Below are 138,832 nucleotides of genomic sequence, written 5' to 3'. Positions count from 1 at the left end.
TGCAGGAGTACTGATTAATTAAGAGCTTACCCTCATGGAGGTGTTGCGGAACTTCATGGGGCGGTAAGTGTTTCCGGCGTGCGCGTCGGCAGCGGCGAGGCGGTACTCGTGCATGATCCAGTTGGTCTTGACGCCCTTGGGCGGGCGGCCTTTGTAGAAGACGAGGGCCTTCTTGACACCGACGCTCTCGCTGGTGGCGCTGCTGCGGATGGGCTTGTCGGTGCCGGTGGCCTTCCAGTAGCCGGACCCCGCCGCGCGGTTCGGGCGGACGCCGTTCGGGTACTTGCGGTCTCTCGGCGTGAAGAAGTACCACTCCCTGTCCCCGTAGTTAGCCTTGGCTGCAAACCCCCAATTGAAAAACAAGAGAAAGACAGACTATCAATTCAAGCTAGTGCAAGTGGGGATGATCAGGATTCAGGAATCGATCATCTGCATGCATGAATCATGATGCTGCGACTGTATATACTAACATGGAAGGGCCCATGGGTCGAATTTGTAGATATCGACGTCGGCGATGATGGAGACGGGGCACGGCGACTCGGCGGCGCGGTTGCGGAGGTAGTGGAGGATGAGCTCCTCGTCGGTGGGGTGGAACCGGAAGCCGGGCGGCAGCATCGCCGGGTCCGACATGATCATCGCCAGCTACCACGCACGCGCTTATTTGATCGGTAGTCGATCCAAAGCACCTCTAAAACCCCGGCCCCCTATCTAATTAACCCAGGAACAGATGGATGAATTGGCTAGCTCCAGCTTGTAAGCTAGGAGAAAGAAATGGAGGACTTGGAACTTTTGGAGACGAGAGGGGAGGGGCCGCTTATATGGTTGCGTTTTCTTGTCCTCTTGCGCGCCGCGTGACGCTTTGTCAGGCCCCGCCCGAGGGCCCGAGGGGGTTTCGATTCGATGGGCATCATGGAGGGTCATGTGGTCATCGCTGATTCGTTATTCCTCACGTCCGGCGTGATGTATGTATGGCGCCAGGCCGCCGAGGATTGGGCATGGGGCCTCCTCGCCCTGATCATGACGTCGCCCGCTGAAACTCGCTGCCGCGGGCACGTGTTGGCTTGGCCGCAAGATGCTTTGCATTGCAGCAGCTAGCGACCGATTCGGGCCGAATCTCTCGATCGGCCGATCCCTCGCAACAGCCTGAATCCCCTCGCCCTTTGCGTTGCCTTGCTTGCGACTGTAAGCATGCTGCGCCGGTGGTACGTACTAGTGTTAAAAAATAAGAAACCGATTCTCTTTTGATAATGCTTATCGGAAACGGGATATCGTTACATTTCCTTTTGTTAACGACACATCCTGCTAATTACAGCCCTTTGGGTGCGTGTGGCTAGGATTCAACAGTCATGCCATACCATATATATCTGTTGCCAACTTGATGGTTGGGGAAGTTTATTAATTGGAGCATGTTGACAACTTTGTGGGTCTAGTGCCCAAGGCCAAAGATGGTTCGACACTATGAGATGGCGCGCAAACAGCTTGCGAGAGTAAGATTTGTTTGTTGGGGCTTTTTCGGGCTAAGACGGGCATACGCTACGGACAAGATAATTGGACCCAGCAGTAGGCTAGTCTGGCAAAACAAGGAAACAGTAGTACGTAGAACCATATGTAGCACTGATCTATCTTAGGTTTGCCCTGTATATGAATTGTTATGCCTGGTACTTATCTTTCGTACGTGCATATATTATTCTAAACGAGTAGTATGACGTGGATATATATTGCTGCAGTCACCGAATAATTTAAACTTTCAGGAGTGAAATGCTACGAAATTAAACAAAAGAATTTGGAATAAAGCTAGGTGTGAACGTGATTGCTAGCTTGTGATTTTCCAAAACCGAATAATCGCTTGACAGATGTAACCTATCATGTGTATTGACTGTCGAATCTTGACTGAATTGATAAATCCTGTGACCTGACACGCATGTCAAGTCTTTGTCCATCCAAAGTCCAGAACGCAGGTGCGCCAGCTTATCCCCGTGAACAACTCAGCCTGCCATGGCTCATGCTTTTGCGCGCTCCACGTAATTAGAGAGAACCGGCCGGCCCAACGATATTTCAAGCAACTAATTGCGTACGTAAATATTCCATGTGTCAACTTCCTCTAGCTGTATATGGAATTAGGAGTTTTAGGTCTAAATTAAAGAGAGAAAAAACTCATTCCACGTTATCTTCGTCAGATAACATCACAATTCATAACGGTTAGTCCCTAGAAATTTTGAAGTCATTCATGCACGTGTACCGCAACTAGGATCACAGCCAAGGTCATGTCAACGAATAATCTCAAGGATCAGTGGCAACAACAAAGTAACTCAACCCATTCACAGGAATATATTCTATATGTGTTTAAGCAGTTAAGCAAAGTAATTAAGCAAAATCTCACTTTAAAAAAAAAGGAAAAGCTGATCTTTATCCCACAACGGATTGAGACCCTGCACACATGCATGCGGATTCCTCGTAGGGTAAAGCACGGGGTGGCCCACTAAATGCACGTTTATGGCAAGCCGTAGCCTAATGGCGTAATTATCTCGTACACAACGGTAGATTTTAGTAGCTTTCGTGGCCAGGATTAGCAGTTGAATTCGTGTGTGGCTGGCTTTGATTAAGTGCGTGATTATCCTAACTCGATCATTGTCAGCAAGACAGCCGTGTTAGGTACGCTAGCTGCTTGCCTGCCCGTCTGTTATAATCCCATACGTGCTCCTCTACTCATCGACGGTTCAGATTTTACTGGTTTGCTGCACAGCTTCTTCTCTTTTCTTTGCTGAAAGGCCTTTGGCTTTACTGGACCTTACATCACACATCAAATCCATCTCTGAAAACGATCGACAACACATAAGCTCCGTCAGCTGGGTGTAATTTAATACCGATCACTCAGTTTGTCTGCAGCTCGCCGGAGCAGCTTCTGCACGTCGTGGACCCAGGTCTGCTTGGTCGCGCCGTCCAGACATTCCAACTCCACTAGGCCTTCGCCCGTGTTCAGCTCAGTTCTTTCACGCCTCATACTGGCTAGGATCCCTAAAAAAAAAAACTTCCTCTGATTCATAGTAAGTGTCTCAGACAAAGTATAACTTTGTACTAAGTTAGTACAACATTCGAAACATTTATTATGAATCGGAGGTATTAGAGGCCAGGATCGGCTTGTTCAATTTTTGAACGAAAACATCATACAAAATGTACGTGTGCATTGCGATCAACGGCAATGTCCCCGTTGCTGTTAAACACGGACGATGAACCGGACGGCGGAGTTCAGCCAACTTGAGGATCGCCCCAACGCGCCGCACCACTTCGGCACGCAGTGTAGGAGGCCGGCAGCTCGCGCACTGGCGCCATGGCCGCGACCCCACCGCGGCTGCGACGACGACCCTGACCGCGCTTTGCTTTGCTCTCGGCGGTTCGTGTCCTGTTGGTAAAACCGCCTGCCGATTCATGCATGTCCCCTTGATAAAACGAAGTTGTATATGGGTGTGCCGCCAAGGCGTCAACTGACCGAGTAGGAGAGCGCGGATGGGAGAAGCCAACGAAAATCTGAACTCGGATCATGGAAGGATAATTTTTTGAGGGATAATCGAAGAGCGGGCAAGCCGAGCGTCGGATCGCATCTATCCATGCGTCTTTGTTGTCTTCGCATCTAAATAACATGGGTATATCGATCGATGTGTAATGGTGTGCTGTCTTTGTTGCACACAGCGGCCGATGAGGAGCGGATAGACAGGGCGAACGCCGGGGGTCTAAAAATGGAAGGGGGCAACAGCGACGCCAACTTTGCGGTAGTCGTCGCGCAGTTCGCCTTGTCGCCGTCTCGTCACGTGTCGAGCGCCGGCCGGGGCCGTCGGGCGGGTGGGTCGACGGAGGCGAGAGCTGACGAACTGTGATCGGATCGACGACATGGACGTGCCAGCCTTCGTAGCGGGCATGCAGCTTCGCGAGAACGAGAAGTCTGGCTAGCTACGTGCCGCGCTGCACCATCGTAAAAGGATCAGCGGCGCCAGTAGTCGACTAAAAAGAAGGTTGAGAAAAAGATAAGCTTGATCCGGGGCACCTATTACTTTGCGCAAGTAAATAAATACGAGTAGAATTATACGCGAACGGGAGCAGCTACACGTTGAAAGTTACCTGAACCACCAAGAAGGTGCGTCTCTCTACTTTGCGCGGGTTGCAGTCAAGCGGAGCTAGGGAGCTACCAAAACAGCATCTTTCGATTGAAACGCGTGCGATAATATCAACGGAAAGATAATTCTACCCTGTGGTGACCAGCCGAGGCCCTTCCCTAGATTGCTGAATCTAGCAAAGCTGGAGTGGAATTTTAGTGAACCAAAAGTTTCATTCCGGTTTTCACTGGGTCTTTTTTGAATTTTATTAAGCGGTTTTGCTATATTTAAGTCGTCTGATTTTTAATTAGATAAATACATTACTCAGCAGCCATTGGATTTGCATGATTTGTGCTTTAACATCTAGAACGACCGATGAAAAAGAGGAGAATAGAATGAGATACCATATACTAATCTAATGGTTTTGATACGTTGAATGAGATTTAAGTTTTTTTCTTAAAAATCAGGCGCCAAACACACAACCACACATTTGATTAAATGTGTCAATTTTTTTTATCAAAACGGTGCGAACGTTTCGTAAAATGGAGATTGCTAGCAATTTATTACATGGAACCATAACGGGGAGTATTTTGCATTGACTCGCAAAAGAGGAAGTATTTTTGCATTGCTTTGAGATTCGTTTCTAGAGATGTATTGCTAATTTAAGAAGAAGCCACATAGTTGGGACACGAAGCCCATTCCATTGAATTCCTTTTTCATAATCAATCAGCACGCTGGTTTGATGATTGCAATCTCACCAGGACTTGGTTAAACGTGATATCTATTTTATTTTTTATGTTAGATAGAAAGATATGGTAATTTTGGAGAAACCTATTGTTAGAAATTTATGATTTTACGTACATTTTTTAGTGTGTCCGGAGGAGGGTCCGACAGGGTTCCATCACCTCCTTGTAAAAATAAAACATGCCATTTCCTTGTAATGCAAATAATTAAATCAATAGAATGAACTAAGATAGTGTCGATTTTTGCCACAAAAGTAGGGACAAAATTAATACAATGGCACTAATATATAATTTAGCATTCCTCGCAATTTTTTTTTGTTTTTAATCTAATTTATCTATAGTGAGCGGTGTAATTCATTTTATCTATAACAACGCACCTGTAGTTAGCTACTGGAGTATTACTCAAAATGGAAAAAATAGTTTACAACATAGTAGCGGACTATTGAGGTGGGCAGTTCCACCGAGACATAGCGGCTATCTTGAACCGATACGACAAAGTCAGACAGAAAATAAGCATTGCCATATTGGTTGGTTTATCGAAATTGTGGAGGAGGTTGCCCATTTCACATGAACAAGATGATCATGGCAGGTAAAAAAAGGTTCAGCGAGAAAGAGAACAGCTTGCGTACGTTGCTAAAGACTAAAAAGAATACACGTTTAAAAATAATATTATACTATTATTTATCATCTTAGATCACATAATCCATATTCGTTCGCATCTTAATAATTTGTGACAAATGAATAATGAAAAAGAAAACAAGTGACTAAAAACTGCCTTTGGCTCTCGGGCGCAACCGCGCAAGGGAGCCCTTTTGACTTTTTCTCCCAAAAATCACATTTTCAAGTTTTAGAAAATCATAAAATAAAACATACTTGTTCATATGAGCATATATATGTTACGTGCCTGTAAATCATAAAAAAATCGACTAAATTTCATAGTACCACACATTTTGTGGCAAGGACGCTTATTTTCTCATGGACCACCACTTTTAGGGCAAATCTTCTCAAAGAAAATATGACGTATTAACATGTTTGACAATGAATCTGACGCATGTGACCCACATATTAGATGTCATGTGGAAAAAATGTCCAGCTCACTTGCCATGTCATTCGGACCCGATCTGACACATTAGCCCCCCTACCACCAAAATTTCCGTTCATTTGCCACATCACCGAGTCCAAATTTGACATGGAAAAGAAAACGGGCCAGCCCGGCCACCTGCCATATAACATTCGGGCTCCATATGTCACGAACGTTGTTAATTGCCTTAATTTAGCAGATTTGGGTTATCTGATAAGGCCCGTCTCAAGAGTGTGGTGATTCTCTGAGAAGATTAGCGACAATTGTGGTTCTATGAAACCATCAAAAAAAAGTGTGATTTTGTGAAATTTACTCAAAAAACAAGAAGATTATTTTGATATCTTTAAACATGATTTTTAAAAATAAATAAATAAATAAATAAATAATGCCTTTTAGAGTCAAAAGACCATCCATATATGTCCACAAATGACGCAGCTGAAGGACCACCGCTGCCAGCTTAGTCTTGATAGTTAAGGTACACACACCTGCAGCACTTCATTTGCACTTAGTTGAGCCGTGTCAAACGATTTCTAGCTATCTTCAACAGTCAACACAATCCACATTTTCTTGTGCCTAGCCCTTGGACATTGCATCTGGTGACTATCCCAAATCCAAAGCAATTTTTAGAAAAGTCAAACCGTATATTATTAGTATCTCCCGGGGCCTACAATGCGTGTTCGGTGTTCACACGAGTCGGAATCAAAGATCAAGATTGGACCGGGCTTAGAAGGTGGAGGTCTGGTATACAAGACAAAAAGCTTGAGAAACCGTAGAGAAGCCTGCCAATGATTATCCAAGAAAGTTGCTGCCGGCTGGGATTCTCCCACGTGCGTGCAAACCAGTGAAGACTGAAGAGGCCCGGCATATACCACGTCCGAGTCAATTAGTCTCTGCAACGTTACCGTACCGCTCCACGTCTCCTCGAGAGCAACATAGAAAAAGGAGGTACGTGAGGTGGGCACATGTGGATGACATAGGAGAACGACGTCCAAAGATGGAATAAAAATCAATGGAGGCAACTCAGTTGACTAAGGTTATGGTTTCAGCTGGAATGGGATGAGGAAGGTGGTTGGTTTATGACTTAGAGATTTGATTAGAAGATTTAGGTGTTCAGGGCTTTAGTTAAAAATATTCTTTTGGGTTTATAGAGTATACATAAGGGTTAGAACTAAATATACTCCAGATGTTTTGATCATCACGAATTATAACGTGCTTATAGTAGTTTTATAGTAGTACTATTGTATAACCACATAAAACTTTTCAAGATATTTAAACAACTGACGTTCAAGCTTTCAGAGCTCTGGGTGGGTGTGCAGTAGTTCCTTATGTGTTTCAGACGTAATTGCTGATTAGACACTGATCCGATTGTGATAGAAGTAATGACGAGGGACTAGTGAATTTCTTGTGTGCTTAGGGCACCTCGTTCCTCCTATATCCGGCTCTCTGCACCAAATTGATCTTAAAATGCTAAGAACCTCCGCGTGGAAAATGGAAAGAAAATAATGGGGTATGGGCCGTCTGTTGCTTTTGACTAAGTTTCATTCGCTCGAAGTGTTGTTGCACTCAACAAAAAGCTGTTATAGCATGATCTGGCCCACGTACACTTTCTTTCTTCCCTTTAGACAAAAATTGATGGCTTTGGACTTTGCTAGAATTTCTTTTCTTTGATTTTTATTTTTTGTTACATTTGATAACTAGAACTTTCTAACGTTGAGAAACACCTCTTGGTGTGGCGGTGGAGTTGTGGGTGCATGATTCCATCCACCAGATTCAAATCCTGCTGCTTACAATTATACTATAGTGGTTTCCCCTACAAACTTTTCATAAAAAAAGAACTTTCTAACGTTTGGCCAACCTTATAACAAAAAATATATTAACATCTACGATTTCAAATCAAAATTATTAGATCCGTTATGAAATATATTTGACCTCAAAATTTGACGGCCAACAAAAATTATATGACTTCCATACGGTCAACAAAAATTGTATTTGAATTATATTATTAATTGAGTTCTCTCTTTCTTAGATCTTAGCGCAACAGGAGTATTTAATTGGATCCCCATGACTAGCAACAATTTTCAAAACTGCAATGATAGTGGATCCCAGTCGTCCAACCGTATGAAAAAAAAATTACTCCCTCCGTTCCATAAAGATTGGCGCGGCTTTCAACTAGCTCTAGTTTAAAACGGTGACAATCTTCATGGAACGGAGGAAGTATGTATTTGCCTTCAGCTTTTTTTTTTAACTGTGTTTGTGTTCACTTATCTGCTTGTGTGACTTCTGTCCTCATTGCTCACTTTAGAAATGTATTTCACGCACTCATTGCGTTCACTACAGATTAAGGTCTTTTCTTTAAAAAAAAAAGCTTAAGCATACGAATTATTTCCTCCGTCCCATATTAAGCAACTCAAATTTGTTTAAATATGAACATATCTATATACTAAAATATGTCTAGATACATATAATATTTCGGCACTTAATATGAGACAGAGGGAGCATATTTGAAAACATACGCGGTACACTGCATCACCATAGCTACACGAAAATGGTAGCTTTTGGTAAAGAGAAAAAAACTAATTCAATATTGTCATCGTTGTCAATTTGTCATGCAGATAGGTTCTATCTACCGTCAGAGACATGCCATACAACAATTGATTGTAAATATCGTCACTCGTCAGGGATAAAAAGAACACCGGAAAAAAGCCAACGCACCAGAAGATACTCAATCCGTTCCTAAGTGTAAGATGTTTTCAAATATTCTAAATTTTAATTAAGTTTTAAGTTTATTGACAAATCTATGAACCGTTTATAACTTGAAATTAGTTTATTAAATCATACATCTTCACAACATATTTATTTGATATCGACAAAAGCTAAAACAAAAAGAGTAGTGACAAGTAATCGATGGCAGGACCTGAGCACAAGACAGCAACGTGATGCCTATCCGAAACTGAACTCCGCCATCGATTTATACCGCGATCGACAACGCCAGCGCGTACGTACGTTGACTGGCCATGCACGCGCGCACGCACGGACCATGCTTCCGCCACGTCCCGCGTGTGCGCCAGGCAGTCAGCAAAAGAAAAGGAAGGAAAAAAAAAGGCCCTGCACTCACTCACAGACCAATTCGTTGCGTTGAAGCATCGGCTGCGTACGTGCGAGGCTGCGAGCTGGCGAGGCGGCGCGCAGTCTTCCGCGGGGTGAAGAAGAAGACGGCGGCCGGTGACCCTGCGCGCGCCACAGCTGATTGTCGCGTCGGGATCGCGCCGTGTGCAGTGCTCGATCGTGTCATGTGCCCGAAAGCGACCGCGGGTTTTGGTTAGGCGCTTTGGCTTGGCCAGTTGGCCTGCCTTCGCCAGTCCGATTGGCGCCTCAGGCCTCAGGGGTGGAAATATATGGCGTGCGCGTCCTAGCCTCCTAGGCGGCAACTATCCGTGTTTGCGTGGAGCAGCGGTAGACGATTGGAAGTCGTATCGTGTCATGCTGTACTGCACGTTCTGCTACGTACGCTTTTCCGTGGAAGTTTTGATAGTGGACGACGCGCCTGGACTTGTTCGACGACCCATGGGCCAAATTAACTGTTTTCAACTCTCCGGGCCGAAAAGCTTGCAGTCCAACTTTGCACTGTCTGGTGGGCCCATTCTTATATTAGATGAAAGAGTTCGTAGGACCATGCAGGGTTTTCATACGAATTTTGTTACGGAGTACTTCACCATGGTTTGAAATTGTTTGATTCAGACAAGTTCTACAAGTTCAGGGTTTAAAATGGACTTTTCTCAAATTTAAATCAAAAGAGAGATTCATGTAGCTTTAAGGATATGGAAGGGATTGTTTAAATAAAAAAGTGTCATTCACATAAAATAGAAAATATCCAAATGCAACCAAAGAGAGAAACTATTTTTTTCACCAAATTATTAGCAATATTTTTGCAGTAAATTTCAAATGGCACTAATAACATTCAATAATTCAAGGTCAAAATTGGTATTATGTCTTCCCCCCCCCCCCCCCCCCCCCAAAAAAAAAAAGAGTACCAGATTAATGCCCATTACACCAGCAGGGCCAATAATGCTCTTCGTTACTGCATCCAGAACGCACTTTCCATCCCAGGAGTTTGACAGAGGGCAAATGCAACAGCCAAATTTTACAACATAGAATCTGCCAGCTACTCTAGAGAAAATTCAGGACTACATCTACCGTTCATATGTAGCACTACTACATTAAGGCCATATCATCAACGAACCTGAAGAAGAGAGGATATGAAAACAGAATCAACATATTCTTCCCTCAAAAAAAAAAGAATCAACATATTCTGAATCTAGCCATCATCTAGTCTATGGGTGGCATAAGCTCCTCCACGGCTCCACCTCCCAGGTGGATCTTCCAATCCAGAAGAATAATGCTTCAGATCATCTGTGTTAAGCTTGCACATGCATAGTGTTACAACTTATTCACAACAGTTCCCTTTATGAAAACAGAATCAACATAAAGGGGGCGAGGCTCGGCAAAAATATCACACATGCCAGCTGCAAAGGAAGCTCCAGGTACTTTTGCCAAAACATTTCACTTTTGACACTCTGTACACCAACCGGCCAAAAAAATTTAGAGGTCATATCTCAGTATGTTTGACCTTTTCCATTCTCTTTCTTGCAGGCCCAAGGCATTCATGAGGATTTGCATAGAAGTAGTCTTCTTCCTTTGGCTGCCCAGCAATAACTTTCCTTCCGGTGGGCTGGCTCATCCGACCCTCGTGTAGCTCCTTGACAGCAGAACAGAATTCATCCCGGGAGAGCTCCTGATATTCAAAAAGGTCTATAAGCTCAACAAGCTTCTTCCTATCGAGCTGTATAGTTCTGCGGAAGCCCATAAACCTGCATTCCCAACACATGCACTTTTGGGTTAACCGAGAGGCATTTATTTATTTTTTGATTCCTTCTTGCTTGCAGTAGTCACGATTCTTCAAAACAAACATACCCACATCTACATGGGAGCACACACTACGAACTGTGTGGTGTGTGCACAGAAACATTTCTTTTGTTTTGCTTCCCACTCAGCCAGCCATGTTGCAATAATAAGAGTAAATTTCATAGAACCACGGATTTTGAGGCAGCCTTCTCACGGAGCACCGGTAGAGCTAATGTGTCCACAGAACCACAACTTTTGTGTCCAATTGTCTCAGTCCACCCAAAACACGGGTTTAAACTCGTTTGACACTATTTCTTACAGGTGGGGCCCGCACGTCAGGCCAGCACACCATGGGCACGCCGGCGGCCAAGCTCTCGCTGGTGGAGTTCCAGTCGTTGTGCGTCGCGAAGCACCCCATGGCGCCGTGCCGCAGCACCCGCTCCAGGTAGCCGTTCGTCAGGTAGCTCGCATCTGACGGTGACAGAGAAATTTGCAGAATTCGTTAACTAATTTGAAGATTGATTTTTCGTGGTTAATTTGAAGCGAAAATTTCCTGACCTTTGAGTGGGATGTAGCCTCTGTCTCGGAGGTCCCGGAGCCTCATGTGGCCCATGAGCGAGGCCGCGCTGCCGCCCCAGAACATGACGGAGGGGATCCCGAGCTCCCGTGCCACGCGCAGCGCGAAGCTCATCAGCGTCGTGGCCACCGCACAGGTGACCGGCGGCACGCCAGTAATGGCGCCGCCGCTGAGCCGCGCGATGAGGTCCCTGAGCGGCGCGGCGCAGGGGCGGCTGCCGTGGTCCGGCGCGGCGCGGTCGGCGTCCGTCAGGCCGTCCGGGATCTCCTCGAACCGGAACCCGTCGTCCTCGCGGCCGAGCACGGAGGCAGCGGTGGTTGTGCTCGGTGTTGACGAAGGTGATGTAGACGCCGCGGCGGTGGAGGAGCTTGGCGAGCTGCAGCGCCGGGTTGATGTTGCCGGAGCCCGGGTACGGGTCGGGTCGGGTCTGACGTGGCACCTGACGTGCGGGCTCCACCTATAAGAAATAGTGTCGACCGAGCTTAAACCCGTGTTTTGGGTGGACTGAGACAATTGGACACAAAAGTTATGATTATGTGGACATATTAGCATCTATGCTCCGTGAGAAGGCTGCCTCAAAAATTCTGTGAAATTTACTCCAGTAATAAATACACATGCAGCCAACAAGACTAGATATTCATGTTAGGAAGGTCAGAAATAGGCATACCTGCGATGTCCTTCTACAACTTTAGCCATGTTTCCATCATTACTGGGAATTAAAAATCACTTGCAAAAGAAACAAGATAGTCCAGGGCTGCCATTTGAGTTGATTGTTTCTAGAAGAGGCGTAACTCATCTTCGGATAAAAGCATCTCCTTCCGCACCTACAGTTTACATAGTTAGCAGGAAATTATGGATGTTGAAATATGATCTGCTTACAATATTAGGGAACTCTTTCTTCAGTGCAGCTAATCTTTTTTCACCACCATAGATTTCACCTGAGGCAATATATATTCGAGTGTCCCTGGGAAAACCAAGAGCTTTCAGCACTGAAGTTGTTTCTCGAGGTGTAAGCGGGCACAATCCCTGGAGTCTTTTCTTTTCAGAGTTTATTTCCTTTTGTTTGCACCAGGGATATGCATACCTGAGATCCAAAGAACAGACAACAACGAAGACCCAAGACAAAGGTTGGGAGGAGAAAGTACGGTTAGTTACAAAGCTGTAACGCTGAACGAACCTCATTTTCATGAGCTCTGCTGTTTCTTGGTCAGAACATCCATATGTACAACCAGAGAAGGCAAACATATCCATCTCATATCTCACATGAAGCACAACAAATGGTCCATTTTTCTTAGAGTTGATATCATCTTGTTGCCTAGGGCCTCAATAGATGGTGTGAATCTTAACGCATTGTAATTATAAACTTTTGGAGCTTCAGAGGGAGGCCATTGTTCGCAAGGCGAGAAATCTGTCTTGCTAAAACGTACCACCTTGTGCTTTCGCAACAGAGGCAAGATCTCAAAGGAAGAACACACTTAGAGCAAGAACCAAGCAGAAGACAGAAGAAAAATGTAAATCTATTTCTTGGAGGAAAATTACTTTCTAACCTGTCTCAAATAGTATTTCTCACTAGACCAGCTTATTGGTTGCATTGATAATGGAACTTTCCCTCTGCACTTACGTGGGAGTTCTCTGACAATCTTCACTTCATCTCTCAAATAATCAACGAAATGATTTACATCAAATATATCCACAAAGTCATTGAAAAGTAACTACCATGGGCCAGTGATTGCACCTTCTAACTGTACAAACCACCAAAAGGAAGCGTGAGAACCCCACCTAGGATCAGCCCAGAAGGATTGCTTACCGAGTTCAGGTACCACCATGGTCAGATTCAAATATCACATATCTACACAAGAGAAGCTTTTATGAAGCATCAATATAGCATATTTGGAAGCATCACTGTAGATTAGCGCTAAAAATTTAGTAAAAAGGCCAGAAGAGTTAGTATTCAGTAGTAACAGCAGCTCGCATTTGGTTCAGACCACCATTACATGATATAAGAAGATAGTCGTTACTTCTGTAAAATCCTTCAAAGAGAAATGGAGTTTTAGTCAGACTGAACTCATCATTCTGCAAATGCAAACTTCTACCAGAGCAATGCCGCATATATGTAAGGATAAATCTACATAGTAGAATAGACTCAGGTAAAGATGATTCGAGGAAACTGTATTCTCAAGCACTGAAATTTACCGCAAAGGAAACTAAAAGTTGTTCCTTTTCGATGTATCGCCTACCTGGTAATTAGAACCTTGCTATGCAATTGGAAAAACCCTCTACATGAGGTAGCCATAATTCTTGTGAAAACAACCGAAACAGAAAATCATCCTTGCAAAATACTACTCATCAATTGTCTCCATGCTCAACGGACATCAGATTTAGCATTGGCAAAGGACAAAAGCTCATGTGGCATAAAACTTTGCTAGATAATCAACGCCACAAATGCTCCTTGGTAACAAGCTAAAACACAAATTAAGACATCACATTTTGGCATGAAGACTCGCTTCACAGAATCAACACGAGCTAACTGAACATAGCATAAGACAACACCAAAACAATCAGTTATTCTGTAGTCAGTCTCCATCACAGCAGCCCATCGAAGTACTAAATCGGCATTACAGATCAAGGGCAAATCGGGGCCCTATGCACCAAGAGAAGCACAAATCAAGATAAATCAGGCAACAAATAACGGCCCAAATTCGGTAAACCCAAATCTCTGAACAGTTTGCACCAAGAATGACCCAAATTTAACCCGGTAAACAATTCGATCCAACTTATGGATGTTGTAGAGCTACTACATTTCGATTGCCACTACTGAGTAAGAGAGAAGCGCCTCACACAACGAAGACTAAAGCGAGTGAGACTAGATTCCAAGAACCCAACCCAAGAACCAAGAATCGCCGACGGAACGGTGAGATCAAGAAGATAAGAGCCACTCACTTCTGGTAAGCAGAACTGGTGGCGCAAGGCCCCCGACCTTGTCGGGAGCAAGTAACGGAAGAGGCGGTGATGAAGCTATTGCGGTTCCCTATGCAAGAGGGCCGGGCAGCGCGGAGCGGCGAGCGGGGGAGAGGGAGACCGAAGAAGGCGGAAAGGTGGAGGAGCGCTGTCCAGAGCAGGATGCTCGAGGCGACCCGCACCGCCCACCGCAGCAGCCGAACACCGCCCATCCATCGGCGGGTTGGCGGAGGTGAGGCCTTCTGCTTGGCCATGGGAGCTTCCTCCTCGCTTGGCGCAGGGAGCGTTCGTTAGCATTTCGATCGGTTTTGGGGTGCCTATTTGCAAGGTTGTTGATTCCTTCTTCTTTTTTCGGTTTTGTTACCTTCTGTTTTTTAGTTAGATAGAAAATCAGTCAATGTATTTTGGCCGTCAGATTTTAGTCCGACAGTAACACGTTGGAGGAAAAAGAGCGTGAATGACATCAGATATTAATCTAACTATGCATCCGGATTTAAACATTTTCTTAAAATCCAGACGCACGAGACATAGCCGCTCTTTTTTATATTTAAATACAAATGTTTGGAACTTAAATATTAGGAAAAGAACCTTTGAAATTTTCTCACATAAACTCAAATCCAACGTACTAATTTTTTTTCATGAACTCCATCGTACTGATTGGTTACGAGAAACCCAAATTTTATGACCGAAGCAGGTTGGCAGCAATGCCGACAATTGGAGCCCACAAATCAGCCTCTCGTAGTCATAATAGGTTGGTTTTTGGCGGCCAGTTTAGATCTGGCTTGAACTAGCCTGTATGGACATGCCGTGCTGCCTTACTCGGAAGTTTCGTCGGGTCTCGCAAAAACTCCTGTGGAAGAAATCACTTCCAACAATTTCCAACTGTCGCCGCCACGCTAGTGTTCCCTGACTCCGACTGATTGTCGCCGTGAGCCGATCTCCCTCTTTGGCGAGTTTTGCCCATGTGAGTCGACCTTTGGAGCTCCATGCGACCTTCTAAGCATGTCGATGCCACTTTGGAGTCCCCACATGCTCCATATGCCCGCATCGAACCCCTCCTCTAGTGCCACCGTTGAGGACCCCGTTCCGGTGCTCCTATGCCTCTCTGAACACGCCTTCATGTTTAGGGGTGCTCTTGGTGCTCCCCTCTCCCCCTTTCCATCTCCTCCCCTCCTCCCTCTCTCGTGCTCTTGGTCACCTCCGCGCCTAGCGCTGCCTTCCGCGGACGCTTGAGCCTGCCACTGACGCACTTCTAGCAACGAGACAGCCTGCTCCGCCTTCCCTTGTTGCAGCTGCATGCTCTGCTAGCTTCTCCTCTACTCAGCAGCACTCATAGTTCTCTAGCGAGGTACGCCGGAGCTTAGTTTCCAGCATTGTTTTTGACACGAGGTTGTTGATCTTTTTTTACAAGGAATGTTAGCCGATATTTATCGCCCACACAATTGTACGATAGTTACACTTATCATGTCGAGTATTTTTTTTAATGAATAGAAAAGTGAGAAAATGTGCCCTAATGTTTCGTCTTCACTCCTTGCACAAAGACAACAAGACAAAAACATTATTTTGAAAATGAAAATGCCCACTTCTAAAGACTTGTTTGGAGTGCTTCACTCCACCTAAATTTCACTTCACTTCTAAACTCCACTCCACCTTAGTTCCACTCCAGCTGATAAATGTGTTTGGGACACAAATCAGCTCCGGACTACCCTTTTTCTTTTGCTGATTTATTTTTTGTTTCTTTCCAATGGATCGATCTGGTACCTTGTATATCACGCAAGTGTTGATCGTTGGACTTGGCCGATTAATACAACTCGTGATATATCGATTGTTTGCATGTATCTCTTTTTTTTTGGTTCACGTGTTGTTGTTTCGTACATGCATCAAACATGTACATCAGCTTATCAGCTTGATGAATCAGATTTTTGTGCTCCTATCGATTCTAGCAAATGAATCCGCATCAAATATATCTGACGACGGCGTCATGGAGAAGCGGCGTCCAGCAACTTGATGAATCAAACATGTAGAAGCGGATCAAGATTTTTGTGCTCCCGATCGATCCCATGGCGGCGTCCTGGAGATGCGGCCGGCCGGCGACGTCTAGGCTTGGTGAATCAAACAAGAACAACAGCTTCATGAATCGGATTTATGGTCTCCCGATCGATCCCATGGCGGCGTCCTGTAGAAGCGGCCGCGGCTGCGAATCCTGGTGTCGGCGACGGCGGCGAATCGCGGGGAAGCGGCGGCAGCTTGCCGGGGACGCGCGGGTTCGTCGGAGGAGGAGTGCGGACTCTACCTAGGGCAGAAGATGTACTGCCATGGAAGGGATTCGGGGGAGATGCGCCCATGGGGAGAAAGAACAGCGCAAACGTGATAGGAGGAAGAAGAGGAGTCGGGCGTTCTATTCGGGCGAAATATAACGGTTCGGTATCACTTTTGGTGGGTAAATACATCTAACTTTGTTGACTCCAGGTGATCTCTTTCTTCACTTTTGTTAGGTGAAGTGGAGCAGGTGAAGCATCTCTTTCTTGATTCCAGTAAAATGAACTAGAGAGGTGTGTTACTTCACTTCACCTAACAAATGGAGTTAAAAATGTTTGGAACAACTTCACTTGCTTTAAGTGTGAAGCTGTGAAGTGGAGTTGTCCCAAACATGCTCTAAGTATATTATGTGTGTGTTAGCTGAACACATACAAGAGGGCACGGCAAGACATTTGATTTTATCTTAAGCTTGATTTCCAAATCAACTTGAAAAGGCGAGACACGTCTATTTATCTGATTTTTTTTTAATAATGTTGACTGGGAGAGTAGTAATTTTTGCCAAATAGGTGTCCACACATCCACATGAGCGCAACAGAGGAGCGATGAACAATTAGTTATTGTAATTAGGGAGATAAGTGGGATCCCGCATATGTCTCGATTCTAGTTCGATTTTCAAAACTTACAGGACTTTCTCAGATTCATATTACTTGTCAAAACATTATGTGTATGTAGATACTTTTTAAACATAGATACATGCATATTTGTACAAATTTGAGACAAATAATATGGATCGGAGGAAGTAAATTTTTTTTTTGAAATTTGAAGTAGAAATTGGACTTAAACAGGATCCCGCTTGGATCACTAATTGTAACTGCAAGATGTCTTTTTGAGACAATGGTAAGTGGAAACCAGCCACAACAGAATCTAGGCTCTAAAATCATGAACCGCAAGATCTTTATTCCTAACAAAGAGAGCAGTCCAGGAAATCATTGTTCCAAATCTGATCATGCCATAAATCTTCTGAGATGGTGTCTCCCATCCCTGGTTGACCTATATAGATTGAACACAATTTCTGAGCCTATGGACTCGTTTTCTGAGCCTTAAATAATTATTTTGAAATACCTATATATCATGTAAAGGGAGCAAAATTATTTTGAAACAGCTACAAGCTGACTTGCGGCGGCCGAGCCCGGTACCCGGTCACCCGGCCGCCCGGCCCGGGGGGCAGCTCAGCGGAGCGGGTGCTCCACGCTCGTTGGTCCTAGGGCCCCCGGTATTTCCCGTCACGTTTCACCTCGTCTCTCTCCCCTCGCTCCGCACCCCCCTCTTGGCCAGAGCCCGGCGCACGAGAGTCCTTCCCTCCAATCCAACCAAGCAAATTCGTCACTCAATTCACCACTTCGCCGCTCCGATCGCAATGCCGCCCCGGAGTCAAACCCAACGGTCGCCGTGAGCCACGACAGAGAGATACCCCGCACGCTGATTTGCGCGACCCACCCCCCAACGCTCCGCAAGGCCGCACGCGGCGGCCGCCCCGACCGGACGCCCTGGAGCCGGCGCAGCAGGAGGCGGTGAAGCCGTCCCCGACCAACGGCCGCATCCGCTACCGGTCGCCCTCGGCGGCCGATCTGCTCCCCGTCGACGACCTCACCGCTGGCCCCTCTGCTGCTGACGCCGCGGCGGCTACTGCGGTGGCCGCCAGGATGCGGCGCTTCTCGACCCCTGGCGCGCGGCAGCAGCAGGGGGAGGCCGTGTCCGACCGCGTCCACCGCTACCGCGGGGTGCTGATGGTGGTGCTCGCGCCGGTGCTCCTCATCTCGTTCGTGCTCCTCCTCATGCCGCGGCCCCCGCCCTCCGTCACCGCGAGGGCCTCCACTGGGCTCGTCGCCGTTGGTGGCAGGAGGTGGGGGCCCCAGGCCGTGGGCGGAGTTGGTGATGGATCGAACAGGTATGCGGTGATATTTGACGCCGGGAGCTCCGGGAGCCGCGTGCACGTCTACTGCTTCGACGCCAACTTGGATCTTGTTCCTATAGGGAATGAGATCGAGCTGTTCAAGCAGGTGACTTGTTTGGGTCTACTTACCTTTAATAACAATGTGCTGACATTGTCGTGTGGGATCTGGCCATCTTATGATCTTATGCTAGAGCGTTACTTGAGATGATTGACCCACTGGTAATGAGATGAGATAGTTTCAGTTCTTCAAAATGTGTACATTTGAGAGGAAACAACACAACTTATTGTAGTACTGACTACTGAGCAAACCTAACCTTTATGGTTTGCTTTAAGGATATTAGGGATATATAACACCTGCAGTGCTAGTTGGATAATGCATTTGACATGCTAGGGTAGCACACAATTCAGTGCATCAGAAGTTGACAATCAATCCACTTTCTGTCTCCGGCTATAAACAAAACTTGAGAGCCCTATGGCTTACGATTGGCTCAAGTTTGTGGGGAGCAGAGCTGTAAAACCGACAAATATTGGCTCAATTAACTCAAGGACCTAGTACTTTTAAATTTGGGCTGTTTATCTATAGAAGCAGTTGTTTACCCAGCTATGAAACCTTATGGATGATCAAGTCTGTTTAAGTTGAGCACATTATTCTTCTGCAGTCAGCTGGGATGTTTGCATATATGTAGAGCAGAACTAGCTGACATTTCCTAAGATAGTAAAGATACTTTTTTTAATGCTATCATTTTGCCCAGATGATATTCTAGAATTAATCTCACCGCAAAACTAGACAAGGACTGGTATGAACAACCAGCCATCTTGCCCTTTTGGCAGTTATAGAACCCAGGTACAGGTAGGATTGTCAATCGTTCAATCAAATTAGTTTGATGCCCCAAAAGTTGGTCGAAGAAATGTTAGGTTTTGTTTGCTGGGGAAAAACTTTAATCATACAACATCAGTGACTGATTATCATCGTGGAAGCTACATCCTGTCATTGGCTGGAGAAGTATGCAGCGCTAGCTTTCTACCTTGGTGTGGTTTGTATTCATTTATTGAAAGGATTTATGATGAAGTTGTTTGGTGTTTCAAGGACCTTGCAGACAAAAGATGTCTGTTTCTTCCTAGACACAAAATGATCTGATACTACTGTCACCCTGCAATGTATGTGAATAGAAAAGAACAATTTTACATGCAGGAAAGAGAGAAGAAAATATAACATTACCTGATTTCCCATCTTTTTTTCCTTTTCAGCAAAAACTGGGCCTGAGTGCTTATGCCAAGGATCCACAGGAGGCTGCTGAGTCACTCGTTTCTCTTCTAGAGGAAGCTGAAAAAGTAGTTCCTGTAGAATTGCGTGAGCAGACACCTGTTAGGGTTGGGGTGAGCTATTCTTTCCTGTATATAGTCTCACAATATGGTTTTCTGCTGAACTTTTATTGTTGAACTCTTATGCAGGCCACTGCAGGTCTCAGAGCATTAGGAACTGAAAGGTCTGATGAAATTTTGCAAGCGGTAAATGTTGTCCTTTTTATTTGACCTGGCTCTTAATATGTTCTGAAATGTTTTAGCTGATCATGCACTCTTTTGGTTATTGAATATGAGTTCTGCAGGTTAGGGATCTTCTTCGTGACAAGAGTTCTTTCAAATCCCAACCAGATTGGGTCACTGTTCTAGATGGATCTCAGGAAGGTGCATTCCAGTGGGTACGAACCGTGCAGAATGATCCTTTTGTAACCTTTATACCACTATGAAGCAACATGAATGATTCTTCTTTGTTTTTGTAGGTTACCATCAACTATCTGTTGGAGAAATTGGGAAAGCCTTACTCGCACACAGTTGGAGTGGTTGATCTAGGAGGTGGTTCTGTCCAAATGGCTTATGCTATCTCGGAAAAGGATGCAGCAAAGGCTCCTGAAGTTTCAGATGGTGAAGATTCATATGTGAAGAAACTGGTACTCAAGGGAACAACATATTATCTTTATGTTCACAGGTATGCATCAAATAAGTCATTGCGATTCAAACTCCAAATGTCGAAAGATTATTGAACTTGTGCTGCTATTTTTCTGTCAAGATATTTAAATATTTAATTAAACTAATTATGTCTGGACCTGTTATTAGTGTGGCAAATTGTGTAGAACCAATCCTTGGGTAGTCTCCACAGCTTAGTTATGGTCCTTATAGTAGGAATTTATAGTTGGAATGGCCTACAAATATCTTGGAGTTCCTAGGTCATACAAAACTGTAAGAAGAAGAAGCCCTGCCATCATTTTGGAAGTTGATACCAATACCATACAGTGACAGAGATGTGCATTTGGGCTGACCTGATGATACATCTAGTAATCTAGTTACTTTGCTTCATCACTTGCATTGAGTGAACTACCAATACGGTGGAAGTAAACTACCCATTGGGTTGTGGCCTCGTGGGTTGGCCCAGCCTGTTATGTTCTAAATGAATTGTTGTGGGTGTCAGTATATAAATATTATTTACTACATTGTGATGATCTACTGTTTCAACTGACATCACAAGATCTTTTATCCATCTAAATAAGATAGGTAAAGATCGCAATGTAACTGCAAACATTTTTGTACAGTTATTTGCATTATGGTTTGCTGGCGGCTAGAGCAGAGATCTTAAAAGCTGGTGAAAGCAACGATTACAGCAACTGTATGTTGGACGGATATCATGGTATGGCTGCTTGCTTTTGTTTTAGTCTTCCAAGCCCAACGTTGAAAACTGATTAAGAAAAAAAAAATCCCCTTTTGGCTGTCTAGAACTTTAATTTAAATGAACTACATGTGAATTTAGTAAATTGATGTCAACATCAGAAGGGCAGGTGCTCATTTTAAAACAAAGACGAGCTTACACGATGATGCTTTTCCTGAACAAAGTTCTATTCTATGTGGGTGTTCTTACCCTGTTTCAAATAATTAATGCCCTATTGGCATCCTGTAAAGTTCTGCATGCCATCAAGTGTTAATGTAGTGTTTGCAGTGTTCTGTATAGTGGAGGCACAGATAAAAACATAGCTGCTCCACCGTCACATTATGCTCACTAGGAAGCATTTTTATGTGTATATGCATGTTCCAGCTTCCCAATAGATGAAAATTTTCCTTGAATTTACTGTCTCAATTGCTGTTTTCTTATGATTGTGTACGGCAGTGTTGGATTTAATTGTCCTTTTCATTTGTATTGAAGGGAAATACAAATATGGTGATGATACATTTGAGGCATCAGGTTCATCTAGTGCCAGTTATTCCAAGTGCAGGGCTATTGCAGTGAGTGCTCTTAAAGTTGATGAACCGGCATGTACTCACATGAAATGCACCTTTGGTGGTGTGTGGAATGGTGGTGGTGGAGATGGACAGAAGAATCTTTTTGTAGCATCGTTTTTCTTTGATAGGGCTGCTGAGGTAAGTCATTTTTAAAGATGAAACCTTTTACCACAATTAGAAGGCATTTTCCCTGGCTCATTTGCATTGATGAGACGAAGCAGTCAAACAACATTACAACCCATGGGGAAAACAGTTGAGTACCTTCTCAGTAAGAAAAGGTAGCAAAGCACAAAAAGCCACAAGAGTCAGATAATGTGTGCTGATAAAGCAGATACAACACACTCAGCAACTATTTTCCATCTTAGATAAAGAAATTTCAGCATGCTCGCCTCCAGGCTATCCTCAGTGATTCCTTTCGACTTGCTCTTCAGTTTTCTAATACAGCGATTGTTCTGGGCCTCAACAGATCCTCGCACAAACAATATTTATCACTCGTGAGCTGTGGTTAATATCATTTAACCACCACCTAGCCATGGGCTTGTGATCTTGATTAATACAGATGCCAAGAAGTTAAGTGGTGAAATCATTCGAAAAAAAAGATGGCGTGCAGTCAGGTTCATTACAAAAGAGGCTCATCTGTGATTCAAAGTTGTTAACTTGTTATTGTTATTTGCCTACAACCAAAAAAGACCAAAATATGTGGTGGAATGAACAATTCGCAAATGGCAGGAGTGTGCACAGGGTTTCATAGTCAATACCACCAAGTTGAGGTTTGTTGGCCCCAAAGTTGATGACAACATACAAAGAACTTGGAGAATTCACCCTCTTCTCATCAAATTTCCAAATCATGCAGTCAGGTTCCTCACTAGAAGGAAGAGACTCAATTATTTGCAACAGTTAAAACCTGATATTATCAGTCTGTGGTCAAAACATCTTTTGAAAGTCAAATTGGATCCATCCCCCACACCAGCTAGAAAACCATACTGCTCTTGAGCAATAATGAACAGATACAAATGTTAAATTGCTAAACTCAAGGTCCAAAACCAGTTACCACCCAGAAATGAATATTACCATTGCCAACCTGCCATCTAAAACCCATTTTTGCTGCACGGCAGACCCATATGACCCCCTACCAACAGGGGTGGACCTAGACATAAATTGACCCGGTGTCCTTGTGTTAATCACAAATAAGTTTTACTTAGAGTTGGGGGTGTCACACACTATAGATACATGAGATTATCAATGAAAATTTGTGTAGACCCTTGTCTTCAGTGCACCTGGGTAGTTGCACGTAGGTACGACCCTACCAAAAGGGTGATACTCCCTCCTTTTCACAAAGGTTGGCATATTTTGTATCGTTAAGACAAGACTTTAACCAAAAATTACTTTATTCTCATGTGTTTTTTAAGACATGAAATTTATATTGATAGTTTCGTCTTCAAAAGTTCTTGCTGATAATTGTGGTTTCATATCATACATATTACGTATTAATAAAGTTATGATTGGTCAAAGTCTTGTCTTAACGAAATCAAATACGCCAACCTTTGTGAAAGGGAAGGAGTATGTTAGAAGAATTTTTTGGTTATTAGTATCATTTTTGAAAATCAACAAGTTCCTGCAAATTTTACTATCACCCAGGTAGCCAACAAGCAGAGATTGAAATCCTGCATGTTAAGAATCCTTAAACCACCATGATCTTTGCTCTGGCATAAATTGATTGCTAGCCCCTCTCACCGTATTCATTTAATTGTCTCTCATTGCCTGCTCAGGCTGGATTTGTAAACCCGAAGGCAGCAGTTCCTAAGGTTAAACCATCAGACTTTGAAGAAGCTGCACGGCGTGTTTGTAAATTGAATGTGAAGGAGGCACGTGCCACATACCCTGATGTTTCAGAGGATAACATTCCATACCTTTGCATGGATCTTGTGTACCAGCACACATTACTTGTGGATGGATTCGGTATGGTTTGATGCAACACAATTTTCGATGCCTTTTGACATTTTCAACATATTTCTTATTATTCTTGCGCACATTTCTTTCAGGTGTGGATCCCTATCAAGATATTACGTTGGTAAAGAAGGTGCCTTATGGAAATTCATTTGTGGAAGCAGCATGGCCCCTTGGCAGTGCCATTGAGGTTGCATCTTCATCATAGGCAGAAATCAGCTCGGCAGTAACTTACTGAACAGACCCCAGCATATAGTTTTGGCTTAGCTTACCTTACCAATCGGGAATAGTGAGTTTAGATCCTAAGTTTGATGTTAGGATTTTTGTTTACCCCTTGATTCACCATTTCTTCTCCATCTTCCATTCTATTTATTTAGCATTTAAATACATTAACGTATACAAGAGTATAGCTTGGAGTTGCCCCGTGCGACCATTTGAAGATCTATTTTTTGTACTAATGAAAGCCAGATCAGAAACTTCGCAATCCTTTTGGACTTCGATGCAGATGCATAATTTTTTTGTTATCATTTGCCCCCTTGTGTCAACTTGGTTAATTTACTGCAGTTTTTTTTTTTGTTTCTCTGTGCACGAATATGATCGTTGTGAGATGGATATACCAGATGCAATCCTAAGCATTTTTTTTGTAGGGTGGTACCGTGAACTGAGTGAGAGCCCTACTTCCTGAATCCCTGAAACCAGCTAATTTGCAGTTTCTCTGTCACAGCCGGAATGCATAGCAACAAGTAACACAGAACTGGTGAAGCCGCCATAGAAACACAAAATATACGACACTTCATCTCCGACATGCGTACCATGCTCCAATCAAACGGACGCATAACGCATAGTGCCAGCCAGCTGAATCGGATAGTGCACCAGTTCTTCGGCCATCGTACCAAATTCCATCGTACGTTAGCACAACCCTATTCTCTTACAGTGAGTTACGTAGGTTCCACATTTTTTTTCGAAACGGAGCGTACGTTTCAGAATGGAATGGTAGCTTTCCTGAATATTGTGCTTAAACAAGGACATCGACGTTCAGGGGGCACACATACATGACGGGATCTACAACAATGTTCTAACCTTGATTACATGGTCAGTTAAGGGAGTATCCTTTTGCTGTGAAAAAAGGGAGCATCCTTTTCACTTTGCTCGAAGTTCTAGAGTATACGTAGTTTCTGAAAGAAAGCCTTTAGATGCCACAGCTGCAATGCGGCAACCCCGGCGCAGACCGCCAGAGACATCAGTGTGAACGAGCAAATTCTTACTGCGGTGCTCTCGTTGAGCCTCTGCATCTCACCTTCTCTGTCATTTTTGGTGAGCAACACAGTTATTAGGATTAATGGGCAACACAAATTCAAGTAAAAGATCTCAGGCAGCAAGACAAAAAAGTTCTCGATAATCCTACCTCCCGCCGAGAGAAATCATCTCTTCATGTATGAGTCGAGCAGAATCCTCCAAGTTCTTCAGTTCTGCGATATACTAGGAATACATTCGAAAATGTTGAATGTTATACAAGACTGCCAGATTTAACTATAAATTCAAATGAAATGCTAAGTAAAGAAGTTTATTTCCCTGCAATTTAAACATTTTTGCCTTGCCTTCAGCGCAAAGAAACTGCGTGTCTCGACATCTCAATAAAGTTAGTTGTTAAGTAAAATTATACAGTGTTTTAGTGACCTCTCAACCCTGAATTTTTCTGAGGAAATTCTCAACCCTGAGTTTCGATATGTTCCTGTCGGTCTGTCATGGAATTTACTAATTAAGTACTCCCTCCGTCACATATTAAGTGACTCCAATTTATCCAAATATGAATGAGTGCATACCCAAAAAGCGTCTTGATAAATTTAATATGAAACCGAGGGAGTATAACATTTTTCGCCATGCCTATTGCCTACTGCACCATCATGTGATACTCGTCAATTCTCCATAGTAGTAATAATGTTTTTAGTATCTACTCCGTGTGTCTGAACTCTGAAGATGTCCTTCTGGCTTACGAATTGAATGAAGTTAATGAGGATACTTCGAACAAATTACTGGGTTAAACTTTAAGTAGTCGACCCCCATCCAATCAAGCAATGTTATGTTACACCCTAAAAAAAAAGCAATGTTATGTTACAGTGTAATACATCAATACTAACATAAATGATTGATGAAAAAAGAAGAATAAAATGAAATCTACATAATAACCACAGGCAAATCAGCATTCTTCCACGTAACTTTCGTGTTATGTTAGTCACCGGCATGCAGCATAGTAATTTATCATAATTTCAGCTAATTCGAACTAGTACTGTTTACAAGAACGGTTTTGATATATATAAGTTGCTTGATCTTAAGTTACAGATAAGTTGATTTCTTGGCCGTTGAATATGATTTGCGTTTCAAGATTCGAAATGGTTGATGAAAAAATATAATAAAATGAGATCTACATAATAAATCCAACGGTCTTGAGTCGGCAATTTAAATTTAAACTTTTTTGTTTAGATAAAATAAGAACTCAAGGGGCGAGAAGCATACGTACATCAGTGCTTCCTTTCTTGGCAGTGGCAAGGTTGACGGCGGGAAGGGGTCCCTCGGCGCGGGCGCGGAGGAAGGTGATGAGGGGTCCCTCGGTGTGTGGGGCACGGATGTTGGCGTTCCACTGCACATCTACGGAGACCATGGCGCGGCGCTCGTAGTGGGGAGTCCAGAAGCAGGCGATGTAGCTCCCGCCCTCCGCCGCTTCGAACATGAACTCTCCAGCTCCATCGACGCCCTCCGTCAGGTGCAGCTCCTCGCCGTCCGGCCCCGTCACGCGCATCGAGACCGCGGAGCGGCTGGAGGCCTCCGCCACGCGGTACGACACGTGGGAGTGCCCGCCGCGGCCTAGGAACTCGGTGAGGCACTTTGAGCTGCCTGACGGCACGTCGAAGACTAGTGGCTCGACGACGACGGCGGCCGAGAGGAGGATGGCGGCGATGAGGCGTGTCAACGTTGACATTTGGCTTGCGTGCGATCGAGATCTAGCTGCTGTACTTGCGCCTGTGCGTGAGAGTCGCGATTCGTTGCTGCACATGTAGATCGCGGGCGGGCCAATGCAGCTTGCTTGCTTGGTGTCGGCGATGAGTGGGAGTAACCACCGGCGGTTGAGAGAGTAAAAATACTCTGCATTGCATTACATAGGGGACGAAGCTAAATCGCTCGCCAACAAACTGTTTATATAGAGACGATCGATTACATCATCGGCATGAAATTCTTTCAGACCCAAGCAAATTTTAAGTGCACTAGGAGCTAATTGGAGACAAATGCAACGAGGCATGGTCACATCTGCCTGAAAGTCTCCATGACAGGGATGGAAGGACTTGTCTAACAACAAATGGGCTTTGTTAAAAGGTAAATTACATGCGTTGCAGCCTTCTAAATTCCTCATGAGTGATGAAATGTGAAAGATGCAGCCCTTGTGACAATACAGACTACAGAGCCACTACGGCATCAAGCAGCCGCATGCAAACAAACAAAAAATCGAAAAGGGGAACGTCCCGGGCCTCTGCATCAAGTGATGCACACATCCAATTTTATTGCAAAGTTGTAATGGGTCATACAATTCAGCGATCGGAGATAATGGATACGAAGATAAGCCAGCGAAATAAATCAAACATAGCGAGTCTTTACATTAAGTCGTCTAGTAGACCGCAAGCCAGCCCCGTGAGACCGTCTCCAGCCAGGTGCATCCAATAGCCAAAAGTTTCCGCTGGTGCGCATGGAGCAGGAACGCCCATAGCCGAATCCAGTGCGTGGCTTTGCAGATAACCTGAAAAAAATGTGAAGCTTTTGATCGATTAGAAACAAAATCATTTCTGCAGTTCCAAATAGCCAAATAAAAAACCGAAAGTCCCATCCGAATATGAGCTTTAAATTTTTTATCCACACCATTAAACCAGTTCCCAAATAAATTGGTAATCGTTGTCGGTGGAGGTAAATTGAAGATAATGAAACTAATGCGCCAAATAATACAAGCAAAAGGGAAGGTAAGAAAAATGTGTTGTATACTCTAACAACACCTAAACTCCCCTTCCAATGCCGTTTTGCCAGATTATCTTTAGTTAATAGAACTTGGCGATCAAGAAACCACAAAAAATCTTGATTTTTTATGGAATTTTAAGCTTCTAGAGGTATTTCTGATGAAAAACCGTGTGTCCTTCCATAAGATCAGCGTACATGGACTTTACAGAGAAGACTCTCGAGGAAGTAAGACTCCAAACAAAGGCATCAAATTCATGCGAAAGGTTAGCTGAACAAAATGTAACCATCTTATCCAATTGGCCCCAACCAGGTTCCGCCTAAATCGTATATTCAACGGAACGGTGCCTAAGACTGTGGCAACATAAACATTTTTGTGCTGCACAATCTGAAACAAGGATGGATATTGATAGGCAAGCGGCCCATCAACTAGCCAAGTATCTTCCTAGAAACGAATTCCGATCACATCCCAAGGTAAACATACAAGAGTAAAAAAAAATCCTTCTTAACTCGCAAAAGAGCAATTCTAGCCGTTGCTGAACTTGGCTGCCCCAAACTACGTGAGTTCGCTTGAGCTGCATTCGTGTATTCAGTTCAGCTGGCAACGGGGCAGAACAAAAACCGAACCAAGATCCGAAATTTTTGAAAACTAAAGATGCCCGTAGATTCTCATCAAATATGCAACAAAACCAAATCCAAGTCGTGAAACAGAACACACAAACACATAGATATAACTAAGTTCATACACTAGATCTAAAAACGAAGTTCTAAATAAGTTTAGTTCATACAATACTTATAATAAATAACTAACGCGGAGGGGTTCGTCGTCAGCGCCAGCCTACTTTTCGGTCCTCGAGCGGAGGACGGCCTCGGACATGTCGATGGCGAACTCCTCCGCCCGGCGCAGATCCTCCAAGAACGCCGTCCTCTCGGACCTCGCCGTGGCCTCAATGACCGCCTCGTCGTCCTCGCGGAGGAGCGACAAGGTCACCACCATCTCCACCCTTAACCGGTCCAGAGTCTCCCGGTGGACCTCATCGAGGATGAGGGTGATCCGAGACTCCTTTATGGCCCTCTCGATGGGGTCCTCGTCATCATCGGAGAACATCTCGTAATCCGACTCCTCGATGGGCTCCTCGTCGGCGTCGGAGATCATCGAGGAATCGTCGCCGTCGGCAGCATCTCGGTCACCGACGACCTAGGGTTGAGGGAAATGGCGGAGGCGGCGGGGGCTGCGAGGGCGATGGAGGAGTCTTGAGCCTCCATATCTGAGCTCACGGTCGCCGGAGTTGGGGCGCGGCGGCGGCGGAGGCAGCTTTGGGCGGCGGCGGAGGGGGTTCTGGATTTGGAACCGAAAAGCCCCCTCGAAGCCGTAGATATACGTGCTTCGGAGGTGGCGTTTCGGTTCCCCGAAAAGATTTTCTCGGGCCGGCACGGTATTCGTTAGCTGGTCGGGCCATTTTTCTGGCCCAAAACCGAATACTGAGTTCGGGCCGCCCCAGTTCGGTATCTGCTAGAGATGCTCTAAGACCCTCCAGAATTGAAAATCCGTCGGTTTAGCGAGTGTTTGGGAATGTGTGTCATTTTGAAGATATTTATTCCGTAATAGCTCTTGCCACGTGCCATTTTCATTAAGGAGTTTAAACAACCATTTGCTGAGAAGGCATTTGTTTTTAATTTCAAGAAGCTCAATGCACAGCCTGCCCTGTTCTTTCGGACGACAGATAATGTTTCATTTGGTCAACGTATACTTGCGTTTATGCTCATTAGATTGCCAAAAGAACTAAGATCTGTAGAAATCCAATCCGTTGCGTATCCCGACAGGTATCTCAAGAAAAGATAACATAAACATGGGCGTACTAGTGAGCAACGAATTAATAAGAGTAAGTTGATGGACGTAGGAAAGAAGCTTACACTTTGAACACCTCAGTTTTTTCTAAAACGATCCTCCACCGACTTCTATTCTTTGTTAAGCAAATTGCGGCGATGAATAAACATATATTTCTTCAACTTGCTTCCACTTTTTTTAGTCAACCATCAGCCCGTTAAACAACTGCATGAAATAGTTTATATTTACAACGATTTGTAAGAACTATTGCAACTTGCTGCTAAGTTGCCAACAGTTAACCTCCGTGATGCACTGTGCAGGGAGATGCAAGGAGCTAAAAGGAGACCATTCGCGACCTCTCCGAAATTTCGGCTGTGGCGAAGAAGAATCCAAGCGTAAACCACATGGAAAGGGCAGGAATGGCTGCCGGTTTGCTCCATTTCTGAATAGTGACAACACGGGTTGCATATCAAATGAGAAGCCGCACAGCACATGACGGTATGACGCACTACACGGATGATGGGGCAATCATCTCCTGTCATGTTCTTTCCTGAGTCTCTGTTTGATTCACTCGCGAGACACAATGCTGTTGCCTGGGGAGCCTAGCTTTGACTACCAAACAGGAAGCAAACAGGAAGAGTCAAGCCGGTGGGTTGGTAGATGGGTGGTGCGTAGCTCAGGGGAGCTAATCACATGTTCCCGTTCAGGTGCCTAACTGGTGATTTGATTCTACTCCGTAGCTGCTGCTAAATCCACTGCTTTGCTCTCCACGGGCTCACTGCTGTTGACCTGTTGTGAATTCATGGGATTATTGTAGAGAATGTTGACGTATCCATATAAGTAGTCGGAGATCGACAAATACACGGTGTTAGTTATGTTTTTTTTTTTTTGAAAAGGGAGGACTCTTGGACTCTGCATGGATTGATGCACACAACCATGTCTTAATACTTTACTTTACCAATGAAAAGTATATATTTTGACACATATTGTATTAGAATCAAACGCCAACTTAAACTGTAAACAAAAGAACTGCCAATGAAGAATTCTTGACATGACTTAAGCAAACTTTAGATTGATCGTGCCAACACCATGAAGAGAAAATGTATGACCCGTTTCCCATCAAGACGCAAGTATATCGAGCGACCTCATGATGACAGGTGAACGATGAGATTTAGTGCGCACACACTCACATGAATACTAGCACCACTAACAAACTTGCCACGTAACACCGATTTAATGAGTTTTTTTACCAGGAATTTAACGAGTTTAAGTTCCTCAATATGCATTATACTGCATGATCTTGTTAGGCCACATATCACTTATCAACCATCTTATAGTCATAAAATTGCTCTATGACATACAATTTTTTTTAGGGAAAACAATAGATCAATGATCTACTGCAAATATATTAAAGGAAGAATGTACCGTACAAAACAGATAACCAATGGTTATCAGGCCAAAAAGAAAGAATCTATCTAAATCTATCAATCCAGCTTTTGAAATTTAAATACTTCTTTCTCTTGGCACGATGAAAGACGAGGTTTAGCTCTTCCTTGAAAATGCGCCCGCATCTATAGAGCGAAGGCCTGATATTGTTGAAGATGTAATCATTCCGAGTTTTCCAGATACTCCAACACCCAAGTGCAATAATCTCCATGTGAAATGGGACATCAAGATGATCTTTTAGATCCATGACGTTACGGTGCACATTGCTATGGGGATTGAATTGTGGGCGGATGTATCTCCAGCAGGCCAGTGCAAATGGGCACTAGAAAAAGAGGTGATCCCTTGTCTCAATCTGAAGTCCATTACACAGAACACATGTGTAATCTGGCAGATGGAACTTTTTCTGTTGTAACATAGCCCTGGTATTCGGCCTGTTAATTATCATCAGCCAGGTGAATATTTTGTGTTTAAGCTGGCAGCATGATTTCCATATCCACGTTGAAGTGGCAGGGATCATAATGTGATCAATAAGCAGAGTGTATGCTTTGCAGTGACAAATCCATTCAAGGCACACCTGAGATTCAAGGTATCATGTTGCTGTGAAAGTTGGAATTGTTCCAAAAGGATCTGTATCTGATTATATTGATCATATGCCTTGAAGACAGGGGAAGATCAAAAAGGGTGGCTCTGTCGTTACAGCTATGGATATCATGTATCGACAAGTCTTTGTTCTAGGCAAATGAAAACAATTGGGGCCACTGATCACAAAAGACATACAGTTTATTGTCAGCATGAGTTGAATCAAACGTATCTTCGAGCACATTTCATAATTCTTTGGAACCAACCAATTTATTCTTGGTCACGCTTATGACACATCCCACAAAGACAACGTTGGGTGCCCCAGACGCCTCCTCTGCAGGAAACAGTGTTCTGAATGTTGACTCATCTCCATGAGACAACATTCCTCTAGGCCTGCCTGCCCGCCCAGTATACATCCATAGCCATGAGCCATATCATCATATTTGTTTGCCACCTCTTAAAGTGCACATCGGTGATCGAGGATGTTTAATGCAACAACAAAAGCAGATATTGTGATTTGCTTACGCATATAAGATTTTTGGAACCATTGAGAATTTAGGTAATTTCAATATTAAATTAATCAAAAAATATTGCATAAAACTAAAACATGCAGATTAAGACATGCAACAGAATACTAAACAGTGTGATAACACATCCTGATTGGCATGTTCAATAAAGCATGACCTTAACCCTAACAAATGGAGGAGTAACACGCACACAAGTATGCGATGCATGTCATGTGAGTGAACGAACACATTATTGTCTCTTCTTCTCATGCTCTAAAGGGGTCAGGTGCACAGACTCTTTTAAGGTCGTGCAACTCTTCATCTATTGGTAAGGTGAGACTAAACCTTTCTCCATGTAATGTGTCTTGAAGATTTTTCAGAAATAATAAGGGGTTGTATCCCAACATTAAACATTTACTCCTCCTTGTGATGTCTCATAATATTTGCAGGACTTGGATCTCCTGATTTAAAGTTAGTGACTTTATGGTCACTGACAGTGGGGCTGGGTCCACAGGGGATCCCTCTCCGTATTTGCAAGCATTCTTAACCAAACGCAACAGAATCTTCACACTTTACTACAGAGCTACTAGTATATGAACAAGGAAGCAAATCTCTAGCTAGCTCACGCACATTTCAATTCAATCCTCTAGCTGCGTATTGCGAGCACGACCAGACATCCCCTGTTCCCTCTCCTTGGATCCTGAATCTTTTCGTGCATGTACATGCCATGCTTTCCCCTGCCCCAAAGCGTCCAAGAGTCGGATGGATTCATGCGTAATTTTTTTTTTTGACCCGTGAGAGCTGCACTGCGCCGGACGGTAGTACTCCGGCCTATATGTCTCACCGTTCATTTTTCTTTTCTTTTATGATTGCCATCTGGACGTGCAAGGACCGGCACTGACTGGCACGAGCACATGGCGCTGAATCGGTGATGACCGGCGTCCGGCGACGAGGGGCGGACGATTGGCAGAGAAGCCGGCGGGACCCTACGTCTCCCCGCCTGAATTCCCTTAACCAAAAGCTATTTTTTTAAAATAATACTATTTTTTAATCATTTTCAAAAATAATACGTGTTTTTTAAAAATTTCAAAAATAATACGGCCTCGGCCTAGTCCAGGCCGATTAGGCCCAGTCGACATGGCCGAACCAGGCCGACTGGAGCCGGGCACTTTCGCTGCCGGCCGACTGGGACCTCAGTCGGCCTAACCCAGGCCGATTGGCCTTTCGGCTTAGCCAGTGCCGACTAGAGCCGACCAGGGGCGGGCCCTCTTCTTTCCCTTTTTCTTTATTCCTTCTCTCCTCCTTCCCTTCTTCCTCCCCAGCCCGAGCAGCCCAGCGCCCAGCCCCCTACGCCCGTTCCCTTCTGTTCTTCTTCTTCCTCAAAAATGCTCCCAATTTCTAACCAAAATTAGTGTGTTTTGTTCCGGTTTAACCGACAAAACTGCATCCTCTTGCTATTTAGCACCCAATGACACCTTGATCTATTGTTTTTGTAGAACATGTAGAGCTACTTTCGTGTTGCTAAGTTGGGGCAATGATGGTGGTTTGGAGAAATTTGGAGGTGGTGGTGGTGCTCATCCGGTAACTGTGAGGCTGCTCGAGGTTGGCGTTCACACGCTTCAAGGTAAATCCTAATCTCTCACCTATTTATCCTATAATGTATATGTTTATGAGGGTACGTGTGTATTTATATATAGAAGTATGTTTTAGGGTTTGATACTGCTCATTATTTTGTACAACGGTTAATGTCGTACTGCTTAGTATTTGATGCGTCTAAATATTATGGCCAGTAGTAATATGTCTTCATAGACCAGATTTTGTTTTGATGCCGTACTGTTTAGTATTTGACGCGTCTTAATATTTTTAATCTACCGTACTGTTTAGTATTTGACGCGTCTAAATAGTATGGCCGGTAGTAATATGTTTATAAAAGTTGCAGGTACAAAATGGAGAGAGTATCATTGCTATCTCCGGAGATTGAGAGTACGCATCGAGCTGCTCGATTGGTGGCGCATCCTTGGAGTGAAGAGCCCCTTGTCACGCGCACTCCTAAGGAAAATTGGATGATACACCCTACCTGGATTCAGCGGTATTTATTCATCTCTTGCATGTCCATTTTATTTATTCATCCCTTGCATGTTCATTTTATTTATTCATCCCTTGCATGCATGTTCATTTTATTTTCGTTTAGTTTAATGATCCCCTGTATGTATATTTATGCAGTTTGAAGTGGGCTGGCCTTTTACCTTTCGCACGACTTGTTGAGGCAACTCGTGTGGAAATGGTAGAGGGCGAGCGACGAGGCTTCAACTCTACACGGCTACAAATTGACCACTCGCTGCTGAGCTGCTTAGTGGACAGATGGAGGCCAGAGACACACACGTTTCACTTTTGCTGGGGAGAGATGGCTCATACTCTCCAGAAGGTGTCGATGCTGCTGGGACTACCATTGGTGGGTGATCCCATAAGACCGTTGCAGGCACCAGGTGATTGGCAAGAGAGTATGGCACTACATTTTCAAGGTATTCTTGTCGGAGCTGAGCCACTCACCTCGGAGGCTCATGAAACTAAGCTAGATTGGTTGCTCAATTACCAGGTTAGATCGATGTGTTTTAAGTTTATATATGTAAGAGCATGCATACCTCATATACTTGCATGGGTTTACTAACACTTGGTTTTTGTTGCATGCAGATTCAGAAGTTTGGATATCCAGAGACCCAAATGATCGAGCCTCGGATCACTCGGAGCCTTGAGGCATATATAATGTGGCTTCTCGGGAAGGCGCTACATCCCTATTGTTGTGGAGATCGCGAATGCAACTTGCGGTGACAACATCACACAAAGGAGTTGGCGGTCCAGCGGTCTTAGCGGCTACGTATCGAGGTATGTGCAACGCTTGCCAACTTGCGTCGCCCAAGTCAGCCCTGCTTGGATGTCCTTTATTGTTGCAGCTCTGGTCGTGGGAGAGGTTTTCTATCGGCCGACCAGACGTTACGGGTGATCACCCTAATCCTGAGCAGGAGTTGTTTGACTTAGAATACATCGACCTGCCTACTTTCGGGACAATTTGGACATGTCACAAGGTATGTTGAATGTAAAATTTATACATTAGTTTACATAAACCATGAATGAAGCTAACTTTTTTTTTACAGAGACGTTTTGCACACGATCAGGTCAGGAATTGCTACCCATCATTCAATGAGCAGTTCGACGTGTTGCACTCTGCGGCGGTTGTCTGGGAGCCGTACATGCAGTACGCCATCGATCTTAGATACGTTGGCGGGATGTCCATTGTTTGCACGAGAGATTACGCTTACTGGATAACAAAATCAAAGATCATTTTCGACGTCTGCGTGGAGGAGACGGCCCAGCAGAGGGTCATGAGGCAGTTTGGGGCACGCCAGTTGGTCGTTCCTCCACCGACGGAGGATCAACTGCCACCGATCGTCCACATGTATGTGCAGTTCTACAATTTATGATTGTTGTCCAGAATTGTCCATGATATAATTGTTCAACACACAATGTGATCTCAGGTTTACCAGGAAGGGAAGTATCAGGACGCGGACTCAGTGGCTGCAGAGGGTTCAGACGTACGTCACAGAGTGGGAGACTGCGACGACACAGGTTTGGCCATTGGAGGCCTTTGATTTTGATCTATTCAACGGCTATTTGCAGAGGTACATGACAGCTACCCGATTGAGCATCATTCAACACTCTCACCCCCAGGAGATAGTCGAGCCGAGTTTGCAAGATATGTACCCTAACCAGTCTACTTCAGGCTCTAGACAGCATGCGGTAAATATTTTCTCTTAATATAATGCATGTGTTTGTTACGTACTTTGCCATATATATGTTAATACTCTTTTCAGGCTGGAGGTTCGGCGTGGCAGCACCAGCAGAGTCACACGATGAACTTTGAGTTTCGTCCACGGACCTAGCCACAGGGTATGTATATTTCTATCTATTGTGTTCATTACCATGACTGCTACACAATTATTCGCTAATTACTTTCCCACATGTAGGAGCCTACGGGCATTAGTCGTCGTTGTCCGAACCCTCGTGGGGTAGTGAGCAGGATCACGCTCAAGGAGAGGACTATTCTATCCACCACAGTTGGATGTTCAATACTCCGCCACCAGACCCCACACAGGAGGATACACAGTATCGTGAGGATGGGTCCGTGATTCCTCCGTGCAACGTTGTGCCACCTCATAGGTATGGCTGGACCACGCCACATCCACCCCCGGAACGCCGTCCCAGACGCCGTGGCTGATATTTGCATGTAGGACCTATGTATGAGACATATTTTTACCTATGTATGAGAGAGACATGTTATTATTTTTCGCATTCTTATTCGAGTTACATTTGCAAATACAAAACGGTAGGACTTAAATACATATGCAATAGAAAGACTGAAATTAAAACCGACAACTTAAAATAAAATAACCTAACTCTAGCCCTACGAAGATGAAGTGCTCTTGCCCTTAGACGATGATGTGCTCTTTCTCTTCGACGGTGCAGTACTCTTCCGTATCTCTGCAGAAGTCCTCAATGGGAATCTACACCTTCTTAATTGGTGGCCCAGCTCAGTTAGTAGGGTGTCACTACTAATGAGTTCGTCCCATGAAACTATCCTATTGTCTACCTTGAAATCACCGGCTAACCACAATAGCTTACGGGACATACCTGACCAAAATCTACGATCATCTGGGAAGCCGGACGACATCTTGCCAGACGAAATGGTGAGACTACACTTCAATACTATGGACGATCTTTTATAGTTACAAAAGATACAAATAGGCGGGAATCGGTGGCGGGAGAAATAGGCGGGAAACGGTGGTGGGAGAACCAGGCTGGAAATGGTGGCGGGAAACGCTGGCGGGAAAACCAGGTGGGAAACAGTGGCGGGAGAACTTTTCCCACCTACTACTTTCGTACGTGTATGCATTGATCATGCAACTAACCAGCCTAATTAGTTCCAATCGTCTTCCGCGAAACCAACTGAAGCCAGTCGTCTTGGCCGAAACCAACTGGTCCAGTTGGTCTGAGCGAAACCAACTGGGTTTCAGTCAGCTTGGGCTAGGCCGACTGCCTCTTGTGGGACCTAGGCTCTGAGCAGCCGGCCTCCAGTTGGCCTGGCCCAGGCCGAATGGACCTAATCAGCTTCGGCCAGGCCAACTGGGCCTAATCGGCCTAGGCTAGGCTGAGGCCGTATTATTTTTGAATTTTTTGAAAAACACGTATTATTTTAAAAAATGATTAAAAAAATGGCATTATTTTAAAAAAATTAGCTAACCAAAACCCCGCTCCTTTAAAAGGCGTAGCATGTACCCGGCGTGCTGGCGTAGACATCCCCACCAAGCTCGCGTGCCATTTATAGTTTTGACACTTAGACGTGACGTAAAGACGAAAGCAACGGCGAAATGCTGCCCTTTTTCGAACCGTCGTCGTCGAGCTCGGCCAGACGGGCTGTTGCTGTGGAGGGGAACAGGAGAGTTCGCAAGTTAAACCGTTTTATGCATTGGATCTTGGGTCGAGGGTAGGGGACAAGGGACATTGAAAATGGGTCTCCCATTCTTAAAAAGGCGTTTAGATACATGTTATATTTCGACAACAATTTACGATCGGAGGAAGTATCAAATAACCATACTAGTCTCTTTCTCACGTGGGAGGAGTGGGTTTTATTGGACAATACCTCCTTTTCTTTTCTCTTCTCAAATCTTTTTGTATTTCTATACAACTTTTTACATCGGCTCCACTTTTTCTTGTTTTGTTTTTTCTTTCCCCAATTTTTGTAGTTGAAACCTTAGTCAACTCAGGAAATAGTCGTAGCTGTTAATAGGCAGGTATCTTGACACTGTTGGAAAAATGGCTCAAAGGGAATTAGAAGCACGAGCAAACATACCATGCCTAATACTAAAAAAAAGCCAGCAAGACGGGAAACTATAACTTTGAAAAAACATGCAGCTATAACACAATGGAAGGCAACATGTGCAAACTAATAAATCAATCAAAGAGAGAAGCGACCCTCTCTCCTCTCCACCGTGAGTTCAAAGCAATCACAAGTCATGCCTGATAGACAAAAAATAAACTCCAATCATCAACTTGTTGTTATTGTCGAACAACACTTGGTACATGGGTATATGGGGTATCAGTGCTCGAGTGTACAATGCGTAAGGTAGGACGTATATACGACGGTCTTATAGCGAAAGTCGTCGTATACCTGGACAAAAGTTGACACGTCGATGTTTTTCTGAAGAGTTTCCTCGTGTCCGAATCATGAGACTCAAACTAACATACAAATGTTCCAAGTTTAACAAATATGAACGTAGTGACCAAACATAAGAACAAGTAACAAAAAAGAAGAAGATACAATAAGTACCAAAGAAAAACTTAAAATTTAACTTTTCAAAGAAGCAGAAAGAAAGAAAATAAAGCCAAAAGAAACATGACATAATTTTGGATTTTTGGAAACAAAGAAACAAAACAAAAACACAAAGAAAGCTACTAAGACCGAACAGGGTATGGGTGAAGTGGGAGAGAGGTGGAGGACGCCATATTCTTAGCCCTCAACGTAGTAGCGTGTTGTCAATCATAACTCTAAACTGAACTGAAAAAGAACCTGGGCTTGGATGTTGATCTACCAATTCCCCAAATTAGCTATTCCCTTTAGTAACGTAGGGAGTACCTCCATACCGCTGGTGCTGCTTTGAAGTGCCTTCGCTATAAGGTTTTCTTTGGCACCAGGCACCACCCATGATTTGAACATGATGAAAAGAGAGGTATCGTGTTTCGTTTTACGTCACTGTTTTAGTTCATCTTAGAAACGTGATTGGATCCCTGCCTGACACAGCTAGCTTCTCCCCGCCTTTCTGTTCCTCCGATCTGGATTTTCATATACCAGTATTCCTGTTTGAAGTAGTGAAGTCACCCGACCTATCGAAAAGGAGTTGTTTTCTTGCTATCTTTGAGAGTGCATGCCATTACCCAAACTAATGCCAGGTAGACAAAACAGAGTCAGGAAACGCGGGGCAGGGAGGAAGCATGCAAGCTAACTCAGGGTCATGTCTCCATGACCGTGATCACTTTGTTTTTCCTTTGAAGACAAAAAATCAGGGATATACAAACCGGCATGGCGTTTTCGTTGGGGGGACTCCTCAGATTTAACAATGGCAAGACAGACCGCCCCATCGAGCCACTCGCCGCGAAGTTCCGTGCCCAAGTAAGGTTATGTTTGTTTGGCCTACAGTTTCACAACTGAAGATTTTACGGCTGCAGATTTCAGAATCAGTTGTGGCTGGAAAGTTGGAGCAGTCTGATGCCTGTTTGTTTGTGCGGCTGGTCTGACTTCAGCTGCAACTGAAATGTACTGAAATGACTTCAATGACCTTGTAGTTTTGTAGATTTGTTATTAGTGCTGATTGTACAGATGTTGAATGGCGTTCTCGAAGTAGGAGGAGCAGGGAGCCGCGTCGGGGGTCGTCCATCAGAACAGCTCGGGCCGCCCGTCCAGGTCGGAGGAGGGTTGCGGCGCAGGCTGGAGGAGATCGACGCCGGCGGTTCCGGCCAGAGGAGGGCACCGCAGATTGAAGCAGGCTGAGCCGAGGACGCCCCCGGTTCCGGCCAGAGGAGGGCCCCTAGTTCTGGCCGCGCGAGAACGGCCTGACGCAGGAACTTGCCGTGCTCGGGTGGGGTTTCTGGTTTGGGGACGTCGCCGGAGATCTGGAGGTCTGCGGCAGCAGGTCCGACAGCGGGGAAGGTGGGGGGTGGTGGAGGTGGGTGGGTCGCGGCAGGAGGAGGGTGGAGGCATAAGTTCCGGCAGATGAGGAGGGTCGCCGGAGAACTGCCCTGCTGGGGCGACGGCAGGTGCGGGATGGCGACAGGGACGGGGAGAATGACTGTTGCTCGGGAGGAAGGAGACGGGGAATAGAATGAACCGGTAAAGGCATTTTGTGTGTATTATGAACTTTGGTGGGAAGGTAAACCAGTAAAAAGGTTGTTTGGAGCGGCAGCAGCTGGAAGAAACTTCAGTTTCGCAGCTTCTCGGTCGTAGTGCGTTTTCAGGGAACGCTTCAAAGGAACCGATACAAGAAATTGATGTGAAATCTGGTGTTTGTTTGGGCTTCAGCTTCTACAACCCAGAAGCTGGAGCTGCTCCTTAGGGCCAAACAAACACGCCCTAAACCACCCGGGCGGAGGGAGGAGGCTGCGCCGCTGCGGCGTCCGTCCTTATTTGGAGGGAGCGTGATGCAGCCCGAGCGGTGATAGGCCGCGACTAAGCACCAAAAGCCTTCGGGAAATGGAGCGGCTCGGTAGTGGCTCAGCGGCGCAGCAGCTCCGGGAAGCGGAGGCCACCGAGCAACCGGACCAAGCCAAGCACTAGTCACCTCTCCTTGCCCTGCACGCAGTACTCCTCTTCGCTAGTGCTTCCGTACATGTCGCATCGAGCTTAGCTTAGCTTAGCTTAAGCTTTCCATTTCCTTGTGTATACATAAGGGGAGCCTGGCCGCGAGTAACACTACGCAACAGAAAGTGTGTAACACGCAAAGGCGAAGAAGAAGCGAGAAGCCCGTGAGCTGCTGCTGCTTGTGGTCGGAGGAGTTTGGGTTTTCTTGTTGGGCGTGGGTGGCAGCCATGGACGCATACGAGGCGACCAAGGTGGTGTTCTCTAGGATCCAGGCGCTCGACCCGGACGAGGCCGCCAAGATCATGGGCCTCCTGATCATCCAGGACCACGGCGAGAAGGAGATGATACGCCTCGCCTTCGGCCCCGAGTCGCTGCTCCAGACCGTCATGGCCAAGGCGCGCAGGGAGCTCGGCCTGCTCTCGGCGTCGTCGTCTCCTACCTCTGCGCCGCGGCCGCAGTCGCCGTTCCAGCAGCTTTCGCGGCAGAACTCCGGCCGCGCACCGCCGTCCCCGTCGCCGCTGTCGGTCTCCTCGCCGTCGTCGTGGGCCCAGGCGCCCGTGTTCTCGAGGAACAACGGCGTCGCGCCAGAGGACGTGGCGGGCGCTGGGGAACAAGAGCTGATGAGCCCGGGGAATAATGGCGCCGCGGCGTCCTTCTTTCCCCGAGCCGGGGACGCGCTCGTGGATGACCTGCAGCTGCAGGAGCAGCTCGCGTTCCTCAACGATGGCGGGGGTGCTACCATGAACCACGCGCACCAGCTTGGGGGTACTTTCGACGGCGGGGATTGCCGGAGTCCGGGTCCAGGGGACGGCAGCGGGATGTTCCCTTACGGCCTGGGCTGGGCGCCCGGGCACCGCCGGAGCGCGTCGGCGAACGAGCTCTTCCTCGGCGACAATAGCTTGGGATGGAAGCCGTGCCTGTACTACGCGCGCGGGTTCTGCAAGAACGGCAGCAGCTGCAGGTTCGTCCATGGCGCCAGCCTCCAAGACGTCGATGACGCCCCCGTCGCCGAGCAGCAGCAGCAGCAGTGCCACGACTTCCTTCTCCGTTACAAGAGCCAGCGCCTCGGCCACCCGAGCCATGGCTTCCCCTACTCCCCGACTGGCTCCCTCCCCGGCTCGCCCTCCTCCGCCAGCAAGTGCCTCAGCTTCCTGATGCAGCAACAGCACAACGACAACCAAAGGTATTTGCTGTTTTGCCTCCCCCAACTCCAACAAGCTTCAACCACAAGGCTCCAGAGTTTTAAGTTTCAATCGTGCATGCGCGTAAATGAAACGCAGAGCCGCGGCCGCAATGATCCTGGGCGGCGGCGACGAGGCGCACAAGTTCATGGGCCGGCCGCGCCTGGACCGCACCGATCTTGCCAGCATGATGAATAACCCGGGGTCGCGCCAGATTTACCTCACGTTCCCGGCCGACAGCACGTTCCGCGAGGAGGACGTCTCCGGCTACTTCAGGTAAGACCGTAAGAGTCTACTCAAATGTGACTCTTTAACTCTTCTTCCATGGCGGAATCGTCGATCTCATTGTGTGTTCTTGGCTGTCCCTCAGGATGTACGGGCCGGTGCACGACGTGCGCATCCCGTACCAGCAGAAGCGCATGTTCGGGTTCGTCACCTTCGTGCTCCCGGAGACGGTGAGGCTCATCCTGGCCAAGGGCAACCCGCACTTCATCTGTGACGCACGCGTGCTCGTCAAGCCCTACAAGGAGAAGGGCAAGGTCCCCGACAAGTACAGGCACGCACGCATGCATGCGCCTTCTCGTTCATCTTGGCTTTCGTTTCTTGCATTGCAATTTGCAATGGTGACAGTTAAAAACTTGTTTGCTTAATTTTGTCGCCTCTCGATCGCTTCGCAGGAAGCAGCAGCAGCAAGGTGATTTCTCCGGCTGCACGACGCCCAACGGGCTAGACGGCCGGGCCGACCCATTCGATCTGCACCAAATCGGTAACAACATTCGATCTCTGCTTGCCTCTATACTATAACTAGATCTTCTCTTTGGATTTGATGCTTTTCTGTTCGATGATCCTTTGCTGGTGTTTGCGCCAGGTGCGAGGATGCCGCAGCACTCCAACAGCGCTAACGAGATGATGATGCGGCGCAAGCAGGAGGAGGATCAGCAGGCGGCCGAGTTCCAGCATGCCGTCGAGCTCCAGAGCCGCCGCCTCATGGGCCTCCAGCTGCTCGACCTGAAATCTCGTGCTGCAGCCGCGGCCACGGCAGGAATGGCGCTGCCAACAATGCCCATGGCCAATGCCTTCACCGCTAGCCAGCAGCCTGGCGAGACCACCGTGGTTGCGTCGCCGCTTGAGTCTAGTATGCATTATTAGTGATTCAAAGCTCCAGCTTCTACCTGTCAGTAACAAACGAGTCCTTGCAAATATTTACTCATCGGTGTAATTTCCTGGGCGTCAACAGATGAGCAAATTAAAGGTAGCAGCGTCTTCGCTGCGGAGAGCAATGCGGCCCCCAAGGAAGGAGTCGATAAGGTAGAATCTGCGGACGAGGCGAACCACAAAACTGATAGCGACGAAAGGTTGATTTAACTGCACTAAACCCAGCATCATTATCATTCTGCTTGCCTATTATTATTGGCCTTTGCTTTGATGATCTGATAAGCATGCTAGGCTAAAACGTTGCAACCTGTTCTAGTAGCTCCAAAGCTTGATCCGTGTTTCTAACACGCCATTTTATGCAGTGCGCGTGGGGAGCACAATTTACCAGAGAGACCGTTCGCATCCCCAACAAAGTCTAGTACCACAGGCTCGCACGACGGTTTCTCCGCAACCACGGCGACAATGAACACCGGCGGTGGCACTAACCATCTCCTGCCCTCAGCATTGGACATGCCTTCTCCGCGGCCCTACTTCCTTCCCATGTCCAGGTACGGTGATGTTGCTACACAACTTGCCACGGCTTAGATTATATTAGTAAGACATTTCGTGATGATATGAGTGAAATGATTCGACGAATGCAATGAGCAGGCTGTCCTCCGATCACGGAGCGATCGGGATGTAAAGTTGCCCTTCGATGGAAGTGAACAATACCCCAAATCTAATCATAGTAAGCACTTAGACCTTCCTTTATTCCACTATGCTTCTCAAAATTTAAGCATTTCACCTATCTAATTATGTTTTTGTCCTTTCTCTTTCTTTCTTTTGTTTTTCTTTCTCCTTTGGCTGTTTTTTGTGTGACAGGAGAAAAAAAAGGAGCGAAGTGTCAGCATAGTGTTAGCTTCCTTTGTTTCTTTTTATCCCCCTTTTTAGCGGATAGCCATATTAAACCACAAGTTAAGAACATGCCATTAGCCTTGACTACGAAAAGCAGCATATGCAGTGTTGCGCGACACATATAATATACATGTAAACCAGTCTTACCCACTAATTGCATTAGATAGTTGTAGAGCTTAGCAGTTACCACTACCTCCAACACAATTGATGTTACCAATGTTCTTTCATGTACTACTCTGCAACCGCCAGCTCTAGTTTGTATCTCTAGGTTTACTAAATGTGAGGTTAATCAAGAAGGCTAGTACCAGCAAGAAGGTCACATGTAACAATAGTACAATCTGCAACCAGGCAAGGAAGTTCATGTGTTGTAAAATGGACAAGGGCAGGCCAGAGACCGGAGACGAGCACATGGCCATGGCAGTGGTCTGTCCAGTATTTTACCAGGGCAAGATCGCTTGCTCATACTGGTCATTGTTGTTCTACTACCTTGCCCATTCAGCCATTCTTCCTTTGGCAGAAGCAGGTGACAAAGCTACAAAGGATTATGACAAAGCTACGAAGGATTATCCTTTTTATTTTTCATCTCGTTGAATGAATCCCCTACTGAAGTAATTAAAGTCCTACAGAAAATTATCCAAGTAATTTGCCCGTTACTGTGCCTCCATGAATGCATACTGTATATTTTCCAATGAGTTGTCCGCTCTGTTCAGCTACCGGAAGCAGATCTGAATGATGCACACCAGATGGGATATGTGGGCACTTGTTTAAGAATTACTTCCTCCTTGGATCCACAAAAATGCCGTCCAGTACAAAATTTGTACTTAAGTTAAAAATGAAACATTTTTTATAGATCGGAGTGAGTAGGTCTAAGGTACAATTTGCCCATTCTAATTCTAATTGGTGTATCTTGAGTTCTTGACGCCAAGTTGTTTGCATGGTCCATGCGCCGCAGGTGTGGAAACTGGAAAGGCAAAGCTGACCAGAAGGCACCTCAGGACAAGATTTCGGAGTGATTATTGCCACATTTCTCTTAACTTTCCCTGGCACTATCACGCGTGCACATCGATACCTGATGATCGTGATGTTTTTGAACAGTCTTCCAAGTTTTGAATTCCTACACACGTATCAGTCAGATACAGGAAGGATGCTCAAGACCTGAAGTAATTACTTAAATGTCATACATTGATCCAGCAACGGTTACCAACGGCCAAGATAGAGCATGTAGTACTCCCATGTGTTCCCTGAGTAACTGAGTTGACCGAGTGCCAGGTTTGTACAGTATATTTCACGCACGCAAGCAAGCCTTTGCATGAGGTACTACTCGCACGTACGGTCCGAAGATCGAGCGTGCAAGGTCGGTGAAAGGGAAGGTTTGCATGAGGTGCCGTGGACCCGCGATGTCAAGCCTGGTCACGCCCATGTGGGCTATGGCAGTGCCTCCCAGCTTTTATCAAATCCAACAACGACGGTACGTTCATTGGCCCGGTCCCCCCCTTCGTTCCGGCGTCCCCCGTCTCGTACCGATTTCTTTGAGACCAGCATGTGCACCTTCCAGACATGCACGGCATAAGTTGTCGCTGTTCTACCGTCACGTCAAAACCCAGGTTCATAACCGACAAGAGTATGTGATCTCGTAGACTCGTGATATATATTAATTCTCGAAATATTAATCACGTATATATACGTTTTTTAAACATAGATACATTTTACATTTGACAAATTTGAATCAATTAATATGGATCGAGGGAGTATATTCTAACCTCCTAACTTTGTGTTAAGTCAACAAAATTCAGTTTTGATCAAATTTAAAAATGTATCAACATTTAGATTCAATTTAGTTTATCAAATCCGTCATTATATTCTTCCTCCGTCCAACAAAGTATGTCTCAAATTTGATCCAATTTGAATGCATCTATACACTAAGTCATGTCTAGATACATTTAAAATTTGACAAACTTGAGACATCTTTTGTTGGATGGAGGGAGTATATTTTCATGCTATACTCATTATGTTTTCATATTATACTGATTTGATTGTAGATCTTATTAGATATTTTTAAAAATATCTAATCAAACTTGAATAAGTTTGACTAAAAAGAAAACCGGTAGGGAGTACTTCCATATTTAGGAACCGAGAGAGTAAAATTGGTACCTGACATTACTAGTCCCAATCAATTCCACACATCACAAGCTAAAATCGAATTTGGGTTTGGGACATGGTGCCGGGACCGCTGAGCTGAGCTAGCTTGAGAGGTTATCTTTTGGTCCACTAGTCATCCGCTATATTGATACCCCCAAGCACAAGAAGGTTTGTTGTATCACTTTGGGTGGGGATAAAATGGAGAGTCAAACCATTGGGAGTTATTTAGGCTGCGATTGGCATTACGGTGGATTCTCTCGTAATCTCGTTTTTCTCACCCGTTTTTCACTATTTTCGAGTTTGTCTAAACAATTTTTTTCTACTTTCGCGTGTAATTTTCCACGGCAGATTATAAAATAAGTTCAGCGCATCACAGTTCAGCGATGCCAAATTGAGCCTTAGTTCTAATTTTTAAGACAGCGTTGTGTTTGAAGATTTAATGCTTACCACCAATTGAACCATTTTAATATAAGTTACTTATCATGTATATCTTTTGGTACATATGTGATTGAACTAGTCAGAGTTAAATCTCGAAATGTTTTGCCCTTTGTTCCCTCGTCACCGTCTGAAAAAAGTCAGGTTTTCCCGACAGGGTACGATCTCCTTCTTGCCGCCATGCTGCCACTTCTCCGGCGGTTTTCGGGATGACAGCGAGATTCTCATTTGCACCCGGCTGTTTTCCTCCTATTGAACCCTAATTATGTTCCCTTTATTAGTTTCACAACATCATCGTGATCTAGTGAGCCAACATTTAAGCTAATTTGATTGTTTGACCAAGCGTGCTATGGAGCCCCGCCGGCAGGTTTAGACGTGAAGTGCTCCCTACATTTCATATTAAGTGGTACGGATTTAATACAAGTTATATTATATCCGCACCAACTTATATGAAACGGGGGGAGTAACTCATACTCCTTCTGTTCCTTAAATTAGGACGTGTATTGTTTTTTTGACCGAGCTTTTAACCAAGAATATCATCGTGTGACTTATGTGATGCAAATCATAACTAACAAGTACTTTTAAATACAAATACAATGATATCAATTTTATTTCACAAAAATTATATACTAATGGATAAATTCTTGGTCAAAAGCTCGGTCAAAGAAAACTATATAGGACTTAAGGACTTAATTTAAGGAGAGAGGGAGTATTTACGTCATACGCGGGATCGAAGGAGTAACTTATACGGAGTATTCAAACCTGAAGAATGCTCATTCAAAATAGACTTGTTTTCTTTTTTGTTACCAGAGAGATAGAGAACTTTTAAGGTTCCCAAAAACTTTCCTGACAAAGATGTAAACTTTCCTGGAGTCTCAGTATGCACAAGCAATTGTTACCCGATGAGCAAATTGTTGGACACGACAGGTAAAGTAGAGGGTCGAGACTTGAGACACCAAGGAGCAGATCAGGTAGGTCCGTAGTAGCTTTTTTGTTTTGTTTTTGACAGCTTGGTAAAGTACAAATACGACGAGTTCTGCTGCTGCGTAGCTAGCATCCGAAAGCCCCAAAACACAAGGGCCTCGATGCAATTTGCTCCATCACGACTCACTAGGCTCCACCACTGACCTGCATGCAGCATGCAAGATTTGCAGTGTCGTCAAAGCCAAAGCAGTGACGAACAGATCTACCCAGAGACCTGACGCTAATCCAGTACTGTCATTAAGTGCTGGCAGCTGTGTCTCTTGCACCGTGACACTGCCTGGTCGCAATACAGTAGACTATCCATCCATAATAAAAGTACCAAGATTAAGGTTCTCTTAAGGTTAGGAGACATCCGGGGCCGCGTCCCCGTTCCGGATGAGTGGCCGTGCCCACAGTTTTTGCCTGACATCCGTGTCAGAGGACAAGCCCGGCACTGTTGCGTTTTGTTTTGTATTCCCGGCAGGCGGGCATGCAACGACCGGAGCTTCGCCGCGGCGTTGTGGGCGTGAGATGGGTACAAAGGTGGTGGGTCTCTAGGCCGTAGCCGTGTTGCTGTGCGTGCGCAGCGGGCTGCATGTGCCGGCATGTGCGCCCCGGCCATCTCCCGTTTGTTCCCCCCAAGAATCCAGATCGCCCGGGCCCGCGCAGCAGCGGATCAGCTTGGATGTGGATTATGTCACGAGATTACCATAATCTCGACCTGAATTGCTAAAACATAAGCCGCGGCCAGTCCACGCGCATGCGTATCCAGTCGGATATGTACGTGCAGCTAGCGCCGCGCACCTTTCATGTCACGTGCCACATGGCCCAATACTGTAAATAAACGAAAAAGATAGGGAGAGGACGTTGGACATTTCCTCGAGTTCAGTCTTTTTATTAGAGTTTCGGTTGCTGAAATTCCAAAAATTTATTAAAACTGGAATGAAAGAGGTTTGACTAAGAAATTGGTTTGATAACATTTACTTACTCCGTCATATATTAAGTGATTTTCTATTACATGTATTTAAACGGTTTTTAGCCATAAATACGTCCATAGACAAATTTGAGTCACTTAATATGGAACGTAGAAAGTACAAATTTACAAGAGTTCCTTTTTTTTAGAGGATCAGAGTTCCATTTCAGTTGTGTATCATGTGTAAAAGAGTTAACATAATGTTTGTGTGAAAGAGTAGTAGAGTCGAACTGGATGACAGTGAAATAAAGATCGCTAGCAATTGTATTAGATGGAGCCGGTGGCAGACCCATGTTTTCAATATTGGACGAGCCAAATAGTGGATTTCTAATATTAGATGGGGGGCAAATACACTATGATTTTTCCCCACCCCCACCCCTCTTTTTTCGTAATTTCCACATATGAAAAAATGATTTTAAAATTGAGGGCAATCACCTTGCTAGCTCCACCTTGGATGGATAGGAATGTAAATGGGTACCCGTTTGAGCCCGTTTAGCCCTGCCCACAACAGCGTTTACTGCGCCGTTGACATCCCTATGGATGGAGCCATTCGGAGGATAAATTTTCTATTGTTGGGGATCTTTTTTAGAGGGCGCCGCTAATTTAAGTAGGAGCCTTAGTGTAAAAACCCTAAATTCATTATTGCTTATGTATGAAGTGTGAAATTGGCAAAAAAAACAAAAACAAATACCTAATAGCCCAAAACCCTGATTAATGACTAAATAAAAAGACTTCTAGTGAAATCTAAACCAACCTTGCTTTTTGCAAGCTCACAAAATTATAAGATGAGACCTTACAATTTTTCAAGATTTTTGGAGTTTATTTGAATGTACAAATAATCATTTTTATTTTGAAATTTATTTGATTTTTTAAGGGGTGAAAACTTATTTTACAAACCATAAAAATGGTATTTAAATTGAATTTGAAACTTATTTTCAAACTCCCAATAAAAGAATACGTTTGGACCATGATGGCACTTATTTTGTCTTTTGCATCACTTTTCGACACAATCATGGTGGCGATGGTCCGTCACTTATTAATTTTGTATGGTATTTTTATTTAACATCGGCAGTGGAGCTAGCCCAAATGTAAAGTCTAGGCACGAAGGGCCAAGCCCATAAAATAATGTCGATGGCGAAGGAAAAGACCATGACCTACAAGCAAGATTGCTGAAGAGGTGTCGTAGCGAAGCCTAGACCTAGGCATAGGGTGCAGGTACGGTTCGCTTGCCGTTTTTACTTTGTAGCAATGCACGAGTATTGTGCTAGTTATTAGTAATACTCAAAGAGTAGTGATGAAAGTTGAATGTCAAAATACAACTAGAAAAAAATGACCAAAAAAGCTTAGGCATATCCTAATGTATTGTCTGTTGTCTCTTCCGACATGATATAAATACTACTCTATCGCAAAACTATGGGGCGTATGATTTTTTTTTAGTGTCAACCTTTTCTAACTTTGACCAACCATATAACAAAAGGTATCAACATCTACGGTGCCAAATAAATATCATTAGATACATTGTGAAATGTATTTTTATAGTATCTTGGTTTGACAATGTATATGCTAACCGCTTTGTTACAAGTACAACCAAATTCGAAAAGGTTTAACAGTTAACAAAAGTTATACGTCCTGCATTTTGAAAAAAATGGAGTAAGAAAAAACCTTTCCACTACGTGATGTCTTAATTACGTATAATCTCGTAGACTCTCTTGTTTGACAAGTTAAGCACTATACCATTGTTTGGATGTAGCATTTTTTCAAGATTATATCTATGGTACGAGATAACAACTATCTACGAGTAATTTTTTTCCTTTTGTCATGATACGAACTAAAGTACGGCTTCAAATTAGAGCATTGGGATTTGGGAGAGGCGGTTACATCCGACACTGTTACCGACCGGAGAGCCTTTGCGCCGACCAAATTTGAAATCGTTATCCACAGAAGTGGAAGTGGACCAAGTTTGTTTTGGCCCACTGCCCACATGCTTGCTTAAACTGCCCCTACATCCGATGTCTTGCTTGTTCAGCGTGGTACGCAGGTCTCGAGGCAGCGATTCAAAATCGGGCATGGGAGACCATACATTGCATGTCCGTTTCTGCGAACTGCGTACAGGACTGGCGGAAGGATTCCCTCCGCGGCTCGGGAGCCGTTCTTCTTTCGCCGGTTCCTAGCGGCAGCGACAGCAGACCTGGGAATTGCGCAGTGTTTGTTCACGGATGGGATTTTTCGTGCTTTTCGGTGCCCTGTCCATTGTGAATTTGGTGCTTTGGACGGTCGCATCAATTACTGCCCTTCCCCAGCTCAGTTGCGTGGCCCGTCACCAAGACCACACACCGGCGCACCGCGTGCATTTTTCATCGGTTCGCGCTTCAGGTTTCGTGCCGGCGTCGTGTGGTTCGAGGCCGGCGTGCGCAGCGCACGTATGCATACTTCGTCAGCCAGACTCAGCCGCGACTGGTTCACGGCTCCGAATCAGTTTTAACCCAAGGTCTACTGCATCCCAGCACGATCTGGCATTATGAGGGTCGCTTTCTGGCGACGCTTTCTTTTTTTTTTGATTTGAGAGGAAGAAGGAGATGCTTCCTGTGCGCTTCTGGAACGTTCCATGGTGTCCAGCTGGGCTGTGCGTATAAGTCAGTGCTATTAGATGTGGGCTTTTAAGATTATTGGGCTGAAGTACGTCAACAGAAGTTCATGGGCAGAGTTAACCGGGCCGGATCTGGACGGCCATCTGGCACTTCAGATGCTAGGGTTGAATTCGTTCTGAAACTTGAACCCGCTCCATGTAAATTCATTGTTTTTTTCTTCCAAAACATAACAGGTCGAACTAGCAAAGACAATATGAATTGACTTTTGGATAAAAAGAAGTAGGTCCAACGTGATATCGACATTGTCTATCTCAATAGGCAAAAGCAACACGTTGCATCCACGGCAGATGAATTCTCTCGATGTTGCAAGATAATACAGTCAGATCGAAGTTTCCACTACCAACAAATAAACACCAAGGAAATTACTAACTCCGGTTTCATATTATAAGACGATTTCGCAGGTTGGTTTAGCATCCCAAGACGTCTCAATAATTTGGACAGAGGGTGTACGAATTTAGGCCATAATCTTCATGCATAAATGGTCCTTCTATCCCTCTAAAAAAATATGGTCCTTCTACAGCAAACATAGATCGATTTTGCTATTTCTTAGGCGAATGAGAAATAACTAATAGTCAATGATAACAACATTTGATTTAATCATTGATTCGTATAAAATTAATGTAGGTCCGATGGATAAGAAAATCTTGCTTAAATGGCTACGATTGTTGACTGAGAAATAACTATTTCTTAGGCGATTGAGAAATGGACACTCCCAACATAGATGGTCTCCTATAGCAATATAGCACGGTGATTATACTACACAAATATACTACACTAAAAAAATGAAAATAGTAAACGGCATGTGGTCTTCTTCACCGCTAGATTAACACAACAGTATCCAAGAAAGGAAGAGCTAGAATACTGGTCTAACTAGATACTCGCAGCAATCATGGTTTCCATGGTGCTGGAGGTGGCGGGGGCGAAGGGAACATCGGAGGAACAGCAGAGAACATAGTGTTCTTGTCCAACCCGTGAGCTTCACCTGACAGCGCTACCAATGCTGTAACCAGACCGGCATTGCCTGCTAGGGTTGCTTCTGTGTAGTTGTAGTTCTTGCGGACATCTTTGAAGCGGTCATGGCGATCTGGGCCGGCAACCATAGCTCCAACAACGATGTGAGGGTTGGGCTTCTTGGAGTCCCTCCACTTCCACCCTTCTTTGCAGCCATAATGAACGCCTTTCTTCTTTGGGATCGACGCACCACGGTGATGAACATGCTTGGGGTAATGGTTTCCATACCCAACCACATAGCTCATCTTCAAAGGATTTTTGCCTAAGATGTACTCGATCTGACAGAAGTAGCAGATTAGTACCAGGAGTGTAACATACAACTGCTGGAAACAAAAGGTAGTCTGATATTTAAAGGCTACAAAACCTACCTGAGTTCTTGCAAAACTTCGAAGGACCTCAACCGAGTAGAAATGGGGGCCGCAATACCACCCAGGTGTATCTGCAGCATCAAGATAGTCACTGAACACAGAAGCAAGGAATGCAGCATTTACCACATACTGGAGAGGTTTGGGATTCCCATGATTCAATTGTATCAAACCACCTGTAAAGGAATGCAGCATTTACCACATACTTGATAAATTGTTCTATGAAATCAATAGGTGACAATGTAAGTTGACAAGTTGCAAGTTCAAACCCTTTGTTCTATTGAAAGATTTAAAAACTGGAAGGTAAGAGCACATCATAATGCAAGTTTGATTGTGGAACGTCCTCAACATCTCTTCATATGGATACCCGGGACTCAAGAAGAGCCTTAACCGGCTTAGAAGAACCTGAAATGCCAAAACAATAAAAAGCTAAGATAGGTCATGGTAAACCCATTTAATTACTCAACATTGCAAGCTACAAAGAATGCATTTTGGTTCAGATTAACGAAGTACATCATTTAGCCCTTAAAGCCAGAAAAATTGTCCTTTATACAGTAATGCTACCATGTCGTATTGTCGCATGACACGTAATTTGAAAGCTACTGCAGAAGCATTTTTTTCTGGACTCCAACCGTGTAGCTAATGGACAGTGGTTTGCTTGGATTGTCACATGGGTCATAGCCTCAAGCAAGCAGTTTGGGAAAAATAAATCATGTCAGATAGCTGGACAGAAAATAATACTATCTACTAAGGAAGTAAATAACCCATAAAGAAGATAGAGCGAGTCCTAATTGAAAATGAATTGTTTACTTGAAAGCATAGACATCTGATCCCAACAATAACAAAGTAATTTTCTCAACCACTTGATCCAAAATGCATGTTCCATGCTGAAGGCTGTTCTCATTACGTATGTCCTTTTTAAGGTTAAGAATTCCGAGGTACAGAACATGACAACATTGTGGGTACCAAGTAGTGAACCTGTTGTTCCATAATTGCAAATGTCCTATAGTTAGATAATAATTAACGATAAACATATGGTAGGACAAGTTGACTCCACACTAGATAACGACTGCAGCTAAGCAAGGTGACACATTATACTGAAAAAAGTTGTTATTCAAGCTATAGTACTAAATTGTCAGCACGTTAGATACGGGATCTAGTTGATACGTATCATCCACACGAGAATGCAAATGAGTCAGCATGTGCAATGTCTCTAGAATTAAATTAAACAAAGCTAAACAAAAATGTTGACCTGTGCACCAGGGAGCTTATTTTCCCAGCTGAAGACACCAGTGTGCTGATCAAGCTTGTACGCGCCAGCATTCTTTGCAAGCGTGGGATTCGTTGCGAGCTCAAGGTATGATGTATTCCCAGTCGCAAGGTACATCCATGAACCACCCCACACGATTTCATCAAAGTAGTTGGTTGAATTGTAGAACTTTGTAGCGTCTGAAATGCCTGCATTATACATCCCGCGTTTACCTCTATCCCTTGCAAATTTCCAGAGGGTGGTAGCACCATGTACCAGTTTGTGTGAGTAAGCCTTATTATCCTTGAATACAATGGATGCAGCAGCCAATGCTGCAGCCATCTCAGCAGCAAGATCAGGGCAAGCACGGCATTCGACCACTGGGCGTGGGTAGTCAATGTCTTCTGGCCTCATCCAACAATAACGGTCATTGGGTTGAGTCGACCCGGGTGAAACTGCACCACTACCCACCTGCACCCTCCACAAAAATTCACATTAGCAATGGCCTATTAGCAAGAACAACGCCCCCCTTTAAGTCCATGTTTGTGTAGTTGCTTTACCTGTGCAACCAAGCGATCTATGGTATCAGCCGTGGAGTTGAAGGTCTTAAGTAAGTAGTCGGCCCCCCACTTAATGGTGTCACGGACATGGCCAAGTTCCCCAGCAGCCTCGTACTTAGCACTGTACTCAATGACGCTCCAGCTGAGGAGGGTCATGGAGAAGGCAGCTGGAAAGTTGTACTTTGTAGCTTCGCCGCCATCATAATACCCACCAGAGAGATCTCGCCGGAATGCTTGGTCCGAGCTCCCATCCTTCAAACACGAGTCGCCACGCCATGGTACATTGTTGTGCTTCGGCAGTTTACCGGCTGCAGAAAATTTGTACAGCAAATAGGTCAAAAAAATGGTACTTAATCCTGGGGAATCATTCTTCAGATGCAACCTAGGCATCTTCAGAATGGATCTGAAGGGTGTAAGGGTTTAAGAGCAACTGGCCTCTCCTCCTGTTTCAGACTTTCAGGTAGGGAACAGAGAAAACCTAGCTATCATAACCCGTAAAATTTCCCTTCTTTTGAACCCAAGTCCCAATCCATCAGATGAAAATCCCAATGGTGAATTTACATCCACCAAACCAACAGAACTACCACCTAAGAAAAAAAATATGATCTTTGCAGTTTGGCACAGCTCAAATGCATAACAATCCCAAATCAAAACCAATTTTTTTTTAAACAAAATCCACGGGAGCAACCAAAGGAAACAACCAAAATCGCCGGTCAAAATCTATAATCACTAACCCCGCACCAGAGCGGAAACATCAAAAATCTAATTTGCCCACATGGCTAGCTCTGAAACGACAAATAGAAGGGGGGAAAACGAAGCAGCGGGGCACTCACATTTCTGGGCATTGAAGAACATGAGCGCCTTGCGCAGCGCGACGGTGTACTCGTCTGGCGGCGGCGGCTGGGGGTGGTGCTTGGGGATGGCCTGGGCGATTCCGGCCACAATCCCCGCAAACGCCGCGGCGGCGACGAGCACCCCTACCGTCCAGACGAAGAGCTTGCGGCTGACGACGAGGCACCCGAGGTCGACGTACTTCTTCTTGCGCGCCTGGTCCCCGGGCCCCGCCAGCAGCCAGCTCTGCTGCGTCTCGTCGAGCGTCCGCGAGAGCGCGCCCCTGTCCAGGTCCAGGTTCCGGCTCCGGTCGTCGTCCGTCGCCGAGTCGTGGCATATCTCCAGCGGCCCGCCCCACGGGTCCCTCCCGTACATGCTCATCTCGCCCCGCCGCCCCTCCCCCGGCGACCCACCTGATCCCACCGCTCCCCTCCCACAAATCCCCTACTGCACTCCAATCTCAAAATCTATAGAGAATCCTGCAATGGCAAAGGCGCGGCGCCGCCTCGAGGGTTCTTGGAATGGAAGAGACGAAGGAGAATAGGAGAGGGGGCTTTTGGCGTGCGGAGCCGTGTCAGTGTGGTGGGGGGAGTCAAATTTGGGAGTGTATTTAGGGATGGAGACGCGGCTGCATGCCCGTAACGATAATCTGGCCGTTTGCTTAACCAGCCGTTGCTGGAGTGTGGGGTTGGGTCGTCGGCGACAGCGATTGATGCCTACGAGATCCTCTTTTCTTTGTTTGACCTTGGTCGTTTGGGTTTATGAAGAAGAAAACGGTTTTAATTGTTTTGTACCTAGTACTAGGTGGTTTTGAAGTTGGGCTGCTTCGTCTTTGTTTATTTATGCTCGCCGGCATCTTTGCAGAGTTTGTTCATAAATAAACTACATCTGCAGATTCTATTTATTTACATATAGAACAGAGTTCAGCAGGTCATTCTATAGCCTAAAAACGTAAAATAAAACATCCCCGCAATGTATGCGCGTCCAGGTTATACTATAATTGTAGACTGTAGCCGCGTACGTGTGCAAATGTTTTGTACGACGGGGAACGGAGGGGCAATATGGTTCAATTTTACCCGCAAAAAAAAGGAATATGTTCGATTTACTTGGTAAGTACGCGCCATCGCCGCAATCAATGGGCCTCTGGCGAGAGCACACACTATGTGGAAGCACCTGGATTTGAACTTGGTCTGGGTACTCCCTGCGCTGGAAATGAATTGCACACAGCTACGAAGGCGATGGAGACAAAGTGACAAACGTCACGCGGCTTCTCGGTGTATATCAGGAAAGAAATAGTTGGCATGATTTAAGGAGGAATTCGCACTTGCGATCCTGCGTACTGCTGCTCTGGGATGAAACTGGTATGGCGTGATGGGCCGCGGCGCAATCTTGTAGCCGAAGTTAACCAAGTCATTCTGCTTAAGCATTCTCTTCCTTTTTTATCAAAGCAAGAAGTTTCCAGCTGAAAAAACGGCAAGAAGTTTCACCTTTCCTTTCATGGCCCAGACATAGCAATGTAAACCAGTTCACCCTTCCTTTTTTAGGTGAAGTTCAGTTTTCTTGTTTTCTTTTCTTTTCTTTTTTTGCTGCGTACCAGCACGATGAATATGTACACGGGGTACACCCAGGCCAGGCATCAAATATTTGGGTATGGAACCCGGACGTAGCCAATTCGGGTCTCGGTATTTCGACTTTGAGTGCGGACTACTCAAGGTAAAAAACCAATAACAGTTTCATAAAACGGTATCCCTAATGAATAATGATCAAGCGATAGTTTCTCGCCGAGTTTTGGAGCTCAGTCGACGGTCTGATGACTCTGATCGTAACTTGTGCCAACTGGATGCAGCTGCATCGCATGATAGGAAGGAGTGCTAGAGGTCACGGATCGGAGAAACGACGCGACACAGACTTCTTCAATTCGACTCACCCTTTGGTTTTGGGGCTCACGAGGTTTGGAGCTGTACCACGCCCACGAATCTATGGATGTCTTCACGTGCTCGCCGCGAAGGTTGCCGGTCTTTGCCTGCCTCTCCGGAAGGATTAGCATTTGTCGTGGACCATGGAGCCAGACTTTTACATGCTCGTCCGTCCCTTAGAATGAACGCATATCTAGCTCGTCAATTTACCTAACTAAATGTAAATTAAATAATTTTAAAATTATATTATTAGAAAATTCTTTCGATAACGAATTTAACGGTGTATGTTTTAAAAAAATATACATATTTAATTAATCAAACTGAGAATTTAAATATGCGTGTGTGCCTCATATTATTATGGAACAGAGGGAGTAGGTTGCTACGGGACAAGCTCTCGGTGCTAAAAAGACCAATGGATATCCCTATGTTCCTTAAAAGATGTCATATTAGTTTTCATTAAAACAAGATTTTAACCATAAATTATTATGTAAAAATGTGGTTTATATGATATGATTTACAAATATCATGAAGTATTTTTGATAACGAATCTAACGATACTAGTTACATGTCATTAAACCACAACTTGACATAATAATTTGTAGTCAAAGCCTTCTCTTAGTGAAAGCTAATATGACATTTTTTAAGAAACGGAGGGAGTAAGTATTAAGAAAAGAGCCTTGGCAGCTTTTTCTTTTTTTTGGGAAAGAGCCCTTTTCAGCTGCCTCCGTTTGTTCTCCTCGCAGCCTTTTTTTCCCCAATAGTTTTTTTTAAGAGAGAGGGGAGTCTCTCGCAAAGGTAGGCCGGCAAAGCATTCCAGCGATATTGTGTTGGTTCGTTGATTGATTGTGTGAAACAAAGGCCCAATGTACAAGAGAGCGGCAAGGGTACGTCGAAATTGGTTGAGATAAGTCGAGAGGGCCCAAACTTTCAAACTGTCTACTAGGCAGGAGGACGGTTGTAGCGAGTTCTGGACATGATTACGAGACGGCGGGACCTCTATTCATCCAGCCCATGGGAAAGTAAGTTCCGGACATGAGTTTGGGTACCAGCATGTTTGATAGACTTTTTTTGGAAATATTTGAAACATTGTGTAAGATATACTCCTATAATTGGTCCAGTTTATGTGGAAATTAAACATGGATTATCTTTTTTCCAACCCTTTTGTCGAGGTTTCTTTCATGGAGCCTGATGCACAACTTGCTCATTGTGTTTCCTTCTTTTGGCGTAAAAAGATCCTAGAAAGGACACTGTCAAGAAAAGAGATCCTAGAAAGGGCATTGCAATCGTCACCTAGGTTTGGTTAATAACGTTGTTTTCAACACTGTCATCACCTTTCTCATAGGCACGAGTTGTACCGTGTAAAGACCTCGTGATGGTGTTTTGGTTCTTCCAGACACTCTCATCACCGGGTAACTAGATATTTCCCAAAGTCCCAAGCAAGTTAATTACTTGTTCTGGTTTTCGTAGTTGTAATAATAAATCTCCCAGTATTCGTGTAAAAACACCCGATCATGCGTTGCAGCTTACTTTGCTTCAGATCAATTATATCCTGCTACCATGATTCAAAGCCAGCAGCAATCATCATGATTCTTCAAAACACATGAGCAAGTTGGTATACTCAGGTTACCAAATTTTACTGCACCCAGCGTATGTTTTCAGAAGTGCTAAAGAACTTTTCCATGCAAGAAATGCTACTCACTCCATCTCGTATTAAATGACCTTTTATTATATGTATCTAGACGTATTTTAACTTTTTTAGAAAAAACGTAGTTTAATATGAGCCTTTTTACGGTACCCTGATACTCATTCTAGAGAGGTTGGAGTACCAACCAGATCTGGCCGTCTGTTAATGGGCAGTTTAGACTTCTCCTCATGCTAATATGCAGGTCGTTTTTACCATTAGTCTCTTTTAACTGCTGAGGGTATATCTCCTGCCGGACTTACAGCCGCCGCCGCCGCCTGAATCGAGCACACGAAGCGGCGTCTAGTAAAACTAGACGAATGCCAGTAAAACGATTCGGCCACAAGGGATAGGCCCCATCGCTTCCTCGCCGGCGGAACCCGTTCCCCATATCCAGCCGTAGTAGCTTGTGAAATTAGGCTTTCCAAATCAGCTATTCATGAGGATTTTTGTCAGCGATTAACCGACTTGTAGATTACAATTTTACCCTTTAACTCAGGTACTCCCTACCTTTCTACAGTGGTACTCTGTGACACTTTCGCTGGAGTACCAATCATGCTCAGCTGTTAGATTAAGAGAAAAGAACGGTCTACATTTTTTTAGGGTACTGTAAAACAGTTCTTTAATATATACATACGTTTTTATTTAGATAAATTTGAGTCAATTAATATTGGACGGAGGGGGTATGAAACTCCATGTGAGGCCTTGCACTGCCTTGCAGGCAGCAGCACAGGTTTCACTTCGCTGTGGATGCACACACACAGTCTGACTATCCCGACTATTTTTTCTTTCTAAAATACATCCAAGCAGATGTATCATCCATAACCATCTCGACTATTAAGGCCTCTTTGATTCAAAGGAGCCACAAAAATGTAGAAGGGTTTTATTCTGTAAGATTTTTTTCCAATGATGCTTGTTTGTAGGTTAAAACTCATAAGAATGTTTCTCGCACTAGTAAACATGTAAATCGAAACATGACAACTATGGCAAACTCTTATATTTGGAGAAACTATACATGTATTTTTTCCTATTATTTTGCCACATAGTCCAAAATTAACATAGTTTCTCAGAATAATTGCCTTAAATCAATTTATCTCTAAAATCACCTATGGAAAACTCGAAGAACATTAATCATTTCTTCCTTCTTATATATACTACTCTGTATTCCTTTCCGGTGCAAAAGTTGCTACAAAGAAAGCTCAATCATGGGCATCATTTGTTTAATCCCCACCAAATTTCCCTCTCTTGCGTACCTTGAATCCCACCCGGTCTCTAATTAATCATCACTGATCTCCCCCCATCATCTCCCTTTTAATTAAGCAGCAGCACCATGGCACGAACCACCAGCACTAACGCATGCATGAGCATGATACACCACCGTTTACACTGCGGACAACTGAGCAGCAGGAGAGGAGGAGGGAGTTGCCGTAGAGCAAGGGTCATGTTCGTGAGACCGTATCCACCCTTTTGAGTTTTGACTCCTTCCGTGGACAGGGAGACGGGGACGGGCTAGGCCAGGCGTGCTCAGCTACAGCCCGCTCGCTGGGTGCCGAGGGGGGAGCTTGGCTTGCTTTCAAGTCAAGTCGTTGGCACCACCCCGGCCCTGGCCCCTCTTCTAGCTCCTCCTCCCCTCTGCACGTATCTTTCTCTCCAAAACTCCCAATCCTGGCCATCATTTTAGCTTGGTGAAATGCACGTCCCATCATGAGGCGCATCATGGGCTGCGGTTGTGGTGCCGGTGGTTGCCTTGCTCTCCCGGGCTTTTTGCTCGGTGCCTCGGCGACCTAAAACCGCACCTCGGCCAGCGTCAGCTCGGCTCAATTCTTCACTGCGTGCGTGCGTGTATGGAGGCGCTTGGATCAGGCTGTGCGAGGATGAGACCAAGAGCGGTGTTTCTCCTTGCGGCCTTGGTCCTCTCGGTTTGTCTGAGAGTAAGCCATGCCGTGACGAACAGCCAGGACAGTGAGTACCATCCATCACTCAACCATTTTCACTTGCAGCTAGCTTGAGAGTTTTTTCTTGCTTAGTTCATCAAGGATTTATTTTGGAGCTACTTTGCACCGTCTCTGTATGAAGAACTAGCCAAAAGTATATTCTTTTGTGTGATAAGCTTTACCTGAAGTAACGAATGAACCGTGGAACTGATTGCAGCTTCTGTTCTCCGAGCGTTGATGGATCAGTGGCAGGACGCGCCACCAACGTGGGGACAGTCCGATGATCCCTGCGGTGATTCGCCATGGGAAGGAGTGACGTGCAGCAACGACAGAGTGATCTTCATGTAAGTGTCTAAAGAATTCAAGCAAAAAAATTGACTGCACACCGTGTGAAAGTCTATTTATGATTATACAACCATTGTCCTTCAGCAAAGTGTCAACCATGGGCATCAAAGGAGTTCTAGCTGCCGACATCGGCCAGCTGAGCGAGCTGCAATCCCTGTATGTAGCAGCACAGCACCACAGTGTCAAGCTAAATCATTTCTCAAACATTTCTCTGTTATTGCTCCTCTGCTTGGCATGATCAATTAATTGGGTGTGTATGCAGGGACCTGTCGTTCAATCATGACCTAGGTGGTGTGCTCACTCCGACCATCGGCAACTTGAAGCAGCTCACCACCTTGTAAGTTTCTGAATTTGCTCTGTGTTCTTCTCTTTCCTCTGCTTCCAATATGCTCATGTATTCTATCGCTTGTCTTGAAGGATTCTGGCAGGTTGTAGCTTTCATGGAAACATACCGGATGAGCTAGGTAGTGTTCCAAAACTGTCATACATGTAAGACATCATTACTCATTGGTATTAGGAATCATTAGCTCAGATGATACTGCACATTTGTGCCTCTCTAGTTCAGTTTTTGCAGGTAAAGAATGACATCAACCAAACTATGTTTCAGGGCTCTGAACTCAAATCGGTTCTCTGGAAATATACCGGCATCACTGGGAAATCTCTCCGACCTCTATTGGTTTGACATCGCCGATAATTTACTGACTGGTCCGTTGCCGATCTCATCAAATGGCGGAATGGGACTCGACAAGCTTACTAAAACCAAGCACTTGTAGGTCCTAAAGAAGTCTTTAATTGGCATTCCTGAAGCCGAAATAAAAAGGTGGCATACATATCTAACCATACTGTTTCTGGTTCCCTGCAGCCACTTCAATAAGAACCAACTGTCTGGTCCAATCCCTGATGCTCTCTTCAGTCCTGAGATGACACTGATCCATCTGTGAGTTCCCGAAGCCCTGTTTCTACATTTCTTTCTTCTTTTTTGCAACATTGTTCTGACGCCTTAAGGTATTTGGTGCAGGCTTTTCGATGGAAATAAATTTACCGGGAATATACCTGACTCTCTTGGTTTTGTTAGTACACTTGAAGTTGTGTAAGTGTACTTTTTCAGATGAAACTCTGCCCAATTCTGATCTCGTTAGATGAGCTGCCAAATATGTATCATTGGTTTATATCTATGTTATGTTTTGTGAAACAAATATCTTTGTTATGTTTGGACAGCCGGCTGGATAGAAATTCCCTCTCTGGCTCAGCTCCCGCAAACCTGAATAATCTGACTAAAGTAAACGAGCTGTAAGTTTTACAAGAACTGTATCATTTTCTTGTTCAGTAAGTTGTTGAAAATATCTGAGTACCATGTACTAGAGCCAGTGTGACTTACTTGTCATTTGAGAATCTATAGTAATATTGAACACATTATTTGGGAATATGTTTCAGCAACTTGGCCAACAATCAACTTACCGGACCATTGCCTGATCTATCCGGGATGGCTGTTCTCAATTACGTGTAAGAATTTCGTACCGCGAAAGATTTCTTCTGCTAATTAGCTCGAACCACCACAAGTACAAGCTTGATCTGAGAAATTCTTCTGGTTTCATCATACCACAGCGATCTGAGCAACAACACGTTTGATCCTTCCCCGAGTCCACAGTGGTTTTGGAAGTTGCCACAGCTCTCAGCTCTGTAAGTTCCCCTGAAAATCTATTCAACTTCACGCAAACATACATGCCTGGAAATCCGAAATCGGATAGCTAGATCTGACATCGTCTTGTGATGGCAAATCAAGGATCATACAATCGGGAAGGCTCTACGGCACGGTGCCGATGAGGCTGTTCAGCAGCCCGCAGCTGCAGCAAGTGTAAGATCAGACGACAAACTTTATTACCCCAGAAAATGCTGATCTTGGGAGTACAGTGGCAAATCCGACGATGCCTCTTAATTTGCAGGATCTTAGACGGCAACGCGTTCAATGGCACCCTGGACCTGGGGAGGAGCATCAGCAGCGAGCTGAGCATCGTGAGCTTCAAGGACAACGACTTCTCCTCCGTCACTCTGACCTCCAGCTACAACGGCACCCTCGCGTGAGTACTGGACACAGGACACAGCCAGTTCCAAACGATGGCAATGCTTCTACGTTTGTTCTGATGTGGTGTTTGTTGTTCAGGCTGGCCGGGAACCCGGTGTGCGACCACCTGCCCAACACGCAGTACTGCAACGTGACGCAGCGGGAGGCGGCGCCGGCCTACTCGACGAGCCTGGTCAAGTGCTTCTCGGGGTCGTGCCCGGCGGAGCAGAGCATGAGCCCGCAGAGCTGCGGGTGCGCGTACCCGTACCAGGGGGTGATGTACTTCCGGGCGCCCTTCTTCGGGGACGTGGGCAACGGCACGGCGTTCCAGGAGCTGGAGAGCAAGCTGTGGACCAAGCTGGAGCTCACCCCGGGCTCCGTCTCCCTGCAGGACCCTTTCTTCAACAGCGACTCCTACATGCAGGTCCAGGTGAAGCTCTTCCCTTCCGGCGGCGCCTACTTCAACCGCTCCGAGGTCATGCGCATTGGCTTCGACCTCAGCAACCAGACCTTCAAGCCGCCCAGGGAGTTCGGCCCTTACTACTTCATCGCTTCCCCTTACCCCTTCCCAGGTCAACAACGCTGCTCCTTGATTAATTTACTGATGAAGTGTGCATTGATTGACTGAAGAATGGGACTGGATGGTGTTTCAGACCGAAACGGGCCGTCGTCCAAGAGCAAAGGCGCCATCATCGGCATAGCGGTTGGCTGCGGCGTCCTGGTCATCGCGCTCGTCGGAGCAGCCGTCTACGCGCTCGTGCAGAGGCGGCGCGCGCAGAAGGCCACGGAAGAGCTCGGCGGGCCTTTCGGTATGACGCTTACCTTTCTTGGAACATTTTACATGTTCGATCACCGGATGATGAGTGAAGAGGAGAGCTTAATTGGGTACGCGTGCCTGTGGCGGCTGCAGCGTCGTGGGCTCGGAGCGAGGAGAAGGGCGGCGCGCCGCGGCTGAAAGGCGCGAGGTGGTTCTCCTGCGAGGAGCTGAAGCGGAGCACCAACAACTTCGCGGAGGCGAACGAGCTCGGGTACGGAGGGTACGGCAAGGTGTACAGGGGCATGCTGCCCAACGGGCAGTTCATCGCCATCAAGAGGGCGCAGCAAGGGTCGATGCAGGGCGGGCAAGAGTTCAAGACCGAGATCGAGCTGCTCTCCCGGGTGCACCACAAGAACCTCGTCGGCCTCCTCGGCTTCTGCTTCGAGCAGGGCGAGCAGATGCTCGTCTACGAGTACATGCCCGCCGGCACGCTGCGCGACAGCCTCACCGGCAAGAGCGGGCTGCATCTCGACTGGAAGAAGCGGCTCCGGGTGGCGCTGGGCGCCGCGCGAGGCCTCGCCTACCTGCACGAGCTCGCGGACCCGCCCATCATCCACCGGGACGTCAAGTCCAGCAACATCCTCATGGACGAGCACCTCACCGCTAAGGTCGCCGACTTCGGCCTCTCCAAGCTCGTGTCCGACAGCGAGAGGGGCCACGTCAGCACCCAAGTCAAAGGAACACTGGTAGGCTTATGCATTGCCAATGAATCCATCGCTGCAGATGATTCTTCGACTGGTGAAGTAACTGGGAGTTTTTTCTTGTGTCACCTGCAGGGCTATCTGGATCCCGAGTATTACATGTCCCAGCAGCTGACCGAGAAGAGCGACGTCTACAGCTTCGGCGTAGTCATGCTCGAACTGATCATCGCGAGGCAGCCGATTGAGAAGGGCAAGTACATCGTCCGGGAGGCGAAAAGGGTGTTCGACGTCTCCGACACCGAGTTCTGTGGGCTCAGGGCCATGATAGATCCCAGGATCGTCAGCACCAACCATCTCACCGCGTTCGGCAAGTTTGTGCAGCTGGCCCTCCGGTGCGTGGAGGAGGGCGCGGCGGCCCGGCCATCGATGAGCGACGTTGTCAAGGAGATCGAGATGATGCTGCAGAGCGAGGGGCTCAGCAGTGCCTCCACATCTGCAGCAACGTCGGCAACCGACTTCGACGTCACCAAAGGTGCTCCTCCACATCATCCTTACAACGATCCTCTCCCAAAGAAGGGCAAGGACGTGAGCACCGATTCATTCGACGACTATAGCGGAGGATACTCCTTCCAGTCCAAGGTTGAACCTAAGTAGTTGGTTTGTGGACTGACGTTCTTGTTTGCCCGGCCGGACCTTTTCTTCCACCTCAGCAAGTGGCTTGGCGAATATGTAGAGAAGGTGTGAAGAACATTTATTGTGCTTTACATTATTTGACACTCCTAGTTAAGAGTGATTTTGTATGGTGATTTTCTAATGTATGGTTAGAAGGAACATTGAGAAGAAGCCAATATTTGTTGCAGAAAAAGAAAAGAAAAGAAACCGATTAAGCTGACTTGTCTGTTATTTGTTACTCCCTCTGATCCATATTAATTGTCGAAATATTACATGTATCTAAACGCTTTTTAGCCATGGATACATCCATATTTGGGCAAATTTGAGACAATTAATATGGACCGGAGGAAGTATTTAGTTATGACCTCTAAAAGGTATAGTATTTGTGGACTAGCTACGACACTGGAAGAACAAGACAGTGCGAAAAGCTAAATGACATTATGCCAGGATATGAATTTCAAGGGCTCAACAAGTTCAAAAGGTAGAAGCACATTTTTGCATCTGGTTTCAGAGTGATCAAACAGCAGAACACAAGATGATTCTTAAACATAAATCCCTGATCATACAAAACTTTATTTGTATCTGCTACATGTGGAAAGATTTCATTCATTTAATTAAAAGTGAATCGATTTCGTTACAGAGGAACACACTCAAGGGTACAATGAACCTTCTCTATAATTAGCTGTCAAAATTTCCAATCACAAATCCTTCTTCCTCCTACCTACTGGTCTAGGGTGTAAGTCCAACATCCATTGCTTATAATTGGTGTACAGGGTCAAAATAACAAATTGTGAGAAGCAAATGAACATTATCAGTGCATCAAAGAGGAAGGGATACCTCTTTGGGGGCTCTATCTGCAAGTATACAATGTGAAATAAGATCGAGCATAACAATGGCAGGCTCAGAACTGCCTTTGTTCCAGATGAAACATTTATCCCCTTGACATAGCTTGCACCAGGTGAATAGTAAATCAGAAAGAATAAGCCAAGAACAGCTATATATTGTAGAAGAAGCTGATCACGGCAGATAAGCGGGTACATCGAGAAGAGGGCATAGTATGTGAACCATCCATACAAGTGAGGCTCGTGCAGTGCTAAAAGGCTTGCAGGTAAAAGAGGAAGCAAAATTGATTTCTCATGCACTGCAAATAACAAAAGGAAATCATGAAACTAAGAAACATTATGTACCTATACCAAAACTAAGAATATCAACTTGGCACCTGAACATACCTTGATAGGAGAATAGATAGAAAGAGAACGAGCTGTTTAATAGAGAATAGAGAAACCCAAGATTACTTGGTGACTTTACTTGCTGAACAAAAGAAGGCAAAAAGGCGAAGATTGTAGCACAAAGACTCATAAGTTTCAGCGGCTTTATTGCAAACAATCTCTTCCACTTGATAAGAACTGAGGTGCTACACCAGAAATTTGCAACATAATCCTCATATATACCTCTCTCGAAAGGAGCTAATCGAGAGATCACCTGGCATAACAGAGTTCACAAGTTTAGTAATGATTGATGAAGTCTGAATTAAGTCAGTTATACATAAAGTTTCATCCTTGTGTATAGACCAGCTCAACAAAAAAATAGCTAAATGTTTATTAAACAAGCTTTGTTCAGTTGTAGGTCGTATTTTGCTTATAAAAAAGTAGCCAGAGGGAACATTTACCTGCATGGTAGCCTGATAAGAACGCAAATATGGCCACCAAACAAGAGCAAAAGTTCCGAATACAACAAAACCGAGTTTAGTGACCTCAAGAATTGGATACTTCCTCTTCAGGCATTTCCCCAGAAGATGGCCAAAAAATGCCGGTGCAAAGTACATACTCATCTGCATGATATCATATATTTGCAATGTATAGAGAATAAGCATGGGCTATGAAAAGCTCTGTATAGCACTGTAGATGAATGGGAGAAAATTGTTGTATGGATTCGCTTCCCATTTCTATTTCTAGCAACACATTCTAGTGCCAGCTTGACCTAGCTGGAAATCCAGTCAGCAGGCATCAAAAGTCGAGTACTAAAATTGCAGAAACAGTACACACATGACTCATAGTAGCTTAGTGGCCTATTGCATTGTTCGGGACAAATATGATGAAACCTAGTCCACCGTTGTTTATACACCTCAACTCCCCAATTACTGCAACAGTGCGCCTCAAGCATCCCAAGGCAACAAAAAAAACACTCAAAATTGTGTTGACTGTCGATGCAATTACCACTTGGACCATGAGTACCGACTTTGCCATTTATAGACTATCTCTTGGGCCAAGTTAGTTTTCAACTATCCGCCCAAGTAACTTATCTTTTCTATTGTTGGGAATCTGTGGCTTTGCAAAGGTGAAACACTCTCCATGTTGTTTACATGTTTGGCGACAAAGCTTAAGTAAATAATTATCGACTGAAGAGAGAGAACCTGTTTATGGTTAATTGCAAGACTAAAGAGAGCAGCAGCAGCAAGTTCGTTCCTTGACAAAACACCAGCAATTGCTCCCAGTGTCAGCCCAAGGCTGATGCAGTTATACTGAAAGATAAGTACTTATCAGGCATTGAATGGAATATCACCATTGCACTGCTCCAATGCACAAACACCACAGTATAATCCTTACCTGAAAATGACCGTGATCGATTAACACTAAACATGGATTGATGAGAACCATGGCGAGGAGCCACATCCACCCCTCTCGCTTCTCCCCGCCACCGCCAACTCCATCCTTCATGTACGCCCACACGAACCATAGCGCTGCTGGGAAGAACACCATCAGATCGGAAGAGAGCACTGTCCACCGCATCAGCAATTTCCTACATAAAACAAACCACAAAGGCATAAAACAAACACACAACTCTGCACTCTAGGAAGTAGTAAATGCTAGTTAAGTGGGTGCGTACGATTCCGGGGACTCGAATCCGCGAGAGGAACGGAGGGCGACGGTGTCGGGGAGGGAGGCGTTGATGAGGCGGGCGTGGAGGAGACTCTGGTAGGCGGAGAGGGGCGGGTAGTCAAGGCCCCAGTAGGCGAGGTCGTTGTCAGAGGTGTTGCGGTACCAGTCGGAGGTGGGGAGGTGGAGGGTGAGTTCCATCCAGTGCCGCTGCGCCTCGTAGTCGCCGAACTTGGGTGCCGCGCCCTGGCCTGAGTAGGGGCCGACGGAGACAAGCACGCGGACAAGGAGCGCGGCAAGGGAGATAAGGAGGGCGGTGGCGACCGGCTGTGCCGGGGGCTGCCATGGGAGCCGGGCGGGGGCGGGCAGATCTGAGGCAGGGTTCCGGGACTTCCTCGGCTTCGCCATTGGCGGTTTTGCTTCCGGTGGATCTTTGCCTCTTCTCTGTCGGGGTTCAAGCCCCCTCTTTTTTCGTTGTTGCAGTTTCTCCGAAAGCCTGCTGAAATTATGTTGGTAGATTCATTAATTTTTGGGGAGAAATTGCCACTACAAAACCTCACCCATTTGCCTCTTTGAGAAAATTGTTACTCCACCCATAAGGTTTTTTTTATTAAATTGTTTTTACGAAGTAGTACTGTCCATGCAAGAAAAAAAACATGCATCTCGGTTCAATCGTCACTTTCAGATTTTCAAAATAAGAACCTTCAAATTGCGCCTAAAAAAAGTCGATAATTCTCCATTTGGCGTTCATCTCTATGCAATGACATCTTGCATATGGGCTGGAGCCGGACACCATTGATTATACCCGGTGCTGCGAACTTGTACAGCTGCTTGTTCCACTGTAGATATGCGGTAAGGGGCCTAATCCAATCCAACTATCATTTTGTCGGTCCTTATGAACTTCATTTTTCTCATGGCTATGACACAAAGCTTACAAAAATGTCTTCGAACGTGCAACTATTATTGCAAAAATCATGCCAGAAGGATGCCTTTTTTCTATTTCTAAAGGTAGTGATGGTCGGCCTAAAGAAATCCATGCCTTAATAGCAGGGAATTTCTTATGCCACCCAATGTTTGTTAGGTGCATTCCATAACCTATGATAATAAATTCAAAGGAAAGGTCAAGAAAATGATTCAATCTGACTTTAACAAAAATAGCAATTCTTATCACGTAGTAGTACCAATAGAAACCAGGGGCAGAGCCAGGATTTGAATATGAGGGGGGCGAAAAAGAAATCAATTATACCAGAGGTAAAACATCACAATATATAAGATCTCATAGTATTTTTTTAATAGGCTCCATGTGGTATATATCTTTTTTGCAAAAAATGTAGTATCTATGTTGCTAAAAATCATATTAAGAAATGTTTGCGGGTACAAGAGAAAACTAAATTTCTATGAGATCTAGGATTTGCATTTTCAGCACAAGAAATATTAAAGTTTGAAAGCAGTCGCCTTGCAAAAAAATGGCGGTGTCTTTCTCTTCATCTCGGATGTTTGAAGCATAGCAAAATTAAACAAAGAAAAATATATTTATTAAATTGACTTGTTAACTTATATACTCCCTCAGTTAATTAGGGACGGAGGGAGTAGAAAGGTTTAAACTGATATATTGATCGGAAATAAATAAATACAAGTGATGAGTGCTTAGAAGATTTGAAGGTCAAAAGAATAAAAGAAACGAGGTAGTACTGTAGGATTGCTTCGTCCAGCAACTCAGTGTGCCATCGAGCTATCACCAATCCAGCAAGATTGCAATAGACAAGCCGGTAAAGGGCTGCAGCCTGTAGATGGCAAATTGACGGTCTAAAAGGTAACGAGCCAAGGAAGACCAGAGGGAAGCGTGGAGACAGAAAAGAGGCGGGCGGGTAGAAACGAGAGGAAGTCTATCGAACGATTCGCCGAGGTCTCGAGGTGCAGGCATGCAGCTAGCTAATGGGCATTCTCCTCTCTGTTGGCCCTTTTCCCGTTCGGTATTTAGCATCAGACATGTACTCTGCAGCAAATTACTGCCACCATGCAACAGAAATCCATAGGGGGGAGGGGCGAACGATTAGGGGGGGTCTGACCCTGCTCGGCCCCTGATAGAAACCAACCAAGTCCATCTCAATCTCGGCCCTAAAAAAAGTCCATTTCTACATGAACCTTGTACTCGTAAAGCCGAGAATTCAAATTCTTCTTGAGTGAAACTTCCAATTTTCTATTAGTGTTATGGTTTTCACGCTCGGCATTCTAAAATGAAAGCCCCCTTATTTTCTAGAGCCGCTTGTTGACCACGGAGAAAAATTACCCAAATTGGAATAATTTTGACGTTCTTATTGATACGAAGTCCATGTTAAAACACAAAAATAATAATCGTGTGAAGCAATTTAGAAATTGAGTCCATGCACGTGACGCAATCATCGGATAAGCAATCAATCGATTCGTACGTGTGTGCAGGAGGCGCGTACAACCATGCGCCGCAATACGAACGAGACCAACGGCAAAAAAGAAAAAAACAGTAAAATTTGTTCACCTACAGGTACAGTGTTCCGACACCACCGAAGGTTGGTGTGTTCACCGTCAGATGGACCATCCCAACCGTCCGAAGTTGGCCGCACGGCGGCCGAAGGGGCCTATCCGAGAAAAGCCAGACCCCATGGTGCGGGCGGTGCGTGCGCCTTCCCCCGGCAACTGGTGGGCGTCGTCCTCCTCCTCTTGTGCGCGCACCAGGTTCCTCCTCCTCGTCTCTCTCCTCCATTCCCGCAGCCCCCTCCTCCCCCCCTCCCAGCGCGACACATTGCCCCAGCCACCAGAGTCCCCCCTTTCCATCCTCCCATCTCGAGAAGGCCGCACCGATCGAGCAGCTCCCTCACACAACCCAGGTACGGACGCTCCTCCCCCCCAATTCCTCAAGCCCCCCGTCAGTCCAATCCATGCCACCGTCTCGATCGCCCGTCTCTTCCTAGCTCGTCGTATCGGCGCCGATCGGTTCCGCCGAGGCGATTCCGGTTGGAATCGGATCGATGGGGGCAGGAGTGGAGGAGGGAGCGCGCGCGCGGTGTGGAGACGGACGGGGTTTCTCTAGGGTTTTTTTTTTTGCTTATCGCGACGTGTTTTGCGGATGCGGGATGGGTTCTAGGCGAGTTTAGTCAGGAGCGACAGAATCAGACGTACGCTTGAATTGGGATGGTACGTGATGTTTGTGGTACAGAAAATGATTTCGGGGGGATTTGGTGGGGTTGGGAACTGGGAGCTGTTACAGGAGAATTAGGTACTGTGGTAGTACTTGTGATTATCCTGCCCCCTGGCAACAGTTGCCTGTCCCCTGGGCTTTAATTGAGGTCTTGTAGGGCTTAAGCTGTGGCTGTCGTCCTTCTAGTTAATACTAGCACATGCCACATGCGTGCTAAGATGGGTTTCTCTGTTTGACCATGGTGTCACAGATTGCACAGTAAATTAAAAAGCTGCCATCATTTTCTTTTCAAAACAGCCGTTTGATGTTAAATTATGAAGCTTCCACGCGTGGATAATAATAGGAAGAAGGTCTTTACCCCTACATCAGGGCATAAGTATGGCTGCGTGTTTTCTGTGGGATTCTGCATGTTGCTGTGCTATGCAGAAAGATGGTATAATTTCTAGCTTCAAGTGAAGATTAATCTACACTTCATGCTGGCAAAAAGGTGCCGCTTTAGGATTACAATGTGGTTTAATCTGCTTCACTTACATTTTTTTCACGAACCGTCTGCTTTGCTGATTACATTTTTGTTCTTTTCTAGAAGAGTCATGATGGGCACATGTGAACACAACCTTATAACTTCCTAGCATATCAGGATGTTGCTGTTTCTTGGATATTTGCACAATCACAGATCACACTAAATTAGATTGCTACTTACTCATGCTTTATTCTGGGGTACATAAATGTGCGTTTGATAGATGGCTGCATTTGGTACGATCTAACTATTAAGTTTTCATTATTTAGTCTTAATTTCATAACCCTTTGCAGATTAATGGAGTAACACTTTTGGAGAGGGATCTGATGCAATTTATGGGAAAGGAACAAAGTTTGCAGACAATTCTCGATGAGGAAGTGTGATCTGAGGCACTCTCACAATAACAGGGTTTCTGGAGCAATGTCATCCTCTTTACCTATTCTGCCAAATTCTTTGAAGGAGAACTTCCCAAGGTCTCATAATCCCCAGCTTATTCCGATGCCAAGGCAACTGATGAATGATTCTGTGCCCTTGCATCACAGTGCACCTCAGTCTGCTACTCTTCACCCAAGAGCTGGTGTTATGCGGTCATCATATTCAGCTTCATTAGGATTTTCTGCCAGTCCAGCTGACTCTGTGCCTAATCACGAGAGCCAATCTATGTCTGCTCCTTTTATTTCTCAGCCATTGGATATTGAATTATTTCAGACTTTATCTGATAATATTCCTGGAGGACACACCGAGGCAACTTGGTTCCCGGGTTCTGTTGATGGTTTAACAGATTACGGAGACAATGTTGGTGCACCTGGTAATCAGATCCGGAACGGCTGTCCTGCTGTGACATCTGATGTGGTTGCTAAACAAAATGAGTGGTGGGAAGAGATAATGGATGATGATTGGAGAGGTATTCTGGATGCAACAACCACTGATTCCCAGTCAAAGGTATGCAAATGTTGTACCATAAAGAGGCATTTTGGTAGCTCCATTGTGTTCTGCTAGTTTAGAAATATTCCTTTTGTTTACTGTAACATCAGTCAACTTTATGAAGTCAAAATACAACGGAAATTCTTTGTCAGCCTAATCCAGTACTCCCTCCGTCCCATATTAAGTGACATTCTATTACATGTATCTAGACACTTTTTAGGCATAGATACATCTATATTTGGACAAATTTGAGTCACTTAATATGGGACGGAGGGAGTATCATTTTTGTGTGGCCAATCTAGATGCGATAATGTATGTCAATGTCTCATCGGTTAAAGTTAAGAGAAAGTTTTGACTTTACATGTACTACTCGTGACATACTTCCATAGGGGGCACACAATCTCTTTACCTTATTAGCAGTTTAAAACTGATGTGCAATATGTTTTGGTAGAATGATATGAAGACACCAATAACATTTTGTTGTTTCCTCTGTTGTAGTGAATGTTCATGTTATTGATACTGATTACTGAATGTTTCTCTCTGAAATTTTAAGTGATGTTGCATGTCTTTCACAAAATAGAAAACGAGATTCGCTTAATTTCTAGGCAGTCTTAGTCCCGTTACTCGTTGAAGTTAATAGTTTCTAGAGTGATACTTGTTTGCGTTCACATTATGATGCTTTTGCTAAACAGATTCCTTATGTTCTTTCATGATCAAGTGTTTGTTGCTGTCTTTGTGTAGGCCATGATTCAAACTTCCAACTCGGCTGTATCACAACCAGCTGTCAACCAGTCAGCTTCATCTCATAGTGGGGAGATGTGTAATGTGGCGAGTCCTCCCAATGGCAATAATGTCTCAGCAGCTAAACAACGGATGAGGTGGACCCCAGAACTTCATGAATGTTTTGTAGATGCTGTAAATAAGCTTGGCGGTAGTGAAAGTATGTGCGCAGTGTTGTCGATTTCCCTTGAATGTATTTAATACATGAATCCTGTTCTGCCGTAAACTAATGCTTGTACTTCTTTGTCTCGTGCCTTCAGAAGCTACACCTAAGGGCGTGCTGAAGCTTATGAAAGTTGACAGTTTGACAATATATCATGTGAAAAGTCACCTGCAGGTTTGCTGTTAGCTTTGTAAATACTATTTCTGCCCACAGGTGATTTGAGTTTTCACTTTCTTATCTCACCTGGTCTGTGTTGCAGAAGTACCGCACGGCTCGCTATAAGCCAGACCTATCTGAAGGTTATCTCAATTGACACTTTTCTCACTTGCATCTTATCTATAGATCTTCCTTGCTTAGTTGAATATATTTTCCGGGAATCATGATGATGAGTTATTGGGTTGAGTATATTTCTATGATAATTTTTAAAGGCTGATGCTTTATGTATGTATATATGTAAATCTTCTCGTAATGCAATTTTTTTTGGGTAATTATCCATTGTTGCAAATAGCAAGGAGTAATTGGTATGAATTGTTAACACTTATATAACAATTTCATAACTAATTATTCAGGTACAACAGAAAAAAGGACTAGCACTGAAGAATTGACTCTAGACCTGAAATCGTGAGTGAATAATAATCTTCTATTATCTCTCCTCCTGTTCCGTTGTGCATTGTACTTTGCATCATATCCATCTCTTTTGATGCTTTTTTGGTGTAAGTTATTATGCGTGCATTGACTATCTAGGCTAAAACTAGCACTTAAGTCATAATTGAGATGGTAGTTACTGAATTAGTGAATTGTGACTGATTGCTAATAATTGCCTTGAGAAAAATAATCAATGCCAATATAGGTTTGTGATTCAACTGCAGAATAACTTTAATGGGGGTTACTAAGATACTCCTTCCGTCCACAAATAAGTGTACTTCTAGGTTTTGTCCCAAGTTAAAATTATTAAAGTTTGACCGACTTGATTGGAAAATGTTGCAACATTTATGACATTACATTAGTATCGTTAGATCCGTTTTGAGATGTAGTATCATAATATACCGATTTGATGTCATATATGCTGCTGCTCTTTTCAACAAAGTTGGTCAAATCTTAAAATGTTTGACTTAGGACAAAACCCAAAAGTACACTTATTTGTAGACGGAGGGAGTAGCTGCAAAGGAGGCAAGTGCTCAACGTGGAGTTCCATCAATAGATAGTTCTGGTATTAACCTTAGGAAAATCATGAACAGAAAGAAAACCAAGATGGCATATAATGCACACCACCTTTAAGGAGTTTGCATGCTCACCACCAAATATTTTTGTGAATTCACTTAAGATTCAACAATTAAGGTGCTAATCATGTGCAGCAAAATCACTTTAGTAGCTTGGCTAACGAAGATGTTAAGTTTCACATTCAAGCATTTTATGAATTATATGAGATGTTGAAAGTGCAAGGAGTAGAATCTGATATTACTAATATTGGATTATTTCGCTTGTCATGAGTTTTTTTCTCACTTGGTGAGAACGGAAATAACTTAGCCTTAATAATACAGTATTATGCTCCTAGTTTTATTTTGCCCTTAGTTTGATAGAGCTGGAATGTTGTTGGAATTTGTTGCACCAATTGTGATGAGTGATAGACTGATAGCTGAGACATTTGTTTCCTTCACTTTGCATGCTGTTCCATGCTGCAAGTAACTGACGAGTGTTGTGAGTTGCCTAATATCTGGACCGATTTTTTTTCCTGGACCTCCACATGGAAATTACATAAGGCGTGTTGAGCCCATTTTGTGTTCACTTTCTGTTTGTCCAGATAGTATAGGTTTGAGGCTTTGCTCTATGGGAATGTGCATTATCTTGGTTTGTGAATTGTGAGCCACATCATGATTAAGACTCTTACATGATGTCTACTTTCTTATATAGGAGCATGGATCTTACTGAAGCCCTGCGCCTTCAGATGGAGGTTCAGAAACGTCTTCATGAACAACTTGAGGTAATAGTCCAAAAGCACATCATATACTGGCTCTAAATTTGATTGCTGTTTGGTTTCTTGCCAAATGATGCCCTAGTAAAAAGAGTATGGTGCCAAACATACTGCACCTTTGGACAAAAATGTGAGACTGTGATTCTCTTTCGCACTTATTTGTGATCATGAACTGAATTGTGACTGCAGTAATGTGGCACTGTACAAAAGAATTGACGCCTTAGCTGCACTGGGATTAACATGATGTAGGCAAGCTCAATAGCCATGTGATACAAAACACATTCTGAACTTCATTTCATCTTTATTTTTGCAGACTCAGAGAAAATTGCAGTTGCGAATTGAAGAACAAGGGAAGTATCTGCAGATGATGTTTGAAAAGCAGTCTAAATCCAGTACAGAGAACGTGCAGGACCTGTCAGGAAATACAGCAGCCCCATCATCTGATCTGAGCCATTCTGTAAACAGAAACAGGGATAGTGAGGCAGCCGAGGACCCAAATAGAACAGGAGACAACCCTGGGAGTGTCAAATCAGGAGAATATTCGACGCATACAAGTGGCAACCAGAGAACAGCAGAAAGGGACTCATCAGATCCTCTAGCAAATACAAATGATGGATTAAAGGCCCCCCAAGAGAAGCGTCGTAGGGTGCATGATAGTTAAACCATCAGTTTGGTAATTCAGATCATAGCAGTTCGATCCATGTATTTGGTAAAATATGTTCCCACCTTGTCTCTTAAACTCATGTGCTAATCCACAAGTCTATTGAGCCGAGCCACCTTAGTAATCTAAATGGAACTTTCTGGTGGCCGCTTGTATAAACTGTTGGGAATAAATCAAATTATCTCCTGACATATGGTAAATAAGGATGTCTTGAGATCTTTCTATCTTTCTAGATATAGTTATTTGAGGGGATCGGTGGCAGAAGACTGAACTGATAGAAAAACAGGCGTTTGTCCTTGAGTCTCAGAATACCGAAATACTTGTGCCTTGTTTGGGTTTGGGTGTTGCAATTGCCAGAGTTCTGCTTTGCCTGGACTGATGGTTACCTGAGTTCAGTTCTGCGATACCTAAACTGCTTGAATATATCTTCTGCCGTCCTGTCATGTTTTTGAAGTGTTTCCCCCTGGGGCTCCAAAATCACAATCATAACAGACTAAAATAGGTCTGAAAGACTGAACGGCTAATCTAAAGGGAACTGTTCTGCGACCATGCATTGTTCTTAAGTCCGAAATTTTAAAGTGATTTAAGCTCAGGGAGTAAGTATTGAAGTGTTTAAACAAGAGATTTCATCAGATCATAAAAGTACAATGATCTAAGTTTTCTCATATTCTGGTAGTGAAAACATGTTGATGCGCAGCAACCGGTAACCAAGTGATATTAATCTGGTAAACAAGTGAATATAATATGTTAATCAAGAGATATTAACAAAGTAACTGCTCCCTCCGTCCTAAATATTTGTACTTTTATGTGACAAACTTGCACTAAAACAGCGACAAGTATTTAGCAATGGAGGAATTATGTGGTAATAATTTAGTAAAGAAGTGATCATAACCTGGTAACTTGTGCCGGAATAAGAAAGTATCAACATGAAATCTAGTTTCACAGGCAAGACTAGCGTGGGCACATGCACTCCATAGTTCAGTCCAAGACTATCCAAAATCACATTCATAACATCAGAGTAGGTTTGAAACCAACAACTTCTAACAAAGTGCGAGATTTGTATGCTTTCACTGCCCAACAAAGACTCGAACAAGACACAATGGCACAGAAGTTGTATGTGCTCTTCGTATCGAAATTGCTTCTAATAAGGATGAAATTGTCGTTTCCAATAACTGAATGTTACAACCACCTCGTTGGTCATTAGCATCCAGATAAAAACATGTGCAATACGATTATAAGTTTCAGGAGAGAAATGTGAACTCGAAAGTTTAAAGCATACAATCTTGCAACTTGCAGGAGTTCTTTTTTTTTTAGAAATACAATACAAACGCAGACGCTCACAAACACGCGTGAACAATCACCCCTATGAATGCACACACGCACACCTTCGGGTCAACAGGTCTTGAGAGATTGACGAAGTTATCACAGTCATCTCGTTGTTGATGGGTACATCACCTACCATTGAAAGCATAGCACCGGTTAAATCCTGGATTAAATCCAAGTAATGTGAGCACCCATACCAAGTCTAGGATTTGAACCTGGGTGAGTCAGTTTCACCGCAAGGAACCAAACCACCTAAGATATGCTCAGTTCGCCCAGTTGCAGGAGTTATAATTTATGCAATTAACATACTAATATCAGACGGCCGACAGTAATGCCCATGTATCGTTGCTTGCATTAGCATAATAGATAAAGCTATGACACCGCAGTAAAAGCATTGAAATTGCACATCATACGCGAAACGTCAAACCGTTGCGCAGGAACACAACACTAGACAACACAACGTTTACCACTTCTGCCTTTGGTACTATCCATAGCACTCGGTTCGTGCATAGTGTGATGCACTGACAAAATAGTAGACCTTTCTTTACTATCCATAGCACTCAGCTCGTGCACGGTGTGATGCACTGACCAAATAGTAGACCTTACTTTGGATAACAACCGACCAAACTAAGTTAATGAGTTAGCTATAAAATCTTCCTTGTTTAACAGTACTTTGGCCATTTTACGTATCCAGTGCCTTCTGCATTAGCAAGTAGTAACACATGCAACCAGACCTGTATGCTCCCTTTTCAGTATGACTTTATCACATTTGTCAGGAGCATGTTTGTTTATTTGGATAAAATATGGTCAAAGTGCCATCATTGTTGTTCAATAATACTCTTGTACTCCTACCCCGTCGCCCACCTGCTGCACATGGCAAGGAGAATTTTCAAAAAAAAAAAAGATCTTTTATAAAAGACTCGATTGATCGCGCGGTCCATCACCTCATATCTCTTTGATATACTCTCTTTTTGGTAGGACTTTATCACATTTGTGAGGAGCATGTTCCTTGGTTTGGATAAGAAGTAAGTCCATTTTACCCTCCCCCCTCAACTCTTGGGAAAGTTAAAATTTAACCCTAAACTTTAAAACCGGGCAAACTACCCCCTAAACTCTTGAAACCGTCCATGAGGACCAACCTGATGGTTTCCCATTTGATTTTGGTGGTTTTGGCTGCCTCGCTGGAGCTTTGACTAGCCACGCTGGCAAAGGGGTGCCCTTTCCTCTCTCTCTCTCTCTCTCTCTCTCTCTCTCTCTCTCTCTCTCTCTCTCTCTCGTGCCCTTTCTTCTCTCCTGTGGCCTTTCTCTCTCTCTCTCAGCTCTTCCCCCGCTGAACCCTAGACCTCCTGTCACTGGGGGCGGCGGCTGAGCAGGGGCGGCTGCTGGGGGTCAAAGGAGAAGGACATTGCGGCTAGGTCAGTACCCTCCCCCTCCCCCCATTCTTCTATGCCTTCCCGTCTTTCCAATCTCTTTGCTGCTACCATTAGTCTGAGATTTCTTCTTTTTTTAGAATGGAAGATGATATACTTAAGGTTCGATTCCACTTTGGAGGTTTATTTGTGGTCAACATTGTTGTTGCTTTTGATATGGTCGACAATAGATATTGATACATGATGCAACAGCATAACTGTGTGAGAGAGAACAAAATAACTGAGAGAGAGAGAGCAACGCATGGGACGGGAGAGAGAAGAAGAAGAAGGGGCGGCGCCCATGGCCCACCACTTTGCCAGCGTGGCGGTCAACGTTCCTGCTAGGCAGCCAAAACCACCAAAATCAAATGTGAAACCGCCAGGGAGGTTCTCATGGACGGTTTCAAGAGTTCATGGGGGGTTATTTTTCCAGTTTTAGAGTTTTGGGTTAAATTTCAACTTTTCCAAGAGTTGAGTGGGGTAAAATGGACTTACTTCTTTGGATAAAACATGGTCGAAATGTCATCATTGTTGTTCAATAATATCATGTAATCATGTACTCTTACCCCATCGCCTACCTGCTGCACATGGCAAGGATGATTTTAATATATTTTTATCTTTTATAAAAGACTCAATTTATGGCAGCGTCCATCACCTCATATCACATTGATTTATTTTGTGTCATTTGTTCTTTGAATGGTGTTCTCATCATTTGTTAATTTGGCACAAATCATTGAGATGAAAAAGAAAACATATTATATGCTCTAACATAGTAGATAATGACACAAACATTTTTTAAACATGCATTTTTTTCAGTCCGTGGCGCAAGGTATTTAGCTAGTAAACGAAATTACCCAAAACAAAACTTATAACCCAAAAAAAAAATCACCATTTTGATATCAAACTTTTAGCTGGCTTTCACAAACGAAAAGAAAAAATGTGGAGCGCCAACTACACATAGCAATGAGATGTGCACACCAAAGACGAGGTTTTTTTTCCCTTTTGTTGACGGTAATGGACAAGATTGCGTGTTACTCACTTTATTACACAAAACGCTTCATATAGATTTGTGCATCTGAATCAAGACAACTCTCGTTTTGGGTGCTTGTTCATTCATATTCGATTAAGAATAACTTGGTGTGAGCAGTTATTGGCCGAATGGGGAAGCAAAAAAAAAAATCTATACGAAGGATTGAGCGATCAAAAATTATATGAGGTGTTTTGGGAAACATAAGGAGTAAATGACTAGGCTTAGATTTAGTACAAAGTTGAATCCAAGACATCGGAGGGAGGTTTTTTTTTTCTAATGTATCTGTGCACTTCTGTGATCCAGTGAGTGCATTCCAACGTTTCCAAACAGTTTCAGCATACGGTAAGCCAACATTGGTATTTGCAAACACAGGGTCCCAACTACACGGGAATAATACATACGGAGTACATGAAATTTTTTGCAACAGAAGAACAATTCAAACACACCAAGGCTCCCACAAAAAGGATTGTCAATTTCCTGGAACATTCGGGTATGAATTGTCCAATAAGAACTTCAAAGACAACCAAAGAGCTGTTAATCTTGCTGTGTAACTGATAAATTTCCGACAGACAAAATATACTTTCCATCCACGTAACAATGATAAACAATCCATGTGCAGCAACTAAGAACAAAGAATTTGAATTTAGCCTGTGTATGTCCTTATTGGTAGAAGGACAAAACAAGCCAGGTCAAAAATTTAATGAAGAAAAGAATCAACCTGCATCGATGACGTGTAAGGCCCCAATTTCAATTAAAGGTGCCGCAGCACGTCACCGATCATCCTGTTCCGTAACCTAGATGACGAGAGTGACACTCCCTTTTACCTGAAGCCTCACCACTACACATCATTGTCTACAGCATTATCCTTCAACTTAAGACTACTTTCTCTAACTGCAGAAAAACCATCCATTAAGCTCACTAATTCAATGAACAGATGGTGTTGGATCTACTCTGTCAAAATTGATGGCTAATGACTGCTTTCCTGGTCTTTTCACTGGAAGTGCTCATCCTCTTGGTATATAGTACAGCAGTAGACGAAACAATCTACCGTAAAATGTTCTGGTTCCCAGGTTCAAAGTGCGCTATGGATTTACATTGCACTCATCCATGAATCGCTCATCTCGTGCAAGAAACCTCTTCCAGTACTTCCTGTAGTTTGGTATACCCAACTCAAGCCAAGGTTTCATATTACCATTGTAGTGCAATGATGCAGAAGTTCGGATAGCTTCTTCTTCAGTTCCATAGTGATAGCCTAGTCCAGATAAAGTCAACCTCTCATGAAGAGGATATATAAGATTCTGGAAGGAAAGCAAGCTTATAGGTAAAGCTGTGGCTCGCACTGAGGCCTCATCATCACTGTTTCGGAACTGTAACAGAACAAAAGTAGAAGTAATATTAAGTTAATCACTTTATGTACATTCCAAATAAGACACTGAAATTAAATAATTTTAAGCTAGTATAAGTCTATCATAATACTCATTCTTTCATGTCATGGACATGATACCTACAAATCATGGAACAGAACAAAAAAAAAATAGGCATGAAAACATGCATTAGAACTTGAAATAAGAGCGGACTGAGATCAAACCAACCTTTTCCAGGAGTTGCAGGTAATTCTCTGTAACATTATATTCTCTCCATTTGTCCAGATTAATCACATTCACCCCAGACATCCATGCACATGACTGGGGATCGTATGCTGCCTCACCGAGAAGGTTTCTTAGTTGGCCCAGTCTCAGGCCACAAAACTTGACAGCAGCGTTGACCTTATCTCCCATATCAAGATTCCACAAGAAAGAGAGATCCCGTTGAATCACCACATCATCATCCAACACAATGACCTTCTTTAAATCTTTAAATATTTCCGGAATAAAGAAATGTGAGTGACTGAACACTGATAAATACTCCATTCTAGACTTCTCAGTAGGCCGCTCAAAACTACTGATGAAAACACGGAATTCCTCAGGCATATATAACTGCTGCATGCTAAACTCTGGCAAATTCTCCAAAATAATATGTTCATAGTTAATGACATTGACAGCTGATTCCCTGTAGGCATTTCTTGAAAACCAATGCTTCATGGCATAGAAATTTTGTGCATCCGTTAGTACATGAAACACTACATTCCTGGTCTCCTGCAAAACGCCAGATGAAACATCAGCAATGCTAAACACAGAAGATGTTCTATCAGCATAAGTGAAAAAGTTATCTGACTACCTCGGAACTACTGACAGATGAGTTGATGACAACGGAAGCTGCAAGTACATTTTTTGATAATATAACATAGTGCCTATGATCTGGAATGTTAAATTGATGGATAGAAGAGTCATCTGAATCCAATGCAGTTGATTTAAAATATTCTACTGTCAACCTCATATTAAGACAATGATGACTTTTGGGCATCGTGTGAACACCAAGGTTGTACAAGTATGCACTCTGCTTCATATGAAAATGAGCTTCATCGTCTGTCATATGAAGTATCTGGCGAAGCTTTTTGTCAACATTGTTACAATCCACAGAGCATGATTTGGCTCTTGCAATTGCATGGTCCATCTTCTCTATCTTCTTTTTTATACTGAAAGCACACATCAAGTATTATTCAGTGGTTAAAAAATTAAATGTACATAATGATTGGATAAAACTTTTCTGATCAAACATAGCAAGGTACAATTTCAATATAATATACACCTAGGAAACATATACATGTAACAGAACATTTTAGCCAAGGAATACTGGACGAGAATTGTAGTTTTGAGTTGAAAGGGGCGAAAAATCGATAAGCGCAATAAGTACTCACAATGATGGTAGATCAGCATCAACAATGGATTCACTTAGAACCCTCTCATGTTCTTGGATATTCTGCTTCAATTCACGAGTCAGTGCCTCCTTTCCCTTAAGTTTTGCAATGCTCGGGTAGTAAGATCGAGCTACAAAGAGCTGATCTTTTAGTCTTTTCACAATGGCATCTTTCATAACTTCTTTGTGCTCTATGGACCAGAGACAGTAACTCCCAAATTCAAGTTGGCAAGCCTTAGCCTTCTCCAGTTCATCAGCACTTGGAACCTTGGGATGTCTCATGCTGCTATTCTCACTGAAGTCCTGGAACCAATATATGTTTATTCAGACGTACTGTATCAATATACTTCTCATGAAAAAAGAGTAGCCACATTACAGCCTGGGCTGCAGGCTCAAGTATATATTAATCGGAAAACAAAGCTGTGCTTCGAAATGTAAAGTGCAACTTGTGTACAAAGAAAGACAGTAAACTGAGAGCCATCATACTTTTCTGGGTTCAACTGGAACTTCTATTGGCTTCGGTTGTTCAATTTTTGGTGGTGGGGGAACTGCATAAATTGCAAATTAATGGGTCAGTATGTACACCAAGTAAGGTCAAGCATGAGCACATCATGAGAAGATTAGAAAATCAGGTAGTTTATGGCGAATCATCACATCTACGTAAAGACACTGGCATTTGTTTAGAAATGAGTATTACTACTTTATTTTAACAGGGGGTCGTGGTGAGAAAAAAGGATTGCCGTGTAACACATGAATGAACTTGAAACAAGTAATGACGGAGATGGTGAGGTACTGAAACAAATTGACACCGAAATGCTTTATATCTAAAAGGTTCCCTCACATAAATGACACTTCATGCATATTGATTATGGTGTTGTCATAGATTTAATTAAACTTAGTGTAGCAATGCTGCAGCCATACCAACCAATACCTTTTTGTTTAGTGCTACCTCTGGAAGGTTCACTACCAATATGGCGTTCTATATTGCCCTCGGAAATCTTTCCAGGCACAACCTGAAAAAGGGTAAGAGGATAAAATGTCAGGGATTCAAATTACCTATAGAAGCTGTAATGAAAAGCAATAGTTATCCATAAAATAATTGTAAATAAATGTATTTACTCATGCTACAGCACATATTTTTCACAGGCTCACAGCCTTTAGTTCATAATCATGAACAAAAAGAATAGGGTGGAGAGATTACTATCTTTACTCCTGCAAATGATGTCAATTGGACCCTTGTGACATGAGCGGTTAGATACATTACAAACGGTTTGAGATTGTAGTCATGTTTGCTATGATAAGTGGGATACTGTAAGGGCCACTAGGCTAACCTTGGCATGACATCTCTACATTATCCTACTCGGTTCAAGAGGTAGCACATAAAATAAAATTTTAGACACCATATGAAGAGTACACCACGTGCTCCTTAAGTTGACCAAAACCCAAAACTCCATACTGTCCAACTTGATGTTGTGAGCTTCAAGCAACCCCCCCCCCCCACACACCCCACCCACACACACATACTTCAGTGACAAAATTGGTTGACAAATTTCTTTGATTTGTTAATATAAGAGCTTATGCACAATTGTCTTTCTAGGATAGCTTCTAAATAAAGAAATAGTTATAAGTAATCTCCGATGTGAACAAAATATACTCTAAAGGTCTAAACCAGCTAATTTTTTAAACAATGGCCAACAACTGCTTGTAACCACTGAGGACCTGAAACCTGCTATAGAATATGAGGAAGATAACAGATGGAATGTGGGAGAAGTGAAGGCAACTCCAGTTAATTTTTAAAGATCTTGCGGTTGATGCTTTGGTCTACTGGACAAATGTCAGGACCAAAGTCCAGAAATTCTATTTTTCATGCTAGTGAAGATAAAAAGATTATCAAGATCTTTTAGTTTCAGTCGTGCTACTAGGCATCGCTAGTATCATTAAGTTACATTAAAAGCAGAGAACAAACAGTAGCTAAAACCAAACGCTAAAACCATGGAACAAATACAGACAATTTTCCGTTGCATGATCATGTCAACATCCACCAAGCTAGCAATCGTTACCAGGTTATACAAATTAATCCCTACAATTACATAACAAAAATGGAAAAGTCTAGTACCTGTGTCTCTGCGGTCACATCACTACCACCCCTATGGATCACTTGATTTACACCACCTCTTTGCACCACCGAACGCTCGAACGAAGGCAAATGTATCTCCTATACCCGGAACAAGTCAAAATGTAACAGCACGAATCAGTCACACCATCCCAATCCATCAGCATTTTCATAAAAAAAAATCCATCAAAACTTCAACAAATTTTTCCATATATATATTTTTAAATGGAAGTTACCTGTTGGGGGCGCTCATCCGTCACATACACTGCAACAAGCAATAAACGAATCAGAAAAACAAGCCGAGAACATCCCGCAATAAGAACAACAAAAACACCAAAATCGCTAAAATCCCGCACTAAACGACAATTTAGAGAAACAAGACTCAGGGAACAGATCCGACGGGAATGGCGCCGATCCGATCCGGAAAGCCGCGGCGCCACCCGCATTACCCCCAAATCCGGGGAGTCGCACGGCGCAGAGCGGTGGCGACAAGAGGGACGGGCAGAACTCACCGGCGGGGAAGCGGTTGAAAAGGAAGGCGATCGGTACGAGCAGCGAGCAGAAGACGAGCGCCAGCACCGCCAGCCGCGGGCCCCTACGCCTCTTCGCCGGCGGCGCCGTCGCCTTCATCACCTCCTCCCCCTTCCCACCACCCCCGACGCCCTAATCTCGTCCTCCTCCGCCGCCGCTGCCGCCGCCGCGTCCTCCTCTGCTGATCATACCACCGCCACCGCCACGACGGGGCAGGGCTGGGAAACGCGGCGCAGACGAATGCCTCCCGATTCGGCCAATGGCACGGGCGGGCCAATGGCTTCGGGTCCGATCAGGGTCTCGCGATTCGGGAGTCGCGACGCCGGGTGCTCGGATTGGTTAGTGTGCGCGAGAAGCAAGGGGAGGGAACGGAGAGGAATAAGCAGCGAGAAAGGCAGGGATTGGATTGGAGGGGAAGGGAAGAAGTGTGCGAGGGGTGTCGAGGAATAATAATACTACGCGAACTTTGGCTTTGGCTGCGTCTCTTTTCCTCGCTTAGTTATGGGTTTTCCGCGTTGCTGTTTTGCTGTTATAGAGAGGTTTTAATTCGATGTGCTGCTTCGCTGTTTGTTGTAAAACTTGCCAGATTATCGTATCAGCTGTCGTTTGCCAAGCGATCTGCTGCGGCAGCCATGTTTATGGCACTTCCATTCTTTGGGTCCATTCTAGAGATTCACATGTTCTGAATTGATACATATTGTCAAAAAAAAATTCTGAAAATTGATCTCAAAATATTAATTTCAATTTCTGTAAACTGATGTGTTCAGCTTTGATTCCTGATATAAAATGGCTGTATGTACCAGCAGAGGCGAGGTGGTTTTATGGGTTTTCAAAAAAAGAAAATAAATGCCTATTAGTGACATAAAAAGCAAACTCTTTTTCATCAAAGGTGTAGTTGTATGCCCTTTACCCATGATTAGAAGGATACTTGTCGACATAAATAAAAAGATTTTTGTGCAGTCATAGGTATGATCAGGCTATATTAATCCAACTAGCATAATGCCCGCTTATTACAAAGGAGTAAAAAAAAACATGTTTAATAAAAATGTTTTACTACTATCCATTATCTTAAATCATATCCGTAGGTGGCCCGAACATAATGAACCAGTCACCAATCGAGTGTTTATATAAGTTTAAAACAAAACAAAATGATGACAAAACAAAAATGGCCACCACCAACAACAATCACCTTTAATAAAACCAAAAGACACGTTAAGATTCTTGAAAGTCGATGACATCTCAATTTCCATTGTTTACATCCTTATACTCACTCCATCCCACAACAAGTGACACGGATTTGTACAAGAATCTATATAAATCCACCTCACTTAGGGCATTCGCAATGGTAGAGTTAGTACCGACTCTTCACGTAATTTATAGTCAACGGTAAAATAATAAGTGCAATGACTGTGTCTTTAAATTGACTCTAGATAATTTGCTAGCATTAAATGTGCTGTTGCACAATGGTTAAAAGGTTGACTCTTGGCTGACTCTTAGTCGATTCTTTCCTTAAGAGTCTGTCTCTTCACGAAAAGTCGGTTATCTTCTCTCTCCAATTTTTTTCCTTAACACAAGCAAATTTTAAATAAGAGTCGGTCAAAAGTCAGCCACTGCGGATGCCGTTATTTTGGGACGGAGTGAGTATTTGTGCATGTTTCTAGTGACAAAATTGCAGAAGACCAAACATGTACAAACCGACCTAACCTCACAGATCTTGAATAACTGCATGAACCACACACCGCAAACGATGAGATTTTAAGATCTCTGAACATGCCATGACAAAGTTATGCCCCTTGCAGTTTGTAAAAAGATACATAGCGCGTATAAGTCAAAAAAAAATATTGTTGTACAAAACCAAAATAAAAGATTGTACTCCCTCCGTTTTTAATATTGGGGGAGAACTACCGCTGCTACCGGCTGGCTTGGCATTAATATTCGTGCGGAATAATACACGCCCTATATTAAAAAAACGGAGGGAGTACTTGATATTAAGTATAAGCAACATATATGCACACGTGGTGGTCGTAAAAAAAAGCAAGAAACGAAAAGTAGGAAAAATATTTGTTGGTATGCCACATAGTCAATAAATAAGATCTACTGAAATTTCTCAGATTATAAATGCCTTAGAGAAAATCTACAGGATTTTGAATGTAGATTTGGAGGATTAAATTCTGTCCTATTAGGATCTCACAAACTGAGGAGGCACTGTCGCACACCGAAGCAGCCACGGAATATCAGGTCCCCACATGGCCCCACACCCCCGGTGCCAGCATGGATACAGGGATTAGATTACCAACCCGTTCAAATTTTGGTGATAACGACGCGTGTTTCCTTGGTCGAAATGCTACTTGCACGGTTGCACCAACAACGCTCTCACTGAGCTTGACCAGACAATAATTAGTGCCACCTTGTTTCGAGTCATACCCTTTTCCACCGGTAGCCGGAGTGCCTGGAAGAATGGACAAAAGAGGGAAGACGAACAATTGAGTGAAGTCAGAGAAGGCGATGATGGACGATGGGTCTTGCCTCGATGCCCTCCACTGCTCATAAATTTGGCCCTTTTTTCTGGATGCGTAAGCTTGCCATTGCTTGAAGAGTTGAAGAGCAGCAACATGCTCAGGCCAGATTCACCATAAATGACTTGGTCAGACGGTCACTCAGCTAGATCTATCGGCTGGCCGACGCTTTCATTCTTGGCTTTCTTCTCTTGCCCAAGCAACAAAGACATGATTCGAGGAAGCAAAACTAACATTTCTATATATATACACTACCATAGTCCGAATACGTGTGATGCCAACAAAGAGAACATATTTTATTTGCATTATTCTCTTCTCTTCTTTTTTTAGCTTTTGGTGCCGGCACTAAGAAAAAGGAAAAGGCCAACTAAGGTCATTGGCGCTTTTCGGAAAAGTAAGAAAAATGCTCCTAGGCCCATTTCCACAAGTAATCGCGTGCTTTGGAGGATTGATTGGGGCAGGGTAATGTAGGACGAAGCTTAATGTGGGCACACAATCCTCTGATGGGTGCTCTTGTTGTTTGGATGTGGACCATAATCTGGAGAGATTATTATCCGAATGAAGATAGGGATAGAGGCAGGTTAGCTTTCTGTTTCATTGTGCGTCCCTGTCGTTGCTGGCTAGTACCAGCTAGCTAGCTAGCGCCGGTCCCCTGCATTGGAGTGGGCACATACTACGCAGGGAATGTTGAGAATCGGACCGGATTATTCATGCGGATTCAATGTTGTATGTTCGCTTGTCCTCGCTGCGGTAATTATACTCGAGCGGTGTTCCTTGGTAAATTGGAGTTCAAGTCCTTGGAATATCGAATTTGAGTTCATATTTCTGTGATCCAACACTCATCTAACACCCAGCGCGGGTCCTATGGTGCGCGTGTAGGCAAATTAGTTGATTTACTCGCGTGCTTGGCAGCATCGGTTCGTTGCAATCAAGGGATATTATAGCTGCAGGTAAAATCCAAAAGAGTAAAGAGCTGTCATTTTCGCTGCACATACCCGTGCTCGCCGGCCGTACCCCAACTTTCTCGTGCCCGTCGGCCAGTATGTATGTAGCCGTTAATGGTTGGGTGGGTCTGAATTGCCGTGCTACTCGCTGGGGCTGCCATGGCCAGGAGAGGACACTTGGTTGAAAAAGACGTGAAACCGCTGACTCCCCCCACCGCCGCACGGTCCGGCGGCCCCACGTACGTTCAGCACGGTGAAACCAAACAAGACCCGGACCACGTTTGGCACGGTCCCCGTCAGGCCAACAGCCCAGCAGGCAACTTTATACTCCACTGGCTAGGCTAGGCAATGGTTCCGGAGGCGGAGGCACAGGCATGGCGTCACGCCTGGCTAAAAGTCCATCAGCGCGCTTGGATGTTTCTGCCCAGATAAACCACAACCCCAAGTGTGATATTCGCATGGATGAAAATTTGTCGAAATGTTGAGCACACCACCAGCCAGAAACGCACGTATTTGGCTGGGTTTAGAGAATCTCCACTCGTCCCGGTATATGGCGTCCGGCCCGTGAGTTTTTGGGCCGCATCCGAGAGCGTCGGCGCAAAGATTAATTTGGGGCCGCCGCTTCACAGCCATGCCCCAATACTAAATATCTATCTCGGCTAAACTTCATCGAACTTGGTAAAAAAAAATCAAATTATGCGACATTTCATTGAAATTTGCAAAAATTTACAAAATAAAAGAAAAAAAGAAAACTAAAATTAAAACCCTAGTCGTCAAGGCGATCGATCCAGGAGCAGCGTTGCTGCTGTCGTCGTCGTCGAGGACGATGACGCCGGGCTACTGCCCAGGCAGAGCACCCATCCATGGGGACGGCGGCAGTCCGGCAGCGCGGGGTAGCTGGCCCGCGCCAAGGCCTTGGCCTCGTCGATGTGCAGCCACCGGCAGTTCGCCTTTTCGTCGGCATTGTTTTGGAAGGAGGGGAAAGGCGGCGAGGAGAATGTCGAGCTGTCTGGGCCGCTGCCTTTTCTGGGCACGGAAGATAACCTGCCGGGGGTGTGAACGCGGCGAGAAACGGCGTTGGGAATGCGCAGGAACGCGCAGCGTGGAAGCCGACGAGACAGGACAGTTGTTTGTCCCAACGACTGCCATAACTTGCCTGGGAAGCCAAGGGGAAGCCGGTGAGGACGATAAATGGCGTCTGACAGGGTGGACCCGCGGCAATAAAACGTTTCGCCGGCGTCCCCGCTCGCTTCCCCGTGGATTTGGGTTCAGTCTGGGGGCGCCGACTAATTTATTAGGCCGCGCCGGTGCAATTTTGAGAATGGGGGGCTCGACTGGGTCCGTTTTTGGGCGTCGGCGCCCCCAAATTTGGTTTGGGGGGCCTTTGGGGCTGCCAGCTGGAGATACTCTTATAGCTTCCCATGCAAAGGAGCATAAACAAGGTGTTGACTGGGATGAACTTCACATGTAAAAGACTCCATGGTAGCACCATGTCTAATTTTTCTAGAGTAAAATACACTCACAGTCACTGAACTAGTTCCGTATTTTTAATTTAGTCATTGTATTATAAAAATAAAGACTTACAATCATTGAATTTGACAAAATGTCCGTATTTGTGAGGTCCCGTTGCCACCTCAGCATTGCGTTTTACGATTTAGCTGTTGTGGTATTTTAGGGGAAGAGGATTTCATGAGGCCAACGCGCCTAGGTCCCTCGTGATTTTTTTTTGCAGGTGCTAAAGTGCAAACAGAACGCTGAGCTGTCAAGACCGAGGTACAAATACAGCACCGGTGATACTACGTTAGACATTCTGTCAAGTTCAAGGACCGCAAGTCATGATTCTCGTAATACCGCGACTAAATTGAGTTTTTAATCTGAGTTCAGTGATGACGAGTGTATTTTAGTCTTACTTCTCTATTCCCTTGGCACTGCAAGACACCAACGCATGTGAAAAATAAACTAATGGAAGATTAGGCGTGGCGAACCCGCCAATAAAAACTTAGGTTCCCAGGTGTCTGCTACAACGAGTACTTCTTTTTTCCCTCGAACGGAAAAAAGGGACTGCACAGTACTATGAACCAGCCCCCCTGCCAGCTTGCATTGATCGACTCTTTTGAAAAATAACATACTTGCATGCCAGCGACGCAAACTAGACCAAAAAACGGGCATCATTAAAGAATTTTTTTCATTCCAAAATTTGAAAAGGGAGTATCATTTATCAGTCGTTTCTCAGTCGATAATCATAATCATTCAATTAATTTTTTTTATCATTTGTACTTGAATGAGTCTTGCATGTATCTCGGTGACTAGATCAGACAGTTGTTAACATCAACTATAAGTAGTTATTTTTAATCGCTTTAGAAATAGCAAAATCAGGTCTGGTTATATCTCTGTAGCATGATTTTACTAGCAAAATGGTTAAATCTCAGTTATCTATCAGACCCGTTGGATTAGTATCTAAACGACGACCCATTACTCCCTCTCAATCGTTAGTTCCGAAATTTTAAAGCACAAAGCAAATTCAATTGCTAAAAAATCGACTGCTATCTCACTAAAAATGAGACAACTTTTATATGGCGATGCTGAAAAAGAAACTCTTTGGCTCATCTGGGCTTTCGGATGGAGCATATTTTGATCTAGTCGTCTAGCTACCCTACGGCCGGAGCAGGCGGGGTGGGTGTGATCGAGATGTTTGCGAGCTCCAAATTCGTCTCTCGCTTTATCCCAACCTTTATACGCATGAAGTTTCCCCAACCAACACATGCGAAGTTGATTAGTTCGTCCATTACATGAAGTTGACGATGAGTGACGGCCGGCAGCTATGACCTTATGATCTCGAAACACTCCTAGCAAAACATAAACAATCCTGAAAAATTAACACGTAGTCACCAGCCACGGCTCCCCCCAGCTCACCGGCCATTAAACTATGAACGACCCAGAAGCAGAAATTTAGCAGCCTGCAGACTGCAGGAGTGGCAGCAGATCATGCGTTTAGTTGGTCCGCATGCGACGGAGATGCCATCACCAGCACCAAACGGGCGTCCAGGCCTACGTGTACGTCTGCAACGAAAACTCGTTCTCCCGTACTGTATTTGCTAAACGAAAACTTGTTCCCGTATTTAATCGCAACACGCAACGGAAGAATTGCCGCCGGAGTCTAAGGAACGGCAAACAATAATAAATGGACCACAAAGGGGATTTACCCACTCATATCTTGCGCGTCTCGCGGGACATGTGCATCGTAGGGACTACGGAAAGCTGCACCGGAAGTCAGCGAGCATCGCATGAAACAATTTTTTTCCTTCCAATCGGAGCTACTCCCCATTTCCATTTCAAGAAAAGAGAGGAGGGGAGGGGGAACCGATTTTCTGTAGGAAACCGATTGTAACCGAGTCGACTCGAACTCAGCAACTATGTGACGAAAATCTACAGCCCTAACCTACAAAAGTCCAGGAGAGTTTCGCTGCGTCCAACCAACAAGTCATCCCAAGCGCTTTAAAGACCCACTCCATGGGGCCGGATCAAGAGAGAAACACCAGCGACACAACTTCAAGCTCAGCACAGACATATACGATGAGGTCTCCCATCCGACGAATTGGCTTGCATTCTTCTCAACAGCTCCACAGTCGCGAACATCAGACCAGCTGCCTCATCCTTCATGCTTTGTTGCATCTCCGGCTTGAACAGCACCGCCTAGTGCTGCATAAATTAATGAACATAATGAGAACACCACTGCTTAAGGACAGTGGAGGGGTTTCTTCTCAAAGCACACAGTATTTCGCGAACGCCAAATTGTCCCAAGTCCAACGAAAAACTCCACACACACACACCAACCCCCCGCCCCCGCAGCAAACACGCAATCCAGATGAAGTAGTGCCAGGCAGATCTGGGAATTCTGTCGGTCCCCAGAAAATGCCCAATGCAACCCCACACAACTTTGGCCACAGTGCAGTCAAAGAAAAGATGCTGCAAAGTCTCGTCCTTATGGCAGAAGTAACATTTAGGATTACCAGGCCGCGCCCTCTTAACCATGTTATCTTTGGTAAGGACAACATTGAGAAAAAGCTGCCATAGAAAATTTTTAATCTTCGAAGGAGCTTTGCTTTCTAGATAAAGGAGTAATCAGGCCCCACGATCGAGTTACACAGGAAGCTATAAGTAGATTTGAGGGTAAACACTTTCTTAGGGGACCATCTCCATTGAAATATATTCAGGTTAGAAGCTCACCCCCTCCACGATTTCCATCGATTGACCCCATTGCTCCCCCCAACACACCATTGAGCCATCTGGTGAAGGGCAGGTTGCCAGGTTATCAAGGTTGCTATTAACAAACGCCAATGAGGCAAAACATCGCACGAAACTCAACCTGGATCTTCTATGTTTTAAGTTTTAACTGGAATTTTGGAAATGGTTTGTGCAATTATGCTGGACTTGGCACTTTTAGGTAAAGCTAGCAGGATGCAAGTTGAGCGAGAGCGAGTATCAAATGAGTCCACTGGGAAATGGCTGGCAATGCCACGTACCTGCTAGTTGGGAAATACTCTGTAGCTGCTTCCAGCAAACGCGACCCATCAAACCAAATGAGTCCGTCACTATTCTGGTAGGTAATATTTTTCTAATCATCGAAGGGTTGGTGATAAGCTTTGCCAATTAGATCACTTTCAGAAGTGATCTGTGTTACTACGGAGTACATCGCAATTTCGAACCTAGAGAACCGAAACGCTAGGCATCATCCACATTTGATCGATTCACTCTAATACTTAGAGATTTATTTATGAAAAAAATTACTTACAATTTGGATTTCTAATCACCACAATACATGAAAATTCCACGTAGCAAAACTATTTGTGCCGCGTCAGGATCCTGGAACCTACTCCTATATAAAAACGAAGGCTTGACAGAGTTTAGGAAAAAAAATTGGATGCAGAGTTTAGGTTTTTGGGACACACGCGGGGGTCACCCGTGGAAAGAGAGTATTTTTTAGATGAAAAGGTCTCTTGATGGCCTTCTAATCAAATTGTGTTTTTTTATGAACAACAATCTCATATTATTTATTCATCATATAAAAGCAATCAAATCATCATTTGCCCACAACAGAAGTTTCTAGTAAAAATAAGCTCCATCAAATTTCTTCAAAGTTGACGTCTCTGGAACATTCATTCACATCTTTACGATTTTTGCATATATTGATGAAACTGGCAAAGCTTGCACAAGCTGGACTAAATATATAAGTTGTAGAAAAATCACATGAATTGTCCACATCAAAATTGGGAATGATATAGATTGATAAACATTTATCGAGGACACACATTTTGCAAGGCACACTGTTAGACTGTTGTTTCATCATTGAAATTTGCTCATATAAAAGAAGCGTGGCTTGGTCCGTCACATCCCCGCCTCCTTCTATTGTAAAAAAGAAAACTTCCCACTTCATCATCGCCATATTTACTCCAAACGTTGTCGCCTCCGTTTGGTCGTATGCGTGCTTTTCTTTCCATCGGGCATGTTTTTGCACTTGACTCGGGCCATTAACCTTCGTTGGTCGAATTAAGCCTGTTGGGCCTCCAATGAAACCGTTCATGAAAATTGAGACAGAACAGAAGCTTATTCTGCCAAAAAAGTGATCCCCGGGTGGAAATGGCCATGTGTCGTGGTCGGTGGTCGTACTTTCTCGCAAGAAAAAGACTTGAACAATGAACTCTCTTGTTTACACTTGTACACTCTCCCAGCAGCCAGCTGCCTCGTCGGCGCTCCCAGACCCTTCGAGAGGGAACAAGCATGGCTTGGCCCTCCAACAAAATCCAGCCAGCTCCTCCCTCCGCTCGCAGTCGCCAGGCCAAAACCAAGCAGGACTCTGCTATTTTTCGGCTGCGGCGGGTACCCATCCGATCCCAGATTCAGGAATCAGGAGCAAGTGAACAACTGAAATTCGACCATCATGGCGCGCAGGGCGGAGGAGGCTGGGTGGAAGCTGGCGGATCACCCGAGGCTGGGTAAAGGCAAGGTGGTGGGCGTGGTGGTGCTGGACGGCTGGGGCGAGGCGCCGCCCGACCCCTTCAACTGCATCCATGTCGCGGACACCCCCACGCTTGACGCCCTCAAGAAGGTACTACTCCGTACGTAGTACTTGCCCGATTAACCGGCGGAACGGTCGCTCTATCGCCGGTCGGTGCGCAGCTGATCTGCATCTCTCTTCTCTCACCGATGCTCGATGGTAATTAACTCTGCTTTTATTATTTTCTTCCCTTCGTTGGATTGGATGAATGGCAGGGTTCTCCGGAGAGGTGGAGACTGATCAAGGCTCACGGGACGGCGGTGGGGCTGCCTACGGATGATGACATGGGGAACAGCGAGGTCGGCCACAATGCGCTCGGAGCCGGCCAGATATATGCACAGGGGTAATAATACCACTGCTATTCTTCATTATCTGTGAACTATGCTCTCTGTATCAATGTTATATATCTCTTGCCAAACAACTCCTACTAACTAGTGGAGTGCTCCCTTAAATATCTGCGACTACTACTAGTACTCCATTCGTTTCTAAATGTAAGAAGTTTTAGCTTTATCCTAAGTCAAACTTCTTAAAGTTTGACCAAATTTATTTAAAAAATTACCAATATCTACAACTGTAAATTAGTTCTATTAAGCTCTTCATGATATGTATGTTCATAGTATGCTTGTTTGATATTCTAGATGACCTAGTACGTAGTAATTAAACAAAAATCAGAGTTTACATAAAGGATATTTTTTGAATACACAACTTGTTGTGCAGGTAGGGTTTGTTGATTTAGATATTGAACACTTATATCCCAGATTTCTCAACAGTAGGACCAAACGGATGGGCATGCGGCCTAGCAGCACAAACTACCTAGATAAGATGAATAGTATATACACAATGTTTCACTTAAAAAATGTATTTACACAATGTGCTGAATTTGTTTGAAGGACAAGCATGCCTGCGCCTTCAGTGAGGCAACATGCTACCATGATAAGTAGGGTCGGCGGAGTCTCCAGGATTTTCCTAAGTGTGTAAAGGGTGGTTGCTCACGTGTGTGCATGTGTGATAGTGTGATTGTGCATGCGTCTTTTAGTCCCGAATAAAAAACATCATGGTACGGTAGTGCATGCATTTCAAGGTTTTAAACAAATGGCGCCTACTTGAGCCAAGCTACTGATCCTTTGGTCACAATGTGCAGTGCAAAATTGGTAGATATGGCGCTCGCCTCTGGGAAGATATATGAGGGGGAAGGTTTTAAGTACATCCAGAAGTCCTTTGAGACTGGTACTTTGCACCTCATTGGTTTGCTGAGTGATGGAGGAGTACACTCAAGAATTGATCAGCTGCAGGTTAGCACCCTTTCTTGTCGACAGAGTTCATTCTGCACTTGAGTAGAACTAGGCTGTTCTTAATGCTTTGTCTCTAGCAGCTGCTTCTGAAAGGAGCTAGTGAGCATGGGGCGAAAAGGATACGAGTACATATCCTCACGGATGGTCGTGATGTATTGGATGGCAGCAGTGTCACGTTCTTGGAAACGCTTGAAAATGATCTTGCTAAGTTACAGGAGATGGGTGTTGATGCAAGAATTGCATCTGGCGGAGGCAGGATGTATGTTACAATGGACCGCTATGAGGTAATCCCTCCATTTTTGTTTTCATGGTCTCCAAACTGTGACTTCCGTCGCAACTTCCTTTAAGTTCATATTTCAATTGACACGTATCTTCTTATGCAGAATGATTGGCAAGTAGTGAAGCGTGGTTGGGATGCGCAGGTTCTAGGTGAAGCTCCACACAAGTTTCAAAATGCCCTTGAAGCCGTGAAAAAGCTCAGGGAGGGTCCAAAGGCTAACGATCAGTATTTACCCCCCTTCGTCATCGTTGACGAAAGCGGAAAACCGGTTGGGCCTATACTGGATGGAGATGCTGTTGTGACATTTAACTTCAGAGCTGATCGCATGGTGATGCTTGCTAAGGCGCTAGAGTGCGAAAATTTTGACAAATTTGATCGAGTCAGATTCCCGAAGATCCGCTATGCTGGCATGCTTCAGTACGATGGCGAATTAAAACTTCCAAGTCATTACCTTGTTGCGCCCCCAGAGATAGAGAGGACGTCAGGTGAGTACTTGGCAAACAATGGCATACACACCTACGCTTGCAGGTAACAATGGCAAACACTGCTACACTTTGTCTTCTTAAGATCCTTTGTTCTGAAAATATTCATATGTTTGAGCATACTACTCCTACTCATCTCTTTTCATTTTGATCTTCAGCGAGACTGTCAAATTTGGTCATGTCACATTTTTCTGGAATGGGAATCGGTCTGGCTACTTCAATCCAAACTTGGAAAAATACGAAGAAATTCCAAGTGACACGGGTATACCCTTTAATATACAGCCAAAAATGAAGGCCAGGGAAGTTGCAGAGAAGGCAAGGGATGCCATCCTAAGCAACAAATTTGACCAGGTACTTAGCAAAATGAGATATTTGAGCATAATAATGCATTTACGTAGATAGGTTAATCTAAAAAAATTACATAGATAGATACGCAACCATTTAACAGAGTTGTACTTAAGAGTAACAGCTTAATGTGGTAATTTTGTAGGTCAGGGTAAACATCGCCAATGGAGATATGGTTGGTCACACAGGTGACCTTGAAGCCACCATCATCGGCTGCAAAGCCGCTGATGAAGCTGTCAAGGTACATCATCTTGGAGTCCACGCCAACTGAAGCTCACCAATTAACCAATGCTTGCTTGTATCTTCTCCCTTGTTTGAAATGATATGCTTATAGTGAAAACAAATTCTCTCACTCAGATAATTCTTGACGCTGTTGAGCAAGTAGGTGGCATTTTCGTAGTCACCGCTGACCACGGCAACGCCGAGGACATGGTGAAAAGAGATAAGTCCGGGAAACCGATCCGTGACAGAAACGGAAATGTTCAACCCCTTACTTCCCACACCCTGAATCCAGTAAGTGCGCATCCTCTTGTTCAATCAGACGCACTGCCTAGATTCAGATGTTATTCCTGTTGTGGAGTTCTCAACTTGCTGAAACCTTCTGCAGGTCCCGATCGCCATAGGAGGTCCCGGGCTTGCATCAGGGGCTAGATTCCGGGAGGACCTTCAGGATGCCGGCCTCGCTAACGTCGCCGCAACAGTCATGAACCTTCATGGTTTTGAGGCTCCCAATCACTATGAGCCAACACTCATCGAAGTCTCGGCAGCTCCCTACCTAAAGTCCTAAACACTTCATCGGTCGGTCGTACATATCAGTGAATTTGGCTCCCCTTTCTGCCAGTAACACGGTATAGTTGTTCTCATATATAACGTGGATGCACGGGTTCCAGTGATGGTTATGTGCAGTAAATAAACGTCTGCGTCTGTATCTGATAAACCTGTTGGTATGAGATGTGTATCTGATAATCTGTTGGTGTGAGATCAATTATTTGGCCCTTTTTTTTCCTGGATTCATTCACAGTTGAGAACGCATATCCTTGACGCCTGAAACCCAGTACATAGTTAAATGTTAATGTTTTGAAAAGAAGTTCAGTGTGCCTTGGAGTTTAGTTTACTCTGCACATCTCAGGCCCACAGAACGAACATCTGATAAGGCCCCTTAAGACTATTAGCTACAGCACTGCTGCATCCACGTTGATAACGATGAATTGGATGCAGTTAAATCTTTCATTTGCGGCAGCCATCAGTCATGATAACATGCAAACATACCAGTCATCTCAATCCGCTCGCAGCGACTGTAAAAATACTTAAGCGATGTACACCAAGACATGAGCAAAAGTAAGTCTACGGAGAGGCTATATCAAACAGCAGGAAAGCAGAACCCGACGCCACAAACTGGCTCCTCTCGAACAATCACCTCAAAGCATTTTTACATCTACCAGGGAGGGAGGGGTCGACTATCCATGTATATTCATGTTATCGCAGCTTTGACTCGTTGGTTTTGCTGCTCCGGAAGTTTGAGAGGGAGAAGAATGACCTCGATGCTGGAAGTTCAAACAGACACAAATGTATAAGGGAAGGTTGCACTTGCATTTAAACTCTAGGTAGAAGTGACCATAATTTGTTCTGGGAACTAACCTTTAGTTGACGGTGCAGCCCCAGGCCTGTCCCGTAGCCTATCCGAGCTTGTAGCGTTTAAGCTGCTGGTAGTTGATTGAGCTGGAAAAAAGGGTTTAGATTAACGCAGAATTAGAACTGAATAATACACACCTATAAATGTAAGTGAAGCTAGCATAGAAAAATGAACAGCTGCCTCATTTCATGAACACCACCACAAATATTCATTGACAGGTTGTTTCATGCAGCAGATACTCTTGTATGTATGTAATTTCACAGAAACTGTTCCATTTATGTGTATATCCACCCTTTCCCTCTTTTTACTGTCATGAAAGGATGCTACATATTGAGAGGCTCAAACAATTAAGCTGGAGCAATTAAAGCTATCTCAATATTGAGATGCTTTCAGTGAAAACTACAGCATGTATGACAAGAAGCTCCCACTGAGTTATGACTGGAAAAGGTACCTGATAAGATGCTATTACTCTTGGAACCATCAAAAGTTCTCCTGCCTGAATTCACACCATCACCAGCACCTGATTCTTCTTGTTCATCTTCTCCTTCAGAAACTACGGATGGGCTTGCCCAGCCATTACTGCTACTATCTCCTTTGTTTTTCCGAGCAAATTTTAGAAGCCTCTTGAATCCCTTTGGAGAATCTTTATGAAAAACTATAGCAGGTGGGTTTTCAGCATTACCCCACTCAATAATTTCTGGTTCGTTGCTATCTGCTTGCAACATTTGTGACAACGAATGACGGATTCTCGGGCTTGATGATGGCAATGGTTCAATTGCTGGTGAGGTGACATCCTCGCCAGTCACACTTTCACCCACATCAGTACCTTCTTGATGTTCTACTTCTACCCAGGCAGCTGATGAGATGTCCATGTCCTCCTCAAGAGGTTTGACCTCAACAATAGAGGGCTCAACCTGGTCAGTGGAGCCCATTTCTGGTACCGGTGCAGCTAAACTCGAGACCAGCTTTTCTGTTGTTTCAACATTTAAGTCATTATGGATTGAAATTTCTAAATTTTCATCAACATCATGTGCTGATTGAGCAAGATCAGCCTCCAGTACCTTGGTAGTTGGCTCGGTTGTCACAGAAGATTGCTCCTTATCTTCAGCTTGGTTAACAGTTCCACTGTCATTTGAAGAATCACCGAGCAGTGGCACTTTAGTCTTAACAGCACCAGAACCAACACCTTGACCAATTCCTGTGGCTTTCTTCACAGGTTTGGATTCTAGCGGTACAACACTGCTTTTCTTAGGGACCTTGCTATGCAAGCTTGACTTTGTTACCGCGCTTGACTTTTCTTCTGAAGCAGGTGAACTTTTGGCCACCCTGCTAGTCTTTGTTACTGTCCGTGTCTTCTTTTCTTCCAGCCCCTTAATGGCTGACTTTGTGACAGTCATGGTTTCTTTCTTGTTCTTCACTGGTGGAAGTGTTCTTTCCACCTTTGGAATTGGCTGAGATGACGAGGGAGATGTCACGGTCCTTCTCCGGCTAGTTGGTGTCGACGTTGAAACCGTTCCAGAAGAGTTTTTGGTTTTCTGTGCAGTACTAGTAGTTGCTTTAGTCAAAGATCCACCTGACCATGAGCTACGAGTAGCAGGTGCAGGTGATGGTTTTGGTGAACTTTTTTTGGCTGGTGTCTTTGAGGTCACTTCCTTTGGCAAGACTGGAGGTGAGGAATTTCTTCGTGCCCTTTGTGGAATCGGTGAATTACGTTTCTCTGTTGTGGTACCAGTTTTAGGGGCAATTGCTGCTTTGCTCTGCCCAGCTGATTCCTTTAAGAGCTTTGTGCTAGCCTCCTTTGCTGGTCGCCTTCCACCTTTCTCAGCACGAACTTTCGCGTCTCGCTTCTCCCTTTGCTGTCCGCCTTTCTTCTCATTAGCGGAAATGAGCCCAGGAGCAGAGACATGGGCCCCTGCAAACTTTCCAGGCAAGACCTCCATCATTTTCATCAACATCTGATTAAGTTCTGCCTCCTTCTGGCGGTTCCACTCAGCAGAGGCCATTGCTCTATCACTATTTTCCTCCTGCACAGCATTTGTTTGTTCAGCACAAATATGAGTATTTGATGACAACACTTTGTCCATTTCTGGCACCGTGATGCCATGACCATCAGCATGGAGACTTCCTACCTCAGGTGCATCAACAATGCTTGGCACAGCATCTGCCTCAACCTGTAATTCAGCTTCATTCTTCTCTATATCAGAAGCCATATCATTGCCTTTACATTGAGATGTTTTTTCTTCTGATGTACTTTTAAAAGACTCACCCATCCCTGAGCTCCACCTTCGAAGTACAGACTTGGTAGCAACCAAACCAGCTTTCTTACTTTCAGAATCTAGATTCTCATTCTTCTGCTTGTTCTCAAAAAGGCTTATCGCGTCTTGCACACTCATCCTTCTAACGTTATTGTCGGATTTCCTTGGTGGCTGGTCCGTTTCACCATTGCAGCCACTACTTTCATCATCTTTATCCAAAGCAATTCTCTGACTAGGGGGGAAGTAGCTGAGGCTCTTGATAGCAATTGGTGTTGACCTACGAGATCCCGATCTCCCGATTTGAACCCTTCGCATTGGAGAAGCAGACCTCCTAGGTGAAGCAGATCTCATAAGGGGGCGGCTTCTTTCAACAACAACCTCATCTTCATCACTGGATTCAGAGGAATCATCGCTTTCCATCGACATTTTACGTTCAACTTGTGCAAGCTTTGCTGGGGAGATATTACTGGTGATAGGTCTCTGGGTATTGTCTTGGGAGCTGATATGATGAGTCTCCAGTGAACTGCCGTTTTTCTCAGCAGTAGAAGCATGTCTTGGAGGGAGCACAGAGGGTTGGCAGTCCAGGATCAACAATAAGCACCGCATCAACCAACTAAAGCAAATGAGAAACACCAACTGTTAGCTTCTTGTATCACATGGGGGGAAAGCAGAGACATAAAAATCTTCTAAAAATGAGGACACAACAGTGCATTTTCTCCCAAAAATGAGGACACAAACAGTGCATTGTCTCCTAAAATGAGGACACGGCAGTGCATTCTCTTCTCTAAAGCAAGCTAGTTACCGACCAATTTGGGCCGCTTTCCAAGAGAATGTCCGAAACTGAGAATCAGATATTAGAGCGGCAACAGGCAGTGAAGGACTCTGCTGTAAACTACTAGCACTATACGCACTTTCTACAAAAACGAGAAAACATAGGTTTATAATGCTTTTGCGTTGTACCTGAAATCGGATGTCCCAAAATGCTGAACAAAAGCAGACAACTCTAATATTTCTTTATTTGACAAATTTGAGCCAACTGCTTGACTCAATAAGACCAAGATCTCTTCTTTCAGTGCTGACAGCCTCAAATCCAGTGCCCGAAGCAATTCATTCCTTGCAAATTAAATCATAAAACATGTCAACCAGAAGATGGGCAAGATCAAGTAGCAGAAAATGGGAAAGGCTTTACTTTGTAGCCACGGAGGAATTCAGGCCTGTATTTCCCTGAAAGTGATGTTGAGAACTAAAATGTAAGCTAATAAAACATAAAGATGCACACAAACATAAAGCAGCTGGAAGCCTAGCAGAAATGGAAATCACCTGTTGTGATATACTAATGGTACTGAAGAAAGCTCCTGCAAACATAGAGTATAATCATAAGTGGACCAATACCAACATAAACCAGAACGACGAAGCAGATATCATACTAATCCTCCACACCCCCCCCCCCCCCTGATGTATCGAAATTGCTTGCAAGTCTTAACTAAACATCATCTGTCAATATAAAACTGTTCCCTATAGGGTCCGGTGCTCATCTGTGCATTGGCACACATGCAGAGTTTAAGTGTTAAAATTTTCACCCAAACCTGGTATAATTTTTGAAACATGGAATCCTTTTTGTTTCTGACCAATTGGTCCAGACTCAGATTTATTAAAGAAAACACCAAAACATGGTTAAATTGTCTGATTAGAGCAAGAATCGTCTGCCAAAAGATTTCATGCATGTATAAGTGCTGTGGTAAGTTTTGCCATGCTGTGCAAGTGCAACACAGGAGACAAAATTGTTTAGAGTATAAACAAGTACAATATCATAGAAGGTAGATGGACCTTCGAATACATGGATTATTCTGTGAATTTGCAGCTGCAACTGTTTCTTTGAGTGATAAGAAGAAGAAGCATAGGACCAGTGGAAGGATTTGGTCGTCTATGGCAAATTAGCAAGGAACATGATTCATCAACTGTCAGTGTGTCAGGCTCGACAACAGAAATGATTTCAACCAGGAATGAATAATGAGCCTCTAAGATTACTACCAATTTGTAAGTAAGGGGTCCTGCACGCATAGCACTAAAATGCTAAATAAAAATCTGAAATTAGATTAGATAGACTTAATAGAAGGTAGACGATGCCATGCTGCATGCAAAGGAAAGGTAGTGATGGTTTTCATGTACTGAGAACAATAGAATAAGTAAAGCTTTCATTAAAAGTACCTGTCAAAGCACCACCCATAAGACTTTTCTGCTCCTGCACAAACAAATGCATTTTATTATTATTCCAGCGCAGAAAAATGCATTTTATTATTCATGGAATCTGTACTTAGATGTTCAAGCGCTCAAGTATTATGATATGTAGGATACCTTAGAGTAGAGAGAATCATGAAACTTCCTAGTTTCCTCCAGTTGAGACATCTCCTGTAAAATTCCATTCGCCATTTTTGATGCATCAGGCGAGTTTATGATGTGCAGGAATCTGGTAGGGATGTTCAATTTAGTCATGATTACAACTATAACAGAAACATAAGGACTTGAAAAACGTCCAGGTGAAATACCTCTCTAAGGTGAACTTTGTGAACCAGGGAGAGCATTTTGCATCCCCAGCCAACAACAGCTTAAATGAGCCACTTGATGAACAAGAGTTGAACTGTTTGGCTTCTTCTAAGTGCAGGACTAGTTGATCAAAAGGACCAGATGCTACCAATTCAGTGCACTCTTCACTACAAGCAATTGCCTCATACCTGGAGAGGAAAAGTCTCACAATACAGGATGAGTCAAGATTTATCAAATTGTGAGCACTAGAAGACTCGTTATGGCATGTCCGTGAAACACAGTTCTCAGCCAAATGCAGCGAAAGAACATCTGAAGCTCACTGCAAGATAACTTCACAGGCTCAACTGATGGTGAACAGTGTATAAGTGTTTCACCTGTTTTTGGTCGAGGAGACTTGGAAAACAGCAGAATCAAGCTCCACATTGCCAGCAACAACCCCCTCCATTTTGCTTACGACCACGAGAGCAACTAAACGCCCAAATAGCTACCAATTCTTACAGTACAATCTCTCCAGATGAAAAGAACTCCTGATCCAGTTCAAAGACCTGCAAGCAGCAGGGAAATCAGCACAAACGTCACTGACTATGCAAAAGGAAACGGATAACAAAGAAGAAGAAAAATGCTAATGCCAAGGACGCAGACATGAGACACCAATATGCGAACATCTATAACCGACTAAATGTTCCAATACTAAGGTTAGAGCAACTCGAAGAAATGCCCGAAATGGTTCCCCATAGGTTTATTTGGGGAATATGCCCAAGGAACAGGCTCCAACAGGTGCCCCATTGCAATCCCATTTTTTCAGCCGTGCCCCAAATCGCCTTCGGGATTCCCCATCCCAGCGCGCAAGATCGGGATTCCCCACCCATCGACAAACTCACGCAGCATTCCCTCCCGACAACGTACCTCTTCCGTTCCCCGTCTCGCTCCTCCGCAGCTTGCCTCCCGTCGCCGCCCAGAACAATCCTGCCGCCGTCAAGACCAGTTGCTCGATCCGGACGGGGCGCGCTGTCGGGGGAGGATGGTGCTCGATCCGCGAGTTGGGGGAGGCGTCGGGGGAGGTTGGCTGGCCGTGCTCTCCTCTCCGCGGGGGGAGGCGAAGGCAGGCGGCGGTGCGGGAGAGGTGGGCGTGGGAGCTGGATCCGGAGCGAGAGGTCGCAGAGAAATCGGGAGTGAGAGAGATCGGGAAGACGAGTGGGGGAAGAGAGAAGAGAGGAATCAGTACTCAGTAGTGGAGTAGTAGGAGAGTGCAACAGCGTGAACCATGTCGAGATTGTGCCGACTGCCGAGCAGGATCAAAGTGAGTTGTGTAAAAGTTTTTAACTATCCACCAAAATGCTACTGACCTATTAATTACAAAAACATACTCCTCCGTCCCATACTAAGTGATTCAAATTTGCCCGAATACGAATATATCCATGCCTAAAAAGTGTTTAGATACATGTACTAATAAAAAGTCACTTAATATGAGACGTAAGAAGTAATTAACTACAAATCAATTCATTAGTTTAATGTCTAACTAAATGAAAACCATCAATCAATTGCAAATCCAATCTCATAAATCGAAAAATACTATAGTCATCGACAGTTTTCTCTCTCTCTCTCTAATAACCCTTCATGCATTAGCGTTGCCCTTTCACGAAGAGTTTCTCCTCTAACTTCTTGGAAAAGCCGCCCATAATTTCAAACTAACAACTGTTTGATCCAATCACCGAAATTCGTGCAAGATTCATACGAATACAAAGGATGAGAAAATCTCAATCGGATGGTTATGATGATTGATTGAGCAATAACAATTTATAAGTTGATTAAGAAATAGACGCTCCCTTAGTTTATGCTAGCAAAATTATGCATGCATCTTCTTTAGGAAGCTGCCTTAATCCATGCCAATAGGTTGAGTTCTTATGTTTCTGAAATGTTCTTAACTGCCCTCGTCAGAATTGTTAGGCCTTCAAGCGTGGAGTTTTGTAGCAAGTGGAAGCTTTTTCTCCTCAAGAAAGTAATAACTCGAGGTTTATTAAACCAAAACGAGTGAAAGCTTTGTATTCTTGTAAACAATCCGCGATATGAATAAGAAGAAAATCTTGCTATCATGACTGGTGCGTACACCGGTGTCGCGCAGCGAAGGGCAGAATTGATGTTTTGATCGCACTAATGATGCCACAATGTCACAAGGCTCGAGTAAAGAACTGAATTCCCCTCGTCTAAACACCTTTTTTTTCCCTCTTCTATCCAACCGAAGCCCTGTTGAGACATTCTACCAATCCAAAGAGTAGATCGGTGGCTGCAACAGAATGTTCTAACACGGGTGCATGGGTAAAAGCCGCGCCCGGCCGTCAGGCCGTCACCACCATGATCCGTGCCTGTCCTGTCGGGAGCACGACCGGTGCGGCCGCGCTTCACATTCCCAACGGTACACGCAGGAGCGAGCGAGCGACCGACCGACCCGCCCAGGACAACACGCCACGTTCCCCTCTGCAGTCCGTAGGCCGTAGCTACTGCGCGCGCCCCGCTCCCCGGCCCATGTGCCGCCCGTCAGTTTTTCCTTCCGAACCACGTCCACCGCCCGGGCTGGCCCCATGTGCCTGCCCCGCCCAAATGCTTCCTTCCTATCGTTGGCTCTAGCTGCCGAAAGTCATCCTGGGTCCTTGCTCGGGAAATTCTTTCTGGTTATAAATTGCCTTGTCGCTCCGTGTGGTCTCACCGGTCCGTGGGCACCACAGTGGATAATTTCCGTGGCCCCGCCGCGCCGTGTAAACATTGAGTAGCATGCATCAACGTAGCCATAAAAACCCTGGTTGTATCCTCTGCCAGCCCAAGTCAACACACTCCACGAGCTGCAGTAGTTAAATCTGACCGTTTGATTATCTGTCGCCGAGGCCGCGAGCGCGTGGTGTGCGGTGTACATCAACGGCGTCATGGTCTGGTCTCCGGGGACGTTTTCTTGGACGCGCTGAAATGAAAAGTTTAGTATTCCGCCTCGTTTCATTATCGCAGACCGTGACGCAGACTGGACCGCGACGGACCACCCTGCGAGCGCTGGTGGAAAAGTTGATTTCTTTTGCACGACTGGACGCTGGACGCTGGACGCGAGCGAAGCGAAAGTAGTACTCCTCCGTAGGAGCAGCAGTAAGAAAAGAGCTGTAGCCACAGCAAATCCAGCTGCGGGTAGGTAGGTCGTGCGCTGCGGTGGAACGGTACATGCGATGTTTTTCGCTCTGTGGTTACTACAGGTTTGGTTGGTCGCCTCCACCGCAGTATCTGGAAGAAGGGTTGTACGTTTCCGTTGGCACATGAATCTTTACTTCAGACTTTAACGGCAGCGAACACACCGGCCTCCAGCATCGATTTTGATTAGATTAGTATTATTTTCTTCCGTATGGCTCGGTGGTCGTCACACCACACGCGCTTGTCTCGCCTAGATAAACGGTGTCCTTGTCTCGACTAGGGCTTAAATATTCCATCAGAATTAAGAACAGTATCGGTTGCATGTGCCCTACCAAAAAGATACTCCATACTAAATCTGCATGTGTTCAGCACTATGCCATAAGATTAGCCTAATCACTTGGAAGGAAACCCACTTCCTTGTTTAACGGGCTGAGGTAGCTCGTTTGGTGTAATCGTCCCTGGAAAGAGATTGCCTGCGGTACCACCTCCGTCCAACAATAAGGGAGGTATTAGTTTTCTTTTGATCAATACTTTGACCACAAATTACTCTATTAATACATAATTATATGACATACAGGTCAAAGTCTTGGTCAACCAAATCCTAATATGCCTCCTATTGTTGGACGGAGGGAGTAGCTCCTTTTTGATAGAGTAGCTAAGGACATCTTCAACAAGGGTACTACTTAGCAGGTACTTGTATTCTCCATCATAGTTTTTTGGTGCGGTGGAACCAAAAATTAAAGAGATAGTTTTTTCTGCAAGATATCACTACTATACGTGTACCAAGACTAGAAAGTGGACTACAGTGGACCTACTAGGAAAAGAAAAATATAAAATAAAATATCCCTTATATAATAAAGGAAAGATGAGATTAGGACGGAGAAAAGTGATGACATGGACCTATGTATTCGTGCCCTATTGAAGATGCCCTATTGAACAACGTATGCCACACAATACTGAGGTAGTAGCACCGGCCTTTGGTGTCTCAGAGACCTAGTATGAGCCAGGCTCAAAGTTTCGTTTATTTTTAGTTCATTTTAAAAGGCTAGGAACGCATAACGGATACGGAGTAAACACGCAAGCCCTGTTTGATAGCTCGTTTTTTACAGTATTTTGGGAATACTGTCGTTTTTAATTTTACTGTAGTTTTATATGCGGTGAAGTGTTTGCTAATCAAAGAAAACTGCAGCTTTAAGACCAGGGTATTAACAAACCTGAGGTGTTTCCTTTGTATAAAAAACGAATTGGCTAGGGATCAGCCGCCTGAGAAATTTGTTTTCTTAGTCGACGGCGGAAAAGAACATATATAGTACGAAATGACCAAATTAAGTCAGGTCCGGTGGTTTGTCATCCGTCGGTCTGTCGCAGAGGTCACTGGTTCGATCCTCCTCTTGGACGTTTTTTAGTTTCATTTTCCTTTTTCTATTTTTGGTTTCTAATTTATAACTCATTTTGTTTTTTATTTTTATTTCTCTTGTTCTTTTTGTTTTCAACTTTATATATGTGCACAAACATAAAATAGTAGTATAAGAGTGAAATTTTAGATGCAATTCAAAAAATTGCAAAGTGAAATTTGATGGGAAATTTAAAAATTGCACGTGAAATTTGATGCACAATTTTAAAAATTGCACGTGAAGTTTATATGCAAATTTATTTTTGCTTTCTCGTTTATAGTTTTTTTTCTTTTTAAATTGAGCGTGCACCCCATATGCAATTCGTATGTCAACAATGTAAAATCATTTTCATTTAAAAACATTTTTTTTGTTAAAATATCCATCCCATTTCATTTGCATATTTTAGAATCGCATATAAATTTTCACCTGCAATTTTTAGAATCGCACATAAACTTTCACCTGCAATTTTCAGAATCGCGCATAAACTTTCACCTCCAAATTTTTAGAAACGCGCGTAAACTTTCACCTGCAATTTTTCAAATTTCACGTGTGCTTTCATCAGGATCGACCATTTTTCAAGTTTCAAGTTTTTTTGAATCGTTTTTAAATTTGTACCAATAAACATGAGAAGCATATAAGTGGGGACTGGCACTCCTATAAAAAAAAGAGAGATCCAGGCCTCTTTATTTTTTACCAAGCACGGACGAAAAAACACTCTTATCTACATATCTTCGCATCGAGGCCGGCCAGAGGCGGCACCGGAGACGGGCTGCGGATCCATGAGGCGGCGCGGGGCATCAGAAGCGGTGAGGGGCGGGGCGGCGCGGGGAGGATAGGGCGGGGGACGTCGGAGGTGGCGGGCGCCGCCTGGGGCCCGTTAGTGGCTGAGCACTCGGAGTTCGGCCATTTGTCTGGGCCGGAAACCCGACACGGCGGTGTGCGACGCTGCTACAGGAGGTCCATCGCTCTCCTGTAGCGCAGAGAGAGAGAGAGAGAGAGAGAGAGGGGGGGGGGAGGGAGGGAGGTGTGTTCGAGGAAGGGGGAGGAGATGTGTGCTGGACGACGCGACAGAGAAAGCGTATACGTGAGCATGGCAGCTAATCTTTGTTCATGGCATTAAAACAGAGAAAGCGTATAGGCGAGCATGGCAGCTAATCTTTGTTCATGGCATCAAAACGTGCTAGTTTGTATCATGCATGGCTGTTGACAAGGGCAGAGCTAGGGAAAAAAAAATACCCGGGTGCACAACTTTAACATTCACACCAGAGTATATGCAATTTCAGCCAAAAATAATTGAAACTGGTGCACTGCTACTGCTAATTCCTGGTGCACCATAATTTTTTTTTGACATGGTGCCTTTGCAACACGGAGCCTCGGCCCCATGTAGCTGTTGACACGTGCGAGTTTGTAGTTGATTCGACCGGTTAGCTAGCTTCATAACGCATGAGTTTGCAACTGATCAAACATATACCAAAGTTGCAAACAGATCCACAATATTCTCAATACTCCAAAATATTGCGATATCCGGCCTAAAACCAAAGTATCTTGTACCTATAGACAAAAATACTACAGTTTTCCAATACTTCGGTTTTTTCAATACTTTGATACCGAACTAGACTGCAGTGATAATTTTGCAGCAAAATGCTGAAACCAATCATGGGCAATTAGCAGCTGAGATAAGGGCATCTTCCAAAGGTGAGGCTTCATTTGTCCTCCTTATTTGTTCATTTAGATGGTGTCTTGACAAACGAGAGTATATCCCTGCAATTGTCCCTGTCATGGGTCTCTGACCTCTGGACAGACGGACAAGTGGACACTTCCTATTCTCTCCCTAAATTCTTGGAGAAATGAGAGAGGTGGATAAGTTTTGGACAAATAAAGATTCTCATTACATTATGTCTTCGTCCATGGACCCTCTAATGGACAATTGGAAAAGATTTGGGGGTGCCCTAATTTTATAGGCATCTTTGATGGTTAATCTTATTTTAACAAAACACATCGAGGATTAACATTCTTACAAAACTTTCCTTAATGAATCGACAAATTATAGATTTCACCTTTTAATCGTTTGGCTCGTTAATTCTTCGGTCCAAAAGATTTTCCATAGTAACTTAGTCATTTTCTTTACCGATCCAGTCAGTTTACTTTGTCACAAACGTTTGTCTTTTCACAAAATCGCAGGCCGCATCCATCCGTGTACTCAGCATCTAAGCAAACTCAACTATACTTATAACAAAACTTATGAGTTTAAACAGTTTCCAAACGAACCTACCGGAGCTTAATATTTAGCTCGTTAAGTTATGACCCAAGCCTTAACAAGCTTAACGAGCCGAGAAGAAAAATAGTTTCATCGAAATTTTCCCTGAAAAAAGCTTCATCAAAATTATATTCTATCCGTCGGCATACTCAGGTCGTGACACCCAACTCTAAGTATAAATTATCAGTTTTGTTAGTTCTAAGATTATCGAGAGATAATTATTTCTGAGTCTACTCTAACAACTGTCTGATCTAATCACCCGGTTCATATAAAATTCATGTAAGTATAATTGTACAAATGATGGGATGTTTTAATTAAATGGCTATAATTATTGACTGAGAAAACAAAATTAGAAATAGAAAAAGACATTTCCATAAATTATACATTGTCACGGGAATATCAGATCGTTTTATCTCTAGGTCGTGCTGTTCATCATTCTTCCACTTGCACTGGCTTTAACGTGCACGTGAAAAAATCTTGCGACGAGCTTCAGCTTTTTATTTTGAAGCCCACAAAGAAATGTCCCTACAGCTTATAGGATTGGGAAAGGTCCCAAAGGCAAACCTACCTCATGCGGACATGTGGTGCCATGTGATGGGAGGTGGTGAAAAAGCATACTGCCTGGAGCAAAATAATATACACTCCCAATAGTAATGGAGTATCTTTTTTGTGCAAGAAAAAGAGACGAGTATAAGCATCTGCTGGTGCTGGATGCATCCGAAGGAGCTGCAGCAATTGCTAAGCCTTCATTGGAGAGGATTTACCTGCAGCAATTGTTTACAGGATTTTAAAATTACAGAAATAAAAAATATATGGAGTAGATGACTGTAATGTCATGCACATTTCAATTCTTATGAAGTTTACATCAGATCTCACCTAATGTTTAGAACGTATAAGAATTAGATCAATTTGGACATAATTTTTAGGAATCTAGCCTATCTATTTCTGTGAAGTAAATGGTACTTATAGGAAAATTTTCTAAGGGTTGAAATCCTGTTAAAATCTCCTAAAAATCATGCAAACCGAATGACCAATGACCAATCCTAGATCATACTTTTTTTTGGATGGATGACACATGCACCTTGATGAAGAAATCTTCGTCCAATTGATGTACTCCTTTTTTATAACTCGTCTGATAGAATATATCATGTTTCTCCGCCACATGGATTTATTATAGAATGAGAGACAGATCTAGAGAAATGATTTTTTGTAGAGAGAATTTTCTAAATTAAAGCGTCCGACACGAACCAACGCTCATTCTCTGATGTTGTTCTGCTCCTTGTGGATTGTGTGGGCAATAGTGGTTTTGAGGGATGGTTTAGTAACAGACTTGTTGTGGTTGATTTTCTTCTTCGGTGTGCAGCTTGTTGTTTTCTTTGTTGCGAGTACCCGTGACCACTTTAAGAACTTTGTCATGATTTGTGCTGTGGATATTTGGATTGCTGTTTTTTTTCTTCACCAGTAGTATTAGACAACTTCTTTCCTACTATAAAGTTTAGAGTTATTCGTCGTCTGTTCACTCTTTTCCAATTTTTCTCTTTTTACCTCTGTCAAATTAGATCGTGCGACCTGTGAGTTAGAGAACCAAAGAACAACACTCTCTCCCACTATCTTCGCATTCTGTTTCTACTCTCCAATCTGTGTGAGCTTGGTTTCATAGTTCAAAGCCCACGCTAAGTTTTAATGACATTGATCCATAATCTAACTATTATGTTGTTGATGTTTTCTAAGCAAAGTACCGTCACTGTGGTACTTACAAGAAAAGGTAGTGTATTGTGGCATATGAAAATACTCATGGTACGGAGAAGCTTTTTGTCGTGTCAACGGTCAACAGACTTCCATGCATTGATTAAGCAATACTTTTCTGGGCATGGTTTACGGTCTTTACCTTCTTGTTTAATCGGAGAATAGTGTTTGCATGGTTGAAGAATGAGGTAGAATGGAATGAACGGTTCTATTTCAACATGAACGCAATGTAATGGAACGGTTTTACTTCTCTGTATTTTAGGAACCAAACACCTACAACCACTGGTTCCACTTGAAACCAAGTAATTTCTAATTTTTAAGGAATGAGATGGTTATGCATGCTTAGGAGAATATTTTCTTTTGAGATACCAAGTGGTTTCATTTCAGTTTTCAATATTTTATGAACCAAACGGAAGATCCATGTCAGTTATTGGAACTCCATTACATTGTACTTCATGACCTCAACCAAGCACTAAGTAAATTACCCTAGGCGAGATTTGTTTGAGCGCCTTAGAATGAGATACCGTGATATAGCAGACCCATGCTTTCCTCTTTTTTCTTTTTTGCGGATAGCAGCCCCATGCTCTCTGCTTCCGTGAATAACAAATTAGCAGTAACACCTTTCTGGTAATTGGGTTTAGGTGAAGGATTAAGGACCGAAGAAACGGTTCACGGCTGCGCTGGAAGCAAAATAATCGTGGCGCCACCACCTTTGGGTACAATTGTACAAATAGGCTGTCATGCATGGATCGTGAAATTCCATTACCTGATGATCTCCCGCTAGGCGGCACTGAACGCACCAAGTTTCAGAGAAAAAAGGAAATCAAGGAGCAGACCACACGCCACACTCACGAAAAAGCCTGAAAGCGCTGGCCATGCTTTTTGTTGCGAGTGGTTACTGCTACGTACGTTCAAGAAAGCCAAAGAGGACGTTGCCGTTCGCATCCTCCTTTGCTTCCACCGACAGGCAATCTCATCAACACATATATGCCGCGGGCTTTTCCTTGCTCGCGCCGACGGTTGGTTTAGGATTGTTATCACGACGCGTAGACCACAAGGAAGTGGCGGTGGCGTTTGCCTGCTGCACGTGGGGCCAGCGAATGAGAGCGCCTAGACAGCGTTGGCCTCTGTTGTGTTGTGCGAATGGACGATGCATTGATGCTGCCTTTACCTGCGGCCGTGTGCTAGCGTGCAAGGGAAGGTTACATCAGAGCATCGATCCGGCGAAGCAAGACGCCGTGATATCCAGCCTTTGTTGGTGTGACGTAAGTGATGCACAGGCAGGAAGCTGCGAATTCCAACCGATATGTGTACGATTTGCCGAGAGCATATCATGGGTCCATGGGAATCGATCTGGTTCTCACATGCAGGTGATGCAAGGGGGTGGGTAGCTAATCCTGTTTCCCTGCCAGTGAAGATGCGGCCAATCCGCACGAAGACCTGGACGTTGTTGACCCCTTTGAGCCTTGATATCTCTCCTGCGGATTCAGCGGAGAGAAAAAGCTCGAGTAAGACGACAAAACACACGGTGCCATCCCAACTATATGTCCCCATCATTGTTGCCCTCGGATCTTGATCGGACGATCCTGAAAAATCATCAACTTCAGCAGCGGAGGCCCTTGATGTGACTAATTTCCGTAGGCCTGCATTTTGTACAGGTAAGAGTAGTCATGTCTGATGGCCCACGCACGTATCAGGCGTCCTATACTTGCAAGTCTCCATTGCGAAGTTCGTACCCTCCGTCTCCGTTCCTCCTCCTTCGTTCGGTGTACTGCTGTACCTCTCTGCAATACCTGCCGCCACTGGCTCCTCCGCCGCCGCCGAGCGCGGGCTGCCGGTACTCCTCCCCTTACCTGGTTCCGAGTCCTCCCCTCCTCCTGCGCCCTGGACCCGAGGCGACCCCCCTTGCGCCATGGCCGGACGGGGCCGGATCCGGCCGCCCTCGACCCCGCGGACGCCGGATCCCGCCTTCCTCTCTCTCCTAATCTCTTAACTCTGCTGCAGATGAGCGAGGAGAGACGAAGGAGGGCGCCGCCGCCGTCGGCCTCCACCCCAAAGTCGCTGCCGGCCCCAAGATGTTCTTGTACGTGTATGTACATAGTTATCATTTTCTAATTGGTCCTTGATCCAGTTCAGATGTCTCAAGTTCTTGGGGTATGAAGTTAAGTACGTGCGCATCTTCACCGCCGTTGATGATAAGGTAATGTTCCATGTGGAATGTACACTTACTAGTTGAGGGAGGATGACTGTTTTATATGTCTGTTGCTTTTTTAGAAAAACAAAAGAACTGCCTTTGTTTCTTCTGAACATGTGCTTGTATTGAGAGAACAACATTTACTGCCAAAAGAAGTTTGTTATCCCACTCGTTGGATCATCATGTACTTCGTTCCCAACAATCTTGCATATAATGTACTTCCTTCCCAACATGCCTGTATATCATGTACTTTGTTCCAATCATGTACTGTACTTCGTTTTTGTTCTAGGTCCTACTCTTTCGTAAGTATTTTCATAGCCACATTTACTTCATTTCTATACTTCTGGTTTAGCATATAATTAGAGCTCAATATAAAGAGTACTGGTACTTGTAGTAGTGCAAATTTTGTTTTTCAAATTATGTGCTATTTACCAGATTGGACGATATGTACCTTAAGGGCTTCATTAGCCACATCATGTACTTCGGCTTTGTTCTTGGTCCTACTAGATCAATAAATGTACTTCAGGTTTATCATATAATCAATGATATGAGTGTTCAGTTTTTCAATAAATGTACTTGTATTAGTGCCAGTTTTTCAAAATTCATGTACGTGTACCAAATTAACTGAACATTGTGGCTGATCTGTTTCAAATGTTTGTTGTGCTTGTACCAAATTAACCGAACATTGTACCAAATTAACTGAACACTTGTATTAGGTTTGTGTTCTTTCATTCTCTTCAACGGTTGGTGCCATCATTTCTTCTAAGTTTGGGTGGCGGTGCGAAGATTTGGCCAGTTCTTTAATTCCGTTGGATCGTTTTTATTGTGTAAGATTTGAACAGAAATGTGACTATCTCAATCATCGCGGTACATGAGACGATGAGTCAATCAAAGGTACGTCCCGTGCTTGCAAAGTACTGGTACTCTTGACTTGTAAAAACTGTAGTCTCTGCTGTGTACTGATGAAATCTGTTAAAAATCTAGTGTTTCATTCCAATAAGTACTCGTACTTGTATTAGTTCTCTCTCCTTCCATTGGTTCATGTTCTGTTTATCCTTCCTAGTTCCAGTACTAATATTTCTCTTATGTACTTGTATGGGTATTCCAAAGTTCCAGTACCAATGTCTCTCCAGTCCCGTGTAGCTTTCTTCTCTCCAGGGTACACAACAACAAGCGCATAGATGTACTTGTACTTTCAAAACTACTACAATATGTTGTTTTATTCCTTGTACACAGCAGGAAGCATGAATATGTACTTGTTTTATCACCTATAGTTCATCCTTTCTATAATGGTTTCTTCCCTTGTAATGTGCTTGTACCTTGCAAATGGAGTACAAACATGTTTACGGACATATATATACTTTTGTACTTTCAAATCTATTATTGTGTACGATTGAACATAAATGTACTTATACCTTGTGAGAGCAGTACAAACATGTTGAGGGATTTCTATATTTATAGTTTAGACAACAGTAAGCATATAGATGTAGTTGTACTTTTAAATCTAGTACGTCAAGTTGTATGATTGTGCAACTTATAATTTTCACAGCAACATGCACATGGATGTACTTGTGCTGTCATTCCTTTGCACTATGTACGGTTTGAAGGTGCGGGTAGAGATAAACAAAAACTTTTTCTACACGAACTCCCAAGATCTAGCCGAGGTAGAAGGCCACGAGGATTACCACTAGACGCGCAGTTGCGGATTATCGATGCGGCGCCTTGATGCAGTGCAGTCCCTCGATCCGATCCAGCCGATCCAATCCCGCGATCGTCGAAGTGCTGAACGTACAGCACCTCTGCCGGTATCCACACGTGCGAGGAGGAGCTCCGGCAGCGGACTGCTAGGTCCGGTGCGACGGTTGGACTGAATGGGGCTAGGGTTCTCAACGCATGAGAGTGAAAAAACCGTGTCCCTTAGGCATCCCACGCCCCTGCTTATATACCGAGTGGAAGTGGGCTCCAGCACTTGTGGCCCATCCACTCTGCGAGTCCAACTCGCATTGTCAGCCCAATTCCGGTTCGGGTCCAACCCGACCAAATACTTGCTCCCGCTCTTAAGTGTGTGACCCCGCAGGCTCATGGCGACTTGGACACGATTGGAGTCCGACTTTCAATCGATCAATCGGTAGCGGCTCCTAGCAGAACGTGCCGACTCCCAAGTACCATCGAGTCATGACGACGTACCTTCCAATGTGACATACGTCTTAGTCCCTTTTGCCTCACGATATATCTTGTCAAACTATAGGCGATTAATCGTCATCCCTTTAATAGTTCAACTCTCTTCTCGATCTGTGATATATGATTCATCCGACTAACTCTTAGTCGATCGATCCGGTTAACAGTTAACCGAGTCGCGCATGGCCATGCTTCCCGAATCATATCACTCGAGAGGGCCCAGAGAATATCTCTCCAGTCGGAGGGGCAAAATCTCATCTTGGTTATCCACATCACACAGCTTGATTCTCAGTCAACCCGAACTCTGCCTTTATAACTGTCCTGTTACGGAACAACGTTTGATAGAACCTAAGTTGGTGATCCACAACTCGGATTGTGCGATAACCTCAGGTCTAAGGATTACATTGATTGAGACATGCAAATGACGACCTACTCGTTGCATCTCAATATGGGTCAGTCCGACTCGCTAAACTCTTTAGCCGAGTCCGTGTAAGCTGGAATGACATCACCATGCCCATGACAAGTGGAACCGAGTCCTCAGCCAACTTTCACATTAGTCTAGGTTATGTGTCCAGCACAACCTCAATGACTAAGGACAATTTAGTATGAACAACATGAATACATAGTTCCGCAATCAAATCACATATTCAATGATACATATCAGATGTTCAAACAAGGACAACTTAATAATATCTATGAATACATTGGGAATTACATCATACATGATTGCCTCTAGGGCATATTCCCAACACGGTTATGTACTGCTTTCATAATAACTTGTACCTACAGATTATGTATGTTGCATTCTCTACGGAATTACAATGGGGATGAATTGGAGCAGCCACTCATATTGGTAATTTGTGCACCTTGGAAAATTCATTTGTTTGTACAATGTACTCAACTGCTCGGCCATATCAATTCAAATTGTTTGTTCTCAATGCAGAATGGTTATTCAAGGACAACACATCTTTCTTCATGAGATCCTGAATATAGAGAAGAACAAGTGCAGACTCCCTGTACCAATACTGAAGATCATTAGCGAACCCAAATAGATTTTTGCACAGTGGAACACGATCTCATGTCCTTCTGTTTTGAACTGAACTGATTTGTGTCCCATTGTGTTGTTCAAAACTAATTTGTCCACCAAACTATGTTGTTGTACCAGTACATTTGTGTCCTCAAATCTTGAAGGCTATCTACGGTTATAGAATGTTGTTTTCAAACGTACTTCCTGTACTGAACTATTTTTTACTGCTATCATATATCCATGTGAATCGAGCTGTTCTCATTATTGTACTGAAGTACCAGTCCAGTACCTAAGAGTACTTATTTCCAAATTAAATTATTTCTGTGTTTTCATCCCATCATGGATTCTTCTGTTAGAGAGATTTGATTGGGATAAATATATGAAAATGAGAATATCTATCAGTCCATTGCCTAACATTCAGCTCGATCATATACTTTCACGTGCCTAACTTTCATGTGCCTAACTTTGTAGTCGGTACTTTAGTCACTGGAAGGAAACATACTAGATGAATCCCGTACTGGAAGATGCGGAAGGAGGAAGAACGAGATAAAATACATATTTTGATGTCACTCTGTTTTCTCTCACCCCTTCGGTAGTTCAAACAGGCATAGGACTGTTCAGGCTGTCTGATCAAGTCAGGCCAGTACAGGGACCCACTTGCCCTGACACAGCTAGGATGGGACATATTAATTCAGTTATGAGATTTCACAGGAATTGCAAACAGTTGCTTTCACAGATCCCCATGGAAGATCTAACGGCAAACACGGTAGGGCTAGATGCCGGTGGTGGCACAGCCTCGGCTTTACAAGTAAGGCCATGTACAATGGCCGTCTGTAAAAAGTGGTTTTGATAATGTGGAAGAAAGAGAAAGATGAGAGAGAGTGATGGTGTCTGTAGAATTGCTTCAAATGTAGCCACGAGATTTGGGTCAACAGGTTAGGTAAAAATTACCCAAAAATTGGTTAACCTGTGACCACCCTTTGATCTTGTTGTTTTTCCTCATTAGAGTACTGTTTGCTGAACCAAAATTATAGTCAGACTCAGATCCTGACTCTCGTTCCAGGGAGAAAATGAGGCATCTGCTCTCAAGACCCTTCAGTATTTGCGGTGATTGACATGCTTGTTTTGAAATGAGATGCTTAAAGTGTACACCTGTAAACTAAGTGGGTGTCGCACTGCGGTTACCACTTAGCGAGATGATTGTTCTTTGCTTTTGACGGCTCATGATCTAGTTTTCTTTGATGAGTACGGCAGCACCTTTTTCATTGATTAAGTAGGAATGTACAGAAGATTAGAACAAGTGAACCTAAGAATAGAAAGCTCAGAAAGACGGGCAAACTCCTGAAATTCCAAACTCTAGAGGCTGGACTGACTGAAACTAGAGATCGGTGGTTAATGCCACTTGCCACCCCGAATGAGTTCCCCGCAAAAAAAAAAGGCTTGCCACCCAGTCAAAGAAGTTGAACTGTGCGGGAGGCCACACACCAAACTCCGAAAGTCAAAATTCTCCGATAAAAAGTTAAATTATCTTGAAAGTGCATTTTTTGGTGAGTAATGGAGAATTTGTTTCATATCTAGATTGTTCCTATCTAGGGGGGCGCTGGCTAGACCATAGTGAGCCAAGTCATGACTGATCCTATTTTGTGCCTGATTCTATTCTGAGCCAAGTCATGTCTTCACAATCTTAATCTCACTTCCTGGCCGATCGAGCCATTTTGCTTCCTCAACCAGCCTCTTGTTGCTTGACGTATCTCTTGTAGCTCCTGTGATCGGCCACTTGTGCATTTTCTGACTCCAATATTATCGGCAAATATGTCCATTAGAGTGCGAGGGTGAGCCCTTCCGTACCAATGGAGAGTTTGGCTTCAAGATATTGGCAAACTGCCAAAGGTCAAAGGTGACGAGTTGCACTGAAAATAATCGCTCATTGGTGGTCATGCAGCGGCATGCGTGCTTCCTGCCGCTCCTGCCTCCGTGGCAAAAGAACCATCGGCATTCAGCTTTATCCATTTAATAAGGTTCGGCACTCCCAATCCAGATCAGTTCCTGCCTCCTGTTTCGGTGCCGAAGCTTTGCTCAGGAAAAAGAGAAAAACGACGCACTTGCCTTTAACTGTGTACATCTCCTCACGGGCATGATTGCCTCTAGGGCATATTCCCAACACGGTTATGTACTGCTTTCATAATAACTTGTACCTACAGATTATGTATGTTGCATTCTCTACGGAATTACAATGGGGATGAATTGGAGCAGCCACTCATATTGGTAATTTGTGCACCTTGGAAAATTCATTTGTTTGTACAATGTACTCAACTGCTCGGCCATATCAATTCAAATTGTTTGTTCTCAATGCAGAATGGTTATTCAAGGACAACACATCTTTCTTCATGAGATCCTGAATATAGAGAAGAACAAGTGCAGACTCCCTGTACCAATACTGAAGATCATTAGCGAACCCAAATAGATTTTTGCACAGTGGAACACGATCTCATGTCCTTCTGTTTTGAACTGAACTGATTTGTGTCCCATTGTGTTGTTCAAAACTAATTTGTCCACCAAACTATGTTGTTGTACCAGTACATTTGTGTCCTCAAATCTTGAAGGCTATCTACGGTTATAGAATGTTGTTTTCAAACGTACTTCCTGTACTGAACTATTTTTTACTGCTATCATATATCCATGTGAATCGAGCTGTTCTCATTATTGTACTGAAGTACCAGTCCAGTACCTAAGAGTACTTATTTCCAAATTAAATTATTTCTGTGTTTTCATCCCATCATGGATTCTTCTGTTAGAGAGATTTGATTGGGATAAATATATGAAAATGAGAATATCTATCAGTCCATTGCCTAACATTCAGCTCGATCATATACTTTCACGTGCCTAACTTTCATGTGCCTAACTTTGTAGTCGGTACTTTAGTCACTGGAAGGAAACATACTAGATGAATCCCGTACTGGAAGATGCGGAAGGAGGAAGAACGAGATAAAATACATATTTTGATGTCACTCTGTTTTCTCTCACCCCTTCGGTAGTTCAAACAGGCATAGGACTGTTCAGGCTGTCTGATCAAGTCAGGCCAGTACAGGGACCCACTTGCCCTGACACAGCTAGGATGGGACATATTAATTCAGTTATGAGATTTCACAGGAATTGCAAACAGTTGCTTTCACAGATCCCCATGGAAGATCTAACGGCAAACACGGTAGGGCTAGATGCCGGTGGTGGCACAGCCTCGGCTTTACAAGTAAGGCCATGTACAATGGCCGTCTGTAAAAAGTGGTTTTGATAATGTGGAAGAAAGAGAAAGATGAGAGAGAGTGATGGTGTCTGTAGAATTGCTTCAAATGTAGCCACGAGATTTGGGTCAACAGGTTAGGTAAAAATTACCCAAAAATTGGTTAACCTGTGACCACCCTTTGATCTTGTTGTTTTTCCTCATTAGAGTACTGTTTGCTGAACCAAAATTATAGTCAGACTCAGATCCTGACTCTCGTTCCAGGGAGAAAATGAGGCATCTGCTCTCAAGACCCTTCAGTATTTGCGGTGATTGACATGCTTGTTTTGAAATGAGATGCTTAAAGTGTACACCTGTAAACTAAGTGGGTGTCGCACTGCGGTTACCACTTAGCGAGATGATTGTTCTTTGCTTTTGACGGCTCATGATCTAGTTTTCTTTGATGAGTACGGCAGCACCTTTTTCATTGATTAAGTAGGAATGTACAGAAGATTAGAACAAGTGAACCTAAGAATAGAAAGCTCAGAAAGACGGGCAAACTCCTGAAATTCCAAACTCTAGAGGCTGGACTGACTGAAACTAGAGATCGGTGGTTAATGCCACTTGCCACCCCGAATGAGTTCCCCGCAAAAAAAAAAGGCTTGCCACCCAGTCAAAGAAGTTGAACTGTTCGGGAGGCCACACACCAAACTCCGAAAGTCAAAATTCTCCGATAAAAAGTTAAATTATCTTGAAAGTGCATTTTTTGGTGAGTAATGGAGAATTTGTTTCATATCTAGATTGTTCCTATCTAGGGGGGCGCTGGCTAGACCATAGTGAGCCAAGTCATGACTGATCCTATTTTGTGCCTGATTCTATTCTGAGCCAAGTCATGTCTTCACAATCTTAATCTCACTTCCTGGCCGATCGAGCCATTTTGCTTCCTCAACCAGCCTCTTGTTGCTTGACGTATCTCTTGTAGCTCCTGTGATCGGCCACTTGTGCATTTTCTGACTCCAATATTATCGGCAAATATGTCCATTAGAGTGCGAGGGTGAGCCCTTCCGTACCAATGGAGAGTTTGGCTTCAAGATATTGGCAAACTGCCAAAGGTCAAAGGTGACGAGTTGCACTGAAAATAATCGCTCATTGGTGGTCATGCAGCGGCATGCGTGCTTCCTGCCGCTCCTGCCTCCGTGGCAAAAGAACCATCGGCATTCAGCTTTATCCATTTAATAAGGTTCGGCACTCCCAATCCAGATCAGTTCCTGCCTCCTGTTTCGGTGCCGAAGCTTTGCTCAGGAAAAAGAGAAAAACGACGCACTTGCCTTTAACTGTGTACATCTCCTCACTGTTTTATGGCCATATCTATCGCGCGCCATGTCGATAGTGCATTCCCAGAAAAGAAGTGCCGGTTAAAATACCGTTTGGATAATAACGAGCCTACAAAACTTGGGCACGTAAACTATCTGCACAGTAGAGGAGTCACCAAGCTTGCCGTGTTAATAAGGCTTGATAAAAGACCCTCATGTCTATGAAGCTAATTTCCCCAAGTGCCTTGGATCCTGCTATGGGTTGCCAAGCCAGCCAGCCAGCCAGCCAGCCAGTGAGTTCTTCTTTTCCCTCTCCACGCCCCACCAGTAATTTTGGATCATCCCCGTTAGATCGTCATATACAGCCATATGGTTTTTGAAAACCTTCATAATACAAGTCGCAATAGGTTGCTTCAGAAAGGATGCCCAAACTCTGAGCACAAATACGAATTGAAATCTGAACACCTCCTATTTTTCACCCGTTAACAGAAAGGAGTACAACAACATATCAACCTGAACTCGTGACACTCCATGTTTGAAGCGAGCAGTCTGTGAAAGCTAAGGGCATCCTCAACAGCAAAAGGGGAAGTACCGGTACTTAACTTTCTTCTCTTTCCTACTCCCTTTTCTCTCTCTTCAATCAATCATTTATCAAAATAAATTTTCAGTTTGGACCCACATGGCATACTCATTTCTTCATTAAACTATCTTCTCATATTCTTGGTCTTTGTGCCAAGTTTGTTACTTCTGCAGCATACCACATTTTCACTTTTTTGTTCCACTTCAGCCAAAAAATAAGAGACTCTAAGTACCTGCTTGGTACCTCTTATTGGAGATGCCCTAAGGCAACAGACCAACAGTGCCGTCTCTAAGATTCTATTTTTTATTTTTATTTTTTTGAACAATCTCTAAGACTCTAATTTCGGATCAGTTCGTCCGTTCTCCCATGGCAGAGCATGGCTCATAGCCTATCGGCCCGCTATAGCCCGAGTACAAACATCAAATTATGGGTATAGAAGTAGCCCATGCAACGAAATTTTTGTCCAGAGTAAACGAATTGCATTCGGCTCATATCGTATCCCATGCAGTCGTGCCTGCTGCAACGTTAACGAGCGAGTAAATTACAGAAAACCACCACATTAAGGGTTAGGATTTCACATAGGTACCACTTTTCGTTTTAGTTGCAAAAACCACCGGATTAACATAACCTCTCGCTTATTAGCGTCTAAGCCCGTTTCTAACGAGCCGGATCCACCGGTCAGGCCAACGTGGCGTCCACCGTGGCATCCCTGCACTTTCTCTCCCTTCCCAATCTGAAAGCCGATGGGCTCTCACTACCATGGCTGTCGGAGAGCCGTGCGGCGACGCAGCGGCGCGCGAAGCAGCAGCTCGCGGGCAAGCAGCGACACGAGCGACGCGCGGGCGAGCATGCGGCGCGGCGGGGCGCAGCAGGGCGCGAGGGCGTGCCGGCGAGCAGCAGGGCGTGGGGCGCGCGAGCGGCAGGGCGGGGGGCGCGGTTGAGAGGAGCAGCAGGGCGCGCCGGCGAGCTCAGCAGCAACGTGCGGGGGCGCGGTTGAGAGGAGCAGCAGGGCGCGCTGGCACGCGGCGGCGGGCGGGAGGAGCAGCTCGCGGGCAAGCACTGACACGAGCGACGCGCGGGCGAGCGGAGCAGCAGGGCGCGGGGCGTGCAGGCGAGCGACGGCGGCCGGGAGCAGCAGCGACTCGAGCGGCGTGCGGCACAGCAGGGAGGAGGCGGCTCGAGCTCGGCATCCTCGCCGGAGAAGAGGCAGGGACGGCTGGGTGGGGAGCAAGGAAAGAGACCACGTCACGCTGGATGCCGAGATGGCAACACACGCTGGCCCGACAGTGGGGCATAACTGTCAGAAAAAAATTTAGACGCTGACGAGCGAGAGGTTACGCTAATCCGATGATTTTTTGCAACTAAAACGAAAATCGGTACGAATGTCAAATCTTGTCCCTAAGGCGGTGGTTTTCCGTAATTTATTAGTTCACGAGGAGTGCCCCAAGCTCAGCTGGTACACAGTACACTGCGAAAGCAAAGCGCCAAGCGGGAGCACCCCTTCTGTCCAGATAAGGCTCCTCGTCCCCGTACCGGCGCCCTGCTCCCTCCTTTCTATCCTCTTCGACTCAGTTCAGTTCGACTACATCGGCGGCCCCTCTGCTCCGAGCCGAGCCAATGGCGGCTCAAGCGACGCTGTCCCTCCGCCCCTGCGCGACCCTCGCGCCATCCAGGGGCGCGCTCCCCCGCGCCCACGCCGGGTTCGCGCCCGCTAGTCGACCCGCCCCCGCCCTCTCCATCTCCTGCCCGCCGAGGCGCCTCGAGAGCCTCCGCCGGGCCCTCGCCGTCGAATCCGACCAGCAGGGCTCTGTAGTGGTTTCCGAGGATGTAAGCAGTTAGCACGGCGCACCCTTGCTTCACATTCCAACCCCGAGGAAGTGAAAGTACCTGCTCAATTCTGAGACGGGGGTGGTGTTTTTGGTTGCGCAGCAGGAGGAGAAGCCGCGGAGTTACTACTTCCTGGTGGCGAACGCCAAGTTCATGCTGGACGACGAGGAGCACTTCCAGGAGCAGCTCCAGGAGAAGCTGCGGCTCTACGAGGAGCGGAGCAAGGAGCAGGACTTCTGGCTCGTGGTCGAGCCCAAGTTCCTGGACAGGTTCCCCAACATCACCAGCCGGCTCAAACGCCCAGCCGTGGCGCTCGTCTCCACCGACCGCAACTGGATCAGGTAAGTCAGCTATCTCTTCAGGCATCGTTGCAAGCTCGAGCAATGCTAATTGGCAGAGTTCGCGATGGATATTGAAACGCCAATGCATGTTTGCCCGGTACTACTTTCAGTTGTGACTAGTAAGTTGTCACTTTATGGGGTGCGTCTGCCCTTATGCCATCGATCACATGCAGTACATAAAACCTGCAGCCTGTTATTGTAGAAAGGCGTGCAATTCAGGACGACACACGTATGATAGATTGAAAAGTCTAAGAAATTTATAGAGATCATGATGCTTGCTGCGCTGTTATGCTATCAATCTCAGGATGACAATCAGTAGCTAGATCGATTGATGTCTCCCGTCATCTCAATTATTTAAGGATGTGTTGGGTTCCGATTCTATGTGGCTCTAAAAAAATGTGTGCTAGCTATCACAACGGGACGACTGTCTAGCCATAGCGTCGCAATTTTCTGACTGGTCCTGCTACATTTCTTTTTCTGCTACCACGGTATTGTTTCAGAGCCTTTGATGGCGAAAGAATAAAGAACGTAGTTATTCGGGAAAGAGTTGGTTGAGTACTTGAAAACCAAACATGCTATATTTGTAACAACATGGCATCATGAGAGAGCAGGAAAAATAAGATAATGGGGATCAATGGTATAGGTACATACTACATAGGATTGTTCCTGTTGCAAATGTCGTGCATCAGTATTGGCCGGTGTCTGCAATTTGCATCCGATCTCTGCTTGACAGCTAAGCATAACATGTTTGTTCGTGTCTGCAATTTGCAATTCCATTCCAAATGTGTATGTCCTTTGTAGGCATGTAGGTAACAATTACCTCATCGATGATCCTGTGACATGCATATGAATATGATCTTGGTGCGAAAGAGAGAGAAGCCACTAGCCAACTGAGCAACACTCAGTTCTTGAGCTCTTTTAAGACACACCACTTACCAACTTAGAGGTAAGAGTAGTGGGAAAATCACAGCCATTGATTGTCAAGGGTATCTTAATAAGAGGGCAATTAACCTTCTATATCCTGTCACAGCGAGAAAAGGAATATTTCGCTCGAATCACATAGCCGGTCAGTCACTAAACAGGAATATCTTAAATGTATGCGTTAATCTTTTTAAAACATTGTTACTTTAGTACACTCCTATATGATACTATTATATGGTTTGTAACACTACTACGTCAAATAGCACATGTATATGCATGTCTCTGCACATTAGTCTATACATCGATCATATATACTAGGAAAAATGGTTTGTTGTCCTCAAAGGCAAAACAGTTATCAAATTCGTGGAGAAAAGTTTCTTTTTGTGTGAGAATTGATCTTTTTATTATTTGAATTTGCAACGTAAAATTGTATTTTAGATTCAGTGTAAGAATTCATATCTGAACATATTCCAACTTTGGAAAGATTTGGATTCTACATGCAAGATTTGTTGTTTTTATAATAAGAACTTGAAATGTCCATAACGTACAAATGAGTAGTATGCATGTGCTATGGCAAGTTAGATTATTCCTCTCGCTTCTCGCAATTGTTTTTAATTATAATCAATAATTAACTTATTAAACAACTTGCTTTTAACGCAGAGATCATTTTGTTATATACTTCCTTTTTTACTACGGAGTAAGTAGCAATTGACTATACTAGCCTTTGAGTAGTACTCCCTCCGTTCCTAAATACTTGTCGTGGTTTTAGTGCAAACCACAACAAGTATTTAGGCACGGAGGGAGTATTTGATAGTAATTTGGGAGCCTATGCTGACTGTGTGCATCCACTTATCCTGTTGATTTGTCATGTTATGCTAGCATGGCATTCTTTGACAATTATGTTCATCTGAATATTCTGAACCTAACAATCACCGAGATAATCAGCATCTGCATGGATTTTGAATTTTTTATCCTATAGCTGTTGCTTATAGCATGGTTCTCTATACCTCTCAGTTTAAACAGCATCCTGCATCCGTCAGTAATAAATCACCAATGATCTGATTGTTTATCTGCTTGTTTGCTCTCAGATTCATGAAACTAAGGCTGGACAGGGTCTTAGCGGAGCAGTTCGATGCAGAAACACTTGAAGAAGCACTGGCTTCTAACCCTGTTGAGTTGAAGTTTGACGAGCCTGCGAAATGGACAGCTCCATACCCAAAATACCAGTCTGGATGGTGGGAGGCTTTCTTACCTCCAAAGTTCAGCAACGGCACGGCTTAGAGATAAACGGTAATCCAAACTATGTTTTTTCATGTAAGTGATGAATGTAAGTTTTGATTTTCACTATGTTTATGTAGTTCTTGAGCTTGTGGGAGTACAGTTAGCTATTAGTTGCAGAGATTGCTCTACCTTTTGATAATACCAAATAAGCAGAGGTGTTTTTAAAAGTTGTGAACTTGTGATTATGCTATGGTTGTTGACATATTTTCTTTAAGGTTGCATGTTCCTGATTCTTGTATGTTGTAATTTGAGTAAATCACCTTTGCACCACCAACATTTTGAACCAATAATGCACACACGCTTTCCATTTCCAGTCCGGCAGCAACAACAATGATGAAAAGAAAGTGTCACTGCCAATCATAACAGAAGAATTTGAAGGCCCAACCTTAAAGTGTTATATAGTCACAGGATTCATCTATCCCATTAATATGGCACCACTACTATCTATAGTCATATATCCAACTGAAAAAATTGTTAACATTTTGCCAATTGATAATTAGCCTTGGAATATTGGTAGCTCATACTTTGTACTATGACAACATTGATAATACGCCCTTCTTTTGAAACCCAAACATACCATATGATATAATCCCCGACACTTATTATGGATCGGAGGGAGTACCATATACTCCCTCCATTTCACAAAGGATGGCGTATTTCGTTTCGTTAAGACAAGCCTTTGACCAAGAATTACTCTATTAATATGTAAGTTATATGATACGAAATCATGATCATTAGCAAGAACTTTTAAAGATGAATCCATTGATATAAATTTCATGTATGAAAAAATACATATCAATAGAGTTTTCATTGGTCAAAGCCTTGTCTTAACAAAACCAAATACGCCAACCTTTGTGAAATGGAGGGAGTAATATTTGTTGATTATTGCTCATTCATATAACCTCAACAACCAGTTGATTCTGTAAAATCACCAAAAACTGTCAAGTGCTCAATATATGCTCTTGTAAAAAAACATACAATCAGAGGAAGTTAACACATATGGCAATCTACAAGGAAAATCCAACACATTATACAGTTTTAATAAACAAAAGGATGAAACAGATGTCCCATGTTCTGATATACACAGAGCCTTTTCTTTTTCTTTGACATCTGATATACACAGAGCTTAACAGACTAAGGTACATACATCAGAGGCACAATACCTACATGGTAACAACACCATAGTTAGAAGAACATACTAAAAGTACAAGCCAGTACCTGCATTCTTGAGTTTCTGACCGAAAACCCAGTTCCTTAACGACCGAAACTAATATGAGTACACAACCCTATTACCCTACAAATCTTAAGGCCTGAAGCAGTCTAGGGATCCTGTGATTGCTCGTCTCCCCTTCTTCCAGTGCTTCAGAATCTGCAGAGCCAAAGGAAAATATTGCTTGATAGCTTGCCATAAACTTAACTGAAAGCAAAAGGGGTAATGATTATATGTATGAAGTATATTTATAACTCGGTTCTAGTGCAGACCATGTGGATGTGAGTTGCTTTCAAGAAGTGGTAGGTCCTCAGCACAAAAAAAAAATCATTTGGTTGGTCTAACAACCTTCATGTGCTTAACACTGTATAGTACTAATATATGGAGTATATGGAGGCAGAGTCCCATGTGAACCCTCTATTTCATGCATGTGTTTCACTGGAATAATATGTGCTGATTTTTCAGAAGAAACACCAAATGTTTTTATCATTTTTTTAGTAGAGAATAAACCTAATGAGCAGTGATGTTTGTTTTTTCAGAAAGAGGGAATGCTCCAGACTCTGCACACAAACATAATGAGCAGTGATGTAGTGTATTCTATATATGCTTCATTGTTTACCGATTTTTTTTTTCAAGTGATGAAATACACAACACAATACGTCAACGCGCAAAGGCAGTTGCGATGTTAGGTAGGAGCACGAAAGCCGCACGAAAGAGAACGAATAGTTTTTTTTAGGGGAAGCTGGTCAAGGACTCAAGGTCTTCATTTTAATTTTCTGGAAAAAGACTCGAGGTCTTGATACAGTTCGAAAAATAGAGCACGCAATTAATTGTTATACAAAAACAAATGAAGAAATTAATTAGTACATGGCCGCGGTTCTTCTCACGCAAAATCTTCTTCGAGGCTGTGCAAGCAGATCCAAACAAGGATAGAAAGCTTAAACTGCCAAGCAAAGAATCACGCTACAATGCCTAGATTAATGATACATACATGAGACACAGGAGAGGGGCGAAAGCCAGGCCAGGCGCCGTCGTCAAGCTCCCCACACGGTGATCCCCTGCATCATGACCTTGAACTCGCCGAAGTCGACCTGGCCGTCGCGGTCGCGGTCGACGTTGCAGATCATCTCCTGCACCGCCGCCAGGTTCCGCGCCTCCGCCAGGCCGAGCTTCTTGAGCACGGCCTGCAGCTCGGCCGCCGAGATGAACCCGTCGCCGTTCTCGTCGAACACCCGGAACGCCTCCTTCATGTCCCCTTCTTCGTCCTCCTTCCGGAGCTCCTCCTCCTCGGCGATGGGGCCGAAGAGCGCGTCGCCGAGGGCGCGGTGGAGGCTCTCGAAGTCCTCGAACCCGAGCCCCGCGGCGCCGGCGGGGATGTAGGCGCCCACGGTGGCCTCCAGGCTAGGGCGGTCGGCGCCCAGGCCGAGCGTGTCCAGGGCCGACGCCATCTCGTCCAGGGTGATCTCGCCGTCGCCGTTGCGGTCGAAGAGGTCGAACACGCGGCGCAGGCGCAGCGCGTTCAGGCTGCCGTTGCGGAGGCGGAACGACGGCGAGGGCTTCTTGGACAAGGACGGCTTTGGGGGAGCGGCGGCGTCCATGGCTTGAGTTCGCGGCGTTTATGTCTCTCCTTTTCTGTCTGGGTTACTAGGCTTTTGAGAACGCGGCGAATATTTTTGTAGTGCTTGAAACGGTGGCGAGGCAAGGTTTTATAGATGAGGCCAGTTCTGTAGAAAATGATTTGTAAAGGAAGGTGGGGACGAACGTGATGGCGAGTCTCCGGGACTCGGAACGGATCAAACTGTATCTAAAAGAGAAAATGACAGTATTAGCAAAACTCAATCCATTCAAAGACTGCTAGACCTATTAGTACGAGCATGTCAACACTAATCCAACATAAGACATGACGATATCAAATTAGTTGAAATCTTTGGAAACCCACAATTTTAACTAGTAGTACTAGTTATATACCCTAACATTGTCAACTCTTCTATTTCTTTTTTCTCATTGGCATTGTCATGGCTCATTTCGATTGATTTTAAAAATTGCTTTCATTTTTCCACAATCACCGTAAACTTGTGTCAACATCTTCAAAATCTCATTAGCCACATGCTAGCGTTATGTGTCATCTAATCTTCCAAAGAGCATGACATGTAGACGGCACCATCGGCCTCCTTTCTTCTTCCTCGTCTTCTCTGCTCCCGCCTCCTCTTCCTCACACATGAAATTCCCCATGGAACGAATACACCCCCCCCCCCCCCACACACACACACCATCCACCACCACCACCACACACACGCACCCAATCTCCTTGTCCGACGAGTGCTCGGGTGAGATGGCGGCAGGGTTCCCTCGTCCGATGTGGCCTCCTCCTATTGGAGATGTGCCTCAGTTGATGTAGAGGATGAACGTGCATGTCTCCTTTTCAAAGAAGAAACACTATTGGCGATGCGTTCAGTAAAACAATTTCAAATGTTACCAATCTATTGGGTGAGGGGAGGTGCAAGGATAAGAGATTGGAGGAAGATTTAACTAATGTGCAGTGAATTTCTTGGGAATGTGAAGAGAAATACCAAGTAGATGAAATTTGTCCCCCTAGTTTCCACTTGTAATTTGTGTTTATGTGCCAAAAAAATTATGCAATAAATCTATATTTGGGAAAAAGTTTCAGATGGTATTGTTTTTATGTCACATATATAACCTACACATTATTTATTTAAGTGATAATCAAAGTTAAATTTAAAACATGTGCACCCTAAGGCCTTGTTCGAGAGTATAGGGTTTGCTGGGGATTGGAAGAGATCGAGTGTAAAATGAGTATAATCTCTCTTAGTCCCTACTATTCCCTGTAGACAAGCGAAAAGAAATGAGAGAGCACTCAAGTTTGTCTGTTAAGATTTTCTGATTTATCATCAGTAGGTTGTTTTTGACCACATTCCATGGCCATGTGTCTTCGACTCACGAATCATTGTATCCAAATATCAAATGCCTAGAAACCGGGAGAACCAGACGCTCCTTGACTTCACCAGACGAAAGAAAAACAAGAACCGAATTAGGCACCGACGTCGACGAGGCCGCCGGTTCCAATCGCATCATTGCCGAGCATTTCGCGCTACAGCATGTGCGAGCGGCGAGCCCCAATCCATTTGGTCAATTCCGTATTCGGAGCTTCTGGGATTTGCGGTGCCTAAAATGTAGTCTCCTTGTTTAATTTGGTGAAGTCGGATGCCGGCCGGCCTTTGGCGCTCAGAATTTGATTCACAGCACCCTACGCCAAAGTGTTTGAAAGCTTTCCGTCCTCATTGAGAAATGTATTGGGGGCTTGCATGGTAATTGGAAACGGCCCGCAAGTTAGGCCACCGTCTCATAATGACAAGGGGCATCTTGCACAACCCTACGTTTGCTCGGCTCAACAACACGTCAACGCTTGGCGGCTTGGCCAGGGCTTGTCGTGGAAGTCACGACTACAACGGCGGGCAAGGACAAGTGTGAAGTTTGATCATTACGCAACAAGTGTGAATTTTCATCTCAGAAATAAAGTAAGCAAGGGAGTTAAATACGCTTCTGGATCGTCAAGCAAACGCCACGCATGACCAAGTAGCTGCCGCCGCCGCTGCCTAATTTCAGCGGCCGAACACCAGTAAAATGGCAGCAGCCACAGGAAGTTTGACAAATTAAACGGCGGCAATACAAGCCCAGAAGAAAAGCTCATCGAGTATTTCTTATCATTGGATCAAAAAGTTGTTAAGAACCAGAAGAACGTGCGTTCCCTCAACGCTACATGTAAACGCGAGTACGCGTCTCGAGGAACGTGCGTGAGGCCATATGGCAGTTGGCTAGCTGCTGCGTCCGTTGAAATTCGGACTTTGCAGCCCGTGCGCCCCCTGGCCGGCCGGTTCATGCAACCACGTGTCCACGTAAACGCAGGCTGCTGCTTGCTTCTCTCGGGTTGCTCGGTCCAAGTCACATGAGCGGGCTTGTGCAACGGTGTTTACTGTATCGGGTCGGTGTGGGAGCAGCGTAGGCGCGTACTGCGTAGGTTGTTTCGTAGAAACGAAAAAAAAAGAGAGTCCGAAAATCCGAAATCCATCACGCTCACTCAACTCAAGGCCTAGCTACAAGTACAACGTGCTTGCTCGCAGTCAACGCATGCTGCGGTCAACCCGGCGGGTCTCGTCGGTGGCAGTACTGCAGATCGATCCAGCGATTAGACAAGCTCTACAAATCAAACCACACGAGGTGCACAGTGATCCGTTCACATGTTCATCACGGGCGAAATTCCATTACGGTTTCGTGTCCGGGCCAGACAGATTCCTGAAACCCCGAGCTGATTGTATATTTGTATCGCGCGCGCGGACGCGGTGCGTACGTGGACACGGACAACGGGACAAGGACATCAGTGAGCGACCGGGGCCGATTCGACTTATAAAAAGGCGCTGCTGCGGTCGCCGTCAGACGCGGTTGTCACCCAAAGCAAGTGGCAAGACTACATTACGGGGAAGACGACGACGCAATATCTATTGTTGTTTGCGCAAAATGCTATTGGCTTGAGTGCTTGACCGATATGATGGGTCGTCATGGGTGTCATAATTTTCTCTGCCATATCGACACGGTTTGTACGCGGCTAGCTAGCTTCCCGCGGTTGCGTGTTTCGGCTCCTGGTTTGCGCCCGTGTCATCTTAATTTCTTGTCAAAACGCGCATGCATGCATATATAGCTCAACTTCTCGGCTCCAGAAATGTTTGTAGTTTTCAAAAGCAAAAGTGCATCTGTGTATGTGCCCTCACTTCTGCCTGAATCGCTTCCCTCAAAAAAAAAGAAAAAAGTTAAGCTTACGCTGCTAACTGGATGCAACCCTGCAGGGGTCAAGACGTGAAACCGAACTGTTGGTCAAATAGACTAGTCACTGTGTCCTGTTCCTTCTTTTCTTTTTATAAGGGTATAATATTTTTCTACTCCGTAGTGAATTTCAGACCGAAAATCGAGAGCCCAGGCTAGTCATAGCGGGAGTAACATAAACTAGTAAAATGCATACTATTTCAATAGTGGGTAGTAACATATTTATGAAAACATAAAAATCTCATTTATTAGCTTTATAGAATCGTTTTATCTTGAAAAGTATGATGTGATGGTAACATATCTATTTAACCCAACTCTCTTTTTCCTCATTAATAACATGACATCATCAAAATTGTTTAGTTAACACTTTAGTTAGGGCATGTACAATGGGGTGACGTCAGGCTTCTTTTAGCGATGCTACATAAGATAAAATCTGATGTGAAAGAGAGAGAAACGAAGAAAAGGCACAAGCCTTCTCTTAATTAATAGATGAGCTCTTCACAAGAATGATAAGTCAAAGATAAGGCAAATTTATCATTGTACTAGATTTCACCTTTTCTTAGCATTTATTTAGTTAATTTTATTCATCTAAACATTAATTCTAAGATAGAATACTAAGAGATAATCTATTGTACAACATGTTTTGTTGTCTTTTCTAATTGATGTGGAATGTCTAAGATAAGACAGTCTTATCAACCATTGTACATATCCTTATCATCTTTGTTACTTCCATTATGACTAGTCTTACAGAGGCTGCATGCGTGGAGAAAACTTGAAGTTTCCTACTGCGCTAATGAATGGAGCAGCTAATAATGGTGCATGCATGCACAGGAGGCAGTTGCTCGGTAAAAGGCATAAAACATCTCATATAATTTTTCTTTTTTTTATCGATTCTTGTTTCCGTCGAAGAATCACCCATACTCATTTACTACTAAATCAATTTGGTTGGTCAGAGTCAAACACTAGAAACAAGAGGTCATCTTGATTGAAATGCATAGATTTACTCCTATATGAGTTGTTTTCTAGGACGGAGGGAGTATTTGCTTGCTGCATTAACACCCTTGGCCAAAAACATACTAAGCCTTATAATTAAAACAAACTGATCGGAGCATGATTTTGATCAGGTGATGGTGGCCAATCAGTAGCTCTTTGGAATGATGCACCTTTCTGCCCAAACCTAAATTAGCAACACTGCAATAGAGCATCGCTGAAGAGAACCTGATGATGGGTTCTTGAAGAGACGTCAGTGCCTCAGTGGAATAGGTAGAGTTACATATGAAAACTGTACAAAATTGTTGATTACCGAGCGCTAGGTCGAATATTGGTATTTGATGGATGCGCACTTTGATGCATATGCCGTTTTCATTATCTATTTAGGACAGTAAAACTAGACAGTTTTCCTGCTCTCTCACGCCTCTAGCGTTGGCGACCGTCCGATCGTCCACTCAGACGAAATCAGACCGATCATTCGTGGGCCTTCGTCCTAGAGCTCAATGTGTTGCTTTAGTAATAATGTTTCTTTGTATCAAATTTTCTAACCCGAGAAAAAGAATTGTATCAGATTGTTGTGATTTATGATGATATTATCTCAATGCATGTCTGGACCCCAAGTACTGGATTAGTGCCTTTGGTGGTGCATCCATTGGCTGCTTAGCACTCTTTCTATAATGCTGGCTATAACCCAATATTGACGATACTCTAATCATGTTCGACATCATGGTCCTACTTATCTGACAGTTGTAGCATGGCATGACAATTGACTTATCTGACCATGCAAATTCTGACAGGAAGTAGATTTCTTTACATTGAACGTTCGCTCTTTATGGAGATTTAGAATGAAATAAGTGGTGTTTCATTGCCATGAAGTGCTTGAATTCATTTCCTGATTCCGATTGTGAATTCGGTGGACTTTTATGTTGGTGACTTGCATCATGATAGATACATAAAGCACCATGATTTGGTGCCGTATTCTTTGCAGTACAATTTTGATAGTTTACATAGAACCAATACAATCTTGTGACTAATTGTGAGAAGGACAAACCGATTATTTTAATCCTGTGATCTATTATATATATGCAGTGTACTGCATAATGAACATCTGTAAGTTTGTGTGCTAATGCGAATGGCCTGGTGTGAAGCGTGAAGGCAGTGCAGTGCAACAGATGCTTTGTCATTGGTTGATCTTGCTCCTTTCTCTGACCAAGCCTCCACTCATGTCCAAGAATTCATCCGTCTGTGGTGCTCCTTCCCGTTGGCTACTGCTCCGAGTTTAAAGAGATAAGTAAAAACTTGCTCCCCAGAAGCTTAGTGCACTAGAATCTATGTTCCTGGTTATCATTTCTACCATTGAATTTTGCATTGCTATATCGAGTTACCAGCCCTGAAGCCTGTTCAATTTATTTGTATTTGTAGTATTCTTTGTATTAGCCTAGGTAACTGATGCACTAAATCTGTTGTACTCAATGAAGGGATCCTGTAATTTGCTTAGTCCACGGTAGTCCGTATGCTATACCTATAAAAAAAATATCTTCTACTTTGGGCCACGCGTAATACGTGATGTAACCTTTCAATTATTCTCATGTAACTGCAATTATTTTGGAAGAGACACATATAAAGGTCATTGTTTTATGCTCACGTAGTTGTTTTATATCCTTGTGTACAGTGCACAATGATTATATAAATAGAGTTGATAAATTGTCTTTCCAAACTAAAAATATTCTCTTTCCTAAAGCTTAGGGAGCCATAAACAAGATCAGAGTGTTGAGGAGCATCCAGGCCTGGTCTTCACATTTCAGGACCCAGTGCGGAACTAGAACTTGGGGCCCTTGTACCATACTTCTGTTGTCCGACAAAGGCGTCGGCGATGCAGCTGCAGCCTGCAGGGCTATCGGGCGTGCACGACGGCCGTCAACAGAAGTGCGTAATAGAATTGGACGGGCGTTGTCGAACCGGCGGGTCGGTCAGATGCGCAGACGCGCTGCGCAGGGCGCAGTTTAGGGCTGAGGCTGACTGGCCGAGGGGAGGTGCAGTGCAGGGCTGCCTAGGACTAAGCCACTGAGGTTGGCTGAGGAGCGGCGATCTGGACGAGGAGAAAACGATTGGGAGGTTGAATTTCTTTATTTTGGGCCAGCCCATTAGTGTATTATATACATATATACCTATGGTAGGGGCCCTTTGGAATTTGGGGCCCGGTGCACAGGCACGGCCTGCACACCCCCAGGGCCGGGCCTGGGAGCATCTCTTCTCGTGCAGTATGTGTACTTGCTTTTTTTGATGTCTGAAAACTGTACAAATGCTCATTATAGCTTGAGCTATTTTTAACATCTGCATGGCCTGTTTTCTTTTCATTATCCTGTTTAAACCAAATTAGCTTACGTCATTTGTTAAAGAGCAAAGTTATTGCCAGCTACCATTTGTGCAATTTCCTGGAGTTAGATGCCTGCATGGTGCTGGTAAATCATTTTATGCAAGGTATGATGGGAGTATTACAATTAATTAATTAGTTTCCTTAATAGTTAGTTGCTTTTTTGTTCAATGTTCATGTTCCTAGCTTAGTTGTAAGTTTTACATTTCCGAGAGGCATGGTTCACGACATAAATGGCAGCATAAGAGCAATGTCATTTGCTCTCACTATATGATTGTAACCCCTTTTCACGTATCAAGCAATTTTTTTGCTAACTTACATCCTACAGGTTCCAATAAGCGAGCAAAAAATTGTCAGAGTTGTCTGATCAGCCATGTGGTTGTACAAACCAGTTATGTACCAAGCAGATGCATTTGCAGCAGTGATCTTATGCTATCTTAGATCGCTTTTTTCATTCAGTTCGTACTTCTAATTTTTTTAACTCCGTGGAAGCAAAAATTGTCTATAATCTAGGGTGCATATGGTCTTTTCAACTTTAAATGTATAATGAGAGTCTGAACTTGTACTATGGTCCTATATATATTTGGTCTCTAGAGTAACTGGATGGTATCTATATCAGTAAGCTATATGGTTCTACGGTTTTATATTGAAAATTTTATCTATATGTACAATGTTTCAAGATTATATCTAATATGTATCTTTTCGTGACATGTTAACGAGTTTCATAAAGGTATGACCACCATTATTGTTAAAAAGATTAGTGACTAGGTTGCTAGATAGGGAAACCGAAAACCATGTTGTCTCAACTTACCCTATTTTCATTTTCTTGATGACCACGAATGCAAGAGATGATACAAATTTATCATGCTAAGAGTGACCAAAATATCTTCAAAACAATTGAAATCCACATACCAGGACATTCTAGGAACTCCCACACATCCACTCTTCTAGGCTGTCTGATCGCGTTTGGATCTTTACCTAGCCCAATGCAACAGATGCTAAAAGTTTATCAGAAAAGCAGCGCTCTGAGATATCTTCAAAAACAATTAGAATTCTTTAACTAACACTCATCCCTTAAATTACTAACAGAGTTCAGGAAATTTTAACTTTCATGTTCCATGCCTCTAATTTACATACTTCCTATTATTTTATCGTGCAAACTCACGGGTGCGGTAACGCGCGCCATCATGATCTAGTACGTTTAGAAACCAAAAGACTAAAAAAGACACGAGTGACTTGTTTCTTGTGGATTCTTTTTTTTTGAGGAACCGGACGGTCGATTTCCGTCATTCGATTAGAAGAAGAGAACTGTACAAAGGGTGTCAAGAAGACGCCCAGGATAAGAACATGAGGGGGGAGTAAAAGAAGGAAAAAGAGAGAGCTAACGCCTAATCTCTCGTATCGAAAGTACACACTCTAGCACGGCTAGTAATCTCCTCCCACACAAGGCAGGCTACCCCCAAAGCCGGGAGGGCCGTGGAGCAGAAGATCCTTATGTTCCTTTCTTTCCAAATGCCCCACCAGCGGTAGATGAGTCGGCCGCTGGTCATCCGCTTGTCCTTCTTCGGGAGGCCGTGGCGGGTGCCATCCCAGAACATGTGAAGAGCTGTGAGAGTAGTGCCCGCAGTGGCCGCACGAGGTGGCTGGGCGGTGTCATGGCTCCAGGTCCGAATAAGCTCCCATACTTGGTGCGCGTAACTACAATCTTTGTAACGATGCGGCACGGTCTTCGAGTGGGTCCTGCTAGGATAACTAGAATCTTTCTTGTGGATTCTGAAAAGAGCGCAATGCTAGGATATTTCAATATGTCTAACATGAAACATCCCACCGATGCTCATCTTGGAAATAATCAAGGTCGAGGCCTCACTTTTTGGGCAAGATCAGAACAAAGTTCTCAGGAGATTGAACTCATGCTGTGTTGTAATATAATAGAATCCTTACATGGGCCGGGCCGTAATCCTACATGACGACGACCAAGTCAACAAATCCCAAAGACCGGTCAAATCGCCAACAAGGCATAGCCATGCCAACTAAGCGCCGGTCAAAGGAGTCAAAGGGTCAAGCCTCCCATACCATGGTCAAAGGAGTTAGAGTAGGGGCCAAGAAAGCTCTAGGGGTGAATTTTCCACTTTACCCTCACTTTCCCTCTCCCTCAAGGCTACCCATGGTATTTTGTCATGGACCCCTAGGCTATAAATACCCCCCCATAGAGCATGTATCATTCACTCTCCATTGGAATAAGATCAAATGGGAGAGGGCTAGAGCGACCTAAGGAGCCCGCTCTCGAGTGCTTGAGTCGAGCCTAGTCTCGACTCGACCTCGGGGACGCGACTTGGGAAGCCTAGTTTC

The 138,832-nt window shown here is 44.3% G+C and overlaps 13 protein-coding genes, 1 long non-coding RNA gene and 1 pseudogene across 20 annotated transcripts in view; 7 read left to right on the top strand and 8 right to left on the bottom strand.

Annotated features, from left to right (window-relative positions):
* LOC100835143 (NAC transcription factor NAM-B1) overlaps nucleotides 1–809 on the bottom strand; it is a 2,302-nt gene extending 1,493 nt beyond the window's left edge. The window contains exons 1-2 of the mRNA XM_003557950.4: nucleotides 471–809; nucleotides 31–338 (exon numbers count right to left, since the gene is read on the bottom strand). Of these exons, the coding sequence (XP_003557998.1) occupies nucleotides 31–338; nucleotides 471–636 (474 nt within the window). The 5' untranslated portion in view covers nucleotides 637–809. The remainder of the gene's footprint in view (nucleotides 1–30; nucleotides 339–470) is intronic.
* Nucleotides 810–9,964: 9,155 nt separating this feature from the next.
* Nucleotides 9,965–14,681, bottom strand: LOC106865702 (annotated as a pseudogene).
* A 3,178-nt stretch (nucleotides 14,682–17,859) lies between these two features.
* Nucleotides 17,860–24,306, top strand: LOC100834835 (probable apyrase 1). The gene is made up of 9 exons (XM_003557949.4): nucleotides 17,860–18,668; nucleotides 19,811–19,939; nucleotides 20,015–20,071; nucleotides 20,170–20,262; nucleotides 20,344–20,549; nucleotides 21,151–21,245; nucleotides 21,756–21,970; nucleotides 23,602–23,791; nucleotides 23,875–24,306. The coding sequence occupies exons 1-9, from the start codon at nucleotides 18,312–18,314 to the stop codon at nucleotides 23,985–23,987; spliced, it is 1,455 nt and encodes a 484-aa protein (XP_003557997.1). The 5' UTR covers nucleotides 17,860–18,311; the 3' UTR covers nucleotides 23,988–24,306.
* A 411-nt stretch (nucleotides 24,307–24,717) lies between these two features.
* LOC100841806 (transmembrane emp24 domain-containing protein p24delta10) lies at nucleotides 24,718–26,951 on the bottom strand. Its single transcript, XM_010231857.3, has 3 exons — nucleotides 26,298–26,951; nucleotides 25,185–25,258; nucleotides 24,718–25,081 (listed from the first exon to the last, which is right to left on the bottom strand). Exons 1-3 carry the CDS (start codon nucleotides 26,829–26,831, stop codon nucleotides 24,937–24,939), a joined length of 753 nt encoding a protein of 250 aa, XP_010230159.3. The 5' UTR covers nucleotides 26,832–26,951; the 3' UTR covers nucleotides 24,718–24,936.
* Nucleotides 26,952–40,273: 13,322 nt separating this feature from the next.
* LOC100841499 (zinc finger CCCH domain-containing protein 22) lies at nucleotides 40,274–44,888 on the top strand. Of its 2 annotated transcripts, none has more exons than XM_024458090.1 (9): nucleotides 40,274–41,724; nucleotides 41,822–41,998; nucleotides 42,093–42,278; nucleotides 42,400–42,488; nucleotides 42,591–42,857; nucleotides 42,960–43,077; nucleotides 43,240–43,425; nucleotides 43,526–43,604; nucleotides 44,724–44,888. In XM_024458090.1, exons 1-8 carry the CDS (start codon nucleotides 40,769–40,771, stop codon nucleotides 43,557–43,559), a joined length of 2,013 nt encoding a protein of 670 aa, XP_024313858.1. In that variant the 5' UTR covers nucleotides 40,274–40,768; the 3' UTR covers nucleotides 43,560–43,604; nucleotides 44,724–44,888. The 2 variants fall into 2 exon arrangements, with proteins under 2 accessions (XP_024313858.1, XP_014754243.1); XM_014898757.2 differs by lacking the exon at nucleotides 44,724–44,888 and adding an exon at nucleotides 43,739–44,460 and having other exon boundaries at nucleotides 40,275–41,724.
* Nucleotides 44,889–51,559: 6,671 nt separating this feature from the next.
* On the bottom strand, nucleotides 51,560–55,540 carry LOC100834535 (endoglucanase 9). The gene is made up of 6 exons (XM_003557948.4): nucleotides 54,948–55,540; nucleotides 54,115–54,422; nucleotides 53,558–54,025; nucleotides 52,575–52,710; nucleotides 52,309–52,481; nucleotides 51,560–52,218 (listed from the first exon to the last, which is right to left on the bottom strand). Exons 1-6 carry the CDS (start codon nucleotides 55,324–55,326, stop codon nucleotides 51,817–51,819), a joined length of 1,866 nt encoding a protein of 621 aa, XP_003557996.1. The 5' UTR covers nucleotides 55,327–55,540; the 3' UTR covers nucleotides 51,560–51,816.
* Nucleotides 55,541–60,159: 4,619 nt separating this feature from the next.
* Nucleotides 60,160–65,233, top strand: LOC100841195 (probable leucine-rich repeat receptor-like protein kinase At5g49770). The gene is made up of 17 exons (XM_003561622.4): nucleotides 60,160–60,504; nucleotides 60,694–60,820; nucleotides 60,906–60,977; nucleotides 61,084–61,158; nucleotides 61,239–61,310; nucleotides 61,429–61,590; nucleotides 61,684–61,758; nucleotides 61,840–61,911; nucleotides 62,040–62,111; nucleotides 62,256–62,324; nucleotides 62,427–62,501; nucleotides 62,605–62,676; nucleotides 62,765–62,899; nucleotides 62,983–63,455; nucleotides 63,537–63,692; nucleotides 63,794–64,386; nucleotides 64,477–65,233. The coding sequence occupies exons 1-17, from the start codon at nucleotides 60,387–60,389 to the stop codon at nucleotides 64,993–64,995; spliced, it is 2,937 nt and encodes a 978-aa protein (XP_003561670.2). The 5' UTR covers nucleotides 60,160–60,386; the 3' UTR covers nucleotides 64,996–65,233.
* Nucleotides 65,234–65,533: 300 nt separating this feature from the next.
* LOC100834235 (probable dolichyl pyrophosphate Man9GlcNAc2 alpha-1,3-glucosyltransferase) lies at nucleotides 65,534–68,379 on the bottom strand. Its single transcript, XM_003557947.3, has 6 exons — nucleotides 67,900–68,379; nucleotides 67,620–67,812; nucleotides 67,427–67,534; nucleotides 66,683–66,844; nucleotides 66,243–66,495; nucleotides 65,534–66,154 (listed from the first exon to the last, which is right to left on the bottom strand). The coding sequence occupies exons 1-6, from the start codon at nucleotides 68,295–68,297 to the stop codon at nucleotides 65,712–65,714; spliced, it is 1,557 nt and encodes a 518-aa protein (XP_003557995.1). The 5' UTR covers nucleotides 68,298–68,379; the 3' UTR covers nucleotides 65,534–65,711.
* Nucleotides 68,380–70,495: 2,116 nt separating this feature from the next.
* Nucleotides 70,496–76,381, top strand: LOC100833923 (protein PHOSPHATE STARVATION RESPONSE 1). 2 transcript variants are annotated; one of them, XM_024456731.1, is made up of 8 exons: nucleotides 70,496–70,601; nucleotides 71,875–72,523; nucleotides 73,247–73,445; nucleotides 73,546–73,622; nucleotides 73,708–73,747; nucleotides 74,018–74,069; nucleotides 75,360–75,429; nucleotides 75,734–76,081. In XM_024456731.1, the coding sequence occupies exons 2-8, from the start codon at nucleotides 71,951–71,953 to the stop codon at nucleotides 76,079–76,081; spliced, it is 1,359 nt and encodes a 452-aa protein (XP_024312499.1). In that variant the 5' UTR covers nucleotides 70,496–70,601; nucleotides 71,875–71,950. The 2 variants fall into 2 exon arrangements, with proteins under 2 accessions (XP_024312499.1, XP_010228678.1); XM_010230376.3 differs by having other exon boundaries at nucleotides 70,549–70,753; nucleotides 75,734–76,381.
* Nucleotides 76,382–80,348: 3,967 nt separating this feature from the next.
* LOC100833615 (probable galacturonosyltransferase 7) lies at nucleotides 80,349–85,769 on the bottom strand. Its single transcript, XM_003557945.4, has 9 exons — nucleotides 85,265–85,769; nucleotides 84,989–85,017; nucleotides 84,756–84,854; nucleotides 83,571–83,652; nucleotides 83,126–83,187; nucleotides 82,641–82,942; nucleotides 82,061–82,418; nucleotides 81,436–81,978; nucleotides 80,349–81,210 (listed from the first exon to the last, which is right to left on the bottom strand). The coding sequence occupies exons 1-9, from the start codon at nucleotides 85,380–85,382 to the stop codon at nucleotides 80,926–80,928; spliced, it is 1,878 nt and encodes a 625-aa protein (XP_003557993.1). The 5' UTR covers nucleotides 85,383–85,769; the 3' UTR covers nucleotides 80,349–80,925.
* An 8,685-nt stretch (nucleotides 85,770–94,454) lies between these two features.
* Nucleotides 94,455–98,211, top strand: LOC100833307 (2,3-bisphosphoglycerate-independent phosphoglycerate mutase). Of its 3 annotated transcripts, none has more exons than XM_014897008.2 (9): nucleotides 94,455–94,849; nucleotides 95,014–95,141; nucleotides 95,940–96,090; nucleotides 96,168–96,374; nucleotides 96,474–96,898; nucleotides 97,011–97,203; nucleotides 97,343–97,438; nucleotides 97,555–97,710; nucleotides 97,805–98,211. In XM_014897008.2, exons 1-9 carry the CDS (start codon nucleotides 94,682–94,684, stop codon nucleotides 97,982–97,984), a joined length of 1,704 nt encoding a protein of 567 aa, XP_014752494.1. In that variant the 5' UTR covers nucleotides 94,455–94,681; the 3' UTR covers nucleotides 97,985–98,211. The 3 variants fall into 3 exon arrangements, with proteins under 3 accessions (XP_014752494.1, XP_003557992.1, XP_024312398.1); XM_003557944.4 differs by having other exon boundaries at nucleotides 94,456–94,849; nucleotides 96,171–96,374; XM_024456630.1 differs by having other exon boundaries at nucleotides 94,794–94,908.
* A 180-nt stretch (nucleotides 98,212–98,391) lies between these two features.
* LOC100832992 (flocculation protein FLO11) lies at nucleotides 98,392–104,914 on the bottom strand. Of its 2 annotated transcripts, XM_003557943.4 has the most exons (11): nucleotides 104,536–104,911; nucleotides 104,004–104,174; nucleotides 103,632–103,817; nucleotides 103,441–103,552; nucleotides 103,294–103,327; nucleotides 102,406–102,440; nucleotides 102,275–102,309; nucleotides 102,046–102,198; nucleotides 99,282–101,698; nucleotides 98,836–98,916; nucleotides 98,392–98,741 (listed from the first exon to the last, which is right to left on the bottom strand). In XM_003557943.4, the coding sequence occupies exons 2-11, from the start codon at nucleotides 104,072–104,074 to the stop codon at nucleotides 98,674–98,676; spliced, it is 3,192 nt and encodes a 1,063-aa protein (XP_003557991.1). In that variant the 5' UTR covers nucleotides 104,075–104,174; nucleotides 104,536–104,911; the 3' UTR covers nucleotides 98,392–98,673. The 2 variants fall into 2 exon arrangements, with proteins under 2 accessions (XP_003557991.1, XP_024312397.1); XM_024456629.1 differs by lacking the exons at nucleotides 98,392–98,741; nucleotides 98,836–98,916 and having other exon boundaries at nucleotides 99,636–99,800; nucleotides 99,892–101,698; nucleotides 104,536–104,914.
* Nucleotides 104,915–113,890: 8,976 nt separating this feature from the next.
* LOC112269928 lies at nucleotides 113,891–115,768 on the top strand. 2 transcript variants are annotated; one of them, XR_002962191.1, is made up of 3 exons: nucleotides 113,891–114,031; nucleotides 114,199–114,394; nucleotides 115,105–115,768. It is a non-coding gene; the product is annotated as an uncharacterized LOC112269928 (long non-coding RNA). The 2 variants fall into 2 exon arrangements; XR_002962190.1 differs by having other exon boundaries at nucleotides 114,199–115,768.
* Nucleotides 115,769–124,163: 8,395 nt separating this feature from the next.
* Nucleotides 124,164–127,305, top strand: LOC100832683. The gene is made up of 3 exons (XM_003557942.4): nucleotides 124,164–124,530; nucleotides 124,633–124,871; nucleotides 126,881–127,305. Exons 1-3 carry the CDS (start codon nucleotides 124,321–124,323, stop codon nucleotides 127,071–127,073), a joined length of 642 nt encoding a protein of 213 aa, XP_003557990.1. The 5' UTR covers nucleotides 124,164–124,320; the 3' UTR covers nucleotides 127,074–127,305.
* A 725-nt stretch (nucleotides 127,306–128,030) lies between these two features.
* LOC100832182 (probable calcium-binding protein CML27) lies at nucleotides 128,031–129,977 on the bottom strand. The gene is made up of 2 exons (XM_003557940.4): nucleotides 129,275–129,977; nucleotides 128,031–128,442 (listed from the first exon to the last, which is right to left on the bottom strand). The coding sequence occupies exon 1, from the start codon at nucleotides 129,879–129,881 to the stop codon at nucleotides 129,318–129,320; it is 564 nt and encodes a 187-aa protein (XP_003557988.1). The 5' UTR covers nucleotides 129,882–129,977; the 3' UTR covers nucleotides 128,031–128,442; nucleotides 129,275–129,317.
* Between the last annotated feature and the right edge of the window lie 8,855 nt (nucleotides 129,978–138,832).

The sequence above is a fragment of the Brachypodium distachyon genome, chromosome 1 (assembly GCF_000005505.3).
Source record: "Brachypodium distachyon strain Bd21 chromosome 1, Brachypodium_distachyon_v3.0, whole genome shotgun sequence".
Taxonomy (NCBI): domain Eukaryota; kingdom Viridiplantae; phylum Streptophyta; class Magnoliopsida; order Poales; family Poaceae; genus Brachypodium; species Brachypodium distachyon.
This window is presented reverse-complemented; position numbering and strand designations above follow the sequence as displayed.

Coding starts and splice junctions, on each gene's coding strand:
- LOC100834835 (XM_003557949.4), top strand. CDS start 18,312: ATGCGGCGCTTCTCGACCCCTGGCGCGCGGCAGCAGCAGGGGGAGGCC. Junction 20,550..21,150: donor TATTATCTTTATGTTCACAG/GTATGCATCAAA, acceptor ATTTTTGTACAG/TTATTTGCATTATGGTTTGC. Junction 21,246..21,755: donor TATGTTGGACGGATATCATG/GTATGGCTGCTT, acceptor TTTGTATTGAAG/GGAAATACAAATATGGTGAT.
- LOC100841806 (XM_010231857.3), bottom strand. CDS start 26,831: ATGTGCAGCAACGAATCGCGACTCTCACGCACAGGCGCAAGTACAGCA. Junction 25,259..26,297: donor CCAAGAAAGGAAGCACTGAT/GTACGTATGCTT, acceptor ATGTATTCCTAG/TATATCGCAGAACTGAAGAA. Junction 25,082..25,184: donor ATGATTTCTCTCGGCGGGAG/GTAGGATTATCG, acceptor CAAAAATGACAG/AGAAGGTGAGATGCAGAGGC.
- LOC100841499 (XM_024458090.1), top strand. CDS start 40,769: ATGGACGCATACGAGGCGACCAAGGTGGTGTTCTCTAGGATCCAGGCG. Junction 41,725..41,821: donor CAGCACAACGACAACCAAAG/GTATTTGCTGTT, acceptor AATGAAACGCAG/AGCCGCGGCCGCAATGATCC. Junction 41,999..42,092: donor GACGTCTCCGGCTACTTCAG/GTAAGACCGTAA, acceptor GCTGTCCCTCAG/GATGTACGGGCCGGTGCACG.
- LOC100834535 (XM_003557948.4), bottom strand. CDS start 55,326: ATGAGCATGTACGGGAGGGACCCGTGGGGCGGGCCGCTGGAGATATGC. Junction 54,423..54,947: donor GTTCTTCAATGCCCAGAAAT/GTGAGTGCCCCG, acceptor AATTTTCTGCAG/CCGGTAAACTGCCGAAGCAC. Junction 52,219..52,308: donor GAAGTTTTGCAAGAACTCAG/GTAGGTTTTGTA, acceptor TACTTCTGTCAG/ATCGAGTACATCTTAGGCAA.
- LOC100841195 (XM_003561622.4), top strand. CDS start 60,387: ATGGAGGCGCTTGGATCAGGCTGTGCGAGGATGAGACCAAGAGCGGTG. Junction 61,159..61,238: donor TTGAAGCAGCTCACCACCTT/GTAAGTTTCTGA, acceptor CTTGTCTTGAAG/GATTCTGGCAGGTTGTAGCT. Junction 64,387..64,476: donor CCCAAGTCAAAGGAACACTG/GTAGGCTTATGC, acceptor TGTCACCTGCAG/GGCTATCTGGATCCCGAGTA.
- LOC100834235 (XM_003557947.3), bottom strand. CDS start 68,297: ATGGCGAAGCCGAGGAAGTCCCGGAACCCTGCCTCAGATCTGCCCGCC. Junction 66,496..66,682: donor CTTATCAGGCTACCATGCAG/GTAAATGTTCCC, acceptor CTGTTATGCCAG/GTGATCTCTCGATTAGCTCC. Junction 66,155..66,242: donor CTATCTATTCTCCTATCAAG/GTATGTTCAGGT, acceptor TGTTATTTGCAG/TGCATGAGAAATCAATTTTG.
- LOC100833923 (XM_010230376.3), top strand. CDS start 71,951: ATGAGGAAGTGTGATCTGAGGCACTCTCACAATAACAGGGTTTCTGGA. Junction 73,748..74,017: donor TAAGCCAGACCTATCTGAAG/GTTATCTCAATT, acceptor CTAATTATTCAG/GTACAACAGAAAAAAGGACT. Junction 74,070..75,359: donor TTGACTCTAGACCTGAAATC/GTGAGTGAATAA, acceptor TTTCTTATATAG/GAGCATGGATCTTACTGAAG.
- LOC100833615 (XM_003557945.4), bottom strand. CDS start 85,382: ATGAAGGCGACGGCGCCGCCGGCGAAGAGGCGTAGGGGCCCGCGGCTG. Junction 85,018..85,264: donor TTTCAACCGCTTCCCCGCCG/GTGAGTTCTGCC, acceptor TGCTTGTTGCAG/TGTATGTGACGGATGAGCGC. Junction 83,653..84,755: donor ATGTGACCGCAGAGACACAG/GTACTAGACTTT, acceptor ACCCTTTTTCAG/GTTGTGCCTGGAAAGATTTC.
- LOC100833307 (XM_014897008.2), top strand. CDS start 94,682: ATGGCGCGCAGGGCGGAGGAGGCTGGGTGGAAGCTGGCGGATCACCCG. Junction 97,204..97,342: donor TAAGCAACAAATTTGACCAG/GTACTTAGCAAA, acceptor GTAATTTTGTAG/GTCAGGGTAAACATCGCCAA. Junction 97,439..97,554: donor CCGCTGATGAAGCTGTCAAG/GTACATCATCTT, acceptor TCTCTCACTCAG/ATAATTCTTGACGCTGTTGA.
- LOC100832992 (XM_003557943.4), bottom strand. CDS start 104,074: ATGGAGGGGGTTGTTGCTGGCAATGTGGAGCTTGATTCTGCTGTTTTC. Junction 102,310..102,405: donor CCATTAGTATATCACAACAG/GTGATTTCCATT, acceptor CATCACTTTCAG/GGAAATACAGGCCTGAATTC. Junction 98,742..98,835: donor GGCTGCACCGTCAACTAAAG/GTTAGTTCCCAG, acceptor TTGAACTTCCAG/CATCGAGGTCATTCTTCTCC.
- LOC100832683 (XM_003557942.4), top strand. CDS start 124,321: ATGGCGGCTCAAGCGACGCTGTCCCTCCGCCCCTGCGCGACCCTCGCG. Junction 124,531..124,632: donor CTGTAGTGGTTTCCGAGGAT/GTAAGCAGTTAG, acceptor TTGGTTGCGCAG/CAGGAGGAGAAGCCGCGGAG. Junction 124,872..126,880: donor ACCGACCGCAACTGGATCAG/GTAAGTCAGCTA, acceptor GTTTGCTCTCAG/ATTCATGAAACTAAGGCTGG.
- LOC100832182 (XM_003557940.4), bottom strand. CDS start 129,881: ATGGACGCCGCCGCTCCCCCAAAGCCGTCCTTGTCCAAGAAGCCCTCG.